The sequence below is a fragment of the Myodes glareolus genome, chromosome 1 (assembly GCF_982192425.1).
Source record: "Myodes glareolus chromosome 1, mMyoGla1.1, whole genome shotgun sequence".
Classification (NCBI taxonomy): Eukaryota; Metazoa; Chordata; class Mammalia; order Rodentia; family Cricetidae; genus Myodes; species Myodes glareolus.
This window is the reverse complement of record NC_142026.1, coordinates 59,073,327-59,200,335: the sequence shown is the minus strand read 5'-3', so window position 1 is coordinate 59,200,335 and position 127,009 is coordinate 59,073,327. Positions and strand designations below refer to the sequence as shown.

The 127,009-nt window shown below is 50.2% G+C and overlaps 9 protein-coding genes and 1 long non-coding RNA gene across 26 annotated transcripts; 5 read left to right on the top strand and 5 right to left on the bottom strand.

Annotated features, from left to right (window-relative positions):
- The first annotated feature begins 6,293 nt into the window (after positions 1 to 6,293).
- Positions 6,294 to 9,719, top strand: LOC125404613 (cytochrome P450 2F3-like). The gene is made up of 9 exons (XM_048440614.3): positions 6,294 to 6,488; positions 6,908 to 7,070; positions 7,373 to 7,522; positions 7,754 to 7,914; positions 8,293 to 8,469; positions 8,541 to 8,682; positions 8,773 to 8,960; positions 9,200 to 9,341; positions 9,433 to 9,719. Exons 1-9 carry the CDS (start codon positions 6,309 to 6,311, stop codon positions 9,612 to 9,614), a joined length of 1,485 nt encoding a protein of 494 aa, XP_048296571.2. The 5' UTR covers positions 6,294 to 6,308; the 3' UTR covers positions 9,615 to 9,719.
- Positions 9,709 to 18,075, bottom strand: Egln2 (egl-9 family hypoxia inducible factor 2). 7 transcript variants are annotated; one of them, XM_085693827.2, is made up of 6 exons: positions 17,983 to 18,075; positions 15,934 to 17,042; positions 11,359 to 11,478; positions 10,858 to 10,994; positions 10,589 to 10,656; positions 10,068 to 10,296 (listed from the first exon to the last, which is right to left on the bottom strand). In XM_085693827.2, the coding sequence occupies exons 2-6, from the start codon at positions 16,810 to 16,812 to the stop codon at positions 10,241 to 10,243; spliced, it is 1,260 nt and encodes a 419-aa protein (XP_085549953.2). In that variant the 5' UTR covers positions 16,813 to 17,042; positions 17,983 to 18,075; the 3' UTR covers positions 10,068 to 10,240. The 7 variants fall into 7 exon arrangements, with proteins under 7 accessions (XP_085549929.2, XP_085549933.2, XP_048296582.2 ...); XM_085693803.2 differs by lacking the exon at positions 10,589 to 10,656 and having other exon boundaries at positions 9,709 to 10,296; XM_085693807.2 differs by lacking the exon at positions 10,589 to 10,656 and having other exon boundaries at positions 9,709 to 10,296; positions 17,933 to 18,065.
- A 1,672-nt stretch (positions 18,076 to 19,747) lies between these two features.
- On the bottom strand, positions 19,748 to 29,670 carry Rab4b (RAB4B, member RAS oncogene family). The gene is made up of 8 exons (XM_048440591.3): positions 29,518 to 29,670; positions 27,826 to 27,906; positions 27,454 to 27,568; positions 25,301 to 25,363; positions 25,057 to 25,211; positions 24,041 to 24,136; positions 23,790 to 23,924; positions 19,748 to 20,141 (listed from the first exon to the last, which is right to left on the bottom strand). Exons 1-7 carry the CDS (start codon positions 29,531 to 29,533, stop codon positions 23,809 to 23,811), a joined length of 642 nt encoding a protein of 213 aa, XP_048296548.1. The 5' UTR covers positions 29,534 to 29,670; the 3' UTR covers positions 19,748 to 20,141; positions 23,790 to 23,808.
- Positions 29,671 to 29,706: 36 nt separating this feature from the next.
- LOC125404605 (uncharacterized) lies at positions 29,707 to 31,926 on the top strand. Its single transcript, XR_007233318.3, has 2 exons — positions 29,707 to 29,837; positions 30,917 to 31,926. It is a non-coding gene; the product is annotated as an uncharacterized LOC125404605 (long non-coding RNA).
- Mia (MIA SH3 domain containing) lies at positions 30,524 to 31,847 on the bottom strand. Of its 2 annotated transcripts, XM_085693869.2 has the most exons (5): positions 31,713 to 31,847; positions 31,494 to 31,627; positions 30,975 to 31,085; positions 30,771 to 30,841; positions 30,524 to 30,615 (listed from the first exon to the last, which is right to left on the bottom strand). In XM_085693869.2, exons 1-4 carry the CDS (start codon positions 31,834 to 31,836, stop codon positions 30,809 to 30,811), a joined length of 402 nt encoding a protein of 133 aa, XP_085549995.2. In that variant the 5' UTR covers positions 31,837 to 31,847; the 3' UTR covers positions 30,524 to 30,615; positions 30,771 to 30,808. The 2 variants fall into 2 exon arrangements, with proteins under 2 accessions (XP_085549995.2, XP_048296563.2); XM_048440606.3 differs by lacking the exon at positions 30,771 to 30,841.
- Positions 31,927 to 37,114: 5,188 nt separating the features above from the next.
- Positions 37,115 to 47,212, bottom strand: Snrpa (small nuclear ribonucleoprotein polypeptide A). 3 transcript variants are annotated; one of them, XM_048440557.3, is made up of 7 exons: positions 47,071 to 47,212; positions 46,499 to 46,589; positions 43,725 to 43,897; positions 42,068 to 42,244; positions 39,508 to 39,681; positions 38,980 to 39,068; positions 37,115 to 37,491 (listed from the first exon to the last, which is right to left on the bottom strand). In XM_048440557.3, exons 2-7 carry the CDS (start codon positions 46,569 to 46,571, stop codon positions 37,332 to 37,334), a joined length of 846 nt encoding a protein of 281 aa, XP_048296514.1. In that variant the 5' UTR covers positions 46,572 to 46,589; positions 47,071 to 47,212; the 3' UTR covers positions 37,115 to 37,331. The 3 variants fall into 3 exon arrangements, with proteins under 3 accessions (XP_048296514.1, XP_048296534.1, XP_087763650.1); XM_048440577.3 differs by lacking the exon at positions 47,071 to 47,212 and adding an exon at positions 46,853 to 46,993; XM_087907524.1 differs by lacking the exon at positions 47,071 to 47,212 and having other exon boundaries at positions 46,499 to 46,800.
- On the top strand, positions 47,050 to 55,856 carry Actmap (actin maturation protease). Of its 3 annotated transcripts, none has more exons than XM_048440536.3 (7): positions 47,050 to 47,189; positions 47,922 to 48,344; positions 51,459 to 51,527; positions 51,934 to 52,064; positions 52,799 to 52,928; positions 53,020 to 53,090; positions 54,085 to 55,856. In XM_048440536.3, exons 2-7 carry the CDS (start codon positions 48,040 to 48,042, stop codon positions 54,420 to 54,422), a joined length of 1,044 nt encoding a protein of 347 aa, XP_048296493.1. In that variant the 5' UTR covers positions 47,050 to 47,189; positions 47,922 to 48,039; the 3' UTR covers positions 54,423 to 55,856. The 3 variants fall into 3 exon arrangements, with proteins under 3 accessions (XP_048296493.1, XP_048296487.1, XP_048296502.1); XM_048440530.3 differs by lacking the exon at positions 47,050 to 47,189 and adding an exon at positions 47,372 to 47,646; XM_048440545.3 differs by lacking the exon at positions 47,050 to 47,189 and adding an exon at positions 47,372 to 47,757.
- Positions 55,857 to 57,492: 1,636 nt separating this feature from the next.
- Positions 57,493 to 78,490, bottom strand: Itpkc (inositol-trisphosphate 3-kinase C). Of its 2 annotated transcripts, XM_048441260.3 has the most exons (7): positions 77,224 to 78,484; positions 69,545 to 69,647; positions 67,881 to 68,094; positions 64,858 to 65,062; positions 63,420 to 63,521; positions 62,700 to 62,771; positions 57,493 to 58,745 (listed from the first exon to the last, which is right to left on the bottom strand). In XM_048441260.3, exons 1-7 carry the CDS (start codon positions 78,361 to 78,363, stop codon positions 58,542 to 58,544), a joined length of 2,040 nt encoding a protein of 679 aa, XP_048297217.3. In that variant the 5' UTR covers positions 78,364 to 78,484; the 3' UTR covers positions 57,493 to 58,541. The 2 variants fall into 2 exon arrangements, with proteins under 2 accessions (XP_048297217.3, XP_085549913.2); XM_085693787.2 differs by lacking the exon at positions 62,700 to 62,771 and having other exon boundaries at positions 77,224 to 78,490.
- Positions 78,491 to 80,834: 2,344 nt separating this feature from the next.
- On the top strand, positions 80,835 to 104,939 carry Coq8b (coenzyme Q8B). Of its 3 annotated transcripts, none has more exons than XM_048440516.3 (15): positions 80,835 to 80,949; positions 82,197 to 82,301; positions 82,416 to 82,535; positions 82,681 to 82,747; positions 85,112 to 85,189; positions 87,607 to 87,729; positions 87,869 to 87,954; positions 88,946 to 89,086; positions 89,169 to 89,250; positions 90,322 to 90,415; positions 96,299 to 96,440; positions 96,531 to 96,638; positions 98,110 to 98,175; positions 103,546 to 103,632; positions 104,183 to 104,939. In XM_048440516.3, the coding sequence occupies exons 2-15, from the start codon at positions 82,200 to 82,202 to the stop codon at positions 104,483 to 104,485; spliced, it is 1,599 nt and encodes a 532-aa protein (XP_048296473.1). In that variant the 5' UTR covers positions 80,835 to 80,949; positions 82,197 to 82,199; the 3' UTR covers positions 104,486 to 104,939. The 3 variants fall into 3 exon arrangements, with proteins under 3 accessions (XP_048296473.1, XP_048296455.1, XP_048296464.1); XM_048440498.3 differs by lacking the exon at positions 80,835 to 80,949 and adding an exon at positions 81,768 to 81,922; XM_048440507.3 differs by lacking the exon at positions 80,835 to 80,949 and adding an exon at positions 81,855 to 81,873.
- Positions 104,940 to 105,348: 409 nt separating this feature from the next.
- On the top strand, positions 105,349 to 126,302 carry Numbl (NUMB like endocytic adaptor protein). 3 transcript variants are annotated; one of them, XM_087907497.1, is made up of 10 exons: positions 105,349 to 105,483; positions 109,071 to 109,155; positions 111,503 to 111,642; positions 113,315 to 113,389; positions 113,481 to 113,555; positions 115,070 to 115,210; positions 119,571 to 119,760; positions 121,134 to 121,439; positions 123,787 to 123,909; positions 124,897 to 126,302. In XM_087907497.1, exons 3-10 carry the CDS (start codon positions 111,517 to 111,519, stop codon positions 125,550 to 125,552), a joined length of 1,692 nt encoding a protein of 563 aa, XP_087763623.1. In that variant the 5' UTR covers positions 105,349 to 105,483; positions 109,071 to 109,155; positions 111,503 to 111,516; the 3' UTR covers positions 125,553 to 126,302. The 3 variants fall into 3 exon arrangements, with proteins under 3 accessions (XP_087763623.1, XP_087763621.1, XP_087763618.1); XM_087907495.1 differs by lacking the exon at positions 105,349 to 105,483 and adding an exon at positions 105,667 to 105,935 and having other exon boundaries at positions 121,137 to 121,439; XM_087907492.1 differs by lacking the exon at positions 105,349 to 105,483 and adding an exon at positions 105,670 to 105,935.
- Positions 126,303 to 127,009: the final 707 nt, after the last annotated feature.

Genomic DNA, 127,009 nt, shown 5'->3' with positions numbered 1-127,009 from the left:
GTTTGGCCACGCATGGCAGTGCACACTTTTAACCCCAGCACCTGGGAGGCAGAGACAGGCAAATCTCTGCAAGTCCCAGGACAGCCAAAGATGGACCCTGTCCCAAAACAAAAAGGGGGTGTTGAACTTTTGGACAGTTTTGAATCTGTTAGGGTTACAGGGACCTGTCGTGCGGTGGTGGCACAGGCCTTTAATCCCACCACTCGGGAAGCAGAGGCAGGTGGATCTCTGAGTTTGAGGAGAGCCTGGTCTACAGAGTGAGTTCCAGGACAGCTAGGACTGTTACACAGAGAGACCCCGTCTCAAAAAACTGAAACAAAAAAAAAAGAAAAAGAAAAAAAGAAAGAAATAAAGGACTATAGGTGCTTTTGGAGATGAACTGCCCTTTACATTTTGAGGTGAACAGGCGATGTCAGGAACCAGATATAGAATGTTCTGACTTAAACATGTGTCTAGGGCTGGAGTTAAGAGTGCTTGCTACCCCTGCAGAGGTCTAAGTCCAGCTTCTAGCATCCACATCAGGTGGCTCACAACCTCTTGCATGCCAGCTCTAGGGGATGTGCACCAACACCCTTCTCTGACTTTCCTTCCTTAAGTTGCTTAGTGTTGGGTATTTGGTCACAGCAATAAAAAAATGAATGGAAATGTGAGGCACATGGCTCAATATCAGAAATGTTTGCCCAGAATCCACCAAGGAGAGCTTCAGGAGTAGTTTAGTGGTAGAGTGCTGGGCTAGAACCCACCTATGAGAGCACTATTTTAGGATGCAAAGGCACAGGCTGGAGAGGTGGTTTAAAGATTAAGAGCACTTGCTTCTTTTTCAGATCTCACCTGGTTTCCCAGCATCATGTTGGGTGGCACATAACCGCTTGTAACCCCAGCTCTAGCGGATCTGGTGCCCTCTTTGAACTCCATTGTCACTTGCACACATGTGCACATGCACACACATGAACACACACACATACACATAATTTAAAAATAATAAAAATACTTTTAAGATTTATTTTATATGTATGAGTGTTTTATTTGCATGTATTTATGTGTGCCATGTGTGTGTCGGGTGCCTGCAGACATGAGGCACCAAACATGCACACAGCAATATATGGCCAGAATAGGGTGTCAGATCCCCTGGAATGGAATTACAGGCGGTTGTGAGCCACCATGTGGATGCAGGGATCCAAACCTGAGTCCACTGCAAGAGCAGTAAGTGCTCTTAACCACAGATCCGTATCTCTAACCCCCATAAATCTGAGCGAGGATGGGGGAATGAAGCCCTAGACTCTATCCTTGGTATGGGAAGAAGGATTATTACAAAGGTTGATGAAGGGTACCAAAAGCTCTGGGTTTAGCACATCTAAAGACTTAAAGATTTAGCAGCTAACATCTTAAACATCCAGGTTGGACTCCCGTTCAGCCAAGAGATTAGTGAGGAGCAGCAACCTTGCAGGACTCTGCCAAAAAATACTCCCCAACACAGGTGCCCTGCTACACTGGGTGTGAACTGAAGAGAAAGGGCAGCCAGAGGACAAAGAGAGGCACCGAGGAAAGGGAGACAGGGACGCCCAGGGAGAAGGGAGACATAGACATTCTAAAACAGAAACCAAATTATGAGAAGGACCAGAATAAATGTGGTGGTTTGGATGAGATGTCCGCCATAGTCTCAGGTGTCTGAGTATTTGGTCCCCCACTGGTGGTGCTGAGGAGGTATGGGCCTTGCTGGAGTAAGCATGCCACTGGAGGTGGACTTTGAGAGTGCAAAGAGTGGCACCGGTCCCAGTGTGCTCTCTAATTCCTGCTTGCAAGTTAAGATGTGATGTTTTAGAACAGTATTTTAGAATGTGCCACATTGGCTTATGGCGTGGAATATTTGTTTAATGATGCAGAGATGTGTTGTATTCTTTTCTGTTGCACTTGTTTGACTCTATGAAGCTGTGTCTCTTTACCTGTCTAAAACACCTGATTGGTCTAATAAAGAGCTGAACGGCCAATGGCAAGGCAGCAGAAAGGATAGTGGGGCTGTTAGGCAGAGAGAATAAATAGAAGGAGAAAAAGAGAGATCAAGGGGCTAGAAAAGAAGGAGCCAACCACACAGCCACACAGCCAGACACAGAATAAGAAGGGGGAAAAGATACATAGAAATAGAAGAAGGTAAAAGACTAGAGGCAAAAGATAGATGGGATAAGTTAAGAAAAGCTGGCTAGAAACAAGCCAAGTTAAAGCGGGGCATTTATAAGAAAGAAAACACCTCTGTGTGATTTATTTGGGATCTGGGTAGTGGGCTCCCAAAGAGTAGAGGAAAAATCAAACAGCAACACGGTGAGCTTTCAGTTCCTGCTCCATGTCGGCCTCTTGCTGCCATGCTTCCCTGTCAAGGCCGGACTCTTATTCCCAAATAAACCCTTACAATTTTTTCAGTTGGTCGGGGGAGATCCCTGCTTTTGAAAGGGTTGGAGTTCACAAAGCCCTGCCCCTCCCTGAGGACCACAGCAGCAGAAAAGTAACTGATACAGATGGAGACTGGAGACTGGAGAGAAGACGGAAAGGGATACAGATGGTCTGAAGGGGAAAAATGGGTGGGACTTAAAAAATCACAGAACAAGAGACTTACTTTGCACCAAGACCTCCTTTAGACTTTCGAGGTACAGACACCAGCCTGGCACAGTGAACCATATTTGTGTTCTCAGCACTTGAAAGGCTAAGACAGAAGGATGGAGAATTCACAGCCAGGCTGCATTGCACAGCGAGAGTCCCACCTCAAAAATAAAATGTTTTTAAAAGTGGCTCAGACTTTAAGTCGGGCGGTAGTGGCACACACCCTTAATTCCACTCGGGAGGCAGAGGCAGGCGGATCTCTGAGTTCAAACTCAGCCTGGTCTGCAGAGTGAGTTCCAAGGACCGTCAGGGCTACACAGGAAAGCCTTGTCTTGAACTCCCTTCAAAAAAAAGTGATCAAGACTGAGCCTGAGGAGATGGATCAGTCAATACACTTGCTGTACAAGCATGAGGATGTGAATTCCATCCCTAGCAGCCATGTAAAAGCCAGGCACTGTGGTACATACCTACATTCCCAGTGCTGAGATGGCAGAGACAGGGGACCCCAGAGCCTGTTGCCCAACCAATCCAGCTGAGCCTGGGAGGTCCAATGAGAGACTATATCTCAGAAAATCAGGTGGGAAGCAGTTGAGGAAGACAGGCAACATCAGCCTCTGGCCTCTGGTGTCCACTCATACACACCCTCACACACAAGAACTCACATAAACACAATTTTTTGTTTGTCTTTTGTTTTTCGAGACAGTGTTTCTCTATGTAGCTCTGGCTGTCCTAGAATTTATACCATGGACCAGGCTGGGTTTGAACTCAGAGATCCGCCTGCCTCTAAATCCAGAGTGCTGGGAATAAGAGGCATGCGCCACCATACCTGCCCAATTTTTTTTTAATTGGTTGGGGGAGATCCCTGCTTTTGAAGGGGTTGGAGTTCACAAAGCCCTGCCCCTCCCTGAGGATCTACAGGCAATTAATGGTTGCTGGGAGGGTAAGAGACATGTCTTCGGTGGTGTAGCCACTGATAAATTCTTCATGCTCTTCTGTAATTGATCCTAATTAACCTCATTAGTTGGCAAAAAAACCCATAAAAATAGAAGAGCGAGCTAGGAAGAGGACGGGGACCAGTGGCGGTGGGGTCAGACAAGAGAGGGTGGAGGGGTGGGAGAACATAATCAAGATGCATATATATATATATATATATATATATATATATATATTATGAAAATGTCATAATTAAACCTGTTAATATGTACAATATATGCTAATAAAAGCTTGGTTAAAAAGAAAAAATAAAATTCTTTCAAGTAGAAAACAGGGCTTAAAAAAATCCTGGGCTTGAAAAGCTGACACTCCAGGGTGCAGCGCAACACAATGAAAAGAGAGACCAGGAGTTGGAGAGAAACCCAGACTCTAATATAAAGAACCCATCGTGTCAGGTGGTGGTGGTGCATGCCTTTAATCTCAGCACTAGGGAGGCAGAGGCAGGCAGATCTCTGTAAATTCGAGGCCATCCTGGTCTACAAGAGCTAGTTCCAGGACAAGCTCCAAACCTACAGAGAAACCCTGTCTCGAAAAACAAAAATCAATCAAACAATCAATCAAAAAAAAAAAAAAAACAAAAACAAAAACACAACAACATTCTGACCTGTGGGGGCAGGGCTGGGCAGGAAGAATATCTCATCCTCCAGTACAGTTAGTCCCGCCCCCTGAGTAAGGGTTCTGCCCCTCAAAAGGAGGATGTTGCAGAGGCAAAGACCTGATGGAGGATCCTGAGGTCGACAGGGGAGGGCTGGAAGGGATGGGGATGTAGCCTGGCTGATAGAATTCTTGTCCAGTATTCACAGACGCCTGGGCTCCATTACCCAGCACTGTATAAAATGCTGTGGTGACTCACGCCTATAAGACTGTTCAACATTCAGGAGGTGGAGGCAGAAGAATCAGGAGTTCAAAGTCATCCTTGACACACACACAGTTGCAGAGCAGCCTGGGATACCTGAGACGCTGTCTTAACAAGTGGGTGGGGACTGGAGCTGAGAGCACTTGTTTTTATAGAGGACCCAGGTTTGATTCCCAGCATTCACTGGCAGCCTACAGTTCTCTGGAACTACAGTTCCACAGGGTAGGATGCCGTCTTCTGACTCCCCAGGCACCAGACACACATGCAAGCAAAACACTCACACACGTAAAATAAATATCGGAAAGACAGAAAAGATAAAACTGGAGATATACAGAGAGGGAAAGAGACATGGTGGGCTAGGGGAATGAGGGAAGAGAGAGAGAAAAGGAAGACAGAGGCAGAGGCTCATAGAGAGAGAGAAGCCGGTATAGGGAGCAGAGCAGCGCGTAGATCAGAGGGAGACACTCCCAGAAACAAGTCAGCCCCAGCCTCTTCCAGGGCCCCCTACCTTACCCCCTAGGTCTGGGCTCCCTGCCAGGCAGGAAAACTGGATCCAAGAGGCAAGGGAGGGGCAGGAAGGTGGACCACATTCCCGAACAGTCTGTCCTCGAGAACTGACTGGCTCCACCCAGGGGCTGCTGCAGACCTGAGTGGGGCCCTCCAGCGTGTGCCCCTAGAGCAAGGGGGCTCATAAAGAGATATGCATCTGCTATCTTGGCCTAGTCTCAGACAGGGCTTCCTCCTGAGGGTTCTGGAAGGGCTGGAGGTTAGGTGGTATAGTAACAGACTTGGCACCTTGGAAAGAAAGCCAAAGCCTGGGGATGGAGGTAGCCCACGTTCTGGGGCAAGAAGTAAGCAGAATGAATGTGAAAGTCTCCCAAAAACTGCAAGGCTGGTGGCACCAGAGCCTAGGGAAGAGCAACAAGCATCAGTGGGAAAAGTACAGGAACCAACAGCATACAGGCTTCCAGGAACAATGGAAAAAGCCAGGAATAGAGGTGCACACCTTTAATGCCAGCACTTAAGAGGCTGAGACAGGAGGATCATGAATTTGAGACCAGTCTGGACTATATGATGAAATCCAATCTTTTAAAAGGGGAAGTTGAGGAGCAGAGTAGCAAGGAGGTTAAGACCATTTACTGCACTTCCAGAGGACCCACACCCAACCAACTGTGGGTGTTCAGTTCCCAACACCCACTTAGCAGCTCACAGTCCTGGAACTCCAGTTCCAGGGGATCTGATGCCCTCCTCTGGCCTCCCTGAGCACCAGGAATACATGGGGTGCAGAGACATATAGGCAGGCAAAACACCCATAAACATAAAATTAAATAAAAGTTATTTATAAAGAAGAAAGAAAAGCAACAGAATTGATAAAGTCCCAGGTATGAGTTTTTAGGAACCACAGGCCCAGGGCACAGGCATGCCAGGCCAGTGATATCGGTGGTGGCTATAGGAGTCGGGAATGTATTCAGGAAGCAAAAGATACACACACCTGTCTGTCATTTGGAGGTATGGTCCAGAAGAACACACAGGTCTACAGGTATTAGGGTCTTGAGAGGATGCATCACCAGAGCACCCGGCTGAGTTTGTACATGAAAATGGCAGACTGAAGGGCATACTCGTGTGTATACACACACACACACACACACACACACACACACACACACACACACACACACAGCACGACGCCTGGGGGAGAACACATGTGAGGAGAACTGGAAGAATTCCTGGGGGCAGGGTACAGGGATCAGAGCAACCCCAGACTCTCACCCCTCCCACACTGATCTCCGCCCTACTGCTCCCTCCTTAAAATTCCCTGCAAATTAAACCGTGCCAAGGACTCCAGGCATCAAGGATCTCAGGCACGATGGTCACCTGCGTGGCAGCGCTGCTGCTGCCGGTTCTGATGCTGATGCTTGCCTGGTGGGGTTGGCTGGTCCGCCGAGCTCAGCTGCAGAGAGGCTTACCCCCTGGGCCCAAGCCACTGCCTTTGCTGGGGAACTTGCTGCAGTTGCAGTCTGGACACTTGGACCGTCTGCTCATGGAGGTAGCTCCTGCTGTGGGCTGGGAGGGCAGAACTCTGGATTTGTGAAGATGCTATTGTGTTCAGAAGAGAGGGTAGAAATCCTGGTTTACTGAAAGGAGACAGCTGAGAGGATAGAGAGCCTGGACTCCTGTGTCTGGAGGGAGCAGAGTGGGCCCTGGACCCCTGTGTCTGAGGGAGGAGGCTGGGGCCTGGACCCTTGTGTCTGAGGGAGGAGGGCTGGGAGAGGAGGATTAGGGTCTAGACCGGTAGAGCTGGGCTAAACTCTTGGGTCTGAAAAGGGAGCAGGGATTTAGAACTCCTGGACCTGTGAAATGAGGGGCTGAGACGGAAACTTTTAGGGCTGAGAAAGACGAGGGCTCTGAGGTCTCTATGGAGATCACAAGCCTGGACTGAGTACTTCTGAGCACCACTCCCCATAGCTCTCCAGCCACTGGGGCCCAGTGTTCACCGTGTGGCTGGGACCGCGCCCTGCAGTGGTGCTGTGCGGCTACAAGGCACTGCGGGATGCATTAGTGCTGCAGGCGGATGCATTCTCCGGCCGTGGGGCCATGGCTGTCTTCGAACGCTTCACCCACGGAAACGGTGAGGCCTAGCGTGGGTGGAGCGAATACTAGACCAGCCGGACAAAATGGGCGGGGCCTAATAGAGTGCCTCTGATGAGGGCGAACCGTTAAGAATTGGGGTTCTATCGACATTCACAACGCAGCCAATAGGAGCCTAAGTACCTAAACTCTGGAGAGCAAGCGCTGGTCAGGAATCCGACCTGCAAATGCAGGATCAGGGCACGTGGGCTGGGGGAAAAAAAGCAAAGCAATTAAGAAGTCCCAAGAGTGGCAAGCAACTGGACCCTGCGTGGCCAACTCTACCTTTGGTTCCCACTGTAGGCATAGTGTTTTCTAATGGGCCGCGCTGGAAGACGCTGCGCAACTTTGCACTTGGGGTCCTGAGGGAGCTTGGCGTGGGAACGGGGACCATAGAAGATCGCATCCTAGAGGAGGCGGCATGCCTGTTGGACGAATTTCAAGCCACCATGGGTGCGGCCTGGCAGGGAAAGACGAAGTACCTGGTTGCGGGGGTGGGAGTGGGGGCGAAGGGGTGTGACTGACAGAGCGCCAAAATGCTTTGGTGCAAGGCAGATTCCAAGGAGCTAGGTGGAGGGACCAGGGCTTTTGTGTGAGGGTATCAAACCATCTTATTCAGAGTTTTGAGGGTAAGGGTCTCCTTACTAGCCACAGTTTTACTACCAAAGCTGTTCTCAACCCCAGGAGCTCCATTTGACCCCCGGCAGCTTTTGGATAACGCTGTGTCAAATGTCATTTGTTCTGTGGTCTTCGGAAAGCGCTATAACTATGGTGACCCGGAGTTCCTGAGGCTCCTGGACCTCTTCAGTGACAATTTCCGCATCATGAGTTCCCGATGGGGTGAGGTGAGAGGATGGGCTCCAATTCCTCCCTTTTAGGAACAAACAGCCTTATGCCAACCCCCAGGGGCATACATAGCCCTACCTACAGTGGCACATTAAGATGCAAGTGTCAAGACTGTAGACTGAATGACAGAGTTCTATAACCCACAAAATCCTCATTTAATCTCCCCATTGGGAAACCACAGCCTTCTCCAAGGCTGTATTAATTAAGACTGTTTCAGCAGGGGGTGGTGGCACGTGCCTTTGATCTCAGCACTGGGAAGGCAGTTAGGAAGATCTCTTTAAGTTTGAGACCATCCTGGTCTACAGATTGAGATCCAGGTTAGCTACACAGTGATACATCTCAAAAACAAACAAATAAATAGAACCCTGTCTCTCCAGACATACAATATGTTCCCATCCTTCATGGACTGGATCCCTGGTCCCCACCACCGAATCTTCAAAAATTTCCAAGAGCTCCGACTCTTCATCGCTGAGCAAATTCAGTGGCACCGGCAGTCACGACGGGCTGGGGAACCCCGTGACTTCATTGATCGTTTCCTCGACCAAATGGATAAGGTATACGTTCCTGCCGCAGTAACCTCTACCCTTCCCACCAAGCAGCTGCATTAGTCTCCCTCTGTCCACAGGAGCAGCAGGACCTGGGAAGCCATTTCCAGGATGAGACACTGGTGATGACCACTCACAATCTTTTCTTTGGTGGCACTGAGACCACAAGCACCACGCTGCGTTACGGGCTCCTCATTATGCTCAAGTACCCAGAGGTGGCAGGTTAGGGAACTGGGTCCTCCCCAGAGCCTGAAAGAGAGGGCAGCTGGGGCGGAACTTAGTAAAGCACAGCTCAGACTCTGATGACCCCAGCCAAGGTGCAAGAGGAGCTGGATGCCACTGTAGGTCGGACCCGCGCCCCCAGACTGGAGGACCGAACCCGCCTGCCCTACACCAACGCGGTGCTGCATGAGATCCAGCGCTTTATCAGCGTGCTGCCACTGGGGCTGCCTCGGGCTCTCACCCGAGATACACACCTCAGGAACCATTTCTTGCACAAGGTGCACAGGGAGTCTGAGAATTCTGCACTGGGAGAAGGGAGCATAAGTGTCTATTTAGAAATTAGGCTCAGTGAGGACTCCACTCCCAAGCTATTAATATCATCTCAGGGGCCGGGGGGGGGGGGTGGTGGTGGTGAGAACTTGCCCAACACCTGCAAGGCCCTGGGTTAGGTGCCAAGCTCAAAAATATAAAGGGTCTTTGTAAGGTGCTCATACTCAGTAACTGTGTGTACCCCCAGGGCACGTTTGTGATTCCCCTGCTTGTGTCTGCGCACCGGGATCCTACCCAATTCAAGGACCCTGATCATTTCAATCCCACCAATTTCTTGGATGACCAGGGCGAGTTCCAGAACAATGATGCTTTCATGCCTTTTGCCCCAGGTCTGGACCAGGAGGGAGGGGACCCGAGTGGCTAGCACTGGGGAACTGGCAGGTGCTCACTCATCCCATATCTGCATCCATGTATCCACAGGAAAGCGGATGTGTCTGGGAGCTGGGCTGGCCCGCTCTGAGATCTTCCTCTTCCTCACTGCCATCCTGCAGAAGTTCTCCTTGCTCCCCGTGGGAAGTCCTGCCGACATCAACCTTACTCCACAGTGCACTGGACTGGGCAATGTGCCACCAGTCTTCCAGCTCCGCCTGGTGGCCCGCTGAGTTGGGCTCCACTACTCTGACCTCAGTGGTCCTGAGGTCCTTAGTTGCCCTAACTGTACATGTAAATCTATTTACAAAGAGGAATACAAGCATGTGCAGCTCTGAGGTAAACTTTTATTACTTGGCTGGCAGGACTTCCATACCCATGCTCCTCATGGCACCTTAGTCTGCCCAAGCCATGGCATCCCAGTCCATAAAGTGCCATAGCCAATGGGGTTGGGGAGTCACTTCACATTCCAGGCTGGAGGAGTGGGGAGGGGGTATGAGTATGCCCCCCCCAACAGACCTTCGCCAGCAAGAGGCCATGACTCACCTCAACCCCAAATCCTGCCTCCTCTAAGCTCAACACGCAATGGACCAGACATGCCAGACATGGCAGGACATAGGCCACCAGCCTCACCGGCCACTGCCTAGGTCACAACCCAGCCCCAAACACAAGGCAGCAGAGGTCTCTCCTTGTTGGTCCTCAGTGATGCTTATGCCCGCCACACCACGCAGTACGGAGGAAGCCAGAAGCAGCAGCAGTGGCAGGTGGGGAGCGGGCACTGAGGCTAATGAGCTGCAGCTGGGCCCGGGGCTCCCCTGAAGGCAGGGAGCTGCTGATCCATGCAGCTCTGGACTGGCCATTAGGTGGGTGTAGTTGGCTGTGACACAGGAACCTGGACACCTTTTTGTCCCGATGCTGAGGAGGAGAGGAAGACAAGACACTGTGAATCACTAGGAAGGGACAGAGACACAAAAGAAACATGGGACAAAGGGGAGAACATTAAGAGAAAAGTGGGACTCAGGCTGGAGACAGCAGGAAAGCAGGCAAGAACCGGGGGTGAGGGACTTAATAAAAGGGCTGTGGGTGTGGGCTGGTGGTTGTACTAGCCTAGTGTGGCAAAGGCCCTGGGTACCACTCTCAGCACCAGAAAAAAAGGGTAAGGACTGTGACCTGGCAGCTATGAAGGGCAAAGGAGGAAAACAGGTACCTAGCTGATACTTGTCTCTGGCTGCTGCCCGCTCCTTGGCATCAAAATACCAGACAGTGATGGCGTACCTGGGAAATCAGGCAGTCAGATCAATTCTAGTTGCCACCTCTGGTGACACATCCACCCTTTTACATCACTTGATTCTGGGTCCCACTTAGGCCCTCTCAGCATCTCATCACTCTCCCCTGTCACTCTGAGGGTTGGGAGGATCTAAGAAATCTTTGGCACAGGGGAAACAGCTGAGCACATTCCTAAAGTACAGGTCATACCTGGTGGCATAGGCTGGTTTCACCTCATGTGGGTTCCGTCGGTCAGACCAGAAAATGAGCAACCGGTCAAAGAGTGGCTCGATGTTGGCTACCACTGGCCGACCCTCAGGGAAGATCTGCAGCAGGCCACCATGCACCTGGGGGCAGGCCAGATAAGGCTACTGGTGAAGCCTGTAGCCTCTGCCTTATATTGCACCCATGCGCCCACCAGGGGGCGCAGCGCTAGCACACATCACTCCCTCCTACCACTCAGGCACTTAAAATGAAATGACAGCCCAGACTCTACATTGCCATGGAGATGGGCAGGAAGCTACTAAGGACAGGAAGGGGGGGGTGCGCAACAAGTCTGGGTGGGGCTAAGCAGATGGCACCATTCCCGGAAAGGAGGCCACAGTCAGCTACAGAGACGCCCTCAGACCTTACTGCCCTGTGAGCTGAGAGAAGGGGAGGACAGAACCCCAGTTGGAATATTAGAATACCATCAAAACTCCCACACCCTACCTTAACATCCCAGTTCTGATTCAGGTAATAGATACAGGTGATGCAGCGCCCGTCGCCGTGGGGATTGTCAACATGCCTCACGTACCCGAGGCCATTGCCTGGGTAACACGCCACCATGGCCTGGAAGAAATGGAGGAAGGTAGTTTACTGAGACCAGAGGAAACCCTTGCCCCTGGTCTGTCCTGGATCACTTTAGGTTATGTGAGCTCCAGCCCACATTCCCTAATTCAGCCACACTCTATCCTCAAGTTCAACAATCCACTCTCCTACCTCTATACCCAGCCCCAAACCAGAGGGACTCAATGTGTAAATGATAGTGCTTTTTGAAAAGATCCTAACCCTAGTCAGGTGTAGAGGTGTATGGTGCACACCTGATCCTAGCACTTAGCAGGTGGAAGCAGGAGAGACACAGGTTCAAGGTCAGCTTGAACCACCCAGCAAGAGCAGAGCCTGAGTTCTGAGATATGAAGGCTTCAGCCTTCGCACATCAGAGGTTCTGTTAGGGCTCGAAGGAGATGCAGCCTGGATTTTTTTAAAGGTGCCCTCAGATAATCCTAATGTGAAGTCATGCTGAGAGCTGCTACTATTGACTACAGATTCCAAACACGTGCACATGACAGGAACCTAGAGTTCCAGCTCCAGGCATCCTGCACACTGCTGGCAGCCCCAGTGCCTGAGTAGTCCTCCTATCCCACTGTAAACCGGGGCTGATAAATCCCTTCCATCCATCTGCAGCATTGCCTCCTCGGAGACACGGTGTTTCCAACATCTCAGAGACAGGCCTCTGCTGGGCTTGGTTTCTGTGGGCATGGATCTGGCTAGAGTCCTACATTCCCCTGCCTCTCAACCAGGCAGCCAGGGCTCAAGTAAGACAAGGCCCAGACACCTCTGCAGACTCAAGCCACAAGGTCAAGTGTCTGTAGCTGAATGAGCTGTGGCACTGGGGAGGTAAATTAAGTTCCCCACTTCAGGTTGTTGTGAGAAGCGAGCTAGACTATGAACGTCTGCAAAGACACAGCACTGCAGCCGCAGGACAGAGAACTGGAGCACAAGCTGCAATGCTACTTAAAGGAAAGAATCCTTGCGCCACCCTCTACCCAACACCACTGGGAGTTCAGACGAAGCAAAATGGAGTAGTTAGCAAGAGAACCCTTTGGTTTTTGCCCAGTCAGCAGCCACCACTCTCGACCCTACCATCCAAGTACCACTCCGCAAGTTTGGGCTCCTTGACAATGCTCAGCTATACTTTTGGGTCCAGTTTAGCTCAGCAAGACAAGCAAAGAAAAACACTCAAAATCAGACACATCACCATCTGCCGCCAAGCCAAAAGGCTTACCCAGCACTCCATGAAGGTCAGCTGATTCAGCCTTATATCCTCCTCCCAAGGTTCTTCTCAACCCATTAATCCCAGGGCCCAACCCACTGTGGATGCCTAAGGCCTCTGCCTCCGATCTATACACCTGATCCACCACAGATCCTACCTTTGCAAAGAGACCAGGAAAGCCTGCCACCATCTAAGGTTACACGGCAGTAGAGGGCTTCAGCACCAGGGTAGAGTAACTGAGAAGGCCCCAGAGGGAAATCCAGGCCTCTAAGATCAGAACAACGAATCTTCTCTGCATTGCTCCTGCAGATGGGATGGCATGCTAAGCAACCACTCACTGGCAGGAAAGAATGTGGCTGTGGCCCTGGTGGCCTGGAATCATGAGTCACTGATTAGAGAGGAGCAAGGCCTCCTTAGCTGGGAGTCCAATCACAGCTCAAGCAGGTTCCGCACGTTGATGGGAGGGCAGGCAGTGCTGTACTGCCTTTAATCAATCACCACGCAGCACTACACACCCAGAAAAGTACACTTCCCACGATAGGCACCAAGACCACCACCCTGCAGGGCCTGACCCTCCCTCTGCTCTCAGCCTCAACAGACCTACCTCCTCCCCACCTTCAAGCCTATACTCCTGCCTATGCTGTGTAAGAGGTCCCCAGACCTTAGCACGACTGAGGCCATGTTGGAGATACCATTCTGGCCTTAAAATCCAGCACATAGGCCCCAATATCTGCCACAGTGGGAGCAAAGACTTGGCTCATAATTCTAGCAAAGTCCTTAACTGTGCTAACCTTGTTTTTTGGCTTCTGTAGTTCTGCTTCTTGCTAATTGTGACAATCAGTAAAATGCAACAACCAGGATGTGCTTTAAGGCTTAAAAGACAAAGCTATAAGGTTTAGGGCTGCATGATCTGGGCATGTTCCCCATGCAGCTACTGACTGGCAATAAAGTTTTTCTTTTTGGCTTTAAGAGTGTGTATGTGGTGGTCCCCGGCGGGCTTATCTCACAATACTACTGCTCAGGACTCAAGCATCTAGCTGACTGTCCAAGAAGTCAGAGTACCCAGTGCACTACCTGCTACGTCAAAGTGCTGCCCTGAAACCATGCCCTTGAGGAAAAGCTTCAACCATAAGGACTGCAGTAGAGTGGTAAAGGAACTTACTCTCCACCCTTTCCCCCTCAAAAGCAGGGAGAAGGGATCACTCAGGGATGCTGGAGCTCCTGCTACTAGTAATGTGCTAAGGACCCTACCACCACCACACACACATCAGAAGCCAGTGTCTCAGTCAGACAGTAGGCCCGGCCTCCAAGCTGCTCTTAAAGGAGCAAAGTAAATAAGATGGACCTTCACTGGGGTACCCTCTGCTCATCTTTGATACCAGAGAGTCAAGTCCTCCAGTTACAAGTCAACAGAGAAGAGAGGGCTAGAAGGAAGAAGTAATGTAACCCAGGGCTGACCTAGGTTACGCTGGTCAGGCCACACTGGTAGTCAGTGTCCTCACCGCCACTGCCATCACCTCAACACTCACTCTAGAGCACAAGAAGGGAAGTTGCACGTGGTCCTTACCCTTTGTAAGTGAGAGAGCATGGAGCTGCTGTGCAGAGTGATGGGACTGGCTCCCTCTTTCCACTAGCCTGACCTGTGCTTACCTCCCCATGAGGGCCACTGAGAGCTTACACTATGACTCTTCCACTTCCCAATCTTAGCTCAGGTCCTGTAACCAACCACATCCAGACGGGAGAGATACTGCAGGGGAGACAACCTATTCCTTCAACCCTTTCCCAAAGTGCTAGTAGCTAGGCACCTGAGCCAGCTTTCCCATCCTCTAAAGCTAAAGAGTTTATAGCCCACTTTCCCCTGGTCTCCCCACTGACGTCCCTCCTGTGAGGATTGTGGATACCAGTTGCCACTGCTGAGCCCGGGAAGCAAAACTGATCTTGCCTGCACAGGAGCCAAACCCAGGGAGGGGCCAGTTCTGGCTCTTCAGCTATCAAGTAACGGGAGGGAGAGGGAAGTAGGACAGGTTCCACTTGGGGTGGAGAGGAAACAGGCCTGGGCCCCAGGGAGAAGGGGGAAGGGTTGGGGGTGGCAAACCCTGATCCCCAAGCCAGTTTCAGCCTGGAAAGAAAGCTGTACTGAGGTAGAAACCAAGATAGAAGCTAAGCGACAAGGGAGGGGACCATCATGAGCACAGCCTCTCGCTCACAGGGCAGAACACAGCCTACAATATCACCAGTCAGGATCTGCTGTTGGCCAGCAGCAGGTACTCTCAACAGACTGCATCCATATGACACCAAGACTCAGGCTCACACTCTTCCATCAAGAGAACGGAAAGGCCATGGAGGTCACGGTCTAGTCAGGGCTCCTGACCCCTGGTTCTTGAATGGACAGCCTGACAACCACCAACAAATTCTAACCATATGTGCACCTTTCCTGAAAAGGTCTATGGCTTTGAGCAGATTATCTGAAAAGCCTTGGCTCCAAAAACATTAGGATCTACTGTTCTGCAACACGAAAAAGGAATAGAGAAAACTATAAACACAGAGGGTCAAAGAAAGAGACCGGAGACAAGCAGGCAGGAAGTGACAGACGGCCAGAGGATGAAGAAAGGGACTAGGGCAGGGAAGAGTGGGAAAGATGTGGACAAGTGTTCTACCTGGGCCGGCACTGTCACCCAGTGTCACCTCCAGGAAGCTGCTCTTGATGCAGATGCCAAGAGCAGGCTCAAAGGGCAGAGTGGAGCCCAGGTGCTCAATTAGACAGGCAGCACACCCCATCTTCAGTCTAGGCTACCCCAACACTGCCTCTTCCCTTCAGCCTTCTGGTGGAACAAGCTTCTGTCACCCTTAACTACCCTTGGTCTTCCAAGGGCAAGGACCTCTGCCATCCTAGGCTGAACAGGTACAAAAATCAAAGCCCAGCCAGGCAGTGGTGGTGCACGCCTTTAATTCCAGCACTCAGGAGGCAGAGGCAGGCAGATCACTGAATTCCAGGCCAGCTTGGTATACAGAGGGAGTTCCAGAACAGCCAGGACTGTTACATAGATAAACCCTATCTCAAGGTAAAACAAAACAAAAATAAATAATTTTTTTTAAAAAAAGTAAAAAGCCCAGTGAGAGGAAGAGACACAAGGCCCCGCAGGTAACTGTAGCCCTTCTGGTGGAGCTGCCTACGCTCTGCGATATAACCCCAGACTTATCTCCAAACCCACATGCCAAAGTACTAGGCACTCACCGAAAAAGTGCCTTACCTTGGTGCGGCCATTGATGACGTAGTTGCCCAGCCGCCCCGCACAGTGGCGGATTACAGTGTCCACATGAGCCATGAGGGCACCAATGCTCCTGCAGCTTGGCTCGTGGCCTTCTACCCAGGCAATCTGGTCCCCACGAATGCTGCGCGGTGGGATCGCCCGCTGGCTCACTAGTTGCCCATCACGCAGACGTCCGCCCCACTTCAGGGCTTCCACCTCCGCCAGCACACGGCCACCCAGTGTTGCCCCCAAGAAGTTGTCCTTGACGCAGATACCATAATACCGCATGCAAGGCACAATGTAGTCCAGGGCCAGGCGCTCAGGTGCAGAGGATTGCGTTTCCTCCCTCAGCCTAGCACTTGCCTCGCCACTGCTACTGGTAGTGTTGTTGTTGCTGCTGCTGCTGCCGCTGCCACCGCTGCCACAGCCCACACCACTTTCCCCCTTGGCTTCCTGGTTCTCTTGCCTGGCCCATGGTCGCTTGCTGGGTAAAGGGGCATCCCCACCATCCTTGGCCCACTTCCGTTTGGGGGCCTCAGGCCGGGCACCCTGGGCCGCCAGTCGCTGGCACTCCTTGGTGACCAGCGCAGCAGCGCCTTCACTCTGCAGTGGCCACAGCTCACCACCATCCTGCCCACCAAAGCCCTCCCGAAGGGGACTGGCAGTGGTAGTGGTAGCAGTGGCTGTGGTTCTGGGGGTCCCATTGCCAGCCGAGGCCTCACCAGATGATCCTGGACGGTGGTAGGAGGGTAGCAGGGGGCAGGGCAGGTAACTCTCCACCCCCATCCTGGCTCGGCTAGGCTCCAAGGACTCTGACACAGACCCTGGCAACTGAGGGAGAGTCTGATTCAGGGCCTGCGGCTGGCACGGGCTGTCCATGGCAGCAGTGTCTTCATCCCCCGGGCATGGAGGGTACGGCCCGGGCCCATGGTGCCACCCTCCTCCGCCTTCTCCTCCTCCACTTGATGCAGCCGGGGGCCGCTGGGCCTGGTGTGAGGCAGGGTGAGGCAGGGCAGGCAGCAGGGGTTCCTCTAGTGCCCCGGGGGTGCTCACTGGTCCCCAAGTCCACAGTTGTCCCTAGGAGCTTGAGAAGGGACTGGTGGGGGGGGCTGGAAAAGAGAAAAAGAAGAGGAGTTACAGACAAGCAGGTAGAAAGGGCTGGAAATGGTACCAGCAGTAAGTAGATGACAGACACATTCACAGTGAACACATACACACACTGAGGCAAGATGGGGCGCAGAACTTGGGAATTAGAGAGGGAAGGATTGGCAGAGGAATATAGGGAAAGAGTAGAAGAAAAAGGCTGCATGGGAGGCCCAATAAGAGGACGGCAATAAATGAATAATCTAAGAGATCTGAGGGAGAAAAACAACAGCGATAAGTGGGAAACGGGTACCTGCCTGAGGGGTCCATAGAGACTCGGAGAGTGACACAGAAAACGGGAGTGAGGAATCTAGGATAAAGTCGGGGTTGTGGGGAGCCGGCGGGCACTGCCACCGCGCAACATTTGCGGGAACCGGATCACCTAAGTGGAAGGCCACGAGCCAGGGCAGGCGGGGAAAACCGGGAGTCCAGGGACAAAGAGAACAGGGAGGAAAACAAGACTACAGGGGAGCGGGAGGGACGGTGGGGTCGACCTGTGCCCTACGGGAGGAAGCCTACTGGGGCCCGACACACACCCAGACGGAAGGGAGGTTCTGCCAGACAGACGGACTGACGGAAGGGAGGCCGGGAGGAGGGTCGGATCAGACGGCCTCCCTCCCAACCCCCTCCGCAGCGGCCCAGGGGACGCCGGACGCCGCGGGCGACTGAGGCGGGGCCGCACCGGCCCGGCCCCTCCCCTCGGTGGCGGCCGCGCGCTCCCGCTGCCCTCAATGGCCCGCCCCGCCGCGCCGGGCGCGCGCTTCCCTCCCCACCCCCACCCGCCCAGCGCGGGGTCGCCGCCGCCCGCGCCCCGCCTCCCGCTTCCCGCCCGGCCGCCCGCGCCCTGCCGCCCGACCTCTGGGATCCTTCTCCTCCCCGGGTCTTCCCTTCGCGCGACCTCCTCACCGAGCTTTTTCCTTCGGCCTCGGCGCCGCCGTTTGTGCCAGCCGCCCTGCGCCTCACAGCGCGCCATACCCCGCCCCCCACCGCCCGCGACGCCCCGCCCCCGCCTCGCCCGGTGGGCACGTGACCGCGGCCCGGCCGAGGAGGCTGCGCATGCGCGAGCAGGATGTTGCCGGGCGCCCTAGAACACCCTACGGGAGAAAAGTGAACTGGTCCCCAGGCGCAAGGCTCATTTGCATTGTGTGCCCCGCCCCTTCCACGCGAAAGTAGGAACGCAGATTCAGAAAAAGGCGTTCTGTGAGTTTTTAAGACGGTCCCGGGGAGGGGTGGGTGGTGCAAATGAGGCATTTCACATAGAAAAGTCCACCTCGAGGAGCAGAAAGTGCCAAGGAACGGCTAGTGGCTGGACTGTTGGTATTTGGTATTTGCATAGGCAGCTCCACCACACAATCCAAAAGGATATTGAGAAATGACTGCGCAGTTGGAAAGTGTATGTAAATTCCTACGTCAGTAATTTACATAAGCACTTAAAAAAAATAACGGTGAGTACGGGATGTCCCTAGAGAAGCCAAGTCAGGTAGAACAAATGAGCAAATATGTACTATTTGCATGACCCTCTCCACGCTGCTTCCTCGGGGCAACGTGGGAGCCAGATTAAAGCAACCTGGGACAGCCTCGTAGAGTAGACATTTGCAAAACAGGACTCCTCTGTAGTAGTCCAGGCAGATTTTTGTTGTTTATGCTGTACTGGGAACTGAATCCAGAGCTTCGCATATAAAATGCAACAGCTCCACTACTAAGCTACGCATAACATTGATGCCACCGTTCCTGGGAGGGCTATGTGGATAGGGTTACTTGAATGTCCCACCCCTTCCACAAATTCTTGGGCCTACCAGGCGAGCAATCAATGCCTTGCTGACATTTTGGGAGAGCAGCTGAAGCTGTCCTGAGGGGGCTGCACCTGTCTCCAAATGCCCGTATAAAGATTTCAGGGCACAAGGAGATACACATCAACACCAAGTATGGCCAGGAGTCCAGGTTGCTCGAAAAAAAAAATCACAGTGGCACACAGAGGTTTATGTTCTCTGTCTGTCTGTCTGTCTGTCTCTCTCTCTCTCTCACACACACACACACACACACACACGAAGAAACAGGTCTACGCTGGAGCACACACAAATCTTAGGAGCACATGTTCTCAGGAACAGAATGAGTCACTGTCCTAGCTTGCACACATGAGACATACAGGAGTTGAACCAGGCCCAGAATCGAGGTCCCCTTATAGTCCCCAATTCCTTGGTCTTGTTGCACACAATGAAGCCTCACAACACAATCACCAGGACAGTGACCACTCATGTATCACACATCCCTACTGACACTGCCCCATACATGAATCCTGGAAAGACTCACACACAGGGATGTCATTGCTGCACACACCAGCTTCAATCGATCATGTGCTGCCATGAAGTATATATACAAGCTAGGCATGGACACTTATAACCTCAGCACATGGGAGGTTAAGGCAGGGAGACTTCAAATTCTAGGGTAGTCAGGGCTATAACAAGGCCCTATGTCCAAAAAAAGGGGTGGGGGTTTATAGGAAAAACCAAAAAAGGACAGACATAACTCTGGCCTCAATGAGTGTGTACCCCAATACATTCACAAATCAAGTCCCACCAGAAACATGACTCTCTCAAACAGAGACCCACTCAGATTACTTCCATCAAGGACCTCTTCGGTCTCCTCATCTCAGAATGACAGAGGCCAAAACACAGGTGTAAACAATGCTTTATGGAGGGCTGGAACAGGATGGAGCAGGCCTCCAGGTAATAAATAACACAGACTTGCAACAGCAGAGCCAGGCAGGAAGGTGGGGCCGAATGGCCCTGGTCTCAAGCTCTGGGAGTTCTTCAGGATATGGTTAGGGGTTCAGGGGGAATAGAGTTAGCCAAGTCAGAGGAAACAGCAGCAGGTGTGGGTTCCCCCTTCCCCTGTGGCTCAATTTTGCCCCAAAGCCAGGCCCCACCAGGCCCGGGAAGGGGGGGGGAGGGGGAATGGAAGATAGGGTAGCTTTTCTGGGGCCAGGGCAGATTGGGGCCTATCCTCTTAGGGCCTGGTTTTGGGCCCCAGCCTTCGGGTAGGGCTGGTCCAGGAGAACAGGTGAGCTGAAAGAGAAGGGTTTTATGACCTGGAGGGGTCCTGAGTCTGTCTAGCTAGAATCGCTTGTCTCATTACTAGGTATCTTTGTGACCTGTGTCTGCCTGTACCCTTTTGTCTCTCAGTCTGTGCACTGACTTTGTGGCCTCTCTGCAGGATGTTGGGGTCTCATCCACCTCAGATGCTGTGTGCATCTGTAAAGGGGCATTTCAGTAACGACCTACCACCACCCTAGCCAGGTGGTGCTTCACACATATAATCCCGGTACTGAGAGGTACAGGCAGGAGGATGGTGAGTTTGAGGCCAACCTGAGCTACATCGTGAGATTCTGTCTCAAAAACACAAAACATGACGGGCAGTGGTGGTACATGCCTTCCAGCACTAGGGAGGCAGAGACAGGCAGATCTGTGAGTTCGAGGCTAGCCTGTCTACAGCATGAGTCCCATGACAGTAAGGGCTACCCAGAGAAATCCTGTCTCCAAAAAACAAACAAACAAAAACCAAAAAACAGAAACAAAAGAACAAAAATCCCCAACACAAATCATAAACTCAATATATGTCCCCACCTTTGTAAATGTCTATGTCCCTTTTTATCCCTAATGGTCCAGACTAAGCCTCATTCCAATGCTTTTCAAACTGGAGAGATAGGATAGATGAGTGGTCATGACTTTGACTGTTTACAGCATTACCTAAGATTCTCTAGAAATTATCTTATGTAAATTCCGGCATCAGGATGTTGTAAACCTTCCTGCCTTATTCTAATGTGCGCTATTTCCAGTTTGTCTAAATGAAGTAAAATCAGAGGGTGTGGTGGTTCACACCTATAATCCCAGCACCCAGAAAGTAAATTAGAGGCCTCAAGTTTTAAGTCTGTGCTATGAATTCTCAAAAGAAGGAGAAGGAGAAGGAAAGAAAGAAATTATAGCTCAGCTGGTATTGCTTGCCTAGCCTGCATGTGGCCCTGGGTTCTATCCTCAGCACCTCATAAATGCAATGGGATACTTTAATTCCAGCACTTGGGAGGTAAAAGTCAAAGGGTCTGAAGTTCGAGTTTACCCTTGACTACTACTACATAGCTACATAGTTAAGTCTAAGGCCAGCCTGGGCTATATGTCTGAGTTAAAAAAGAAAGGAAAAGAAAGAGGAAAGGGTATATGGAGATGATATATTTTTCTTATAACATTTTTAGAAAAAAGGAAATAGCAGGCCAGAGATGGCTGTACACTTTTGACCCCAGCACTTGGGAGGCAGGAGCGAGTGGAGTTCAAAGCCAGCCTGGTCTACAGAGTGGGTTCCAGGACAGCCAGGGCAATGTAGAGAGACCCTGCCTCAAAAATAATAAAAGATTTATTGGTAACCAGGCATGATGGTACAAACTTGGAATCTTAGCACTTAAAAGGCTAAGGCAACCAAAAACAAAAACAAAAAACAAGGTAGCCGAGCGGTGGTGGCACATGCCTTTGATCCCAGCATTTAAGAGATGCTGGGATCTCTTAAATGCTAAAGCAAGAGGACTGATATACGTTTGGAGCTATCCTAGGGTACATAGGAAGTTCCAGATTAGCGTGAGATACACAGCAAGACCCCTCCCCGCAAAAAAAAAAAAAAAAAAAAAAAAAAAAACACATCAAAGGGGGTCCGAAAAAGTACAAAAAAATTGAGTTTCTCTATAGATATGATTATGTTAGCTAAATATATGGCACACTGGTTACATGTGTGAGGGCAAGCTGGGAAAGACTTGGATAATTTCTGGGATACCTATCTATCTCCACACAGCTAGATGTTTCTTTTACTTTGTTCTGTGGTGCTGTGGACTACACCCAAGAAGGCCACCTACATGTGAGGTGAGCTCCCTACTACTGAGTTACACAGTCAGCACACATACCCTCCCAGAGCCTTTAAGATGGGTAAGAAAAAGATCAGTGAACAGCCTTGTGGATCAAGCTCTTAGCAAATGCTAGGCTCTACTCTCCTCCACACCCATGAGGGACTAGGACTGACTCCATTCTGCAGACTCAGGGTTAGGAGACAGGCTCAGACCAGCAGTGCAAAGACCGGGAAGGAAGAACTCTGTCCAAGGGGCTCACCCTGGTCTCTTTCAAATCCCACAGGCATTCCAGTAAAACCAAGCTGGTCTGGGCTGGAGAGGTGGCTCAACAGTTAAGAGCACTGGCTGCTCTTCCAGAAAACCCAGGTTCAATTCCCAGCACCCACAGGGCAGCTCAGAGCTGTCTGCAACTCAGTTCCAGGGGATCTGACACTCTCACACAGACATACGTGCAGGTAAAACACCAGTGCACATAAAAGAAAACCATGCTGGCTCTACCTGAGAAACAGATCCAAACCTAAGGATTTTTTTTTCCCCCAGAGCCATCCTACACTTGCCAGTGGCGGGGAGGAGAAGGAGCTGGGCTTTCTGAAGTACAGAGAGAGACTTAGTAAGGACACCCACAGTCACAGGTAAGGAAAGGTCCTGCAGGTGTATCAAGGAGTTTGGACCATGCATGGAAAAATGAACAAGGCTTCTGAGAGGAGGAGGTTACCAGGTCAAAGGAGAAGAAAACATAGCCTGGGAAAAAAGACCCAAAGAAACAAAGAACTTTTATGTGACTAGGACAGTCAAAGGAGCAGGGTAATGTGTAAGAACCTTTGGGGGCAGGGTGACAGGGCCTCCCAGAGTCCCGTGGACCTCAGGAACCATGGATGGTTCTCAAGAAGGGACATGTAATCCAGACTGGCCTCCAACTTACTCAACTGACTCCCATGATCACCACCAGCTAACACAGTGCTCAGTGTGGAAGCCGGTGCTTCCTGCATGCACACTAGGCAAGCACTATCACTTCAGCTCCGTCCCTGGTCCTCAGCCCAAGCAGCTCCTTCACTGGCATCCAGCTAGAGGGTTACTGTGAGACAGAGTCTGATCCTCTCCCTCTTCCGCCCAGTAGTCCCCTCTGGCAAGTGTAGCATCTAGGTACAGATGAGAGACCTTCCCAGAGCCTTAGATACTGACTAGCCAGTTCCCAACCCCATGCTGTACCCCTAGAACACACAGGTACTCCACTCCAGCCACAGTGGCCTCCTTGGCCACGCCACATATGATCCTATGTCTGGGCCTCTGCGTGCACTTTTTTCACCTGTCCTCTCTGACTCCCCTGCTCTGGGTTTTTGCTTAAATGTCACCTTTCTTGGGTGTCCTGTTTAAAAGGGAATTCTGCATCCTCCCCACCTTATCAGACTGTTTCTCTCCATGCTCTTTGCCCCCTAACTACTATATAATGTATGTAAATAGCTCATCTACGGTGTGTCTTCTCCCGAGGCAATGTAGGTACAATGCAAACATGAATTTCTGTTTGGTTGGTTATACCCACTGCTGTCTCCCCAGAGGCCTCACCAGGACTGAACACATAGCAGAGGCTCATTACACCAGTGAGAACCATGAAAAAGGGTCAAGTACAGGCTGAGGCGGGCAGAGGTCTGGGGTGCAGAGGGCCCATGGGTTCCCGGGGGCTGGGAAGGTGGCTCCTTTGGTTCATGGGCTTTTGTGTCTTTGTCACCGTTTTTTTCTTGTCACGTGTTCCAAGTCTTGATGGTTGTTCTGTGCCCCACCCCACCCAACACAGAAAGCCCTCTTGCCTCCTGAACCCCCAGCATCCCACCTGGCTGACTCTGCAGGTCTCAGCAGCCACAAGGCTGAGGAGCCACGGCCTGAGCGCTGCGAGGCTGCCGCAGCTGGCGAAGAGATACATCACCATACTGAATGCCTGAGCCCATCCTCTCGGGGTCTAGTTCACCTGTGGGAGCGGAGAAGCCGGAAGAGTTCCTCAGAGCCCATGGAGACTGCCTTTAACCAGCCCCCCACTCCCCACCCCCTACCCCCCATCTCTCACAGGGAACAGGTAGGCCTCACCTGAGTCGATCTTGTTGAGGATGGTGCGTGCGCACTTCAGGAACGCTTCTTCCACGTTCTCGCCCGTGAGAGCACTGGTCTCCAGGAACATCAGCTCTGGAGGGGCAGGGCCTCTATCAGTTCCCACCCTCCAACTCAAAAGCTCTGTCCATGCTTGCCCTTACCTCAGGCACTGTACACAAGTTCCCTTGGAGGGAATGCTGTCTCCCTACATACACGTGTACTCATCCACCTCTTCCTTCCCAACTCAGCCTCCGTGGCCCCCAGAAACCCCTCCTTGCTGACCCAGCCTAAATCAGGAGACCCCTCTGGACTCCCAAGAGCCTCCTGTCCTAGCAGTGACTTCTCTCTGATATAACTGTCAGCAAATGAGTCTGCCTCCCGCCTCTACCACGGCACTACGAGCTTCATGAGTTCTTCAGTGTCCCCAAACTAATTGAACACAGCCCCAAGTCCACCTCAGCTACCCAGAGGTCACATGACAGGGCCTCACACTGAAGTTATATGTAAGATTTATACCCACATCTGTCTGGCAGCAAAACCTCTTCTAAACCTGGGAGTCTGAAAACCAGGAGGCCATGTATTGGGCATGCTTGTATACCCTCCACAGTCCTAGTGGAGGCAGAGACAACACAGATGATCAGGAGTACAGGGTCAGCCTGGGCAACAGAGTCTGAAGCTAGCCTTTATTCACAAAGGTATCTATCTCAATGGCCACCTGAGTTTGCAGTAGCCACCATAAACTTGTGCTGCCTCCACATGGTACCAGCAACTGCTCTGTCCCAGGAGGTGCTAAGAGTGTGATAGTAGTTCCTATGGCCAGCATACTGCTCATCCTCTTTCTAGCTGAACCTGAAGACTATAGCAGTCACATGACTCCGTGCCTTAGTTAAAGCAAGCCTGCTGAAGCCTCCATACTGAAGGTACGACCATCCACCAAAAGCTAAGAGGCTCATGAGCCACAGTGCACGGGCCCATTCCTCCACCCATCACCTGGTCCACAGCACAGCCCTCACCGTTCTCCTGGGCAAAGCGGGAGGCCTCGAGGAAAGTAACCTCACGCTCAGGATCCAGATCCTTCTTGTTGCCACAGAGGATGACCACGATGTTGGGGCTGGCCAGTGTCCGGGCATCAGTCAGCCATGCAGCTAGTGAGTTGTATGTCTCTCGGCTGTGAAGAGCAGACAGAAGAGGGAGGCAGCACAGGAGTGGGGCCATCCATGCCCAGCCTCTCCCGTGCCACCCAGACCCTGCACCCACCTGGTGATGTCGTACACCAGCAGGGCTCCAGCTGCCCCTCGGTAATAACTTCGTGTCACCGACCTGTGGGGCCAGGGGGACCCAGTCAAGGCTGGGATCTGCCCCGGGATTGCCCCCCTCTGTGGAGAGAGGCTAGTGGTTTGAGCCCCCCCCCCTTTACTGTTGGCCCGTCCCCTAAAACCTGACCTTGGTCTTCCTGAGATACAGTCTATCTCCCTCATGGTCTATCTCAATTATTGTTATGATTTGGGTTTGTTTTTTTTGAAACAGTCTCATTCTCTAGTCCAAGCTGGCCTAAAACTGACTAAGCAGCCCACCTGGCTTCAATATTCAGACAACTCCCCTGCCTCAGCCACCACACCCAGTGGTGCTTGGGACAGGAGGTAAGGCCTGGGACATGGTCTACACAGAGCTACAGCTCAACCCTTTAGTTTAACTCAACATCATGCTACTTACCCAGGCTGACTCTGAATTCACCGAATCCTCAGGCAAGTCTGGAACTTTCTTAATTATTTCTTTTATGTGGGTGGGGGTGGGCTTACGTGTACCACAGTACAAGTGTGGGGGGCAGAGGACTCCTGTAGGAACTGGTTCTCCCCTGGGACAGCAAGCACTCTTATCCACTGAGCTATGTCATGAACTGCAATCCTCCTGTCTAAGCCTTTCAAGGAACTGAAATTACGGGCATCTACCACCACCTCCAGCATAATTTCCCATAATTTCCTCAATTTTCTTTCTTGTCTGTCAGTCTTTCTTACTCCATCTCTCCCATGCTCACTTTTGCCTTCCCTCATCCATTCCTTCAGTGAGTCAGTCAGCATTTTCTCAGTATCGCCCATCTGCCTGTCCTGCCCAGGTGCGATGCACCGTCTACGCTCCCCTCCCTGCTGGCTGACGCAGGCCCCCTTTCCTGTGTGCCCCACTCCCTTTGTCACCAGTTTGGATCCCTGTGGAATGCATGTGCTTACTGCAAACACAGGCTATGTCACATGTCTACCTCTTTCACCCTCTCTCTGCCTCTGGGTTCTACACTCCCTCCCTCTGCTCTTTCTGTTTTGCACTCTCAGGGTTTCTGTTTCTGCAGACCTACCAGGTGCCCCAGCCTTCCCATTTTCCACACTATGCAATACACTCACCTATCCTTCTCAACTACAGCTGTCCAACCCTTCCCGAATCTCTCTGCTTCTGACCTGTTCCTTCTGTGCCCATTCCTGCCTTGATATCTCCTTCATCTTCGACTCCCTGTCTATGTCTCTCTTTCTCTCCAAGGCTGTAGCTCCTTGAGGTCTCAGTGTCTGTCTTAAGCTCCCTCTTCAAACACCACTCTTTGGGGATGGAGAGATGGCTCAGCAGTTGGTTAATAGGGCTTATTGCTCTTGCAGAGGACATAGGTTCCATACGCAGCACCCAAAGGTAGTTTACAACTACCTATAATTCCAACCCTAGGGTATCTGATACACTCTTCTGACCTCTGTGGGCTCCTGCACGTGTATAGTATATATGCATATACACATAGACAATCAACTAATTAAAAAAAATAAAACTACTTCTTATTCACATCCTTAAGCCTTTTATTTATTTTTTCTTCTTTTTGCTCCTGGGGATGGCACCAAAGGTCTTGTACAAGCTAGGCAAGAACTCTGGAGAATTCTAGACAGGGGCTCCACCACTGAGCCACATCTCAGCCCCTCACTGGGGGATTCCAGGCATGGGCTCTACCACTGAGCCATACCTCAGTCCCTCACTGGGGGATTCCAGGCAGGGGGTCTAGGTCTGGTACTACCATAGGTCAAACTTCCCTTCTCTCTTTCCCTCTCTTCGGAAATGGTTATCAAACCCAGGGCCTTACACTGCTTGGTTAAGGGCTCTCCCTCTCAGCTACAATTCCAGCCCTTCTTTCATTGTCACATTAGCCCAGACTGGCCTCCAACTCACAGTCCTCCTGCTTCAGCCTCCTGTGTGTTTGCAATTGCAGACCTGAACCATCACATTTAGCCTTTTCCCTCCAGGACTTCTCTGCTCAGACATATGCCCCCGTCTCTCTCCGTCTGCCTGCCTACCCTCTCAGCACCTCCTTGTTCTTATTTTATCCCTGAGAGACACTTCACACCTTGCCCTTCCCTCCTCCCTCCTTGGGATCCCAGGCCACCTACCGAAAGCGCTCCTGGCCAGCAGTGTCCCAAATCTGGAGCTTCACAGTCTTCCCCCCAACGTTGACCACCCTGGATCCAAACTCCACGCCAATGGTGTGGTTGGAGTCCTGTTTGACTAGGAGTGGGAGGGAAAGAGGAGGCAGTGCAGGGGCTCCTGGAATGTCCCCATCCTGCAGGCCTCCTCCTCAGTTTCTGCAACCCAATTCTCACTGCTGGGTTGGCAGAGAACTTAGCAAAGATTGTCCACCTCGGCCAGAGGCAAAGCTACAGCACCAGCTTTACCCCAGTGGTTCCTGCTACCTACCCCGCTTACTGCCCACTGACCCACACCATGGCCACATCCACGCTTCCAGGGTCCTGCCAGAGACTCACACTTATTCTCAATGAACTGATGGAGGAGACATGATTTGCCAGTTCCAGCACTGCCAATCACCAGGAATTTGAAGAGGAAGTCTGAGCAGATGGTGCCAAGGATCAAGGATACCCACAGGGAGAGAAAGACACAGGGAATAAAAGGAAAAATAGAAAGTCAGGGGGAAGAAAAACATCAAAGCAGAAACAGCCATACATAAGGAACAGTAAAACATTACTTTTTTTTTTAAACATCTACAGTGCTGTAGATAGAACGCAGGGCATCCTGCATACTAGGCAAGTGTTTTTCCAAACTGACCTACAACCCAGCCCAAGATGACACTATTTACTCATTACTATTGTTGTTGTTATTATTACTGATTATTGAAACAAAGTTTCACTATGTATTCCAGACCGACCTAGCTGTCCTCAACTCCAAGCAATCCTCCTGCCTCAGCCTCTAAAGGAATGCTGGGATTACAAGTCTATGCTGCCATACCCTATATTTCTTTCCTTTACTTTCTAATGAGTCAGGGACTCATTGTGTGACACTATATGGCCTTGAATTCCAATCCGCCTTCCCCAGCCCCACTCCTGGGATTACAGAATGTGCCAGCACACTCTACTTTTCTTTCTTTTAGAGTATTACTCTGTAGTTCAGGCAGACCTCTAACTTGAAGATCCTCCTGCCTCAGTCTCCCAGATGTGAGGATTATAGCACACTAGATTATCCTTACATAGTGCTTACCATATGTGTGTGTATATATGTAGATATACATATCTATACATATGCACTCAATACAGTCCTAAAGATTATGTATGTTGACAGCTCATTTAATCCCAAATAGAAAACTAAAGAGGGAAGTATACTAAGGATCCCTACTTTTCAGACTAGGAGAATGAGGCCAGAAAGATTAACCAATTTGCCCAAGGCCACACAGCTAGATTCAAATCCAGACTAAAGGTCTCCACAATGCAAGACCTTAGCTGATGCATTTCAAAAACCATTTGAACAATGTTTAAATCTGGCCTCCCTTCCTCTTCACTTCACCTCCTACAACTCTCTCATTCACTGTCAAGGCCTCTGACATTTTGGCCTATTTCCTAAACTGATTAGCTCCTCAGGGTCTTCGCACTAAATTCTTTACTGCCCTCGGACCTCCCTCCACCTACATGATACTGTCCATCCATATTGATTTCCTAACCCTGAACCTCTTCTCATCCTGTGCCCAGAACAGTTGGCCATTATTCTTAAACTTAAGCCGCATCCGGTGACGTTAAATTTTAACTCTAACTCCAGGACACCACTCCAGACCTCTCAAACCAGATCAGCCCCACAGGGTGTGCAGGGTTCACAGCATTTGTACGAGGTTCTCTCTCTACGCCATAAAGCCCGACCCTTGCCATTCACCGTCAGCCCCGCCCTATCCACTCATGCCCCGCCCAGGAAGGCTTGCTTCCCTCCTTGGACCTAACCCCCTACCCTAAATTACCATCACTAGCTCCCTCAAATCCCGCCCTAAATCTTTTTAATTCATACAGCGGTCTCCCAAGCTCCACCCAAATCGATTAAGCTCAGCCCCAGACCCACTTAGCCCGGCCCTACATCGCAGCAGACCCCGCCCCCTGAACATAAAGCCCCGCCCCACTTCCACATCCGCATCCTCTACGGGCCCAGTCCCCCCTCCCCCCGCTTCGACCCACTAGCCTCACCGTAGGTCTCGGCCATGGCTCGGTGGCGACCGCTGAGGGCCGCAATATGGCGCCGCGGCCGCGCCTGCTTCTCGGCTGGCAGCCGCTCCACTCGGGCTGCAGCCTCAGCTCCTTTCCACTCCTGGACCCGGTGCCGCCACTTCCGCCTTCACCCCCCCCCCACTCCCGCGCGAACCTCCAGAGCCGCGGATACCAGGCCACGCTTGCCCAACGCCGGGATTGGCGGACTCGGAAGGCAGCGGGCGGGACGGATGGCGCAGATTGGTGTCATGAAAGGGGCCGAGTCGAAAGGGGCGTAACCCAGATGAGCGATTGGCGGAGTAAGTGGGAGGGGGAGGAGGCAGAGATGCTGCACCCGGCGGAGGAACGGATTTGGTCAGGAGTCTGGGTGCAGAAACGAGACTCCGGATTGGTTAGACGTGGGTCTAGGGGTGGGGACACGAATGCCAAGAAGTGGCAAGGGCAGGATGGACAGAGTTGGAAGAGGGAATCTCAAACCGCTGGGTGCTATTTCTAATCCCACAGGCAGGAAGGAGGAAAGCTGAGAGGGCACGCACACGTTGCTCCCCATCTGCAAGAAAACCTCTGCTGGTCGGGCATGGTGGCGCATGCCTTCAACCCCACCACTAGGGAGGCAGGGGCATGTGCATATCTATGAGTTCCAGGCCAGCCTGATCTACATGTGAGTTCCAGGCCAGGGTTACACAATGAGACCCTGACTCAAACAAACAAGTCTGTTGTGCGATCTATCCAACTGGCTCATTACCAATAGTTCAACTCCTTCCCAAGGGAGGAAAGCATACATATATTGTACTGTTTAGTTTATTCCTTTGCTCAGGGCCCCAGACCTTACCCAGCTTGGAGCGAAGGGCTTACAACAGTAAAACTCTGCCTAGCAACCACTGACGTAAACACATTCAGGGCATTAATTGGCTAGATCAGAAACCCAAGAAATATTTTCTTTGCACATGTCCACCCAACCTCAAAAACCAAAGAGACAAAACAGTTTGCAGTTGGTTGTTCTATTTGTATAAAGCTGGGAAGGTAAACCGCAGGGACAACAGTAGGCTGAGCTCACTGGCAGTAGAAATCCCATTTCTGAAAGAGAAAAGGGAAAAAAACAGTAGATAGAAAACCAGTGCAAGGACCAGGTTTGACCTCACAGAAATGAACAAATTATCTTCCAGCCCTGTAACCTCTGCATTTCCCAATTAGAAATCACTCGGCACTGAGCAGGGCCTAGTTGCACATGCCTGAAACGAAGCAGCCCTCTGGAGGCTGGAGCTGAAGGCTAGTAATTTTGAGGCCAGCCTGGGTACACACTCTGTCTCAAAACAGAAAAAAAATATATAAATGTATATTACTAACAACAACAAAAATAATTTCTTCTCATTTACAGGTGAGAAAATGAAGGAGCCCTCACCCTCCCACTCCCACCTCCACCACAAGATACTCACATCTGTCTTCATATCAATTTTGGCAGGTTTCAGAATCAGGTCCTCCCGAACAATGCTACTGGGGAAATAGCCCAGGCGGGCAGCCGCGTCTCCATAGTAATCTCCCTGAACCTGGAGAAGAACTTGTAAGTCCGTCTAGAAAAAAGGGCACTCGTGCCTGCTGAACTCCATTGCACAATCTTTCTTTCATCTGAACCTCAGCTTAATGTCATTTGCTCGCGGACAGAATGTAGCCGCCATGACTAATCCTCACAGTGGCATGTTTGCTGGCACTTTGGATGGCATACTGGTTGCCTGTCTCCACCCATTAGAAATGTAAAGGGTTGTTCACTGATATAGCTGAGATCTGGAAAAGAGCTAGGAACCAAGTTGCCCTGTAATTGCTAAAGTAAAAACGCAATGGGTGATAAAATATTCTTACCCCCCAAATCTGTGGTTCCCCCCTCACCAAAATTTTCCCTTCAAAAGGGAAAATAGGGTACTCCACACCCTTCCTTCCCTCTAACTCTGAAGACTCACACTGCCTCCCCAGAAGAGCCGTCCACGGCCCTTCAGCTTGGAGAAGACATACACCACTTGGCCCCTGTACACGTTCAAGAAGCGGCAATCAGGGGCCATGTAGTCCTGAAGGGCCACAGCCATGGAGATAGGATCTGGAGGAGACGGGAATGACAACAACATCAACACAGACCAACAGTCCAAGCCCTCAGCCCCTTGCCCTTCTTCCCTGACTCTTACGGCTGCATTCCTCATCCGCACACAGCTTCCACTCGGCCAGCTTGGGCATGTCACGATCAGCCCCACTGGGCCCTGGGAAAACAGACAAGAAGATGGCACCAAGGAGTACTGGGGACCACACCATCGTGGACTTGAGAATGACCAAGTGAGGAATGGGATCTCCAGTCTCCTGCCCTCCCTCAGTGCTGAGCCACAAGTAAAGCTGTGTTCTCAATCCTGTCTCCGCCCCAGACCAAATTACATCCCCCACTCACTCCCCCAAGGTTGTTATTCAGCCGGAACCATTTCAGAGACAGGGTAAGGGCTATGGGCCAAATAAAATGCCCCCTGGAGCCCAAAGCAACCCAGACCACTCCAAATAGCAGCTACCCCCTCAATAATCAGAGACCTGGATAGGTAGGCTGAACTAATCTGATTCCTTCTTCAAGTCATTTGAGGCACCCGGACCCTCCAGAGACCAAATTAGAGAGGCCAGCATAGAAAACCACCTTGGAATTTCCTGTGCTGAGAACAAGGCAGTTCTTTGATTAGCAGCCACAGCCACAGTTCCCAGGTACTGAGCAAACACTCAAATGTCCGGTCTCAGGATAGGACTTTCCCACCTGGCTTACTGTGCATCTTCACAGGCTTCTCCCTCCTTGGAAGGCCTGAGCTAAGCTATGTTAGCCTCGGAACCTCAACTCCCTCATCTGCAAAGACAGCAATGAAAGCAAAGGACATCTATCAAGTGTTATTTGTTTTGTTTTGGTGTGTGAATGTTTTGTTACATGTATGTCTGTGTTCTGCATGTGTGCTTGGTACCCTTGAAGGTTTTGGAACCGGAGCTACAGACAGTGACAGTTGTGAGCCCCACAATTAAACCTGAGTCTGGAAGAACAGCCAGTGCTCTGCTCTTAACTGCTGAGCCATCATTCCAGCCCCCCTCCCCATTTTTTAAATATTCATTGGTGTTTTGCCTGCATGTATGTCTCTGTGAGGCTGTCAGTTACAGTTGTTAGCTGCCATGTGGGTGCTGGGAATTGAACCCACGTCCTCTGGAAGAGCAGTCAGTACTATTAACTGCAGAGCCATTTCTCCAGCCCCCAGTCCACCCTTTTTTAGAAACAGGGTTCTACTACATAGTCTTGGCTGTCCTGGGACTATGTAGACCAGGTTGGCCTCAAAGTCACGAGAGATCCACCTGCCTCTGCCTTCCCAGTGATGGGTAAGGCATTAACCACCATGCAGGGTGAGAATCAAGTTCATGAAGTAATTGTTATAAAGTCAAGGAACATGTGTCCAAAGTAACTGAACCAGGAAAGGGGCCAAGATTTGTCTCAAGGTTTCCAAGTATCATTGTTATCTGGCCTAAGGAATAGCTCATCAACAGATAAGCAGGGAACAGAGGCCCAAAAACTGTTTAGGGACCTCATAAAGATGTTATATGGCTTAGTGGCTGTGGCAGTTTGAATGAGAACGGTGCCTACATGCTAATACAGTTGAGTGGTTCTCAGTTGTTGGAGGATGTCACTAGGGGTGGACTTTGAGGTTTCAAAAACCTAAGCAAGACCCAGATCTCTGCCTCCATCTGACAGATGAGATGTAAGCTTCAGCACCATGCTGGCCTATTGCCATGATAGCCACCATAATGGCCATGAACTAATCCTCCCAAACTGTAAACAATCCCCCAAGTAATGTTTTCTTTTTAAATTACTTTGGACCTGGTGTCTCTTACAATAGAATAGTAACTAAAATATGGTTGAATGTCTGCTAGTCTTGTGTTTAATCCTCAACACAAAAATAATGTATGCTAATTTACCATTTATACAAGGGGCCTGGGATGGAGCGTGCCAAGCCTTCACAAAGCCCCTGGGTTCAACGTTCAACAAAAAATACAACCGGTAAGATCAGTGTGAATTATGAGCTTAGGTTATGGAGATTTACTTAAAAGCTTTGGTCACAGCTGGTATAAGAAAAGCTGGTAGCAAAGAAACATGAGATAGCATGTTGTCTTCATGTTCGAATTTCTAATTTAAAACGTGAAAGTTTCTGTGTGCAGTAGCTATCTCAATGTAAACACTGCACTAGCTTCAAATCTTAGCACCATGAAGACTCATCAGGGAATGAAAAGCTGAAGGCCTCTGGGAGACAATTATCCAATAAAGAAATAGGAGGCTGCGGACGAGGCTTGGTTGGCAGGACTTGGCCTGGTACTGGGCCCTGAGGTCCACCCACAGATCCGAATAACCTGGGCAGTGAGGTAAGAGGACAGATCATCCTACTATATGGTGACTTCTAAGTCAACAAACTGCCTCAAAATTTCAGTGGTTAGGAGTGCTTACTGCCCTTGCAAAGGACCCAGATTCAGTTCCTAACACCACATGGTGGCTCACAACCATCCATAAGTCCTGTTCTACGTGATCTGACGCTCTCTTCTGACCTGTGAGCACCAAGCCTGTAGGTGCTGCCTATACATATATGAAGGCAAAACATTCATGCACATAAAAGAAAAATAAACCTAAAATTAAAAAAAAAATTCTGATATAGGATACTTTAGTCCCAGTACTCAGGAGGCAGATCTCTGTGAGTTTAGACCAGCCTGAACTTCAGAGCTAGTTTCAGGACAGCCACGGCTACACAGACCCTGCCTCAAAAAAAAAAAAATAGGTACAAAGGAAGTATATGTGTGTGTGTGTGTGTGTGTGTGTAGCATGTTTAATAAAAACTCAGAGACCGATATTGGGGTTTCAACCTGAAAATCAGAAAAGCAGAGCACTCAGCCACTGGCTCTAATCTCTACCTCAGTCCAAAAATGGTGACCCTGCCTCCAGGAAACCGCAGAAATGAGACTGAGTCTGAGAGCTGTCTCTTCCTGTCTTATAATCCTCTCGAGGGCTGGGATTAAAGACGTGCACCACCACCGCCCAGCTAGAAGTATTTTTTAAACTTTAAAATACAAGTTATTTTGAATACTGCAATGAAATCCCACCCAGTTCCATTTCAGCACGTCAAGGATGGGAATCAAATTTTTCCCCTCCTCCCCGGGAATCAAATTTTTGTCCAGTGTATGCACATTGTACATGTTATCATCATTCACGGAAGTAGACCACGGCTATGTTCAACTGCCTGTGACTAAGTCATCCTTACTGTACTTCATAGTGGACTCAAAGCCCAGAAGCAGAGATGTTGCCAAGTGTGCTGACACAGACCTATAATTCCAGCATTTGGGGGTCTGGGCAGGAGGATTGTGAATTTGAAATCGATCTGGAATGTACACAGCAAAAACAAGCAAACATTTTATTTTTAAACTTTTATTTATGTATATTGGGGGTGCGTGTGAGTGTAATTGCCTATGGAGACTGTAAGAGGGCATCAGATCCCCTGGGGCTGGAGTTACAGACAATTATGAACCAAAGAGGGTGTTGGGACCAAACCTGGGTCCCTGAAAGAGCAAATGATCTTCACTGCTGAGTCATCTCTCCACTACCACCCCAGGGGAAGGGGGACATTAGTCAAAAAGTTTCAGGCTTTCTGCAAGAGATGAGGTAAAAGGTTTCCATAAAAGAAGGCCAGGTAATGGTAGTGCATGCCTTTAATCCCAGACACAGGAGGCAGACATGTGGATCTCTGTGAGTTCAAGGCCAGCCAGGCCTGTTATACAGAGAAACCCTGTCTTGAAAAACCAAAACAATGTATGGAAATAACAGATTCTGTGAAATTGTGAAAAAAAAAGTTGCTAGTTTTACCATCACCCCTCACACTGCCAAAGTTACAGCTGTTACATGTGACCAATGCTTAGTTGACATGAAATAGAAGAGGCCAGTATGATGGGAGATGCTTATCAACACTGGGAAGGTGCAGGCAAAGGGGTCAGCTCAGGCTAGGTGGGTGGCCTGAGACCCCACTCCAGCCCCATCTTAAAAAATGAAAAGATGGGGCTGGAGAGATGGCTCAGAGGTTAAGAGCACTCACTGCACTTCCAGAGGTCCTAAGTTCAATTCCAAGTACCTACATGGTGGCTCACAACCATCTCTAATGGGATCTGATTCCCTCTTCCGATGGGCATGAAGACAGGTCACTCACATACATAAAGTAAGTAAATATAAAAAAAGTCAAGATGGAAAAAAGTACTGCAGCATTCTGAACCCAGGATTCAGTTAGACAGGGATTTTGTTTCTAAAGCAGGTCACCGGTTCAAAACCACAGGGGATTTAAAAAGCACAAACACCAGAGCCATGTTCAAGGACCCGGGCTAACCACACACAAAGTTCATATGGGACCCATGTGACCAAGGCAGCTTCTACTGCTCACCCTGACGGCTACTCCAGTGGCCGGGGCGCTTGGTCCAAGACCACCTTAGCTTCGGGCCGTACTGGCCACTCTACACTGCTGTGCTTTGACTTTCATTTTCTGCCTTGCAGAAGAGAAAACTGGCCCCCAAGTTCAGTCACTTGTCAAGATAACAGCAGTGACTCAGGGCACCCTGACCTCTGAGCCTGCCAGGCACCTCGTGGCAGGCAAAGAATGGGAGGTTATCACGGGGTGGAGAACGAAACACTTCTACAAACCCAGCACTAACAGCTCCACCCTAGGACACCTCCTCAAGGAACTTTTCCCTGACCAGCCTAACTGTTCCCAGCTCTACAGCCCCACCACAATAGCTCAGGCTGCCAGGGAACTCAGGGCAATTCCCCTGCCTCAGTCTTCTGGGTACTAGGACCACAGGCCTGCCTATCAGCTTTAATTTTCACTCCAAAGTTTTATTCAGCATCTACTAGTACTCAGCAAGTATATAAGGAATCTGCTGATTGCTGGCACGGTGCCTGGTGGTGTTCGTGGGAACAAACATGATCATCATTATGGCGGGAACAAGAGTTCTCACACAGGAAGAAAACCTCACAGTGGGGGACACTTAACTGCCCACTGAGTGACAGCTAGGGAGGCCCCAAACTACTACAAAGCAGATGGGCTAACCACAGAACTCACATGTCCCAGTCATTAGGCCAATGTGGAGAGAGATGTCTCCACTTGCCTGTCTGCAACAATATGGGAGTCCCTTAGTGATGCAAGCAGCAGCTCTGTCCTGCTCCTTCAAATGCCATGGGGAGAGTCTTCAGTGAGCCATTCCTCTGTAATAGCCAGAAGCCAGCTCGGAAGCAGGTCTCTGATGTGCCCTTCTGAAGCAGGAGTATCCTTGTGCAGCTCACAACCTGCCCAAATGTACATGGGTATCTTCTTTCCTGTCCTCAATAATTTGAGACAAAAAAAAAAAAAAAACCTGCCGAAGCTGTCAATGTAGCTTAAGTATGGTTAATATCATTATACTCCTGTGTGTTTTCCAAGACTGTGAACTCACAGAGGCCATGAGATCCAACCTCTCCATGTGGAGGGAACCAAGGAAGACAAAATAAAACAGACAATAGTGAAAAACCAACCCTCAAAAAAACACTTTAATCACAAGCTAACAGCGCCAGGTGCAATGTCTGGGGACAGACTCTGGGTACAATGCTGTGTGGCAACCACACACTCACACGCGGCTCTGAGAAGGCCCCCAAGGGGGACTTACCTTCAGGGACTGAGCCAAGGGGGGGAAAGGGGCAGTCCCAGAATGGAGACCTGGACGCCCCGTGGGGGAAGGCACTACTTCTTGGCAAAAGAGATCTTCATGGCATTGTTCTGCGTGATCTTAAAGCCTTGCAGGGCATCTCGTGCTGCCCCAGCCTGCACTTCATTGTCAAACTCCACAAAGGCAATGTCGTGCCGCCCGGGGACCAGACGCACCTCCTTGAAGCCAGGGAACCTAGGAGGAGGGAAGAGCAGACCTCAGAGACCCCCTTGGCATTCCCCTAATATTTGGCACCAACAAAATGACAGAATTCAGAGGTGCTAAGCTTCCCATAATGCACAGCACAGACCCCATACCAAAAGATTGCCTGGACACAAGACAGGCAAAACCCCTACTGTAAACACCATTGAATGAAAACCCTTAACAGCCAAACCACAACGCGGCTCAAACACTGGCACCTCTTCCGTCCCCTGCCCCAGAAACTGTCACCAACTGCGGCTCGTGCTTTCTTGTTTGATTGTTTTTCAGACAGGGTTTCTCTGTGTAGCCCTGGCTGTCCTGGAACGCACTGTAGACCAGGCTGGCCTCAAACTCAGAGACCCACCTGCTCTGCCTCCCAAGTGCTGGGATGAAGGTGCAGGCCACCACTGCCTGGCCACTACTCTCATTTTTATCTTGATTTTGCTTTGTTGAAACAGGTACAGGTCACACCTGGGAGATGGAGGCAGGATGGTCGGCCTGAGCTACATAAAGTGCTTATTTTTATCATAAAGAATCAGAGAGGAGGGGCTAGAGAGGACTCAGCAGTTAAGATCAAGAACATGCCTTTAATCCCAGCACTTGGGAAAGAGGCAGGCGGATCTCTGTGAGTTCAAGGCCAGCCTGGTCTACAAGAGCTAGTTCCAGGACAGGCACCAAAAGCTACAGAGAAACCCTTTCTCAAATAAACGAAACAAACAACAACAACAACAAAAAAAAAAGATCAAGAACTGATCTGGCAGAGAACACAAGTTCAGTTCCTAGCGCCAATGTCAAGCAGCTCACACTGCCTAAAACTCCAGCTCAGGGATACCCCACACTTCTAGCATATATACACAGACACATGTATAACTAAAAATAAAACTAAGAAAACCTTTAAAAAGAGAGAGGGTCTGAAACAAAACCATCCATGCTCCAGGGCTGACAAGCCTGACAGCATCTTTAGATGGGAACTCAGCACCACCCCCAGCATGGCTCTCACAGAGTCTAGGCTCCACAGGAGATAGAACAGGACCCCAACCTCAATCCTGCTTCAGTCTTCCAGGTCCCCAGACTCCAGGTGTTCACTGCCACCAATACCCAGGTTTGACAGACATTTCTGTAAGAAGTGTGCTCTGAGACACCACAACTAGGAAAGCTTCAGCCCTAGTCCACTCAGCAGTCCCTCGACTCAAGGTCTACAGGTTCCATCCTATTGCTAGTGTCCTTGGCGTCCCTGGCTATTTTTTGAACAGGCTAGCCCATGCCAGTCTAAACCGGCCCCACATTTTGCTCCTCTTTAACTTTCCCCTTGTTCTGCACCTCTCAGTATCACACACAAAAGGCAGCCCAGGACCCCAAATACATGGTGCCCACAGCACTGTGTGCCCCGTGGCCGTCTTCCTTTCCCCCTTACACGCCTTCAGCCACTACAGTGACCACCGAACACCGGAACCCACCAGCCCAGCCCGAAGCCCCACTTACTGGTTGAAAAGCATGGACAGCATGAGCTCGTTGGTCTCCTCAGGCAGGTTGGTGAGGAACAGGATGTGATTGGGTGGATTCTCGGAGAGCTGTTGGGAGAGATGGCTGCCAGTGAGCAGGGGTACCCCAAGAAGTATGCCTGGCACTGCACTCTGCTCACCACCCTGTTCAGAATCTTTCTCACATGTTCCCCATCGTCGTCCCTCTCCCCATAGCCAGTGCCCCAGAGACTGCAGGCCCAAGGCAGCAGAGACCTTCCAGTTACTGCCACTACTGTGTGTGGGGGCTGGGACAGCACATGGTGCCCTAGCATATGCATGACACCCGGATGCAGAGCAGACCTTGATTGACTTAGCCTCACCCTGCTCCCCCAAACCAACATACAAGTCAACCCCTCTGTCCCAGGATGGCTCACCCACACAAAGAGCACAGTGCCACCTCCCACCTGACCTAAGAGCCCCAATTAATTGTTCCACTTCTGCATGCAAATCATGCTTGTGAGACCTTACAGTGGGTAGGGTCACTTACAGGCTGGGCAGGCGGCATCTGTCCAGGCATGAGCTGCTGCGGGGGCATGGCCCCAGGGGGGATCTGGCCAGGAGCGAGGCCCGGTGGCGGGATCATGCCAGGTGGTGGCATGTAAGGAGGTTGGCCTGGCATGTGGTGCATGATGCGGGGAGCCTGAGTCATCGGCGGCATACCCTGTGCAGAAGAGGGTAGGACTGGTGGGCTACAGGTCAGGGGTAGCAAGGTCACAGCACCCGCAATGCAAAGACGCAGAGCTGTGAAGACCCACACCCGAAAAGACAAAAAACAACACCCAACAAACACCAAAGAGAGCAAAACTGAAGACTTGGACTCAAGGAGGAATGATAAACCAGAAAAAGGATTTTGAAGCAATTAAAAGTACAATTAGAGCACTGCCCAACTTTGTTCAGATATTTAAACTGAAACCAGAGGAGAGATGGCTCGGTGGTTAAGGGTGGGTACCACAACAGAACAGTTTGGTTCCCAGCACCGTCAGGCAGCTCACAATTTCTGAGATTCTAGCTCTAGAGGACCCAATGCCCTTTTCTGGCCTCCACAGACACTGTACTGAGGTGGCTCAGCAGTTAAGAGCATTGCCTGTTCTTCCAGAGGTATGTTAAATTCCCAGCATACATAGCAAATCACAAATAAAAACATTACACACACACACGCACACAAAACAATAGCAAATTTAGAAAGGAAAGAAACAAGAGCTATCAGGATGGCTCAGCAGGGAAAAGCACCTGCCTCCAAGCCTGACAACCTAAGTTTAACCTCCAGAACCTACCGGGTAGACTGACCTCCTCAATAAGTTGTCCTCTCTCTGACCTCTGCTCATGTCCCATGGCATGAACACTCATAAACACACACAATAAGCAAAATGTAACTTAAAATGAAATTGATAAGTTAAAGACACAGACACCACCACTAGCTACAACATGTGACCCAGCCTGAGCACGATGAGATGAAAGACTCAAAAGACAAAAGACAGAGAGGGAAGGAGGGACAAAATTCAGCCATCTTCTTTTATGCCCAGTTCTTCTGGTGTCCTGCACAGAATGAGATTCCACTTCTCATGCATTCACCAAGACTACAGAGACACTTTGAAGGTTTCTTTACTATCCTTATAGTCTGCTGTCACATTCAGCTCATGATTCAGCCTGAGTTAATTTTTCTCAAAATGAGTCCAAGCATGACCTCAAACTCCTAATTCCTGCCTCAACCTCCCCAGTACTATAATTACAGGCTACCACTGAGTCAAATGCCTAGACCTAGGCAGGGCTATGCTTTTCTCTTGTAGATCCAATCGCCCTGCATCAGAACTGCACAGATTCCTTAGAGCAAGTATCCAGCCTCTTTAGCTTATCTTTCTATCCATAGGCCTATGGCAGGCCATCTTGAAGGCTGGAACTCTAGAACCTTCATCAGTCCTGGATAATTCTCCAGACGGGTTCCCTCCTCCTACCATGGGACCCAAGGGCTGAACTCAGGTTGCCAGGCAAGTACTTTTATCAGAATGGTCAACACATCAGGGATCATGTTGGTTTGCCCTAGATCAGTGCGTAGTGTTGTGGAATATTAGTTGAAGGTGAACATTTGTTTAATGATGCAAATATGTGTTGCATTCTTTTATGTTGCATTTGTTTAACTCTGTGAAGCTGCGTTACTTTGCCTGCCTAAAACTGCTGATTGGTCTAATAAAGAATTGAACAGCCAATAGTTAGGCAGGAGAGGGACAGGCAGGGCTGGCAGGCAAGAGAATAAATAAAAAGAACAAGAAGGATGAGTGTGAAAAGGAGAGGGGGAGATGGGGAGTAGAGTCAGAGTCAAGAAAGGTATACAGAATAGAGAAAGGGGGGCTGGAAAGATGGCTCAGAGGTTAAGAGCACTGGCTGCTTTTCTGGAGGACCCGGGTTCAATTCCCAGCACCTACATGGCAAGTCACAACTATCTGTAACTCCAGTTGCAGGGGATACAACACCGTCATACATAGAGACAGACATGCTGGAAAAAACACTAATGTACACAAAATAAAAACAAATTATTAAAAAAAAAAGAGAGAAAGGTAAAAGCCCAGAGGGTAGGTAGACAGTGTGCCGTCTTTGCTTACCAACATAAACAGCGACTCTTCATCATTCTTCCTTCTGCTTGTAGTACTAGGGATTGAATGGAGGCCTCCCACAGGCTACGTTGATTGCTTTGATTTTTACTTTACAATCCACTAGTCCCTCTAAATTTGCCTATTATTTCCAACAGGAAGCTGATAACTTTTAACTTTCTATAAAGTCACGAACTTAGCATATGCACAGACACACACACAGTACTCAAGTAAAAATACACAGAACAAAACCAAAACCAAGGAAAGGGAACCAGGAGACAGATGTGCAAAAGACAGACCTTCAAAGACAATCAAGTGTACGCTGGGGAAGAAGCACCCAAGAGACCCCTCTACCACATGGCTCACCAACCCAATGGGACAAGTCCCCTCAGTTTACCCCCACCCCAAGCCACATGGCTGAAGGCCTGACAGAGAGGGACATAGTCCTGCACCCTGGCTTACCGGTACAGGCTGAACAGCGCCCACCACGGGGGCAGCTGCCCCACCCTGAACAGCCTTTTTGGCAGCTGGTGTCTCCTGACTTTTGGGCTTCCTCTTCTCTCGTTTGCGGTCCCTCTCCACAAAGGTGCCCTTCATCTTGGCAATGATGTCCGAGTCAGTCTTGGCATACTGAATACGCTACCAATCAGAGCAGAAAGGTCAAGGCCATGGAAATCAGGGGAAAACTGGCAGAGTTTAAAATGTGACCTCTTGAGGAGCTTGCTAAGAAAAGCTATAGAGACTGCTTGGCCACAACTTCCTCATCTGTAAAATGGGGGTATTTTCCACCTGGCAGGATTGTGGTAGGAACTTAATAGGTCTAAGCTTCTGGAAGCAGCAGCCCCTGTTGAGGACTGTAAGGTAGAGGAGGTGTTCACAAGCTCTCCTATGAAGAACCCAGATATGCTCAGACACAAAATTAAAATACTTGGCTGGGCGGTGGTGGTGCATGCTTTTAATCCCAGCACTTGGGAGGCAGAGGCAGGTGAGTTTGAGGCCAGACTGGTCTACAGAGGGAGTTCCAGGACAGTCAGGACTTTTACACAGAGAAACCCTGCCTCGAACTCGCCCCCTGCCCCAAGAAAAATTGAGACAGGGTCTCACTATGTAGCTTTGCCTGATCTGGAATTCCCTATGTAGAACAGGCTGGCCTAGAACTCAAGAGACCCATCTCCCTCTGTCTCCCTAAAATTAAAAGTATGCACTACCATGCCCAGCAATAAATGATCATTTTAAAGTTCATTTTAAAGTTCCACGTTCAGAAGCGGACCTAGAGTATTGCAAAGTGAACTTTTCCGATCCAGTGCTTAGGAAAGGATGAATAACAAAGAGATGGGAATCCCCATGGATACATGGGACAAGAGAACAGCCAGGAAGCTAAGGGATGAAAAAAGCTGGGCCGGGGACTCTAGCTGCTCAAGACACTGAGGCAGAGGGAGACTAAGCTCCACTTCTGCCTACACTGAAGAAGATTAGAGGGAGGGAAAAGGTAAGGTCAGAGGGGGACAGAAAGAAGGAAGAGGAAGAAGGAAGAAGGAAGAGGAAGAAGGAAAAAGAAAGAAGAAAAAGAAGGAAGAAAGGAAGAAAAGGAGGAAAAAGGAGGAGGAAAAATAAGAGGAAGAAGGAGGAGGAGGAAGAAAAGAAGAAGGAAGAAGAAGGAGGAAGGAGAAAGAAGGAGAAGGAGGAAGAAGAAGAAGAGGAAGGAGGAGGACAAGAAGGAAGAAGAGGAAGGAGGAGGAGGAAGAAGAGAAGGAGGAAGAAGTGGTTCCCAGTGGAGTCAGGTGATGAAGGCAGCAGTGAACAGGGCTTAGCGAATCTCTGTGCACTTTGGTTCAGGCCTACTTTTGCAAGGGTTTTAAGCAAGCTCCATTCTATACTCCAGGCTGGGTTAGAACTCTTGGCAATCCTCTTGCCTCGCTCCCCTACACGTAGACATGAACCATCATGCTCAGTTTCTTGATCATTTTGTGTCCCCACAGCCCCAGATAAGGAATACCAAATGGAAAGAACAGCAAGAAAAGTAGCAACCAAAAGAACATTACCGGCCACAGGGCCACCCCACCTTGGCTCCTACAGCACACATACACACACACACAACCTCCATATTCAAGATGCTCACCATGGGCTTGTCGTAAAAGGGGAACCCCTGCATGGAACGCAGGGCATTAGTGGCGCTGCTGACCTCCTTGAAGATGACAAAGGCCTGGCCCCTCATCTTCAGGCTCCGAGACACCAGAATATCCAGGATCTGGCCAAACTGGGAGAAGATGGCATACAGGGACTTCTTGAGCTCTGCATTCATGGAAGACAAGACACACTGTGACAAAAGGCCTGGCACTGTGTCCTGGGATTTGCACTATCCTTAGAGGATGGACAGCCCAAACAAGGGGCCACCTGCCACTGACAGAATACTCAGAATACCACAGCTCAAGAACCCACAACAGCCAGGTAGTGTGGTGGCACAGGCCTTTAAACCAGATAGAACCCTGTGAGTTCAAGGCCAGCCTGGTCTACAGAACAAATTCCAGGACTGTTAGAGCTACACAGAGAAACTCTGTCTTGAAAAAGCCAAAAAATAAGGTAAAAAAAAAAACCACCCCAACCAATCCACAATGGAAGCAGCCAAGGACCACTCAAGTGGAACTCATGTTTACATAACCTTACAAGACGTGGACAGCTCTGTTTTGCTACAGTATGAAACAGTTTGGTGAGGTTGGTGGTGCCGGCTTCAGATGGGAATTGAATTGTGGTCCTGGCTTGGCCAAGTCCTTCTCAGACTCCTCAGGATACCTGCTCTAGGCTAGGGGACATTTATTTATGTTGTGTGTGGTGAGGAGACAATGAGAGGATGACTCTGGGGAGCCAACTCTCCTCCCACCACTGAGTCCCCAGGAACTGAGTCTCCTGCCTCAGCCTTCAAACGCCCAGAACTCCTTTTCCGCAATGACTACCCCAACTTGGGTAACCTGAACTCAGACCCAGCAAGCTCACATGGCACACACATGGAAGTCAGAGGGCACTTGCCTCCTAGCGTGGGACCTAGAAACGTCAGGCTAAGCACCAAGCATGCTTACCAGCCGAACTATCTTTCAGAATACTATTTCCAAAAAATTATATGCAAAAGGGGGCCAGTGTAGTGGTGGTAGAGCCTCCGCTTCACAAGCCTCATGATCAAGTGTGACCCCACGAACCACAGAGATAAGAGAATAGCCTCCCTAGAGCTGTCCTGATCAAATACGTGTATCAACATTCATAAAGTTTGCCTGTGTGAGGGTGCTGCATCCCCTGGAAGAGGAGTTAGACAGATGTGAGCTGCCATGTGGTACCTTTTTAAAAACTTTATTTATTAAAATTTTTTATGTATATTAGTGTTTTGCCTGTATGTATGTCTGTGTGAGGGTGTCCTAACCCTTGGAACAGGAGTTAAGACAGTTATGAACTGCCATGTGGGTACTGGGAATTGAACCCAGGTCCTCTGGAAGAACAGCTAGTTCTTCTTAACCACTGAGCCATCCCTCCAGGACAAGTAGGTTTCTTAGCTGCTGAGGTTCAAACCCAGAGCCTTACTCATCCTTACTCATCCCAGGCAAGACCACCACTATTTGCATTCCTCAATCCTTTTGGAGACAAGGTTTTGTATGTATCCTAGGCAGGTCTGGAACTCAAGATCCTCCTACCTCAGTCTCCTGAGGACCGGGATTACCAGCCTGTACCATCACACCCAAAGAGACTGTCTTTGGTCTCTTTTTTTTTCCCACTTGTGCTGATCAGGTAGTTCAAACTGGCTTCACTTCTGCTCTCCCTGAGTAACTGAACTACAGCCTTCTGCCATCCAGTTCAGTCCAAGAACTCGCATAACCAGAGTCCAACACTTATATCACAACCATTTTCCTTGCTATTTGATCTCAGGCAAGTCATGCCACCCAAGCTCCAATTTCTTAATCCAAGAGGCTTGTGAGAATTAAATATATCCCAGAATATAGACTCCTGTACACAATCCCCATGTTACACAGGGTTACGTATGTATCTCATCACTTCTGAATGTTATTTGCATTATAGTCAAACACTAAGACCAATGTCCAGGAGGCCCATGGACAGAGACAGTCTCATGATGTAGGAGCCAGCCATGATAAGCGAAATATGAACAGATCACCCAAAGGAAGTTCTTTACTTCCAACCATTATCACCTGCCAGAGTAGAACTCAGCCCTCACAAGTTTAATGGAGTAGTCTCAGTAGTTTACCCTGAAGCAATACCTGGTTGCAGAAAGGACCATAAATTAAGATTACCTGAGCACCACCCAAGAATAGACCATCCAAAGGAAATGCCTAACGTTCCAACCGCTGTAGATAGGATCACCTGCCAGCACACACTCACCAGGACACCCCTAGACAAATGTCAGCCAAACAAGGGTCCTGAACCTCAGAAACCCCTCACCCCCACCTTTACTACTATAAAATCACAACTCTAACTGAGCTCGGGGCTCTCCGTTCATTCCAATACGTTGGACATGCGGAGAGACCGAGTTTGCAAGCTTGCTTTTACATACGGGACTCAGTCTCCTTGTGGGCTTTTGAGGGACTTCGCGGATTTGGGCATAACAATGATAGCAGACTGAGCTGGGCTTGATGAAGAGAAAAGTTCCAAAAGGCTTCACAAAAAGAAGGGGCTGGTGAGCTAAAACCTTGAGGATTATCAACAATGCGCACAGGTTAAAGAGCAGAATGCAAAATGATTAAGCGCGTGTTGAAAACCAAGGGCTCGGTATATACAAAGGCCAAAGTTAACTCTTAACAGACTGAATGAAGAAGGCTGATAAAAAGCGGGTGCTAGAGGTAGAAGGGGTCAGCTCATATGAGATCACCCAGAGTCCAGAATATCCCGAGAACTTACCATCCTTCTTGATCTTCTCATTGAGATTGTTGATATAAATAGTGTGGTTGAGACGGGTCTCAGGAACTGCCATGGTGTGAGATGCTCACGGCTTAAAGGGAGAAAAAGAGGCGACTTCAGCCCTACGTTTCCCAAAATTCTTGGTTCTAAATACCTGATGGGCTCTGATCAGAGTTCTGGGATCCTTCCAAGAGTAAACTGGGTAAGCTCGGAATGGGGGTGGGGGGAGAATAAGGGCACAGCTTGGCAAAAGCCAGCGTAGGAGTCCGCTTCTCCAGCCCGCGTGCTAGGGGGAATCTAGAAGGTAACTACGAATCCCAGAATACCCTACGAGTCCCGGCAGGCGGAGCGTACCAAGCGGCGATTCCAATTAGTCCACGCGTGCGAACGGCGCCCCGGGAGGAAAAAAGAACCCGGATGTCGGAGCCAGTTAAGAAAGTAGGGACCGATTTTAGACATCCTAGTCTCTCAAAGAGAGGACTCCCGAAATAACGCGGCTGTAGGCCCGACGCCAAGTGCTCCACCCGCCTCCCCAACGCCAAGCGGCGTCTGCACCAGCGAGAATTCGCCACCTGAGCCGCCGCGCCTGCCACGCTCCCCTGCTCAGGTACACGGCTTCCTGTCCTGGCTCCGGCTTCCCTCTCCGCGAGATACTCGCCACGCGCAAACTCGGTAGATTTTGACTGTTCGGGTAAGTCCCGGGCCTCAGCGCCTGCCAATGAAAGGAACACTTGGGTTCCCGCCTTAATGATAATCCCCGCCCCCTTCCCCGTAGTGACCAGACCAATCGAAGAAAGCTACGAGCTTTTGGCCAATCGGGACATTACTAGGAACGGCCTTTCGGAAGCCACACCTCTTCCCCTTCCGCCAGTGGCCTTGGACCACGTGATCAGCCGCGTGGGCTTAGAAAGGACGGTGTAGTCTGGCAGGGTCAACACTGTTTGCTCCCGGCGGGAAGCCAGTATAAGTTCCTAAGTTCCTTTCCGTAGTCGACCCTTTATCGCTGAGCCGCTGCTACTCTCTTACTTCCCGAGTGATTCCAGGACCCTGCCACCACTAGGCTGTTTTCTCAGCCACGTGATCTCTTGACCTCTAACTCCTACGGGCAACCTTAACGTTCCAAATTCGAGCCAGGGATGTGAGATGAGGCAAGTCACCCCAACCTCATCCCAGATCTGAGCATCCTTATTATGGAAGTGACCAAAACTAGCTAGCTCCAGTGGATGAGTTGACAGAGACATCTTAAATTCCCTCCTAATGTAAGTCCCATCCCCATAGCACAGACCACCCTTGTGGAGCCTTCATCTGACTTAGCCCAGTTTCTTTTTCCACCATTTCAAATACTAACTCAGGTTCTCCCAGACCGACTGAATTAGGCACCATATTCTGCAATTCAACTCTAATTTTTAATTTTTTAAAACAGATTTCTATGTGCGGACCTGAACGCCACATCCAGTTGCTCTAAAAACTGAAACTCCATCCTTGAGAAATTTGGGAGGAATCTTTCTCGTTCTCACATCGGCTCGTCCTGAAGACCCCACATGACTTCTCCATGCTCTTTCCCCCTAAAACCCACAATCCCCCCAGTAATCCAAGACCCCAATATTCCACCTCCTTTACCCCCAGATCCTCTGGACTTAGCTTTGCCATCCCCTCCCTGTAGTCCCCAGGCTTCAGTTCCACCCCCACCCCCACTGCCACCTCCACCCTCTACTGTGGAGGCTGTTCCCCCTCATGTCTACGGCCTGGAGAAGAGCCGGCTGCTGAAGGAGGCCTTGGAGAAGGCTGGCCCAGTCCCCAAAGGCAGAGAAGATGTGAAGAGGCTCCTGAAGCTGCACAAAGACCGGTAGGGTCTCCAAACCCCTAACACCACCCCCTCTCATCCAGCCCCGTCTCCAAATCACTTCAGCCACTCCTTCTCAGGGTTTCCCATTTTCTTGATCTCAAACAGCCCTATCCCTTAAGTCCCCTACCTAGCTCTTCAGTGATTGGCCTCCAGCATCAGAGAAAGCAACTCCTGCACATGCTTCTGTCCCTCCACATAGTGGCTCCCAGAGCAGCCAGGGTTGTAATAACTGGGTCCAAAGGAAGTGTGTAACTCAGTGGTGGCTTCTGAAAGACAGGCAGCTACAAATGCTAGTGAGCAAGTTATGGAGGCCTACCTATCCCGTGAGAGCAGACAGCATAGGCACAGGTCTGTAATAAAAACATGCGTGTTCTCAAAGAACAGAAGAGCTGGGCAAGTAGGCAAGCAGCAGTGTGGCCGGCTGGATGGGTCTTTGATGAGTCAGGAAAAGGCGTTGCTCAGAAAAGAACTACCGTTAAGAGGACTAGAGGTCATGAATTGAGTCCAAAGTCCCAGGAAGAAAGTGATGCATCCCAGGACACAGGCAGTAAGGGAAGAGGATAAAGAAGACACCACAGGCCCCTCTCCAAATTGATAAACTCCCCCAGTGCCTGACATAGGGGCACGTGCCTATAATCCCAGCGTTCAGGAAGCTGAGCAGGAGATGAGTTCCAGGACAGACTGAGCTACATAGTGAGACCTTGTGTTGGGAGGGAGGGAGGGGGGGAGGGGGGAGGGAGGGAGTGAAGAAAAGGGAATTCTTAAACTCCCAACCATACTTACAAGGCACACCAAGTGCCCAACCACCATTATGCAAATTGGATGCAGACAGTCTATCACATTATTAAGTATTTTCTTCTTAAGACGAACCTCTCCACCGATGCAAATAATCCCAATCAGACCAAATCAAACCAAATTAAGAGGTGCCCATGTTTAATGGAGTGCTCCCGGGTGGCCCTGGAAAACATGGAGAGGGGAAGAGAGAGAAGGGGGAGACCACTTGTTCGTTCTTTGGGGGGCAGTTTAAAGAGTCTTGACCTTCCTTGGGGAGGGAAAGCTTTGGCGGACTTTCTTGACCCTCCCTGGGGAGGGGCTTTCTCAGAGGTGGAGTTTGGACCAAGGCAACTCCCAGGAGAGGGAATTTATGCCAGGATCTGGAGTGAAGCCCCCAGCCAAACAATCCGAACTTTTTATATAAAGGAAGGGTGTTAGGGAATTGAGGTGATGATTTGACCAAACGCACATAGGTAATCAATGTCAGATTAAAAGGATTTCTTAAATTGGGCGGTGGTAATATATGCCTTTAATCCCAGCACTCAGGAGGCAGAGGCAGGTAGATCTCAGTGAGTTCAAGGCCAGCCTGGTCTACAAAGTGAGTTCATACAGCCAGAACTAAACAGTGAAACCCTATCTCAAAAACAAAACAAAAAGAAACAAAAACAACAACAAAGGATATCTTTACTTTGTTCATTGGGCTCTTACTAGTTGGGTTTGGGGGGTTTGTGTGTGTTTTAGATAGGGTCCCATGTAGCCCAGGCTGACCTCAAAGTCTATCTAGCTGAGAACACCTATTCCTTCTTCCTCCACTTCAAGAGATGACAGGTGTATATTACCTTCACCAGCTATTTGGTGCTGGTGGTGGTTTGAAACAAGATCTCTCTGTGTAACCTTGGCTGTCCTGGAACACAGTAAGTTGATTGGGCTGGCCTTGAACTCACAGAGATCCACCCGTCTTCCCCTCCAAAGCGTGATTAAAGATGTCTGCTATCTGCTACAGTACTGGTCTTTTGTGTTTGTTTGTTTGTTTGTTTTTGACCCAGTGTCACGCTGTAGCTCAAACTGACAGACGTCTGTGTTGTCCGCCTAGGCTGGCCTGAAACTCAATGGCAGTCCTGCCTCTGCTCTCAAAGGCTATTATTACATGGATCCCCATGGCTGCCTGAGTTCTTAAAGAACCTCATGAAATAGAAACTGTGTCTTTCCTGTTTTCTGGATGAGAAAGCCAAGACTCTCAATTGGCTGGAGAGATGACTCAGTGCTCTTGCAGAGGATCTCAGTTCCCAGCACCCACATGGTGTGACATAACCATAACTCTAGATCTAGAGGACCCAGCACCTCTCCTGGATCCCGTGGGTATCACACAAAGAAAATGTAAAATGAAAGAAACCTGAAGCTCTTAGGGGCAGTCACAGCCACAGAGCAAAGAAGGAGAGAGATCTCCATTTGATTTCAGTAGGGGACTTGGTGCCTCTAACCACCCTGCTGTGGTCAGGAGTTACCTCAAACTAAGAACCTGAAGCTTTGTGTATTTATCATGGGTGTGAGCATCCCCGTCACCACCCCTGGCTTTGCCCTCCTGCTGGCCCTGGGCCTCGAGGGACTGAGATCCCTGAAATCATGCAGCTGCCTCAGGACAGGGCTGGTCAGCCCTGCTCAGCTTCATCTGAGGTGCTCTCTTGGGCCTTAAGCATATTGTCACCTGGTTTTATGCAAGACTGAATTAATCTATTTGTTTGTTGTGTGGTATATGTGTGCTACATTGTTGGTGTGTATGAGGTCAGAAAACACTTCATGAGTCACTCTCCTTCTAACATGTGGGGCCTGGGACTTGAACTCAAGTTGTCAGGGTTAGCAGCAGGTGCCTTTATCTGCTGAGCCCTCACAACAGCCTCCCATCTGTCCCCTACACACACACCTCAGACCTGGTAGGGAGACTAATCAGACACTGGTTATAGTAGCACACCTTTAATCCCAGCATTGAGGAAACTAAGGCAGGAACATTGCCATTGGTTGGAGGCTAGCCTGGGATACATTTGAAGATAATGTCTACAAAAAAAGAAAAAAAAAATCTTAGCATTTGGGTACAAAACATACCACCTTCTAAAATTTTTCTCAGAGAAATCTTTGTGACTCATGGTTATATAGGTTCTGCATCTGCTCTTTGCCTTTCAAGCCCTATGAGAAGCAGCAGGGAAAAAGCAAAATTATGATTCCCAGATGAGAAAACTGAGGCTTTCGGAGTCTCACTGCCTCAGCAGGGGAGTAGCCCTGAGGCCTTAGTCCGTCTCCAGGGTATCTGAGAGCCTTTCTCTGTGACTTATTATTCTGCTTCAGGTTTCGAAATGACTTGCAATGGATCCTCTTTTGTGCCAACCTACCATCGCTCATCCAAGAAGGCCCTCAGTGAGTATCTATTGCTATGATGTGAAAGGTCCTGCCAGTTTTCTGAGGCTAGACTGACCCTGTGGGACGAGTACTCCGCCCCGGGCATCCTGGGGAGGAGGGAGAGAAAGCAGGGCCTTTTCCTCATCATGATCCTTGTGTGTGTGTGTGTCCCCGTCCGTCTGTCCGTGCACATGTGAGTGATACAGAAGGACCATCTAAATGAGTAGCTGAATGAACCCCAGTGAGTGCACAGATGAAGTGGCCCATCCCCTTAAACCCAAGTTTGTCCCCCACCTTCCAGCCTATTACCTCACCTGGCGTGGGAGGGGAGACAGGTCCCCTAGACAGCACACCCCTCCCTCCTCTGAGGTCAGGGGAGTTCAGTAAAGACACAGCATGTGCTAGAGTGGGCTGTCTCTCCCAGGTGTGGACTGGTGGCCTTGTGGATGGCAGGCACTCTTCTGTCAACCCCAGACACTGACAGTGTCTCTCTGGAAAGACTGGTGCAGGTAGCCATGGAGAGAGGCTACACAGCACAGGGAGAGATGTTCTCTGGTAAGTTGACTGGGAAATACCTCAAACCCTAAGTTCCACTGGCTCCTCTCTCTAGGCCAGCTGAGACACTGAAGGTGCATGAGGAGGTCTCATTCCCTTCTGGCCTACCCCTTGCAGTAGTAGGCCAAAGGTGGTACCAGAAGTCAAACTATTTTTATGGCAAAGTGGTTAAACAACTGACCCTTTGTGCCTCACTTGGTTTTTTGGTTTTGTTTTTTGTAGTACTGGGAATTGAACATAGGGATATAAGGCAGGTACTCTACCACTGACCCACGCCCCCAGCCCCTCACTGGAAGATTCTAGGTAGGGACTCTACCACTGAGCCACATCCCAGCCCCTCACTAGGGATTCTAGGCAGGGGCTCTACTACTGAGCCACATCCCAGCCCCTCACTGGGGGATTCTAGGCAGGGGCTCTACCACTGAGCTCTATTTCCAGCCATTTTTTTTTCTTTTGATACATAGGCTCACTAAATTGCTCAGCTTGGTCTTGAACTCACTGGGTAGCCCAGGCAGGGTTTGAACATCTGATCCTCCTAACTCAGCCTCTGAAATAGCTGGGATTATAGGTCCATGCCATCAGACCCAACTTGTGCCTCATTTTCTGAATTTACACAAATGATAAGCCCTTTTGAAATGATTCTCATTCATTCATTCATTTATTTAATCTACACTTTCTCCCGCTCTATTTCCCTCTCTCTCTCCCCCTCTGTTCCCCTCCCCCCTTTTCTGCAGTGGCTGATATGGCCAAACTGGCCCAGGAGACCTTGGACTGCCAGACTGAGCTCCTCTGTGGTGGCCTGGGTGGTCCCAACAGAGATCGGGTCCTGCAGCACCTCATTTCTGGACATCCCTTGCTCATCCCGCATCCTAGGACCTGGGAGGGAGCAGGGCAGGGGTGGTGAAGGGTAGGATCGAAGGCCACACCACAGTTTGGACCTTAACACCAGCTCCAGCTATGATGAGGATTTCAACCATGAGCCATGCCAAAAGAAAGGCCATAAAGCCCACTGGGCAGTGAGTGCAGGTGGGTCTTTGCCTGTGTATGCCGCTCCCTAGACCTCTTCACCTACTAGTAACCTCTGTTCATATTGTATCACCACTGAAGGTGCCTGCCATGCACTGCGGGTGTGAACAAGAGCTTGGCCACCCTCTTTCCCATGCAGTACTTAGCAAATAGCCCAGTAGGTATGAGGCCCCTCAAGTGTCTCCCAATTAGAGTTCACTTGAACAGGCCCAGAGCACAGACTAGGGGGTAAGGGGCTTGAAGTGCAGCCTAGGCTCTTTAGGCTCCGTGGTTCTGCCTAAGTTTCTTCACCTCTCCAGGGCTATTGCCCACCTGGAAATTGAGGGGGTTGGGGAGGAGCACTAGGTTTCCTCACAGAAGCACTTTAAGAGGTTTCTGTGGCTCATGGTTCAGGGGATGCTTCATGGAAAGAAGGCAGAGCTGATGGCTCTGCTGGTGATGGAGGGGCCAGGAACAAGTACAGCTTGTTCCTGCTTGACCAGGAAGCAGAGCTCCACCCAGAAATGGAAGTTGGACTATAACCCTGCACTTGCAATTCAGCCCCACCCCACTGACCCACTTCTTCCAGTAAGGTCCCACCTGCTGAAGGGTCCCCCAGCTCCCAAAATAACACCCTAAACGGGATGGTGCACATCCACCAGACAGCAATAGAGGCAGCACAGCCGCCCTCCTCTTCAGACTGTGCAGGCATGTGACTCCTAGAACACGGCTGACACCGCATGTCTGTCACCAGCACTACCCTTAGCATCCTGCCTGGCCTCTAGAAGTGTGTCTGGCTCTGTGTGGGGGTCTTTCTGGGGCAACTGGAAATGCTGGGGGTCTTTGTTTCAATGCTGTCCCCACCTTCAATGTGCTACAAGAGTCCCTGCTATGTACCCACAGTCCTAACCTTGTGGAAATAAGGCAGCACCTGGCCTGGAGGGTCACAGGGGATGCAGGAGCCCTGGCACCTAACTGTAACCCAGGCAACTCACATCCTCTTCTTGTCCCCCAGGGGTCCTGATAGGTGTGCAGAGTATACCGATACTTGGCTACATGGAAGACTCTGAGTTGCCAGGCCTCTTCCACCCAGTGCCTGGCATACCTCACCAATCACCATCCCTCCCAGATGAGAGCTCCCCTGGTGCCATCTTCCTTCTCTCCAAGCAGGGCAAGAGTTGGCATTACCAGCTGTGGGACTACAACCAAGTTCGGGATAGCAACCTGCAGCTGACAGACTTCTCCCCTGCCAGGGCCGCCGATGGACGGGTGTACGTGGTACCTGCTGGTGGGGTACAGGCTGGCCTCTGTGGCCAGGTCCTGCTGCTTAGACCACAGGAGTGGAGCCATTAGCTGGGGCTGGGGCATCTGCCTTAAAGTTCCCTCCATCACCATTAGAGTGCCTCAACTTCCAACCTGTATCTTGAGTCTTGAGGGTCTTCTGCTAGAAATCTCTCACACAGTCACCCCATCTATGGTGCCACAAGCTTGACCACTGTCCAAAGTCTGAATTCATCACTTGCAGGATTAGGTATGCCTTTGGTTAAGGGAGACTTTTTTTTTTTTTTCGAGAAAGGGTTTCTCTGTGTATCTCTAACTGTTAGGGAACTCTTTGAAGGCCAGAACTCACAGGTACCCACCTACCTCTGCCTCCCTGAGTGTTGGGATTGAAGGCATGTGCCACCACCGCCCAGCTTCTTTTTTTTTGTTTATTTTTTAAAGCATGATCTCTGCGTGGGGTGGTGGCACCTACTTCTAAACCCAGCACTCAGGAGGTAGAGGACTGGTTCTCAGCCTGTGGATCATGACCCCTTTGGGGATCAATACCCTTTCACAGGGTTGCCTAAGACCATTGGAAAACACAAGTATTTACATTATGATTCATGACAGTAGCAACAAAAATAATTTCATGGTTGGGGGTCACCGACCATGAGGAACTGTATTAAAGAATCACAACATTAGGAAAGTTGACAACCACTGAGGTAGGGACCATCCTGGTTTACATAGCAAACTCCAAGCAGCCAGAGCTACATAGTGAGACCCTGTCTCAGAAAGCAAAAACAACAAAAAGGTCTCACTATGTAGCCCTTGAAGACCTAGAACTTCCTATGTAGTAGACCAGGCTGGCCTGAACCTCAGAGATCTGCCTGGCTTTGCTTCCTGCATGCTGGGATTAAAGGCATGTTCCCCCATGCCTAGAGGAATAGTAACTAGGATATGCTTAGGATAGTAACTCAAATCCTAGCCGTGGTCCTCCCACTTGAATGGTCTCTCTCTGGGGACATCTTTTTTGTTTTTCAGAATGGTTTCACTGTGTAGCCCTGGCTATCCTGGAACTCACTATGTAGACCAGGCTGGCCTCAAACTAACAGAAATCCACTTGCCTCTGCCTCCTGAGTGCTGGGATAAAGGTATGCACCACCACCACCTGACCCTTTGAGGGCATCTTTTAAGACACTCAGTTCGAGCCTGGACCCTGTTAACCTGACCCCTATCTCCAGGTTTGCTCACAGAACAGAAATTAACCCAACCCCCTTCTCCTTGGCTTACTCAGACTATTGCTCACCTGCTTGACAGCCATGGTGGCCTTTTAGATACCAAAACTGTAGGCGCCAGCACCAGCCCTGAGCTGGTAAGATGGCTAATGGGCAAAGGTGCTTGCCAAGCCTGATGACCCAGGGACCCATGTAGTAGAAGGAGTGATTTCCACAGGTTGTTCCCTCACCTCCACTTGACTGCTGTGCACTCAACACAAATTCAAATAGAATAAAAGTTTTTAAAAGCTTACTTCCCCTAACTTTTCCTTCTTGGATCCAATATAATTTCCTCTTCAGAGTCCCCAGGACCCCTCTCCTTCCATGTGAGGATAAGAGAGAAATATGTGGATTTTTGTGTTTGTTAAAGATTTATTTATTATGGATAGTGTTATCCATAGTGTATTGTATTATTTATTTAGTTATTATGGATAGTGTTGTACATAGTGCCTGCGTGTATGTCTGCAGACCAGAAGAGGGCACCGGATCTCATTATAGATGGGTTTTGAGCCATGTGGTTGCTGGGAATTGAACTCGGGACCTCTGGAAGAGCAGCCAAGGCTCTTAATCTCTGAGCCATTTCTCTGGCCTGTTTGTTTTGAAAGACAGGTCTTATTATGTTATGCAGTCCAGGTTAGCCTTGCATATGCCACATCCTGCCGAAGGCTGGGATAGTGGTATAGGCCTATAATCCCAGCATTTGGAAGGTAGAGGCCAGAGAATCAATTCAGGCTCATCATTGCTACGTGACAAGTTCAGGGCTAGCTTGAACTGTAACTTTTAAATCACATAGAAAGCAGCTGTGTGTGCCTCCTACTTTATCTGTCCTAACGAACCAACTATAAAGAAAGTAATCGGCACCCGGTATGCCCACTCAGAAGGGGAGGAACAAGTCTGGGTTGCTGTGATGTTCCCAGCAAAATATCACACTTTAGGTGAGGCGTATGGTACAATATGTAGTCACCAGTGAGTGGGGTGTGCAGCAGTCTGAATCCTGACCCTGATATTTGGTTGGCACTGGGAGCCCTGTATCTAGCATAAAGCCAGGCCCAGGAGACTAGCAGTACAGGCTAGGCATGGTGGCACATACCATCTCAGTACTTGAGGCTGAGTTAGGCGGGTCAAGGTGAGTTTGAAGCAAGCCTGGGCTACATTGTGAGTACCAAACAGTTTTGGGCTACAGAGCAAGACCCTGTCTCAAAACAACAAAAAATAAAAGAAGCTGGGTGTGGAGGCCCATGCCTGTAATTCCAGCAGTCTGGGGGCCAAATGGGAGGACCTCACGTTCCAGACCAACCTGAGCTACAGTGAGACCCTGTCTCAAAATTAGGAGAAAGGGGCAGGAAAGATGGCTCAGCAATTAAGACTACTTGCTGCTCTCACAGAGGACCCAAGTTTGGATCCCAGAACCCACCTCAGACAGCTCCAAACCACCTGTAGCTCCAACTCCTGGGGGCAGGGGGTCCAGTGCCCTTTTCTGGCCTCCTTAGGCGCCTGAACACAAATAGTTAACATACACACACATACAAATACCAATATTTTTTTCCTTATTTGTGTGTGTGTTTTCAAGACAGGGTTTCTCTGTGTAGCCCTGGCTGTCCTGGAATTTACTCTGTAGACCAATGAGGCTGGCCTCGAACTCAGAGATCCACCTGTCTCTGCCTCCTGAATGCTGTGATGAATGTACACACTACCACTGCCCGGAGATAAATCCTTTTTAAAAAATCTAAACAAACAAAAAAGGCATTTTTGGGTCTTAAATGAATGAGGGACCTCCTCAGCCTTCCTCTCCCAAGGTGACCACTACCCCATTATCCCACCCCAGCATGAAGACCCAAGAGTATGAATTTGAGCCCACATACCCAGATGCCAAGAAAATATCCACAGTATTGACTTTGTCCTGTTTATTGAGGTGCCATTGTGGGCGGGAGGCCCAATAAAGTCATTTCGCCTGGATTCATTGACACCACCCCAGCTAACTATCTCGTTTATAAATATATATAAAGTCAGTCAGTAGAAAAGGAAGACATGTTGGCCCTGGAAGACGTTAGGGCTTAGGGAAGAGGTAGGTTCCTGTCCTCACCAAGCCCATCTGTGTGGGCCAGGAAGCCAAGGTTCTGGAGAGGTGCTGCAGCACAGAGACAGAGTGGATTCTGCCCCATTCCAGAGTTCTACAGTCTTTGGTTAGAACCAGGTAGCCCATGGTGAGGGCCAGAAGCCCCACTCACTTGTGCTTCTGGGCAACCTGGCAGTTCATTCTGTGTATGGGTAGGGACATTTACACAGTGAAGCTAGGCAGCTCTAGTTCCCAAGGAGAAACCTCCTCCCCTGCCTCACTGGAGAGCCCCGGGGTCTAGGGCAGAAGGAAGATGGTCACAGTGCTGGCACAGGTGGCTCTGCAGCAGCCTGAAGAGCCCACAGAGGAACAAGCACGGAGGAGGATAAGCTGTGTTCCCACACTGTAGCATCAGGCCTAGGGCAGCATCAGCAGGTGTCCCTCTTGTCACACCCTCCTCTCAGCACTTGAATGACCTCCAGATGAGGCTGTCACTGCCCTAGGTGGAAGTAGCTCCTGCAGGTCTTCACAAATATGCCCCATCCTCTGGGGAACAGACGCTAACTTGCTGAGGCTCTGTGCTCAGAAAGCCAGCTCAGGGTTCACGGTTCTAGCTGTGGCCCCTGGTACTCCCCTGGAAGCTTCCTAGCTTATCAGGATACCCCATTCATGTTCTGCTAACTCTATAACTCTACCTGTCTTGTTCCCCATTTGTAAGGGAGCCTAGTGTTTCCAGGTCCCCCAAAGCTCCTGAGACCACACTGATCTGGTGACACCTTGAAATACTTCATCTTCCATCAGCAGCCTCAGGCCCGACATCTTAGAGCTCCTCCAGCCAGACACATGCTATCTTGCAAGTGAGCCTAGCAGCAGCTGATGAGATCAGCTCTGGGCCAGCCCCTGAAGGAGGTGGATTAAATTGTCCAAACCCCAGAGGTAGCCATCCTCACGGTTGCCCTCGGCCCAGGGCAGCCTGTGACTGAGCGTTTGGTGGTCAGGCAGGGTCACTGTCTTGCCGAAGTCAATCATCCAGACCTTGGCCAGGCCGGTGTGGTCGTGCACAAAGAGAAGGGAGCTGCCCACCACCTGTAACAGTCAGTGAGAGAGAAGTAGTTAGAGGAGCAGGCACTACCAGTCTATTCCCCAATGAGCAGTAAAGCAGACACTCAGGAATCAGGTCGCCCACGTTCAAATCCTGACTTTGCTACTTCTAGGATGTGCAGCCTTAGGCAAGCATTTTACCCTCTTCTGGGGCTCTGCTTCCACAGATACAAACAGAGAATAACAGTATAATTTACATACACAAGGCATTTCAAATAGTTCCTAGAACACAACAAATACACAATAAATGTTACCAGTTATCGTGTGTGTGTGTGTTCTGGGATGGTCCAGAGCCTCTAACAAGCTAAGCAGGAGTTCACAGGCTAAGCTACATCCTTAGCCCATTGCCTCCGTTTTCTATCTCTCATTTCTTGTTTGTCTGATAGGGTCTTACATAGTCCCAGATGGCTTTCAACTATCTATACAGCCAAGAATACCCTTGAACTTCAGATCCTCCTGCCTCCACCTCCCCCATGCGCTGGCCTGAACTCCCAGCCCTACTGCTTCCTCTTCCCAGGTACTAGAACATTGTGAACCAGCATGCTGGGCTATTTGCTGTCATCATTTTTTAAGCCACAGCACAAACTCAAATGGTGTCAAGGTTGTGACTGGGTCAGAGAACTCAGGTCAGACAGAAGAGATGGAAAACTTTCTCCAGAATAGGGCAGTGGCTTCTTAGGGCCAGTGGGCTGTGGCTGATGACGTTAGGCAAGTGGCTTCCTTCCTTTGGCTTTGGTGTCCTGTCTGTAGAATGGGGAAGTTGGTAACACTACCTCCTGGGGTCACATAGCACCCTATAGCCCACAGGCTCATAAAGTGCCTCCCAGTGTCTGCCTCGAGATACACCTCAGTGGGGGCTGTGCACACTTTGGTGGGTGCTGTTAGTGGCGCTTCGATTTACTTGTTTTAGATACAGTCACTGCTGAGCAGGTGTGGTGACACATGTCCACAATCCAAGCATTTGTAAGGCAGATGTAGAAGGACAGCCGCAAATCTGAGGTCATCCTCGGCTAGGTAGTAAGCTCCAGGCCTGCCAAAGCTCCAGAGTAAAGTTGTCTCAAAAAAGACACCGAACCAGTCATGGTGACACAACACACACTTTTAATTCCAACACTCAGAAGGCAGAGACAGGCAAACAACTATGAGCTCAAGGCCAGCCTAGGATACAAAGTAGAACTCTATCTCAAAACCAAATAGGCTGGTGAGATGGCTCAAAATAAACCTGATGACCTAAGCTCAATTCCTGGGGCCCACATGGCAGAAGAGAGAAATGATTCCCACAGGGTGTCCTCTGCCCTCCACAAGAGTACCATGGCACATACACACCCCATCCAACATTCACATACTCTAAAGACAACAGGGTTTCTCTGTGTAGTGTTGATGCCTGTCCTGGAACTTGCTCTGTAGCCCAGGCTGGCCTTGAACTCACAGATGTCCACCTGCCTCTGTCCGCCTGCCTCTGCCTCCTGAGTACTGGGACTAAAGGCATGTGCCTAAAGTTACACTTTCTCATAAACAAACAAACAAACAAACAGCTGCTGCCTTTCCATCATCTAATGTAGGTTTTACAAGGCCCCTCCACCTCCATCTGTCTTACAGCAGGTTTCAACACCATCTTGCTCCCAGACCCCAATTCCTGGACAGGTGAACAGGAGCCTGTCTGGAGAGTCAGATGCTGCCAGGCCTCATGATTACAGGCCTTAGTCTTAGCTACTTGGGAAGCTGACGCAGGAGGACAGAAAATGTTCAAGGCCTAAAGACTCAGTTACAGAGTGAGCTCAAGGGTAACCTGGGCAACTTAAGAACTGTCTCAGGGGCTGGAGAGATGGCTCAGAGGTTAAGAGCACTGACTGCTTTTCCAGAGGTCCTGAGTTCAAATCCCAGCAACCACATGGTGGCTCATAACCATCTGTAATGAGCTCTGATGCCCTCTTCTGGTGTACAGGTAAACATGCTGCATATATAACAAATAAGTAAATATTTTTTAAAAAAGAACTGTCTCTTGGGCTGGAGAGATGGCTCAGCGGTTAAGAGCACTGCCTGTTCTTCCAAAGGTCCTGAGTTCAATTCCCAGCAACCACATGGTGGCTCACAACCATCTGTAATGAGATCTGGTGCCCTCTTCTGGCCTGCAGGCATACATGCAGACAGAATACTGCACACATAATAAATAAATTAATTTAAAAAAAAGAACTGTCTCAAAATAAGAACTTAAAGAGGCTAACCTAGTCTACATAATGAGTGTGGGGCTATATTTCAGTTGGCAGCATGTCTGCCCCTAAGCATGGTGACACACATCCATAATCCCACACTCAGGAGGTGGAGGCAGAAGGATCAAGAGTCCAGGGCATCCTCAGCTACACATCAAATTCCAGGTCAGCCAGGGCTATGTAAGCCCATCTCAATAAAATAGTGGAGGGTATGAGGCTGGAATGTAGCTCAGTGGTAGAGCACTTGCCTGGCAGACATGAGATCCTGGGTTCAAATCCCCAGCAACAAACAGAAAAGAGGCAGACACCATTCAGGCCTGGATACTGCTGCTATATGGCAAGCATCTAGGACTGCTATGTCTTAGGGAAACTAGAAATGCCAATTTCTATGTGAAATTTCATATTTCAGATGGAGGCAAGACACTGGGCCAGCAAAACCAAGCAGAAGGAGAGGAGAGGCCTCTACTTCCACATAAAGCCTGAAGATAGTAACAGAGACAATGGTGACATTTGATCAAAACCAACAGGATGATGACAGCTGGCACGCATGATGGTTTACAATGGGCTGGGCTCTAATCTATTAGCCTACTTAACCCTCCTCAGTGTCCGCATGACTGCTGCTGTCACTCATGCTCCAGGAGCCTCCCGGAGTGGCCGCTTGGGCTTAGGAGGCTAAGGAGAGGCAGAGCTGGGACTGAGACTTGTACAAACAAGACTTCCAGCTCAGGGCTTTCTAGAAAAGTCAGAGACATCACTGACAAGAGGGGAAAGAAGGAGGTGCCATCACTTCTCTGACTAGCAGACAGCCTCCGAGCATTCAAGCTGCCTAAGAGACACAGGGTGACAACAAGCACAGTGGCCTACAACTACAATCCTAGCACTTGTGAAGGCTGAGGCAACAGAATCAGGAGTTCTAGGCCAGCCTAGGCAACACAGCAAGTTTGAGGCCAACCTGGGTTATGTGAAACCCACAAAACAAAACAAAAACCCCTCTGGTCTGGCAAGATGGCACAGTGGGTAGGACACTTGCTGCCAAGTCTGGTGACCCGAGTTTGCTCTCCAGGACCCACATGTTAGAAGGAGAAAACAGACTCTATCACATATCCTCTGTCCTCCAAATGTGCACTAGCCCCACCCACAAATAAATAAAAACATGAAAGAGCAGTGCTAAGAGAGACAGGCTAGGAGCAGAAAGAAAAGGCAAGAACTACACATCAAGGGAGGCACTTAGAGACACACCATTAAAGTCACACACTGCTTCCACTTCTAAGAACCCGGAGTACAGAACGTGAATGCTGCTTCCCAGGGACTCGCAACCCTCAGCAGTCCTAGGAGTGGGTATCACCACCCCTGCCTGTGTCAACACATGAGACTGTCTGCAGGGAAGGCTGGGTGTGGTGTTCTTCCCTGTAATCCCTGTGGGAGGCTAGGACAGGAAGACTGTGACTAGGAGGCCACTCTGGGCTACACGAGACTGTGTCTCAAAAGATCACGCCACTCCCCCAAAGGAAAGAAAGCAAGGACAGGGGATGTGCTCAGCACAGTGATTGAGAAACCCTGGTTTTAACTCCCAGCCCTGGAAATAAAGAGACTGAGGAGAGCCCCAAGTTACACAGAAGAGTCAGCCTTATCCCCAGACCGCCTGGCTTGAATCCATGCTCCCACTCCCTCCCTGCATGAATCCCCTAAACTGGAGGCCACATACACCTATGGCACCCAGGGCTCGCACCTCGTGGGTCTTGAAGAAGGGAGAGTTCTCCAGAGCCTCGCGGAGGTCCTCCAGTCGCGCCACGTACTTTCTCTGAGTGTGAGAGGGAGTGTGGCTCATTAGCACAGAAATGCAGCCCTTGGTGAGACACCTTGAGATGAGACTTCACCCTTTCATCCTGGACAGTCAGTCAAGGTGGGATAAAGGGAACCAAGGAAGTGGCGGGAAGAGGGAGTACTGGCGTGAAGCCATTAAGGTAGTGCACACAAGAGTAAGACAGGTTAAATAAGTCCCACCAATCCCCATAGCTCCCCCATGAGGGGTGGAGTCAGTTTCCCCTTCCTCTGAGCTGGGCTTGGTCTCTCTTATGATAGGACCTGTTCTGCCCAACAGAATGTGGTCATGCTATCTATGCCTAGGCACCAGGGGGCCTCATACAAAACACCTACTATCTTAGCTTCCTGTTCCCATGGTGAGAAGAGCACAGGCTAGCCTGCTATATTGAATAGACAGACACCCAAGTCCCGAATAAGGCCATGAACCAAGGTAGACATAAAAGCCATGCTAGCTGGGAACAGCTAGTCTCAGCCAACCCACCAGCTGACGGCAGACTGTGAGCAAGACTGGCCAGGAGCAGGCCAGTCCAACCTAGCCCAGCCCAAAGCAAGGGAGCATGACTCAGAAGCAACAATAAATGGTGGCTGTCTTTAGTGGCTAGGTCAGGATAACGGTCCCACTTACCAGGAGTCCAAGGTCTCCATCTACAAAGTCTTCCAGCACCTTCGTCACCTGCTCCAGTGCTTGTGTCTTCTTGAAGTTGGTGTTACAGGTCCCATCAGCCTTCTGCAAAGCAAGAGGTGAAGTGCTGTCATGTGTGCTGCTTCACCCCAGCGCTGGGCAACCTCAGGTACTCCCTAGGGTACCCCACCAACTAAGATAACCCCTACTCAGGGCAAAGAGTCCACCTGCCTGGCCCAACTCGACCCAGTCCCCTGCCTCACTTTTATGTAGCCTGTCCTCCCACATCTAACAAAACAGTCACGGCTGAGCTCATCTTGCAAAACAGGCTGTTAGGGGACTGGGAGTTGGCTTCAGCCGCGATTCTGCTTCTCTCTAGCAGAGTAGCTAGAGCCAGTCCATCAACAGTCCTGTATATCTGAGGCTGACTGAAAAACTCCCAGCGGAGCTCAGGCTGGCCTTGAACTCCTGGTCCTCCTGCCTCCTTCTCCCAAGTGCACTACCTCACTCAGCTTAACAAGTCCTACTACACGCCTCAGCCTCAGAGACCTCATGTGTTGGTATCTAGTTCCTAGACTCTGGGTGTGTAGGACCTGGGGCCCACAAAATAAATGAGCAATAGTTCTTTGCGCTTCAAACTCCTGATCCCTGCTTCAACTTCCCAAGTGCTGGGGTTACAGACATGAGCCACCACACCTAGCCATTTTGGCTTACTGACTATGTGATTAATTATTCAAACAGATGAGGGGTGGAGATCTGAGTGGTGTCTCCTTCATACGTGCTAGGCAAGTGCTCTATTACTACGCTATAGCTCCAGTCTTTATTTAGTTGGTATTGTTTGTGTAGTGCAACTGAGAATTGAACCCAGGACCTCACATATGCTTAGTCTTCTAACACTGAGCCACACCCACCCCCTCAGGTCTCTTTTTTCTCTTTTAGCTTTTCATTTTTGAGACAATGTATCTCTAAGTTGCCCGGGCTAGTCCTAAACTTACTCTGGAACTCGGATTGAAGCTGCATGCCCTTCTGCCTTAACCTCTTCATGGGAATGAAAGGTATAAGCTATGATATCCAGCTTTCCAAGTATATTTAATATATGAAATAAAAACTTAAAAGACTCTTCCAGCCACTGCATTCCAGAATGGAGGGAAGAGGGTCAGGTCTGGGAGGTCAGGGAAGTCAGGGACACAGAAAAGTCTGGACTTGGGGAAAGAGAAGCTGGTATATGAAGATGTTCCAGTAGATAAAGAAACCTCACTCGCCTCTGCTACACACAGGGATGGGAAGTGGGGGCTTCCCCACACTGGGCTATCTGGACTCTGTAGACATGGGTCTGCCCCTTCTAGTGTCCCCTGCCACCCATGCTCCATAAGAAGCCAGTCCACTGCTCCAATCCCAGAACTTTGAGTGCCAAACAAACTGGCTCACTCCTGGCCCTCACCTTGATGCCTTCTATCCGAAAGCCGAGGGTGGAAGTTGAGCTCAGGGTCTCCCTCCACTGCATATATCGGGGCTTGGTGACTGCACCCTGAGCATGCTCCTCAGGAGTGGGGGCCCCAGGGTCCACTGCCACCATCTTCTCATACATATCTTTCCGGGGCCTGGGTCGCTCCCGTGCCTTCACCAGCTCATCTTCCAGGTAGGTCCTGAGCACACAGGATGTGACAGAGCAAACCATTAGGCACAAGCTGGAAGGCTTGCACTTCCTGACAGGGATGGCCTTTGAGCCCAGAACTTGGAGGCAGATGCTGGCCTGTGAGTTCAAGGCCAACCAGAGATGCATAGTGAGACTGTCTCAAAGCAACAGAACAAACAAAACCCAGTAAGCTGCACAAGTTAGAACAATAAAGCTCATGGGAGAAATGGAGAACGGTTTCATGCTATTTAGTAGACAAAGACTCTTTCCAAACACAAGGCCATTAACGACGGCAACACCAAAAACAATGCCTGGCATTCTGCTCACTGCTGCTTGGCTGGGCTGTCAGTTATCTAAAGTACCGGGGCCCAGGAGCTGGAGAGGTGGCTTAGCAGTTGAGAGCACTGTGCTCTTTCGGAGGACCTGAGTTCCAGTCCTAGCACCACAAAGTGGGTCACAAGTGTCTGCAGCTCCAGTCCCAAGGGATCTAACACCCTCTTCTGGCCTCCTTGGGTATAAGGCACACAAATATATGTGCAGGCACAACATCTGCACACATAATTAGTAAAAAATTCCCAGCACCCACATGGCAGTTTACAACTGTGTGACTCCAGGTCCGGAGGATCTGAAGCCCTCTTCTGGACTCCTTGGGCACAAGGTACAAACAATGGTACAGACATAAACCAGGCCTACACATAAAATTTAATAAATAAATAAAAGGAAAATTAAAATAAATAAAAGATACTTGAAACCAAAATTACTTCTGATTTTGAAGTTTTCAGATTTTCGAATTATTGTATAAAGTTTCCAATTTCACAGCAAATTTTTTAAATTTTAAAAATTTCATATTTTTAAAAACATGTATTTTTACTGCAGAGGGAACATGCTTATGTGGCTAAGGAGACAGTTCGCAGGAACTGGTTGTTTGTACACCACATGGGTGCTGGGGGTGGAACTCAGGCTGTCAGGCTGGGTGGCAGGAGTGGTTACCCAGTGAATTGTCTCATAAGCCTCACCAGAGTTTTCTTATTTCATTTAACTTTGAAACCGGGTTTCACTATGTAGCTTTCCTGGTCTGGAACTACTGTTTAGACCAGGCTAGCCTCAAATTCACAGAGATCCAACTACTTCTGCCTTCTGAGAGCTGGAATTTAAGACAAGACTTCTTATTTATTTGTTATCTATATGTGTGAATACGTGTGGATATATGGACATCATGTGCACGAAGGAGCCCTCGGAAGCCAGCAGCAGGCATTAGAGTCCCCTGGGGCTGGAGGTGCAAGCTGCTGTGAGCCACCACATGGGTGCTAGGAACCCAGCACAGGTTCTCTGGAAGAGCAGCAAGTGTCTGTAACCAGCCCGCTCCCAACTGGGAGAGGGTTCAAGGAAAGAATAAAGAATTGCAGATATTTTGTTATTAGAATTAATGGTATTAAGAGAGTGAAATGGCAAATGCAAGGCCATAGATTTGGTCCTCGGTTCCAGGGGGAAAAAAGAGAGACCGGGAAAGTTAGAAAATATACACATATCACTCTGTGTGTGTGTGCATTATATGTACGCAAAACAAAGGATTTAAATACAGAATATGAAATAAAAAAGAGAAAGAATGGGGCATGGTGGTTGTGGTTTGAAAACAATGGCCCCCAAAGGGAGTGGCCTTGTTGGAGGAAGTGAGTCACTGTGGAAGTGGGCTTTGAGTTCTCATATGCTCAAGCTGCTCACAGTGTCATAGTTGACTTCCTGTTGCCTTCTGATCAAGATGTAGCCAGCACCATGTCTGCCAGCATGCCACCATGCTTCTTGTCATGATAATGGACTGAACCTATGAAACCACAGCGAGCCACCCCAATTAAATGTTTTCTTTCATAAGAGTTGCGGTAGTCATTGTGTCTCTTCACAGTAACAGAAACCCTAAGACAGTGTTGTATATTTACAATGTTAACACTTAGGAGGCAGAGGCAGCAGGATTGCCATAAGTCTGAGACTAGCTGAATCTACATACTGAATTCCACACCAGCGATGGCTATACAACAGATCTGGTCTCAAAAACAAAAGTAAAAAACAAAACAAATAATCCCAGGGCTGTGGATGTAGTTCAGTGATGTAGCTAACAGGGCTTGCCCAGCATGCACAAAGCCCTACATTCAACTCCCAGCACCAACATAAAACAAAAGATAGTATTGACTGAGTAACAACTACAACTAAAGTGAGTCCTTAGCTCTAGGAACTAATAATCAAATAAGTAAAACTCTGACTTAGGGGTTGGGAATGTGGCTCAGTTGGCAGACTACTGGCCTAACATGCACAAAGCCCTCGGGGTCTCATTGTCAGCATAAACCTCACAGTGCCATATGTCTGCAATCATAGATAGCACTTAGGCAGTGAAGTCTGGAGGACCTGACACTCAAGGCTATCCTTGGCTACACAGCCAGGTTGAGTTGAGACCAGCCTGGGTTACAGGAAATACTCTCAAAAAGAAAAACAAAACAAAAAAAAAAAACCAGAAAAATACTCAAATACAATGTAATTCCATTATATATCCCATAGTTTAAGTTAATGAAACAAGTGATACCAAGATAGAACCAAGAATACTAAGAAGGAACAGCAGGCTGGCACATTTGGAACCCTCACACCTGGAGCCCTCACGGCAGGCCGGCACACCTGGAACCCTCACACCTGGAACCCTCAAGGCAGGCCGGCACACCTGGAACCTTCATGCACCACTGGTAGGAATGCACACTGATATAGGTACTTTGAATTGACTTGGCCCTATTTTCAAAATTATCCACCATTACCCTGACCTTGTGCCATGGCTGCCCCAATCCCACCTGCTGCCCATCTTGCAGTCCATGATAGAGGGGCCCTCAAAGTCTGCCAGGAGATCCTCCATCTGATTGAAGGCCTGCCCATCCCGATGCACCATGCCATAATAAGCAGGCACAAAAGGCCGCAGGGGGTCTCCCATCAGCTGTTCCAGGCTGCGCTGCTCACACTGACAGAAACGTTTCAGAATCCGACCATCCTCACCGGCCTGGAAGTTCCCTGTGTGAAGCAAGACCAAGAGGAGACTGTGTCAGACCGAGACCTGCCACCCCTATTACCCGGTATGTATCATACCAGCCATTGCCATCTTGTCGGACACCCCAGCAATGGTGTCTCTCCCTCCCTTTCTGTTGTGTTTGTTTGTTCTGAGACAGATGGCCTTAAACTCAAAGATCCCGCCTACCTCTGCCTGCCACCCAGTGCTGGGACTAAAGGCTCGCGTGCCCAGCTCACACCTGGCTTTCTTTAGATGGGTTTATTTCTACTCTTTGTTGTTTATATAGGGTCCTATTTACAGCATATACCATTATTTATTTTGTAATTTTAGAAAATATTTATTTTTACTTTTATATTAATGGATGTGTGAGAGTGTTCACAGAGGCCAGAAGGAAGCATCCGATCCCCCAAAGCTGGAGTTACAAGTGACTGCAAGCTGCCCAGCATGGATGTTGGAACCCAACACAGGCCTCTAAGAGCAATGCTTGCTCTTAACCACTGAGCCACCTCATCAGATCCAATTTTGTAATTTAAAAAATATTTTGTTATTATTCTGTGTGAACCTGTGCATGGTGCGATTAGGGGTGAGTCCGTGCCAAGACCATCTTGTGGAGGCGGTTCTCTCCTTCAACATCTACATGGCTTCCAGGGGTTCAACTCAGGTCATCAGGCTTGCACAGAAAATGCCTATATTCGATGAGCCATCTCACCAGCCCTGTTTTGTAATTTTAAATGAGTGATCTTGTCTTCTGAGGGAACTCTATGAGAGCTGAGTTGACAACATGGCTCTCCACAAAAGACCTGCATTTGATTCCCCAGGGACCGGCCACTGGGTAATTCATGCTAGACACCATAACTCGAACCTATGATTCCAGAAATTAGAAGGTTCAGGTGGGAGGACTGACGCAAGTTTGAGCCCAGTTCAGGATACACAGTGAATTCAAGGCAAGTGTCAACTTCACAACAGACTCTAGGGAAATAAATAAATTTCACAACACTGGAATTATCAGGAACACATACATGGCGAAGGTGGAATTCCAATTTTTTTTTTTTTTTTTGGACAAAAGGGACAGTTTTACTTTGCTTTGTTGACATAAGGTCTTGCTATATAGCCCAGGCTGGTCTTTATTTTTTCAATTCCCCACCTCAGCCTAAACAATAAACATGTGCCAAACCAGATGTGGTGGTGCAATCTTTTAATCCCAGCATTTGGGAGGCGGGGCAGGAGGACCTTTGAGTTCAAGGCCAATCTGGTCTAAGAAGTAAATTCTAGGCCAGCAAGGGCAAAACAAATAGATAAGATAAAATAATGACGAGGTCAACTGTTTCTCATAGGGTGGGGGCTGTCACCACAGTGATAGTAAAGGCACTGAATCTATACAGAACAGCACTTCCCCGAGCCCGCACACCCATGTCAGGCTCTGTCTGTCTGTCTAGATTCCCCCAGTCTCACCAGCATGTCCGGAAAGCTGGACCCAGGGATAGTAGTGCTTATGGAATGAGACCATGAAGGGCGAGTACTTCAGAACTGTCTTCAGCTTCTTCCAGGGCTTGCTCTGTAGGGAGGGCAAGCATGAGGTATGGGTTAAGGCCAGGGAAGTACTCTCTTGGGGGCTTCAAGAGACTATGGTTCCCAAGCTTATTGGGGTCATCAAACCCCACTTCATCCAGACACCATAAGACCAGCTGGAGGGGAAGAGTCTGCCTCTATTACTTTCTTTGTTCTGTCTCTGTGTCTTTGCCATATCAGGAAAGATAGGGTAGGCTAGGTCTGGTTACTGTAGCAATCACCAAAATTCAGTATACCTTAAAACTCACAGTCACCAAATGTGAAGTCAAGTCTCTAAATAAGGTCAGATCTGGAGCAAACCATAGAGGCAGGAGCGAAGGAATAAAGGCCAACCACAGAGAGGGACACATGACAGATGACAACGGCCGACAGAGGGCTGGTCACCAAGGGTTCTGCTTATCCCCCTTCTAACAGACACGTGTCCTTTTTAAAAAAAATTTATTTATTGTGTATATAGTGTCCTATCTGCATGTATTCCTGCATTCCAGAAGAAGGCATCAGATCTCATTACAGATGGTTGTGAGCCACCATGTGGTTGCTGGAAACTGAACTCAGGACCTCTGGAAGAGCAGTCAGTGCTCTTAACCACTGAGCCATCTCTCTAGCCACCCCCGCCTTTTAAAATTTATTTATTTTTATTTTATTGGTGTTCTGTCTGTGTGAGGGTGTTGGATCCTGGGGTTACAGACAGTTGTGGGCTACCACATGAATGCTGGTGTTGAATGTGGATCCTCCGGAAACCGCTAAGCCACCTCTCCAGCCCCCTCTCTGTCCTCTTGAACTGAGGTTATGAACTGGCTGTGCCAGCAAACTGTAACAGGAAGTGCTACTTCCAGGTGGAAGCTGTGAGCCAATCCAGATGCTCCATGTTCAACTCCATGCTGGAGGTGGGGAGCTGGGCAAGGGAACAGGTCTCGACCCCTAAAGGGGGACAACATAGAGCAGGACCCCCAGCCCACAAAAACAAAACAAAACAAAACAAAACAAACAAACAAACAAACAAACAAAACCCACAAAAAAAAACCCTTTTGCTGTTGTTCTAATTCATTCAGATTTGGGGGCAATTTGTTACCATAGCAGATCTTAAAAAAAAAAAATTCAATCTGATTTATAAAAGTTTTGCTTACATGCACATATGTGAATCATATGTATGCCTAGGGCCCATGGAGGTGAGAAAAAGGCACCGACTCCCCTCAAACTGTAGTTTATGGGAACTGAATCCAGGTCTTCTGTATGAGCAGGCGATCTGAACCCCAAGCCATCTCTCCAGCCCCACTATATAGATGGGCTAGAGAGGAGGGTCAGAGGTTGAGCATGTACTGTTCTTACAGATGACCCTAGTTACCCACACTGGATACCCCACGGGGCAGCTCACAACTGCCTGTAACTCCTGCTCCAGAGGACTCAACACCCTTTTCTGACCTCCATAGGCCTAAATTCATGTGCAACCTCCACCCCTACACAAATATAGACATAATTCCAAAAACAAAATCTCAGCAGGGCGTGGCACACACCATTAATCCCAGCATTTGGCAGTCAGATCTCTGTGAGTTCAAGGCCAGCTTGGTCTACACAGCTTCTAGACTGGCCAGAGTGACACAGGGAGACCGTGCCTCAAAAATAAATAAATAAAATATAAAATACTCGTTTATTACGCTTTGTTTTTGTTTTCTGAGACAGGGTTTCTCTGAGTAGTCCTGGCTGTCCTGGAACTCTCTAAGTAGACCAGGCTGGCCTTGAACCCTGGAGATTCACCCGCCTGCCTGAGTGCTGAGATCAGGAGCATGCACCACTACAACTGTTTCAGAATAACAAAAATTAGGGCCAGCTAGATGGCTGGAGGTAGGGGGTAGGGGTGAGGGTAAAAGCGCTTGCTGGCAAACTGAAGACTTTCAGTTCAGTCCCCAGAACCTACATAGTAGAAGGGGAGAACCAGAAGCTGCCATTGGACCGAAACACAGTGAATGTAATGAGAAAAAGAAAGACCACAGAAGAATAGTAGAGAGAAAAACAGAGAGGAAAGGAAAAGAAAAGAGTTTGGGGTGGAGGGAGAGGCCAGAAGAGGGATGCAACAGAAAACCAGAAAAGGGCTAGGGTGTAGCTCGGCAGAAGTGTGAAGACACAGCACAGGGCTCTGGACCTAATCCCATCACTGCTCAAAAGAAAACATACACAGCAGGACCCAATCAACTCTTTCATGCCGTTTCACATCTGATTCAGGCGCATGGCATGCATGCGTGCGTGCGTGCATGCGTGTAGGGGGAGCCCTTAGTGTGAACTGGGAAAGTCGGTAGCCTACAAGGAAGGAAGCTGTGTGCTCACCCTGTGTAGCCCCCAGGGTCAAGGACATGTTTTCTCCCAGCTCTCCACAGACAGCAAACTGGAGGGAGCCAGGTGCTAAGCAGGGAGTCAGGGTGTAGGACAGCATGGGATCCAGGAAGGGAGGAGATGATTAATCAAGGTTCCTGTTTACTAAGCACCTGGAACATTCCAGGCACCATGACAAAGACTCTGTGTGCCATACCCCCATTTAATCCTAAAAACAGCCCCAGGAAGACTGTTGTCTGTGTCAAAGGGGAGGAAACCAACTCAGGGGTGAAGCCACTGGCCTAACGTCACCAGGCACAGCACTGGGTTTCTGGTTCTACTCTCACCCCATTGCCCTGGGGCTTACCCACTGCATTTCAGCTGGATTGAAGTTTATGGGGAAGGAAGACTGCAGGGTTACAAGTGTGTCTCTAGCACCTGGGGTGACACAGCAGGTGTCCCGAAAAACACTGCTTGGAATAAAGGTTACTTGACACTGTCTTTTATTATCATAAGCATGTAGTATCCTGTTTCAGCCTCCCTCCCAGTTCACCAAAACTGGAGATGACACCCCAAACTCCTGCAAGCTCACCACAAGTGTTCTACCACTGAGCCACACCCCAACCCCTCACTGGGGGATTCTAGGCAGGGGCTCTACTACTGAGCTACACTCTGCAGGCCTTTCTCTTTTAAGTGTATCTTAATCAACAAACAGCTTGTCATGGTCTCAGCTCACATGTCCTCTCCTCCAGGAAGCCTTCTCTGATACCTTAAATCTGACCAACTGTATACCAGAGACTCCCACAATCCCCTAAACTGCTCTCATCCAGCCCTGGCCACTCAAGCTGCTAGTATCTCTGGAGAGCATCTGTGTTTTGAGGGAGGCAGTTCCCTGTGAGTTCCAGGTCAATCCAGTCTATATAGGAGTTCCAGGTCAGCCAGGACTACATGCTGAGACCCTGTCTTAACCCTGAGAGTCATGAGAATAATGTTTTGGTCTCATGTTTGTCTCTGAAGATTAAAGCGGGGGGTTGTCTTGATTACTAGTATCCCCAGCAGCACAGGACTTCAGAAACAATTATCTGTTTAGAACAGGATGGGGGAAAGGAAAGAAGGTCAGTTAGGATTAGGAGTTCAAGGCCAGCCTGAGCTATGGGACCTTGTTTTTAAAAACAAAAGTGGGGGGGGCACATAGCTGGGACACTAAGGTCAGATGTGATTTCAAAATTAAAGAGAAGGAAGCAGGGGACTGTCAGCAGCGGGAGGACACAAGCAGGCAGACAGCAGCGACGGGTGGGCGGGTGGATAGCGTGCCCTCCGGGTTAAGGGGGCGGGACAATTAGGACAGCAGAGGGTCCTAAGGGGGCGGGACAATTAGGACAGCAGTGGGACCCACCCAGCCTTTAGTTCTTGATGGCTTCAGGAATGCCGAGGAAGGATCCTGATGGAGTGAGGCTACTGAAGCAACTTCTGGAAAGATGAAGAATTCAAGACAAAGAAGCCTTAGGAAAAAGGCAAGATGGAGACAGATGCACAGGCCAAAAGGGCTAACATGAAAAGCTTGAAACTTGGCTAGAAATGAGTCCAAAATTGTGATTTTTGACTTAGCCAATACTAAGTATAAGATGCCTTTCTGGGTCTCAGTTTCCCCACCTATAAAACAAAAATGAGAAGAATGCTCATCTCATCTGGGACTCAAGAGCCACACACAGAGAGCTGCAGACTTTAAGTTCCTGGCCATCCTAGGCTACACAGTGAGACCCAATGTCAAAACAAATGGGAATAGAAAGAGATGGAAGGAGGGAGGGAGGGAGGGAGGGAGGATAGGCAAGGAAGCACTGTGTACAGGCTTGTAATCTCAGCTCCTTGAGAGGCTGACTGAGGTAACAGGATGGTAAGTTCAAGCCTGCCAGGAATACATACCAAGTTCAAGGCCTGGTAACACGGGAAAACCCTGCTCAAAGGAAACACTGAAAAAGAAGACTGAGAACATAGTATAGTGCCTGCCTAGCATGCACAAGGTCCTAGGTTCAGTAACACAGAGAGAGAGAGACAGAGAGACAGAGACAGAGAGGAAGAGGGAGAGAGAGAGGAAGAAAGACAGAGAGAGAGAGAGAGAGAGAGAGAGAGAGAGAGAGAGAGAGAGAACGGGCTAGTGAGATGGCTCAGCAGAAAAAATACGTGCTGCCAAACCAGACAGCCTGAGTTTGATCCCTGGATCCCACGCAGTAAAATGAGACAAATAACTTCCCCAAGTTGTCCTGTGACCCTCATGTGGATGCTGCAGCGCGTGCACATCCACACACTAAATAAACATAATACATAAATAAAAGAAACAAAACAGCAAAGTAAAGAAGCATAAAGTACTTTGAGCTGGGCATGGAGGAGCACAGTTGGAATCCAAGCGCTCAAGAGGCTGAGGCAAAAGTATCGCCTTAAACTAAAGGCCAGGCAGGGATATAGCTACAGTCAGGACAGGTCAGCCTGTACCACTTAACAAGACTACTTGATCTAGGCAGGCACTTACTGCTTCTAGTGTACGAGAAGGGCTAGAAATACACACACACACATGCACACACACGCACGCACGCACGCACATACATATACATTTCAGATTTTCGCTAATCTTATGATTCAGTCTCCCAAATGCTGGTGAGCCACAGCACCATGCCTAGGGGCTAAATCTTTGTTTATAGATAGGGTCTCATGATGTCATCACTCTGGCTGGCTTGGAATTCACTAATAGACCAGATCTACCTGCCTCTGCCTGTGGGATTAAAGGCGTGCACCACCACTTGGCTTCTAGGGGGTTAAATCTTAAGTGTGTGACCTCCTTTGGATGAGTGATTTCATCTCTTGTGCCTCAATGTCTTCATCTATTAAAAAAAAGGGGGGGGATAACAATAGCATATGTGTCACAGGGCCGCGCGAGGCGTAATAAACTAGCGGAGCATGCATGCGTGTGACAGTTGCAGCCATCGATGACGGTGCTGTTATGAGTCATCCAGTCCCAGTTCAGCTGTGCGGAGATGTCAGGGAGATGAGAGAGTGTAGACACAGGGAAGCGCCGTGGCAGAAAGCCCTGGAGGGCTGGCTCTTCTGTGTGGGCACTAGCGCGTCCAGGCAGGTCTGTTTCTCACAGCTGGGGCCACATGTGTGAACACGTCCCTGAGGGAGGTACACTAGCTGAAGGGGGATCAACGTAGACTCCAAGGGCCCAAGCCCAGTAGGAGGACTCCTCAGACAACCTGGCAAGCAGCCGGACTCTGAACCCCACCTGGAGCTCTATTCCACACCTGCGTCTGCTCTGCCTCTCCCTCCCTGAACCTGCCCTGCTTGCTCTTCTGATTCATCGGGAAAGAGCCGCACCCAAGCCAGGGATGAAGGTGGAAGATGTAAATAAGAGTCTGAGGGGGCCCCCTTGGGGAGCAGAGAACGATAGGGAGACTAGGTGGGTACCTGGGTAGGCTGAAGATCCTTGAGCATTTTGCCCTTTGAACAGCTAATGAAAAGCCAAGAATAGCCATCCTGTTGTTCACGCCTATAATTCCAGCACTGTGGAGGGTTGAGGTATCAGAGTTCAAGGCCAGCCTGGGTACAGGGTGGTACCTAGCTAGGCTGAGGATCCCTGAGCATTTTGCCCTTTGACCTTTTTTTTTCAAGATTGCATTTTTAATTATGTGTATGTGGGTGTGGACAGGTATATGTGACTGACTACAGGTACCCACAGAGGTCAGAGGCGTTGGATCTCCTAGAAATGAAGTTACAGACAGTTGGGAGCCACCCCACAGAGCTGAAAATCGATCTTGGAGTCTTCTGCAAGAGCACTATGTGCTCTTAACCACTGAGCCATCTCTGCAGTCCCCCTTTGAGTAGTTAGTGAAAGCTGGAGCAAACGGGGTCGTTGGCTCATACCTGTCATCCCAGCCTCTGGGAAGCTCAAGGTAGCAAAACTGTCATAAGTTCACGGCTAACCTAGATACATGTCGGACACCTGGATATTCCTGACTATATGGTTGGCCCTTTGAACATCTAGTGAAAGCTGGAGGCAGGAGGCAGTGTCAGCTCATACCTGAAAAGGCTTATTGGGGGGGCTGGAGAAATGGATCAAAATACTTGTGCTTTTGTGGAGGGCTGGGGTTCGATTCTCAGCACTGACACAGTGGCTCATAACCATCTGTAGCTCCAGTTCCAAGGGATCTAAACCCACTCTGCATGACCTTCCCAGGTAGCATATGCATGCACATAGTACACATACATACATGCAGGCAAAACAATCACACACATAAAGTAAGTAATTTAAACAAAAAGTAAAGAAAAGGACTAAGGCGTTAGAATGGCCACAAGTTCAAAGCCAGCCTTGCTTCACAGTGAATATAAACAAATTTGTATTGTTTGGAGCACACACCTGTCCATAATTCCTGAAAGGCAGAGGCAGGATGAGCGTAGCAAATTGGAGTCCAGTCTGTAGGCCAACCTGGTCTGCAGAACAAACTTTATCGAAATGGAGTGTGGGGCACAGCATTGTGGAACACGTCCATAATCCCAGCATTTAGGGCAGCAGACTGGATCATCAAGAGTTCAAGGTCAGACTCACAGGTAGGAAGTTTGAGGTCAGATTGAGCTACAGGAGAATGTCTAAAGAAGAGGAAAAAGTATCTGGGCGGTGGTGGTGCACGCCTTTAATCCCAGCACTTGGGAGACAGAGGCAGGCGGGTCTCTGTTGAGTACAAGGACAGCCAGGGCTACACAGAGGAAGAAACCCTGTTTGGGGGAGGCGGGGAGGACAGAGGCCAAGGGTTCAATTAAGCCATGTGAGTGAGGATGAGTGTGCATTCCTTCTACCTTATTGGTGTTCTTCAGAGCTGAGTGTGTGACCCCCTCCAGAGGACAACAGAAGTCATAGACCTTTCATGTAAAACTGTGTATCCACATAGACACAATGGTACAATGTCAGAGGTTCCTAGGCAAGGCAGAGGCGGCCAGTAATCTCCACTGCAGACCGCTCCCAAGAACAAGTAACCAAGGGGGAAAGAGAAAGACAGACAGGAAAGGGGAAAGAGCAGGGGGTTCATAAAATGGTTAGCAACTTGGTTGTCAGGAGGCGGTCAATACATGGAAGAGATAGCTAGAGATGTAATTGTTGGCAGCTAAGAGTAACCTGGAAGAACACTTTCTAAGCCAAGGCAGAAAGGATGGGAGGATAAGAGCTTTGGGGTGGAGCGCAAGTTCTGGGATGAATGGGTCCTACTCACTCCAGATCTGTCCTCCGGATCGCTGGTACCTCCGCCTCCAGCCACCAAGTCATCCTCAGATTCATCAAAAGAGGAGGCAGAGGAGAAGCCGCCAGTGCCCCCCTCAATCCGGGATGGGGGTCCCACCGGTTGCGCCTCAGGCTCAGGAGTCTCAGGGGTGATGATAAGGCGGGGCACAGGACACAGGGAGCTGCATTCCAGGTGGGAGCACAAGTTAGCCACCAACTCCCCCGGCTCTGGTTCCTCTAATGGATCACTTCCATTGGACTCCCCCAAAACGCTGTCAGCCCAGGGACCATCAATGCCAGATTGAATCCAGGCACCATCAGTTTCTTGTGTTGAAAAATCATCCCTTCCAGGTTGTTTCCAGGCTGTCTGAGTACTCTGTCGTATAAGGGAGTCATGAGTTTGGGACTCTGTCCAGGAGCCGTCGGGGTCATGTGGTGTACTGGAACCATCCGAGGATGGTTCTTTGCAGTGGCCATCAGACCTTGGTTCAGGTGAGGGGCAGACTCCGTCTGGGTGAGTTTGGAGTTTGGACGTGCTATGATGGGTCCGGAGGTGATCAACCCAGGGCTTGTCCCTCTCTGGCAGAGTCTGCCACCGCTCGAGTCTTTCCAGTCCGGTCCAGGACTCATCAAACCCTGGTTGGGTACAGAGGCTGCCTCTCTTTGGTTGAGACTGGAGATCGGATCTATGAGGATCAGTTCGAAAGCCATCTGTCCGGGAACCGGCCATCTCCATCTCCGCCCAAGGGCTGTTCCTTTCTGGATGCGTCTGGAGGCTGGACCCGTCTAGCTCCTTATGTTGGATGGGCTTCTCCGACTCTGCTCCTAGGCCAGCTGCTTCGCACACCGCGTGTCCGTCTTCACAGCATTCTGCCTGCGGACTGTCCGGACACCGCACAGGCTTGAAGTCGGTCCTCTCCGCCTCAGAGTGCAGGCTGGACCCCTCAGTCCAGGCCTGAGGCCCGCCCCCCACTGGCCGTCCCGTCGGGCCACCCGCTCCGGGCCCAGGTCGCTGCAGTCCCGGCTGCCGCCGCCGCCCGCCTCGCAGCGCCTCCAGCCCCATGCGGGCCCCGGCGGGCAATGCGCCGGCCTCCGCCTCGCTCAGGCTCCCCCGGCACGGGCAGCGCCTCATGCCCGCTCCCTCGGCTCGGGCTTCGGCCCGTCCGGCCACACCTTCCCCTTTAAATCCTACGAGGGGTGTGGCTGGGGAGCCCCAACTCGTGGGTTCCGGGCCCGCAAAGGCTCCAGGCCGCCCGGACACCAAGGGGTTAACCGATACTCCACCTCCCAGGGAAAGCCCAAAACAACGCCTTCACCGGATGTGACGAACGTGGGGCGGAACCTCGACTGCCACCGCGGGTCTCACTGGGAAAGAACTGTCGTCTGCTACTGATGCTGGTCGGGGTCTAGATCGCTCACCGGTGGACCCTTTTCCCTGCATCACATCAGCCTTACTCCAACCCAGTGACAAGTTCAGCCACTCACTCTCACTCATTCAACATTCAGGGACAAGGTGGAGTTTTCAAAGACTTAAGAGATCCCACAGGCGTAAGTTTGAATGTCTCCGCAGTCAGTTCACAGCCGTCACATTGAGAGAGTAAGGAGCCTGATGTCTATCTAGGTGGGCACGGTGGTACAAGCCTGTAATCCCAGTCCTTAGGAGGTAGACGTAGGAGGTTCAGGAGTTGAAGGTCATCTTTAGCTACCTAAAGACCTGTCTCAGAATACACACACGCACACCAGGACTAGGTAGACCCTATCAACACACACACACACACACACACACACACAATAGGGGAATGAGGTAACACAGCAGGTCCATCAAGCCTGATGACCAGGTTTGAGTCCAGAACCACATGGCAGAAAGAGATCTGTGCTTCCACCACACAGCATAAATAAGTGTTCATTCGTGGTTTAAAGAGTTCCAGGGCTGGAGAGGTGGCTTAACAGTTAAGAGCACTATTTGCTCCTGTAGAGGATTGGAGTTTGTTTTCCAGCACCTGATATGGGAACTCTCAATTTTCTGTAACTACAGTGTCAGAGGATTGGATACCCTCTTCTGGCTGCCTCAGATCATGCACAAGGTGCACAGACATACGTGTAGGCAAAAACACCCATACACATAAAATAAAAAACCAGGGGGTGGTGGTGCACATGTTTGTTTCCAGCACTCAAGATGCAGAGGCTGGTTCATCTATGAGTTCAAGGCCAGCCTGGTCTACAGATTGAGTTCCAGGATAGCAGGACTACATAGAGAAACCCTTTCCCAAAACCAACAAACAAATAAAATAAAAATAAATCTTATTAAACCTGACATGTTAACCCTTCAATCCCTGTACTTGGGAGGCAGAGGCAGACAGATCTCTTGAGTTTGTGCCAGTTCTCCAAGGCAGCCAGAGCTACATATAGAAACCTTCGTCAAAGGATGATAAATAGTTAAATCTTTTTTTAAAGGAATTTTGGGGACTGGAGAGATGGCTCAGAGTTTAAGAGCACTGTCTGCTCTTCCAGAGAATCCTAGTTCAATTCCCAGCACCCCATGGCAGCTCACAGCTGTCTGTAACTCCAGCTCCGGAGGATCTGAAACACATAGATATATATACATGCATACTTTAAAATAAACCCCGAGAAAAAAAGGAATTCCGGTGTTTAAAACTGTAACAAAGAACTCTCATGTCTAAACCATGAGTGAGGGCACACTCCTATAATCACAGCACTCTGGAGGCAAACAAGACATTCACCAGCTCAACAACATCCTGGCCCACATAGAGCCTATCTCAAAAAAGTGGAGGCTGGGGATTTACCTCTGTGGCAGAGCACGTGTACAGGGGCCTTGGATTTTTAAATAAATAAATAAAGGTCTCGTGTCTAGAGGATTTGTGTGCCACTGGATCCTTCCTTTGTCAATCACTTTGCAGTAAGGGACGCCTCGCTACAAGGTTGGTTTGTTTTTTAGTTTTCCTTATGTGTATGTGTGTGTTTGTGCAGGTGCATTCAGGTGCCTTTAGAGGCCAAAGGGGGGTGTTGGATCTAGAGTTGGGGTTACAGGTGGTTGTAAGCTCTTAACAGCTGAGCCATCTCCTCAGCCGGCCTTCTTTTAATGCTGGTGATCACACTTGCTCCATCCCTGGCGTATACCTCCAGCACCATTTTTTTTTTCTTTTCCCAGTTTACCAGGGAGGACTTTGAGATTTCTGCCATTCCCTAGCCTTTTTCTGTAATCTGCGCCATGAACTCAGGTGTATGAATATGTGATGCAGGGCCACGGTGAGCCATACCCTGTAGGATTATTGTCTGAGGTGATTTCTCAGTCTCTCCCTTGCAGTGACATGGCTTGCACCGCCCGAGTCAGACCCTCGTCTTTGGAGGAGAGCAGGAGGTACTTTCGGCCTTGAAATTGAGTCATCCATAGGAAGGACAATGCGTCCAGGCCCAAGGCTCCAGGATGAGTCATCTCATCCCAGGCTGAGAAGTCAGAGATGGGAACCCACCTCATACATCCTACACATTTGAGAACATGACGTCGGAGGTGGAGGAGGGCTCTTCTGAGGTCACACAGCAAAGGGACAGGCACAGGGAGCTCTAGTTCCCGACAAAGAGGGTGAGGCTAGACAGAGCACCCGCGTAGGGTGCTGTGAGGCACACATCTGCAGTTCTTCCTCTGGTCGGTGGTGGGAAAGATGTCCCAACCAGCAGCTGTTTCTATTCAACGAGAAGAGTGAGTCAATTTTCTTCAATGCCAAGGCTCCTGACTCAGCACTGGGAATCTTGACTGTGTTCTGGGAAATGTCTGGCCTTCAGAGGGCTCCCTCCCACTGGCGGCCATCTCTTGAGTGGGCGGGGAGCAGAGAGTAGGGTGCAGGAGGGAACACAGACGCAGTATGCAGCCAAGGGGAGTCATGTTGCAGGCCTGAGCGGGGGAAACAGTTTTCCTATGCCAGACAGTGGATTTAGATGTGCAAGGATGGAGGCTGGATGCCAGGATGTGGGTGTTGGTGCAAACTGGAGAGTCTCCATGTGCAAGGAAAATGTTTGCTTGGACAAACGTGTGCTTATATTGCAGGGGTGTGGCTCAGTGTTGGAGAAGCTTGCTTGGCAGTCACATGCAGCAGGCCCTGCGTTTGTGTATCCACTGGGGGAAAAAATCCAAACACATACGATAGCTTTTGAGCTTACCAGGAGGAAATGTAGCTGGATGTTGATGGCACAGACCTGCAGTTTCAGCAGATGGGAAGTGAAAGGCAAGATCAGGATTCAAGGGCCTGCATCTTTGGCTACAAGAGAGAGGGAGGTATTGGGGAGAAAAAATATTTGGGAGCGGAGGAGGGATGTTTTCTCAAAGGCATCTCCCTCGACGCTTTCAAGAAATATCGTAGGTATATCGGGGGCTCACGTGCCTCACGGCTGACCCAGAAGGCACACCAGCGCCAATGCTTTGGTCCCACCCCTTGCCACGCCTCCTCGCTCAGCGGGGTGCACTTTGTGCACGTCAACGAGCCGCTACGCTACCATTGGCTAACTGGTCGGAGGGGGCGGGCATGCAGATGTTCCCGGAAACTCAAGAGGCTCGGCGTGTGCTAGACCGGGAGCCTGAGCCTGGTGGACCGGGTGCTTAGCAACGGGGGAGGTGCCCCGTAACGGGGTATTTGGGGGGAAACAGGAGGGGAATTGTGGATACTTAGCAGCCCAGGGTAAGGTGCTGCCTAGCAACAAGAGGGGCTCTGAGAAGTAGAGAGTAGTCATGGAGGATCTGTAGGTGTCTAGCAACGGGGAAAAACCCTAGCAACGGCGAGGCGTATAGTGGGGGGAGGCTGGGGGGCGCTTAGGGAAAACCTGAGTTCTTAGCAACGTGGTGGGGGGTAACTAGGAGAAACTTGGAATTCAATTAACAATGGGCGGGGGGGGGGGGCTCAAAGAAGAGACGAAACAAGGAGGCCCAGTCCTGTAATCCTTATTATCCCTTAGGCAATGTGGTTGGAGCTAGGGGCCGCGCTGCGCGGGACCCGTGGACCGCTGGGCAGGACTGCTCATCTGCCCTGTGGGGCCCTGGGGCCTAGGCCCCACTGGTGGGTAAGAGGCTGGGGAAGGGGGTCCCCAAGGAAAAGAGGCTGAGAGTAAAATGATAAAGAGGCATCCGAAAAGGAGGGCTAGCTCTCTACTTCACTAAAATCCACTTCTCTGCAGGGGCTATGTAGGGGTTGTCGGGCCCAAAGTGTTCATCAAGACCAGCCTGGAAGAGGCCTAAGTGAGGAGGACATTCGCAGGGCACGAGAAGCCCGGCTCAGGAAGGCACCCCGGCCCCAGGTATCATTGCTTCCACCCCACCCCACCCCCGTGATCCTCTGGAAGACCACTGGATCCCGATGTTGAGGAAGGTGGCAGCAGGCTGGCAGGGCTCATCTGCCGCTCTGCCCACTTTCCCTACCTCACACCTTCTCCCCTTTCTCAGCTTAGTGATCGCTCGCGTGAACGCAAGGTACCTGCCTCCCGCATCAGCCGCCTAGCCAGCTTTGGGGGTAGGTGAGCTTGGGGGATCTTCTTGTGACCTAGATCAGAGGCAGCATTTGTAGGGTGAAGCAAGGGAAAAGATGAATCAGAGACAGGGTGAGGGGGAAGAGGCGAGGAAAGAGTGGTGGAGTCGGCAAAGACCTGCAGACCCCAGAAAAACAGCAATGTGAACGTTTATTGAGAACCTGCCCTGAGCAAGATCTTGTACTGTGTGTACTTATTCTTCTATTTATGGAAGAGTTTGGGGGTGGGGGCGGTGTGGCTTGACTTTAGGTCCTTTAGCGGGATTGTTCAAACCTATATAAAATAAAGGATGTATTGCAGCCGCTGTTAAAGAAAGGAGAGGAGCCGGGCAGCCATTGGGAGGGATATGGGTAGGAACAGGGCGATCAAAGGCTCAAGGTCATCACTGGTTACACAGTGAGTACGAGGCCAGCCTGGGCTATGTGAGGCCCTGTCTAGAGGCAAGAAAGGGAGCGAGAAAGAGGGAAAGGAGGGACTGGGCATGGTAACACAAGCTTTTGTAATTTCTGCTCTTCAGAGGTTGAGGATGGAGGATTGGAAAGCCAGGCCTGGTGGTGCATGCCTAGAAATCTAGCTGCCTGATAGGTTAATGTAGGACTACTTGAACCCACAAATTAAGACCAACCTGGGCATCATGGACCTTGTCTCAAAAAAGAAAGGAAGAGAGAGAGAATAGCATAGAAAAAAACACACACACACACACATGAATATCGAATATGGATATATATTATGACATATGATCTTGTTCGTTTTTGAGTCAGGTTTTCAGGCCTAGCTGGCCTGAAAGCAGGCTGGCCTCGAGCTCAAGGATCAGCCTGCCTCTGCCTGCCGAGTGCTGGGGTTAAAGGTGTGCACCAGATGTTAAAGATGGGCTCAGTTGAGTGTTATGGGTAGAACCTGGGCAACAGTACGCCCAGGGTTTCGATATTACAATTGGACAATTTACTTCACTTCTCTAAGCCTCAGTTTCCCTTTCTGCAAAATGTGAGTTTTTTTGTCAAATGCGTTTCACGGTGGTATGAGAACAAAACTAGTTAATGCAGGGGACACAGCTGGCATCAGTACGCAGCATGGAGACGCAGAAGGAGTGTGCAGCAGCTTACTTGGCAAATGCCAGCTGCAAGCTAGAGATGGTGGCAGTGAAAGAGACATGGGGCCTAACATTCTTTAAGAACAAGAGTCAAGGGCTGGAGAGATGGCTCACTGGTTAAGAGCCCTGGCTGTTTCCAGAGGTTCTGAGTTCAATTCCCAGCAATCACATGGTAGCTAACAACCATCTATAGTGGTATCTGATGCCCTCTTCTGGCATAAAGTCAGACATGCAGATAGAGCATTCATACAGAAAATAAAGAAATCTAGAAAGAATGAAAAAGAACAAGGGTCAAAGTTTGGAGTGGTAGTACACACCTTTAATCCTACCACTTGGGCAGAGGCAGGCAGATCTCTGTAAGTTAGGCCAACTTGGTCTGTAAAGCCAGTTCCAGGTCAGCTAGGGGCTACTCACTGGGACCTTGTCTCCAAACAATGTGCAAGAGGAGAATGGAAGCAGGAGGAGGAAATGAAGAGGAAACCTGGAGGTTCCACCACATTGCAGGGAGAGGAAGACATGGGAAATAAGTGATGGGCATAAAGAGAAAGGCTGAGAAGCAACGCCAAGACAGCTTGGAGTTGACATCCATGAGTCTCTGGGTTCTGTCTGCACAACTGCAAGTAAAATAAATATATATAAATGAATAAAAATAAGGCCAAGTACGGTGCATATTCCTAAAATCTTAGCACTGAGAGGTGACATAATGAGTTTAAGGCTAGCCTGGGCTACATAAGCGTGTCAGACGAAAGGCTAAGCGTCTGTCGTTTCTGATGGTAGCTCCCGCTATTAAGGAGACTTCCTCATGATTTCCAGTTCAAGGCCAGCCTAGACCACAGAGCCAGGCCAGACTGGCCAACTTAGTAAAACCCTCTCTGAATTGTTTGTTTGTTTTGTTCTTGGAGACAGGGAGCCTGTCCTGGAACTACCTCATGTAGACCAGACTGGCCTCGAACTCACAGAAATCCACCTGCCTCTGTCTCCCGAGTGCTGGGATTAAAGGCGTGCACCACCACCGCCCGGCTGAATTTTTTTTTTTTTAATATGCTAGGGATGTACAGTTTTAGTAACATCTATGAGACCCTGTGTTCAGTCAAAAGTGACAGAAGAAAAGAAAAGCTGGGGATACAGCTCAGCTAGGAGGGTGCTTGCCTATTAACTGAGTGACAAAGGCCTCTAGACACCTTCCAAGAGGCAGGGGTGAGGGTCTGAGAAAGGAGCCCAGGCAAGCAAGCACAGAACTTCCTTTCTTGTTCGTCAGGGCTGGCGGTGGGCTTGGGCCTGGGAGCACTGGCCGAGGTGACCAAGAAGTCGCTGCCAGGAGGAAGTCCGCAGCACGGTGAGTAAAGCAGCATCGCTTGGGGCCTCCAGCTACGGTGATGGACTGGGCGTGGGCACTGTGTGGCTCCGTAGTAAATTGTTTATCTAGCACACAGAGGTCAAACACACTGACTGGCTCCCAGGACTCACACTAGGTGGATCACAACTGCCTGTAACTCCAGCTCCACGGAATCCAGTGCCCTCTTCTGGCTGCTTCAGATTTCAGCACACGCACGCGCACACACACACACACACACACACACACACAAATAAAAATAAAAAATCTTTTTTTCGGGGGGGGGGAGAAATGACAGGATTTCTCTATAGCCCTGGCTGCCCTGAAACTCTCTCTCTCTCTCTCTCTCTCTTTTTTAAGATTTATTTATTTATTATGTATACAACATTCCTTCCATGCATGCCAGAAGAGGGCATCAGATCTCATCATAGATGGCTGTGAGCCACCATGTGGTTGCTGAGAATTGAACTCAGGACCTCTGGAAGAACAGTCAGTGCTCTTAACCTCTGAGCCACCTCTCCAGCCCCTGAAACTCTCTTTGTAGACCATGCTAGCCTTGAACTCACAGAGATTCACCTGCCTCTGCCTCTCAAGTGTTGGGTTTAAAGGTGTGCACTACCACACCTAGCTAAAAAAAAAAAAAAGTTAAAATCAAGATATTTTAGACTAAAGTGAAATCAAGACTGGGCTGGATACAAAGCAAGTTTAAAGGAATCCTACATGACTTATTTATTTGTTTGTTTATTTATTTATTTATTTTGAGACAAGGTTTCTCTGTGTAGCCCTGGCTGTCCTGGAACTCACTCTGTAGACCAGGCTGGCCTGAAACTTATGGAGATCTTCCTGCTTCTCCCTCCTGGGTGCTGGGATTAAAGGCATGCACCACTGTGAAGAAGTTTTTGAAGACTCAACAAGTCTGGGCCTATAGCTCAGTGGTAAAGTTCTTGCCTAGCATGTTTGAGTTTCTAGGTTCCAGCTCCAGTATCACAAATACAATGATCACTCTAAAGATAGTGTTTATGTGGCTTTTATTTATTGTTATGTTATTGGGAAGATTAAAACTTTGAACTTAACTTTTTAAATTTATATTATTTATTGAGACAGGCTCTCTCTATGTAGCCCTGACTGTCCTGGAACTCACTATGTAGACCAGGCTGGTCTCAAACTCACAAAGATCCACCTGCCTCTGCCTCCAGACTTCAAAGATTAAAGGTGTGGTTTTGAACTTCTGATTCTTTTGCCTAGGCTGCTTGGGTGCTGTAGTTGGAGGCATCGGCTACCACCACTGTGGCTTATCTGCCTTCTGTGGTTGACTTTATGCCAGGGGATGGTGGCTTATCTGCCTTCTGTGGTTGACTTTATGCCAGGGGATGCACCCATGTGGCAAGGTGAAGTAGCTGTATTCAGAACTGTGTGGTCACTCTGTCTCTGTCTCTTGAGTTTACACTTGGAGAAGGAACTGCACTGCCTTAGGACAGCTTCTTGTAGAAGCTACCTGTTGTCAGAGGCTGCACTAGCATTCTCTCACTGGGCGTGTCTGTTACCGGAGACAGCTTGTTCATTTCCTGGCCACCTAGACCTGAATAATCACACAGAAACTAGATTAATTACAACATTGTTTGGCCAATGACTCAGGTGTATTTCTAGCTAGCTCTTATATCTTGAATTAACCCATTTCTATTAATCTGTGTATCATCACGAGGCTATGACCTACCAGTAAGGTTCCAGCATCTGTCTCCTTCAGCAGCTACATGGTGTCTCCCTGACTTCGCCTACTCTCTCTCTATATCTTTGTTTTTTCCCGCCTAGTTCTGTTCTGCCCTGCCATAGGCCGAGGCAGCTTTTATATTAAGCAATGGTAATAAACATATCTGCAGCATGCAGAGGGAATCCCACATCACATGCCTGAGTTCAAGCTGCTGCCCATCTTTCCAGCACTGGATATTAGCGGTGGATTAGTAATTGATAGATTCCGGGTCATTGTTTCTTTTCCCTCGAGACAGGGTCTCCTGTAGCCCAGGCCTTGAATTTACTTGGATCCTTTCCTGCCTCTGGCCTCCTGACTACTGGGATTACATGAAGAATCCCTGTGCCTAGCTCTTTTTTTTTTTTTTTTTTTTTTGGTTATTATTTCTTACCTGTAATATCAGCACTCAGGAAGCAGAGGCAGGATTTTATGAGTTTGAGGCTATCTATCCTGGGCTACATTGTAAATTAAAAAAAAAAAAAACAGTTAAGCTGGAAATGACCTTTAATCCCAGCACTCAGGAGGTAAAGACAAAAAGATCTCGGTGAGTTCGAGGCCAGCCTGGGCTGTTACACAGAGAAACTCTGTCTTGAAAAGCGAAAAACCAACCAGACAGCAGCAGGAAAGGAAGGTTCTTCCTGTGCCCCTGTTACTGACGCTTACCTCTCAACAGACGGCGGCTCTGGACTGGGCTCCAGCCCATTCCTTTCCGAGGCCAATGCTGAGAGGATCGTGCAAACCTTATGTACAGTCCGGGGGGCTGCCCTCAAGATCGGCCAGATGTTCAGCATCCAGGGTACAGCCTGACCCTCAACCCCTGACCATTGACCTCATTCCCACCCCACCCCACCCAACAGCAAGGCCTGATTTCAGGAGTTCACATGGAACCCCTCTTCGTCTCCCCCACTATTCCCCTCATCCCACTGTCTCCCAAGACAACAGCTTCATCAGCCCCCAGCTGCAGCAGATCTTTGAGAGAGTCCGCCAGAGCGCTGACTTCATGCCCCGCTGGCAGATGCTGGTGAGTGTCCAGTTTGGGGCAATGGTGACTTGGCAGCCCTTATCAGTGGACTGCATAGATTGACATATAATCTATAAAGCACTTAGTCTATATTGCATACAACTCCTAAGCCTGCCCCTGTGCCTCCATGAGTGACATGCAAGTTTGAGCTGTGATTAACTAAAGGAGCTCATGCTAGGACATGGTGGCACACACTATCCTAGCACTTAGAGATAGGTGCAGTAGGATCAGGAGTTCAAGGTCATCCTTAGACCTCGCCTCTCACAAACGAGCAAATTCGAAGGAGACTTTGTAGGATAGCTGTAAATAGGATAGCGTAATATCTGGCACTGAGCTGTTCTGTAACTGTATGGGGACATAGGCGTCGGCCACCTAGTTGCCTGCTCTCTGTTCTGCTGCTTACCACGTGACCCAGGTAGTCGCTGTGGCTCTGTGAGCCACTCTAACCATGCCAGGACCAAAGGAAACCTGTCTTCATCCTGTCACTTTATGACTTGATAATGTGGAAATCCAATAAGGAATGCTATTAGTCTTCATTAGCAATCCCCCTGGGTGGTGGTGGTGGTGCCTGCCCTTAATCCCAGCACTCAGGAAGCAGAGTGCAGGCGGCTCTCTGAGTTCAAGGCCAGCCTGGTCTGGTAGAGTTGCAGGCCAGTCAGGACTTCACAGTGAGACCCTGCCTGAGTAAAACAGGAACAGCAATGTCGCTGTTCCTCCCGTGGAACTCCTCTGAGTTTTAGGAGTTCCTTCTCTCATCCCTTAGTAAATCTACATTTGCTTCCTCCACTCAAACACAGACTAAATAATTGCATCTGGCTGGTCCTTCACCTGGGCAAGAGGCTTCCCCTGAGCCTTGGGTTTCTCATCTGTAAGATGATGTATCAGCAGAGGGTGAACCCCAGGCTCGCTAACACAAGTGCTCGGTACAGGGAATGAACTCTGCTGACTGGAACCATGATGGTAACTTAACTGTCGTGTTCACTCCCTTCAGAGAGTTCTAGAAGAGGAGCTGGGCAAGGACTGGCAGGACAAGGTGGCCTCCCTCGAGGAAGTGCCCTTTGCTGCTGCCTCCATTGGGCAGGTACACCAAGGTGTACTAAAGGACGGGACTGAGGTGGCTGTGAAGATCCAGGTGAGTGGGGAGGCTGGGCAGGATGGGCGCGGTGCTGTCCCGGAGACATGCGTGACTCCCCACCCCTCCTTCCTCCCGACAGTACCCAGGTGTTGCCCAGAGCATCCAGAGTGATGTGCAGAACCTGCTGGCCCTGCTCAAGATGAGTGTGGGCCTACCAGAGGGTGAGGTGCCCGTCTGTCCCCACCAAGGGAGAGGAAGTGGGGCCAGCGTGGGACAGCATTGTGGGTGTACATACATCCATGGGTGACAGGAGGACACCAAGCAGGGGAAACTCAGTGAGGATGAGTGAATGTGACATAGCTACAAAGAGACAAGTCCAGACAAACGCACAGACAGACAGACAGACCGGTGTGCAGTGTGCAGGGCGCCACAGAAGCAGAAGAGAGGAGCTGGTGGGCAGCCCTGTTTGTGTTGTGTCACGTGAGGGATTACCTGTAGAAGACAGAGCAAGGTGTGTTCATGGGGAAGAAAGGCAGTAGAGAGATGTAGACAGGTCTAGAAGTGAGATGAGAGGCAGAGGGCAATGAGAGGTTTATATAAACAGAAGACAGAGAAGATGGCTGGAGATGTAGCTCAGTACAGTGTTTTATCCGGCATGTACAATTCCGAGGGCTGAGCTCTGATACCCAATAGGGTGTGGTAGGGCGTATAGCACCCCCACACTCGGGGGTGGGGGAGGTGGGAAGAACATATGTTCAAGGTCATCCTTAGCTAACCTCAAGTGAAAAGAAGTGCTTGAGGGCTGTGGCAGCTCTCACCAGAGTCAAGCCCAGGCCTCAGACTTTTCATAGAGACCACAGCTGGGGGAAAGACAGAGGGTAGGTGGCTCCGAGATGAGGTGGGTAACCTGGGTCTGGTGGCTCACACGGAATCTGACGCAGGAGGATTGCTGAAAGTTGGGGTCAGGCTAGGACTTTATAGAGAGACCCTGTCACAGAGTCACAGGCAAGCAGAGAAGCATGTCTGTAATCCCAGGAGTTGGGAGCTGGAAACAGGAGGATCAGGGGTCCAGGACCAACCTTGGCTACACATTGAGTTGGAGGCTAGCCTGAGCTAGCCTGAGGGATGAAAAGGGGGGGTGTTAAAGTCTAGAACAGAAGTGCATGGGACAGTGAGAGCCGTAGAAAGAGAAATGCACCAGGACCAGAGAAGACAGAAGCGCATAGGAGCCTGAGCATTCTGGCAGGGAACGGGCAACCATCCTCAACTGCCGTCCCTCCACACAACCCCAGGGCTGTTTGCTGAGCAGAGCCTGCAGACCTTGCAGCAAGAGCTGGCTTGGGAGTGTGACTACCGAAGAGAGGCTGCTTGTGCCCAGACATTCAGGTAAGCTGACATCCCCTGTAGGCTCCCAGGGGACCAAGCTGGGCTGGATGTGATACTCTAGTCTGGCAGTTCACATCCTTGTACGGCACTGCAGACTCTTCTTCCTTCGGTTCTTTTAGCTCTCCATCCATTTCTTGCTATTGCATGTCTTCTGGGGCCCTGTGCAGGTCACTTCTCTCGGTGTCTCATCTGCTGTGGTCTCTCCATGAGACCACATGCTGTTGGGCCTGCAGCATCAGGACTGGAGGACATGAGCTTTAGACTGCTCCTTCTCCACAATAGGCAGGAAAAAAACAGTGTTAACATCTGGGAAGGAGCTGGAGAGATGGCTCAGAGGTTAAGAGCACTGGCTGCTCTTCCAGAGGACCTGAGTTCAACTCCCAGAAACCACATGGTGGCTCACAGCCATCTGTAATGAGTATAACGAGATCTGCTGCCTTCTTCTGGTGCAAGCATTCATGCAGGCAGAGCACTCTAGACATACTAAATAAATTAACCTTTAAAAACAATAGCATCTGGGAAGCCAGGGTCTCACTGTGCCATTCCTGCTGGCCTGGACCTTGAACTTACAGAATACAGCTCAGCCTTTGTCTCCCAAGTACTGAATTTAAGGGATGTGCCACCAGGCCAACTCAACTTTCATTAATTTTAAATTTCATTTTAAATTTAAAAGCGTGGTGATGTTTACCTTTAATGCTACCACTTGCCAGTCAGAGGCAGGTGGATCTCTGTAAGTTCAAGGCTAGCCTCATCTACATAGGGAGTTCCAGGCTAGCCAGGGCTACATAATGAGACCTTGTTTCAAAACAAAAACTCCAAAAATTTTTTAGTTTGTTTTGTGTATGAATTTTTTTTTTTTGCCTGCACTATGTCTCTGCACCACATGCATGCAGTGCCCAGAGAGACCAGAAGAGGGCGTTGAATCCCCTGGAACAGGATTATAGCCGGCTGTGAGCCAGCAGGAGGATGCTGGGAACCAAGTCTGGGTCTTCTGGAAGAGCAGCCAGTGCTTCTAACTGGAAGCATCTCTCCAGCATCTCTTGCTGAACCTAGAACTCCCTGATTTGACTAGACTGACTGGCTGCAGACCCCAGGGGTCCTCCTGTATCTGTCTCCTTGGTGCTGGGATGACAGGCACAGACACCATTTATTGCTATTTACATGGTCCTCATGCTGTGTGGCAGGCAGTTTACCCACTGAGCAGTGTCCTCAGCTCCTTAAGGAGCCCTATGTTCACACACCAACAACCCTATCATTGGTCTCCTTGATTAATTCTGTGTGGATGTTTATATTGTATACCATCAGAATTTTGTTCCAGAATGCTCGGAGCACCAATGTGTACAAGCCTTTACCTAGAAATGTAAATCTATCAAATCTGTTCAGCAAGGTGGATAAATAAGTTATGGCATTTTGGTTTTGTTTTTGAGATAGGGTCTTACTATGTATCGCTTGCTGGTCTCAAACTTGCTCCAGTCATTCCAACTCTGCCTCCCAAGTACTGGGATTACAGGTGTGCCCCATACCTGGCTTTTCAATATTACTGGTTGAATCATTTAATTATTTTGAGTATATGTGAGACTTTGGATTCTGCTGAAGCTGGAATTACAGGCAGTTGTGACCCTTCTAATGTGAGTACTGGGGACAGAACTCGAGTCCTGGAAGAACAGCAAACATGCTCCCAACTGCCAAGCCATCTCTCTAGCCAGCCCCGCCCCCTTAGTTTTTGAGACAGGATCTCAAGGTGTAGCCTGAGCTGGTCTCAGACTCAGTATGTGGCTGTACTGGCTTTGTACTCCTGATCCTGTGGCCAGCTCCCACTGGATGCATATGCCACCACACCCGGGTCTCATCGGCAGACTGTCTTGTGACAGGAAAATGAAGGGACTAGGCTACAGATCAGTGTGCTTCTGTCTTGGATCAAGGACAACTCTAGTCGGAGGGTGTGACTCAGTTGGTGTTTGTGCACATCATGCTCTGGTTTTGACCCCAATACCACACACACCAGGTGTGGTGTCTAATGCTGACAATCCTAGCGCTCAGGAGGTGGAGACTGGAAGGTTAGAAAGGTCATCCTCTGCAACACAGCTAAGTGTGAGGCAGCAAAAAGCAAGAGACACCTTGAGAGAAAACTCTACAGTATGGCTTACAAGTCTGCTGTGACTCCCAACGTGCCAAGCTCAGGGGACAGGGGGAGGAGACAGTCCAGACAGACAACAGTCATCCAAAACATGTCCTGGACCCTGATGACTATGGGATTCAGTCTCAGGTCAACCCTCACCAGGCTGTGTGGCCTGATTCTGTACAGCAGCCTCGGGAGAGCATTCCCATAGGGGAGGTGTGCTGATTAAATGCCTGGCTCTTGAGAAGTTGAGCCAGTATCAGAGACCACACAAGCTAGGACTAAATTCCAGCCCAAAGCAGGACCCTGTGGAGCAGAGTAACACTGGATGACAGGTCAGAGCAACCCCATCTAGGATCTGGGGACATTTTCCCAAGATCTCCCAAAGCCTGCCTGTGGTGCCTGCTCATTTGCCTGTCCCCAGCGTCCCCACGAGTCCTCATTCATCCTCTTTGCCGCCTGGTCTACCTGGACACTTGTGCTTCAGTTTGTCACTGTTGGCCTGGGCTGGCGCTGTCACCTCCCTTCCACCCGGCCAGCACTGTCCAGTATCAAAACATGCAGAGAAGAACTTTGTCGTTATTGGGGAAGGGATATGTGTACATGTGTGTTTGTGTATGTGCGAGGCATGTAGAGGCCAGAGAACAACCCTAGTTAGGTTCCACCTGGTTTTTGAGACAGAACCTTTCTCTGGTCCAGTACTGGGTGGCCATTGCACCCCAGGGGACCACAGGTTGCTTCCCCATGTCTGGGATTACAGTTGTGTGAACCACACCCAGCTGTATCCCCATGGATTCTGGGGATAAAACTTGGGTTTTCATGCTTGTGTGGTAAGCATTTTATTCATGGAGGTAACTCCTTGGCCTTTTGTTGTTTGTCTGGGGGCTAGAGTGCCATGTAGCCCAGACTAGCCTCAAACTCCCTATATAGCTGAGGATGCCCTTGAACTCCACCTCACCATGCTGGGATTACAAGCACATACATCACACCCAGATCTCAGTGGCAGACTATGACATGGAGCATTACCACTGTAACATTGCAACTGCCAACCTGCTGAAATCGCTAGGCACTCTTGGAGGGAAGTGTATGTGTACCACGCTAGGCTTGGGAGGGAAGTGTATGTGTACCACGCTAGGCACTCTTGGAGGGAAGTGTATGTGTACCACGCTAGGCTTGGGAGGGAAGTGTATGTGTACCACGCTAGGCTTGGGAGGGAAGTGTATGTGTACCACGCTAGGCACTCTTGGAGGGAAGTGAATGTGTACCACGCTAGGCACTCTTGGAGGGAAGTGTATGTGTACCACGCTAGGCACTCTTGGAGGGAAGTGAATGTGTACCACGCTAGGCACTCTTGGAGGGACATGTATGTGTAACACGCATACACTTCTTGCCTCTGGCTCCCAGTTGCTGAGATGACAGGCGTACACCACACATCTCGGTCAGAAAAGGATTCTTCAATTTAGTTACCACTGTTGAGAGCACAGGGCCCTCCTGCATCTATAGAGGACACATTCCTAGACACCCATAGTGGATGCCTGAAACCCAGTTAGTTCCAAACCCTGCATAGACTGTTTTTTTTTTCCTGTGCATAGGTATGGAGAAGTCAGACTTACAAATTAGGGACAGTGTTTTCTGCTGCAACACACTGATGTCACTAGGGAGATCTCTATTCCAGGCTTTTGTTCGGACTGTCATCTTCCTGCCTCAGCCTTCTGAAGGCTGGGCTTAGAGGCCTGGCTCACCTGAAGCAGCATTTGTCACGCACCATGAGTATAGCTTTGTGACCTGTGGTAAAATCAGCACGGATCTCTCTCTCCTTCGCCACAGCTTCACAGATGGATTTGTGCCCACTGAGAGTCTTAATGGACTATGACTTTTTTTCCCCATTGAACCTGAGCATTTTACCTTTTCACTTAAAGAAAGCACTCTGTGGGCTGGTGAGGTGGCTCCTCGGGTTAAAGAACTTGCCACCAAGCCTGGTAACCTGAACTTGATCCCTGGGACTCACATAGTGGAAGGAGAGAACTGTTACCCACAAAGCTGTCCCCTATCATTCACACAGGCTCCATAGCATTTGCGTGTCAGACAGACAGACAGATACACATACACACACACACACACACACACACACACACACACAAACGTGCACTAAATAAATATAAAAAAACAAGAAAAAAATTAACCCATCGTCACCCTTCTGTAAGCAGCCCTAATGAAGCTCATTTGAAAAAAACCATGGAGGGGACTGGAGTGATGACTCAGCGGATAAGAGCACTGACTGCTCTTCAGAGGACCGGGTTCAATTCCCAGCACCCACACAACAGCTCACAGCTGTCTGTAACTCCAAGATCTTACATCCTCACACAGACATGCAAGTGGGCAAAGCAACAATGCACATAAAAATAAATAAATTCAAAGAAAAGGAGATGTGTGTGCTACCACACCCAGCAATGTTCTTTTTTTAAAAAAAGCCATGGAATTGTGAAGGGGGACCAGTCTAGGTGGGACGGACAAGGGGGGGGTGACAGTGAGGTGACTGAAATGCGTCATTTGTGTGCTTATGAAATCGCATAGTGAAACCCACTGTGTGCGACTAATGTATACTAGTTGAAAAAGACAAAAAATCATGGAGCTCACTGTAGACCAGGCTAGCCTTGAACCCACAGAGATCTGCCTGCCTCTGCCTCCCAGGTGTTAGGATTGAAGGTGTGTACCACTACCCAGCAGGAATTTACTTTTTTTAATTTATATTTTTACTTTATGGGTATAGGTGTTTTGCTTGTGTGCACCAAGTACATGCAGTGCCCTCAGAGGCCAGAAGAGGGCGTCATATTTTCATAGTCTCTGAAACTGGCTTTATAGACAGTTGTGAGCCACCATGTAGGTGCTAGGAGTTGAACTCAGGATCTCTGGAAGTATAGCCAGTGCTCTTAACTGTTGAGTCATCTCTCCAGCCCTCTTTTCTTTCTTTCTCGCTTGCTTACCTGCTTTTTGAAACAGTACCTCATCATGCACCCTGGATAATCTGGAACGAGCTGTCACAGAGGCTGACCTCCTGCCTCCACTCCCCAGTGCTAGGTTTACAGGCATGCACTACCACATGCAGCTTAGACCCAGGTTTACCACAAGTCACTGGAATTCTCTGGTGTTGACTATCACTGTAGAGCCATAGACTTAAAAAAATTTTTGTTTGTTTGTTTTTGGTTTTTTTAGACAGAGTTTCTCTGTGTAACAACCCTAGCTGTCCTGAAACTAACTCTATAGACCAGGTTGACCTCAAATGACTCAAAAACTTTTTAAAAATAATTTTTAATATTTATCATTTAATGTTGTGTGTGCATGTGCATACACATCTGTGTATGCATGCTACAGCATACATGTAGGGCTCGGAGGCCAACTTTAGGAATATGCGGGCCCTGGGGTCAAACTCAGGTCATAGGCTATGGGTCAAGTGCCTTTGTCCTCTACGCCATCACAACCATAAATTCTTTCCAAGTGACGCATGAACCAGATATTCTGAGCTCATTGTCAAGTCACCAGAAGGGCTGATGGGAGGGAAGTGGTAACTGGGTCTCCAGCCACACACAGTTAAAAGACCAGTCTGGCCAGGTAGTGGCTGTCACCCAAGGCGGCCTTGCCAGAGAAGTGAGGAGGAAATGAAAGCCTAGAGCAGTGTGGCCTGAAGGGCCTCTCAGTAAAACAGCCAGTTCAAGCCGCGCCTCCGCCTGACGTCTCTCTCATCCCTCGCCTTCTTCCTACTCCAGGAAGCTCTTGGCCGACGACCCCTTCTTCCGGGTGCCAGCTGTGGTACAGGAACTGTGCACTAAACGTGTGCTGGGCATGGAGCTGGCTGGGGGCATTCCTCTAGACCAGTGCCAGGGCCTGAGTCAGGACGTCCGGAATCAGGTACGCCTCCTTGTGGGACAGGAAGGGGAAGGGCCAAGAATGCACTTTCTCTCCTGGATGCCCCACTGAGAGGTCTCCTTCCTCCTTCAGATTTGCTTTCAGCTCCTGAGGCTGTGTCTGCGGGAGCTGTTTGAGTTCAGATTCATGCAGACAGATCCCAACTGGGCCAACTTCCTGTATGACACCTCCAGCCACCAGGTTGGTTCCTGAGGATATGAATCAGGGTACCTCAGCCAGCTGCTCTAAAGACCATTTCCCCAAGGGCAAGAGAGGTGACTCAGTGGGGAAAGATGCTTGCTCCCAAGCCTGCCAGCCCATAAGTCAGTCCTCGGGATCCATGTGGTGGAAGCAGAGGACTGAGCTAGCAAGTTGTCCTCCACCTCCACACATGCACCATACATAATACATAATAAATAAAAAAAGGGGGGGCTGGAGGGGTGGCTCAGTGGTTAGAGCACTGGCTGCTCTTCCAGAAGGACCTAAGTTGATCCCCTGTACCCACACAGTGGTGTACAACCATCTGTAACTCCAGTTCCAGGAGACACAGTGCCCTCCTCTACCTCTGTGACACCAGACACCCAAATGGTGAACAGAAATACATGCAGGCACAGCACCCATACACATACAATAAATTTTTTAAAACTATAAAAAAAAAAAAAAAAAACGAATGAACCAGAGCTAACACCATGATGGGGAAAACTACAAGCCATCTAGGCCCAAAGTACAGATTACAGGACAACTGGTGAGAGTTTTCTGGGACTCACTGTGCAGCCCAGGTCAGCGCTGAACTCCTGACCCTTGTGCTTCACCTGGAATCACTGACACGTGTCTCTGGGGCTGGCTTCTCCGTAAACACAAAGCTTTAAACTATGGAGCTATTATATTAGATATGGTATGCGCCTACATACGAATGTAGAAGGTGTGCGTGGGCATCTCGGGGAAAATTTACCTTTTAAAATTATTATTTTAGAATTTCTGTGTACAGGTGTCTAGCCTGCATCTATACTGTGCACCGTGTGTATGCAGTGTCTGAAGAGGCCAGAAGAGGGCATCAGATCCCCTGGAACTGGAGTTACAAGAGGTTATGAGCCACTATGTGGATGCTGGGAATCGAACCCAAGTCCTCTAAAAGACTTGCTGAAGTGTTCTCAGCCACAGAGCCTTCTCTCCAGTCCCCAGAAAATTATTTAATGGTATTAGTTTCAGGAGAGTGATGACCCTGGAGAAGGTCCTGGGAGTATACAAGCAAGGGAGGAATAAACCTGTGATGGTGGTATTGATATTTTAAGCTGAGTAGTAGGACTTGTGGGTATTCACTTATTTTTCAGATGTTTTAATTCTTCGTTACTTTATGGGCCCAAGATTTGTATTTGAGCCAAATATGCCAGGTGTGATGGTGTACACCTTTAATCCATCACTAAAGCTCAGTCTTAGGGCACCTTCCTAGAATGTACCAGCTGGGGGCAAGGGGTGTTCGATCACAGAGGCCTGGCCTCATATCCACAAACAAGAGGCCGAGTGTGTGACGCACCCAGGGATATGGTGTTTGCCTGTAATCGCCAGTGAGGGTCCAGAGTGGGGCTGTAGGGGCAAGGGAGCTGTTCTGGTGACTTCAGTTGAAGTGGGGATGTCAGCCTCACCCTACATTCCTGTCACCCCTTGTTCCCAGGTGACTCTACTGGACTTTGGTGCAAGCCGGGCATTTGGAACAGAGTTCACAGACCATTACATTGAGGTGAGTACCCCCAACCCTGAGGCTTCTGAAGGGTCAAGGCTCAAGCTGGATAGTAAGTAAGAACAGGGTAAGAAGGAAAAGCGAACTGGATCTAAGAAATATGGGCCTTCACCGGGCAATGGTGATGCCACTTTTAATCCCAGCACCTGGGAGGCAGAGTCAAGCAGATATCTGTGAGTTCAAGGCCAGCCTGGTCTACAAGAGCCAGTTCCAGGACAGGCTTCAAAACTACAGAGAACCCTGTCTCGAAAAACCAAAAAAAGAAAAAAGAAAAAAAAAAAAGAAATAGAAAGAAATATGGGCCTTCACTAAAGCACCTGCTGCCATGCCTGGCTCTGACTATGATTCCTGGAACCTACGTGGTGGAAGGAGGGAACTGACTTCTTCAGATCCTCTCACCTCCACCTGTGTGTGGTACAGCCCCCTCAACACACACTTTTACACACACTCACACACAAATACACAACCATACACTTTAAAAGAAATAATAAATAAGCCAGGCTTGGTGGTTACTGAGGAAGCCAAGGAGAGATTATTGATTGCAAGTTCAGGGCCTGCCTATGCTACAGCATAAGTTCAAGGTCAGCCTGAGCAACTCAGTGAGGCCCAGTCTTAAAAGTAAAAAGGGGACAGGACTGTAGCTTAATGGTAGAGCCCTTACCTGGGATCCACCAGTGAGGGGCCTGGCTCAGGGGTAGAACACCCGCCTGGACTCTCCAGGCCCTGGGTGCTCTCCAGTGCTAGGGTGCTTGCTTGCTCAGTATTCACAGTTTCCTAGATTCAACCCCCAGTACCTCAAAAGGAAAACAAAAAGAAGAAATAATAGAGCCAGATATGGTGCACATCTTTAATGCAGCACTTGGGAGGCAGAGGCAGGCAGATCTCTATGAGTTCCAGGCCAGCCTGGTCTACAGAGTGACACTCTATAATAGTAATATTAATGATAGCTAATAACGATCAACCACTTAATATTATTACAAGTAGCGTCTGACTGAAAGTGACCAGGGCCACTCAGAGCTCCATTTTACAGGTGATGTAACAGAAGCTTAGAGAGCAATTGCCCAAAATCCCAACAGGCCTGTGGGTCACGGGTAGTCTGGGTTCAGAGCCCATGTCCCAGACCTTGCTAAGAGAAGGGCCAGAGATGACCACCATGCCCAGCGTCTTGACGTCCAGCCTACACCTCACAGGAAACTGTAGCTCAAGGAATGCTTTCTCACCTACTTGGCTCTTCCATTTCGTCCGAGTCGGTCAGTCTCAGAGGCTGCAGGGACCAGCTCACTGTGTCTACATGCAGCTTAGGTTTTCCGTTCATCTAGCTGTCACTCACACATTCTCTGACATCTCCTTGGTGCCCAGCCCTGCTCCTCCACCCCCATTCCCCATCACAGAGTTCACCATCTCTGTTCCACAGTCAGGGACACAGAAGGGTCAGGGCTAGGCTGAGGAAATGGCGGCTGTTGTGAGCATCTAGAGGAGCCTGTCCCAGATTGAGGAAGAGGAGCTTTTGAACTGAGAGCTGAGGGATGTAAGATCAGGAAGAAGCCAGAAGGATACCCAGATACATGTGCAAAGGTCAAGAGTTGTCCCAGTCACTGCTCTAGTGCAGTGAAGATACCATGACCAAGGCAACTCTTTCTTTTTAAAGATTTATTTATTATGTATACAATGTTCCTCCTGCATGTACACCTCTATGCCAGAAGAGGGCACCAGACCTCATCACAGATGGTTATGAGCCATCATGTGGTTGCTGGGAATTGAACTCAGGACCTCTGGAAGAACAGCCAGTGTTCTCAACCTCTGAGCTATCTCTCCAGTCCCAAGGCAACTCTTATAAATGAAAACATTTAATTGGGGGTTTTCCTACAGTTCAGGGCTCGGTCTGCTGTGATCATAGCAGGGGGCAGGGTGGAGGGCAGGTGTGATGCTGGAGCAGTAGCTAAGAGCTACATCCTGATCCACAGGCAGAGAAGGGGGAGACAGAGGGAGACTGGGCCTGGCACGAACTTTTTACACCTCAAAGTCCACCCTCCCACCTACTCCATCCACCCCTGTGACATACTTCCTCCAAATGGGTCATACCTCTTTTTTTGCGGGGAGGGGGTGTTCAAGACAGGGACTCTGTTGTAAATAGGAGCGTCAAGCCACTTCCCACCGCCCGGCTCCCGGCTAGTTTACACCCGAAATACAGAGATCTGTATTAATTAAATTGCTGCCTGGCCCATTATCTCCAGCCTCTTATTGGCTAATTCTCACATCTTGATTAACCCATCTCCATTAATGTGTATTGCCACTTGACTATGGCTTACCAGCATGAGTCTAACCAGCATCCGTCTCGGAGAGGAGAGCCATGGCGTCTGCCTGTTTCTGCTTTCTTTCTCCCAACATTCTATTCTGTCTACTCCGCCTATCTAAGCTGCTGTCCTATCAAAAGGCCAAGGCAGTTTCTTTATTTGACCAATGAAAGTAACATATAGACAGAAGGCCCTGCTACACCTGGTCTCTTTGTATAGCCTTGTCTGTCCTGGAACTCTCTATGTAGACCAGGCTGGCCTCTAACTCGGAGATCCACCTGCCTCTGTTTCCTGAGTGCTGGGACTAAAGGTGTGCACCACCACCTGGTGAAGGCCATACACTTTAATCTTTCTAATTCTTTCAGAGAGTTCCACTCCCTGGTTACAAATATATGAGCCTGTGGGGCCATTCTTATTCAAATGACTAAAAGAGGGAATTTAGGAACATTTTTTCTGCATGGTGGTGCTTCTGAACAGAAATGGTCATTTCTGGGATGAAGAGATGGCTCAGCAGTTAAGATATTTGCTGTTCTTACAGAGGACCTGAGTCTTAGTCACTTTTGTATGGCTGTGAAGAGACACCATGACCAAGGCAAACTTACAAAAGAAAGCATTTATTTGGGGGCTGGCTTGCAGTTTCAGAGGGTGAGTTCATGACTCTCAAGCCATGAGCATGGTAGCAGGCAGGCATGGTGGTGCTGTAACAGCAGCCAAGAGCTTACATTTGGTCTGCAAACAGGAGGGGAGAGGTAACTGTGCCAGGTGTGGACTTTTGAAACCTGAAAGTCAACCTACACTTCCTGCAACAAATCTACCTCCTAGACTTTCCCAAATAGCTCCACCAGCTGGGGACCAAGTATTCAGTATTTAAACATATGAGCCTATAGGGGCCATTCAAACCACTACACCCCAGCTCAGCACCCAGCACCCATAAGGGCTCATAACTATCTGCAAGCAGGGGATTCAAAGCCCCTTTCTGTTCTTCATACATGGATCAAAGGGAAACCCTTGTTCTGATTGGTCAGGCAGGTGTTGGGTGGAGCCCAGACATGCTGGATCCTAGGCCCCTCTGCAGTAGGCACTCTTATCTCCTAAGGTGCTTCAGAAAGGACTTGGAGAGGGGAGGAGCAATAGAGTTGAAGACCCCCCCACACACACACATACAGCAAGTAACCTCCAAGACTGGGGACTGAGCCCATGGGGGCTGTGAGAAGTTATGGAGGTGCTGGCTGGGAGGGAACCTAGTGGACAAAGGGCCATGGGCACTAACAGTCTTGAAGACAGAGGAGAAAGGTGGCTGAGACTTGGCCAAAGACTCTGGACCAAGAACTTTTCAGGCCACCTCTAACTGCTGACAAGAACTGGTGACACACACTACCCCACACAGGCCATTTGAGACATAAAGCCAAGACCTTCGTGAGTACTCAAACCACCCATTTTTCCTGAGTGCTCCCTTCCAAAATCCTTAACCTTAAGGTAATCCACCTTAACCTTTAAACAAGTACCCCTAGACTATTGTTTGGATGTGGTGGTCAATAATCAGAGTACTTGGTACAGGACAGGACAGGAGAATCATGAGTTCAAGGCCAACCTGGGTTTCCCAAGAGCCTGTTTATTTTTAGGTGCATTGTGTGTATCTACATATATGAATGTGTGTGTGTGTATATATTCATACACATGCACGCCCGCATGCACCATAGGACACACAAGGATAGGGGAAAATCTGCTGAATCAGGTTCTCTTTCTACCATGTGGGACCTGTGGGGCCTGAGAATCAAATTCAGGTCATCAGGCTTATCAGTGCCTTTAGTGACTGAGCTACCTTTTAAAAAAAAAGGGGGAAATCAGCCTGTTTATATGGAACCCCAGCAGAAGGCCAGCCAGCCAGAGTAGGGGGGTGACAACAGAATTACTAGATTTGTCCCCTCTCCCTCCCAAAGAAAAGGGGCCGGACTGGCTCCTTCCTCTGCTCTGAGCTCGCTTCTTCTGCACAGGGGCCCAGGGACAGCCAGCAACAACCAGTGACATCAAGCTCTCCCCTGCAGACACAGTGCTGAGTCCCACACAGTGATCCCAGGAGGAACCTCCAGGTTCCTCCTATTTAACGGATGAGAAAGCAGAAGCCCAGCTATGGTTTGCTCTGAGCCCCAGGAATTGGGGCAGATGCTTTGGGGTCTCCCTCTATAGGACTGGACAGGAATTTAGCTCCACAGCTAGGGGCATCCTGAGTGCTATGTCTCATGACCAGTGCAACTGGACCCATCTGGAACCCTTACACCCAAGGAGTTCAAAATCCAGTGGGGGAGATGGCCCCCTGGCAGTCTCCAGCACCACCCCATTCTTATCTGGTGTGTGGGCCCTCGTGGTGGTGGCTTCCAGACAGTTCTGCATTCTCAGTGTGGCAGAGTCCCTGACCATTTCCACCGCAGACTCTCCCAAGGGAGATATAGCAGGGACAGAGTAGGGAGGGGAGGCTTCTAGGAGAAAGAGTGTACTCAGGACAGTTTAAATGGAGGTGGATCCAGAAGGGGCAAGATATCCCCTCCCCACTCTCTCCCTCCCTTCCTCCCTTCCTTTTTTTAAAGATTTATTTATTATTATGTATACAATGTTCTGTCTGCATGTGTCCCTGCAGACAGAAGTTGGCACGAGATCTTATAACAAGTGGTTGTGAGCAACCATATGGTTGCTGGGAATTGAACTCAGGACCTCTGGAAGAGCAGTCAATGCTCTTAACCACTGAGGCATCTCTCCAGCCCCATCTCTTCCTTTTTAACAGTGTTACCAGATAGTCCAGGCTGGCTTTGAACTCATAATCTTGACCTGCCTCCTGAGGGATTGTAGGTATGCACTACTATACCCCTCTGGCTGGCATTTCCTATGATCTAGAACATGTCTTGTAGCCTGGTGTGATGGTGCAGACCCACAACAGGCAGAGGCAGGAAGATCAGGAGTTCACAGTTATTCTCAGCTGCATAGTGAGTTGAAGATAGTGTAGGCTACGTCAGACTGCCTCAAAGCAGAAACAAAACCCCAAAGCCTCCCTTCCACACGAGTCTATCCTCTGACATTCCAGGTGGTGAAGGCTGCTGCTGATGGAGACAAAGATCGAGTCCTGAAGAAATCTCAGGATCTCAAATTCCTCACAGGCTTTGAAACCAAGGTTGGTGGCCACTGGGCAGAAGGGCTGGTGTGTTTGTTGCTGTGTTTTCTTTAGGGGGCTAGTGTCTTTGGGGAGTGGAGGACATAGGAGCTGCCGCGCTCTGCTGAGCAACTGGAGAAGGATGGGAGGAGTGGAGATTGCATTTCTATCCCAGGGGAGTAGGATAACTGGATGAACTAGTCTATACTGAGGAGCTCTGGGGTGGCCTGGAGGGTATGGCTACTAAGGTGTGGGGGGGGCACCACTATTTATCTATTCTGGGGATCCTGGGTTTGAGGAGTAGAGAGGCTGCTAGTCTGTCCCAAGCCAGGGCTTTTTCAGAGTAACTGGGGGGTTGTGGATAGTTGGTGACTACTTACTACTTTTCTGGCCTCTTGGGCTAACAATGCAAGTCTTCCACCACGGAGCCCCGCCCCGTCCCCAGCCCCTCACTGGTGGATTCTAGGCAAGTTCTACCAGTGAGTCACGCCCCAACCCTTGCAGTTTGCCTCTTCTGAAGTAGTCAGAGGACATTATGTCCGTCTGGATGCATCTGCCATCCCCACCCTAGGCATTCTCCGACGCCCACGTGGAGGCAGTGATGATTCTGGGGGAGCCCTTTGCTGCCTCGGGTCCCTACGACTTCGGGGCTGGAGAGACAGCTCACCGAATACAAGGCCTCATCCCGGTGTTGCTTCGGCATCGGCTGCGCCCACCACCTGAGGAGACCTACGCCCTGCACCGCAAGCTAGCTGGGGCTTTCTTAGCCTGTGCTCGCCTCCACGCCCACATCGCCTGCCGGGACCTCTTCCAAGACACCTACCACCGTTACTGGGCCAGTCGCCAAGCATTGCCACTGCCAGCATCCTCCTGACTAGAAGGACCTCCCTGCCGACCCCACCATGACAGATTCCATCCGGGGATACCAGTTCCACAGCAGGGTTCTCTGCTACGGCTCTTCTTACCCCCTGAGGCTCTATCCTGGTCCCAGAGACTAGTTTCTTGTCTTGGATCTTCAGGCTCCTGAAGTTAGTTCCCTAATCCAAAGTGGCCATCCTGGAATTCTAAACCTGGGAGTCAGCAAATTACTGCCATCTAAGTGAACCCTTGGCCCCTTCAGGGGGTCCACTTTTCTCTGGAGGGGGCGCCCCTCAGCCCTAGGTCTTCCAGGATCCTCGGGAGTAAGAGGAGATGGTGGCTGTTGGAGGCGGTCCTCACCTTTGCCTCCCTCGCTTTACCAGCTGCCTTCTTCCGGGGTTCCAGCCTGTGTATTGGTGGATGGGGGTGGGTGCCGATCCTCTCTTAGAATAAAGGCACCCTTTCCCTTCCCCCCAGCTCTTTTCTCTCTGCGCTAAGAGGGGGAGGAGCTCACAGGCGGCTCCAGGTGCAGATGGCCAGACCCTCCCCCCTTGTCTAGGGCCATCTGTTGCGGGGAACCTCCTCCACCCCCCCCCCCCACGTGCTGACCACCTGCTCCGAGGGCTGTGGCAGCTGAAAAGTACCCTCCTATCACACATTCTCGCCCCTCACCCCCGGCTTCAGGCTCCCACATGGCAACCTCGCCTTTACTAATGGGCCCTAATGCCCCTACCAGCTGCTTTTCCAAACCCACAGGACCGGAGTGGGGGTGCAGCAGCGTCCAGAACTAGGACCTGGTCCTATCCCAATGCCTTCTCTCCGCAAGCCAGAGTGATCTCCCTCCAGGATGTCGGGGTCTGTTCCTTTCCCCTCCCCTTGCTTGCAAAAAGTGCCTCGTCACCGCTTCTGCCCGCCCCCGCCAGGCTGGGAGAACCGTGGGGTTAAGCAAGATCTGAGGACGTCAAGGCGCCTCCCAAGGCAATTCTTCAGAAGCAGAACCATAGGGGATCTGAGGTCAGGGGTAACAGAAGGAAACAGAACCTGCGCCTGAACCTGGGAGGCAGTCCACCAGGGCTGCGTGCAGGTTCCCGCAAGGCCAGGCCAAGGGGCGGGGCGGGGCGGGGCGGCTTCTGCATGGGAGGAGACCGGGTAGTATTTGTATGGGGGAGTGGTCTGTGGGGGAGGCGGAGTTCTTTTGCATATACAGCAGGCGGTGGGCCAATGGGCGGGGCCGGGGCGGGGCGCCGAGGGAGAGATGCTCCCCCGCCCCCGGAACGGAATCCTCCGGGGAGCCGAGCTGGCTCGCGCGCTTGCATCCCGCACCAGCCGCCGGCCCTGGGCCCGGCCCGCGTCAGACCGAGCCGCCGCCGCCACAGCAGCAGCAGCACTCGGGAAGCCGGGCCCAACCGGGGCCGCGGGAGGCGGGGGCGCCCGGGCCCTGGATGTCCCGCAGCGCGGCGGCCAGCGTGAGAAGGGCGGGCTCGGGGGGCTCGGGCCGGGGGCGGCGCCGCTGCTGATGTGGCGGAGGGTGGGAGGCGGCAGCAGCGCCCGGATGGAGAGAAGATGCCAAGACTGGAGAGGGTGGTCCTGGGTGGGGGTCCGGGAACAGGCCCCCGGCAATCCTAAACCTGCCAGACTGGGGTCTCCAGGACAGGCCATCTCTGCGAAGGCCCTGGAAATAGGGATTCTGGGATACAAATTCCCCCCAAATCAAGGACAGGGCTGCATTAATTCTAGGTACAGCTCCCTGGGCAAGGTTTGGTGTTCAAGGTCCGGGACACAGTTCCCTTTATCAAGCTAAGGCCTTAACTGAGCCTGTTCCAGACAAAATCCGCACTCCTCCTGCCAGAGGGGTTCTTCGAGCACAACAGCCCCCTGATTGAGATCTTGAAGATTAGGTCCCTGGATAGAACTGCCAAGACTGGGGTGTGGGGGTTCATCCAAGTACTGTCTACTCCCAGGGGTCCTGGATCCAGTCTGCCCCCCCCCCCAGCCCTTGGGCGGTGTCCCAGGCAAATCCCCTTCTCAAAACAAGGTCTCTGTGTCTGGAACTCCACCCCAGTATGAATAAAATAAGGAGAATTTCAGGCATTCCCCTACCCCACCTCCACCCCGTGCTTAGTCAGGGGTCTCAAGACATTGGTCTCCTAGGCCACCCCCTTTGTCCCTTGGGCTGCTCAGCTGTCTAAGAGAGGCCCCACCCGGAGACAATGCTCAGCTTTCCTAGCCAGACGTATACACCCCCCCCCAGACTCCAGGATTCAGCTTGGGCTGGGGGCGGGTCCCCAGAGACCTGGTGGAAACCTGTCTGCAGCCTCTGTGGTGACCAGCGGCTTTGTGTGTGGTATGGGGTGGGGGGTGGGGGTGCAGGGGTTGGGGAGGTGGCTAGAAGTGTGACCTGGTGTTTGTGTGACTGTGTCCGTGTGACTGTGTCCATGTGTGTGCTTGCGTTGCAGCTGGCAAGGATAAGGAATCCTACGTTGTCTTATCTGCATGCTTGTGGTTGGATGTGGTGGTGTACGTGGTGTGTGTGTGTGACCCCAGTGTTTGTGTGACTGGATGTGAATGGCAGCTGCTCACTGTACAAGCTCCTCTACTTTTTGCATCATGTTTAGATGGGTGCGTGGTTGTGGTTAGGAGGTTGTGTTTGTGGTTATGTCTTTTGTGACCCTGTGTGTGTGTACCTTGGTGTATGTCAACATCTGTGTTGGGTTCGGATTTGTGTGTGGCTGACTGAAGATGTGGGTGGAGTTGTGACAGTGTGTTAGTAGGATTGTGACTGTGACTGTGATGATGGCCATATGTGGCATGATGTTGTGCTTATGTCTGACTGATCTTGTCTCCATGAGTGTCACCGCACTGCTGTTGTGTTTGAAGTAATATTGTGCCTGGGTTTGTGGGATGGCAGTGCGTATGACAGAGGTTGTGTGTCCCTAGCCATGTCTGTGTATGTGACTGAGGTTGTACAAATGGCTCTCCACCTAGCTGTGTGATCCTGAGGACGAACCACAGCCACCTATGTGTGATTTGAGTTGTGAATATCTGAAACTCTTATCTATTACGAAAGGGTATTTGTGTGGGACTCAAACTACACGGGGGGTACATAGGTGACCAGCTTCTATTCCTGTGTGTGTATGACCCAGTTGTCTGTGACCCTGGGGGACTCTGTGCTGGTGTCCTAGACTGGGAGAGTGTGTGTGATTTGGTGGTGAAGTGACTGTGTTTTCCAAGTGAAGCCAGCTGTAAATGCTGACTGGGTCACGCCGGCTGTGTGTACACCCAACTGTATATTTGTGGTGTGGAGAACTGAACTGTGTGTTTTAAGTTCCTGTGTGAGATTTTGAGTATTAGTGGGGCTGTGACTTTGTGTATCTGTCCACGTGGGGTAGTGATTGATTATATGCGGCCACATTCTTGTCTACGTGACTTGAATCCTCGTGGAGACTGTTTATCTGTCATAGGGTAACATGGTACTGCTGTGGATGGGACACCAGCATGACAGATGGCTGGGCACCATCGGCACTGATGCAGAGTGACTCCATACACAACTGATTCTGGAATGTATGTGACTGTCTGAGGCCGGCCATCCTTGGGTCCCTCGGCCTCTGGCTGATGATGCGCTATGTCTGTAATGCCAGGGCTGTGGCCATCAGTATCTACAGCGTGTGGCCGTCCGTAAAGAGTGGTTTATACATAGTGCTTGTCTCAGAGGAACATGTAGTGCGTGTGACGACCCAATGTGGGCATGCCCCTGGTGGTCTGTGACTCTGTCAAAGTGTGTTGTTGTAGTTGGTGCTGCTTGAGGGTGAATGACCTTGTGCATCTACAGCTGTGTGTTACTGGGGTGTGGAGGGGGTGCGGGGCTTGGTAAGACCAGTGTGCCTCAGTCCATGTAGGTGTGGGAGTGTATTTGGATGTGATAGTGCTCCTGTGTGACCAAGTGCTTATGGTGACGAGAGAGGTTTTCGATCTGTATGTGTTTCCGCCTAGGGTGTGTGCCTTAGGAGACACAACTGTCATGAGGTGTAGTTGGACACGTATCACCCGTATGCATGTGCCTGCCCCATCTCATTGTACATAGCCAAGAAAATGAGTGGATGTTATCAGTTGTTGGATTGAGTAAGTGCCTGTGGCTGGCTGAGACACATACATGCCTGTGGACACGTGTGTGCCGGTGAATACTAACATGTAGCCAGATGTTAGTTGACACTTGTGTTTTATGACCTGAGGTACATAGCTGTTGTGATGACTGTGTCATAAAGTGTGCTAAGATGTGACCAAACTGCCAAGACAACTGTTGGCTGCTCAGGTGTGTGTGGCTGTGTGTTTGTGTTTAACCGTGAACCTGACAGTAGAGGTCAAAGCCACTCACTTCCCATCATCTCCTTGGGTATTGAGGGACCCATCAGTGTCCCCCAACACACCTACTCCTTCCTGGGCCCATAGAACCAGGTGGCTGGTCTCCCTAGTAACAGTTGCTATGACTACCAGGGTTCTTACTAGGGAGCCTGAGATGGAGGGGTTGGCTAAGGTCCAAGGTGGGGGAGTAGGGGACCGAATTCCCCTCCACAAACTTCTCATCTTCTCACTCCCTTGAGCAGGGTGGACCCAGGAGACCTGGTCAGCATTTGTCCCCAGCCCCCTGTGGGGCCTCGGGGCCCCCTGAAACCTTCAGGACGGAGTCAGGTGAGTGGTTTGTATCATCTGTGGGTCATGGTTATGGCTAGTGTGATCAGAGGAACTGCCAACCACTGTCACACAGGCTTCGTTGAATACTTTGTTGTACACAGTGACCATCAAAGCCCCCACGGTCACAGACACACATCCTAAACCCCCACCTACAGACACCAACAACCTCCTGCGTACAGTGATTATGTACAGATCAAACTCTTGCAGGTACATACACTCAGACCTTCACACATCCAGAGATTTACAGTTCAACCTGCACACGTATGATTTCCACATGCTTGTCAAATGCAGCAGCAAGCACACTTACAGATTTGCTGAGTGGCTATTTATTCACACTAATACAGAGACACGTGTAGACACATATCTACAGACCCTCCCAGATAGCACACAGGCAACCCCCGGCACTTGCTGTACACCCATTCTTAGACATATACTCAAGAGATATATATGGCCAGATAAGATGGTGAGGGTCTATAATCCCAGCTCCTGGGAGGCTGAGGCATGAGGATCAGGAGTTCAAGTCCAGCTTCAGCTACACAGCAAGCTTGAGCTCAACATGGGCTACTTGGGACCCATCTCTAAAGCAGTAAGATGCCGGTGCTTGATTATACCCCGAACACCCAGGAGAACTCTCTGAGTTTATTGTCAGCCTGCTCTACATGGCGACTTCTAGGCCTGTCAAGGGATGCATAGTAAGTTGATGCTGAAGAGAAGGAGGAAGAAGAGGAGGAGGAGAAGAAAAAAGATACATTGACAGTCTCCACCCAGTATGCACAGGCCCATAGGTCCAGACATCAGTGTCTCCTTTATCTCAGGCTGGCTTTGAACTCACAATATTACCAAGTATGTCCTTGAACTGATACTCCTGCCTTTTTCTCTCAAATGCTAGAACTGAAGGCATGTGCCACCATGACCCATTTATGCAAGCTGGAGATGGAACACAGGGCTTCCTCATGTTAGGCAAACACCATGAGCTATGCTATGACTACAGCTCTGACGGCTACACTTCCGTAGACCAACAGCCTCACAAGCGGCACCTGTAAACCCTCACACTCTCAGACAACAGCCACTCAGTCAGCAGTCACACCGATGGCCATGGTCACAGTCCAGCTATGCACCTTCAGGGACACATCATTGCCTTACAGACACACTGTCAGCCAGGAGAGTGACCTGGGATAGCCCTGCTTTGGGTTCTGAATGAATGAGTTTATTAAGTATAAAGCAAGCAAAAGTAAAACAATAAATATTGAGTAGCAGATAGAAGAGGTGGACAGCAGAACATCAAATGGACTCTCACCATCCAGCAGACACAGCTGGAGTGGCCAGATTGAGAAAGCAAACAAATAGCATCAACCCTCACCGAAGCCACCTACATACAGTCTCATTAGCAGCTGCCCTCTTGGACATAGGCACCATCTTATGGATAATGGTCATAGACTCCCACTCTCAGGGGCAACAGCTCCAAAGGACAATAGTTGCACCCTCTCACAGAAGCACTGCCCTATGGAAAACAGTCATGGAAACACCCTTCAGGACCAACAATCCATCCAAGGCAGCATGCACAAACCACAAGCTCTCGTAGACAGGAACTATACAGAGACATCGCATGCTCCGGTGCACATGTATGGCCACTCAGACATGAGTGCCCTGCAGAAACCTCCAGAGATGCATACTCACAGATAACAACCCCTCTTGGGGATCAGGCTCCCTCACAGCCAACACCCAAAGTCTCACGAACAGTTATTCACGTAAGGAGTCTTTTACAGCCTGCCTCCTGGACACACTACCTCTGACTGTTGCAAGCACGCACTACCCGAGGCCTTGCTTCATCTGCACTCAGCTGTCAGAGAGCTGTACATATGTTACATTCTCTCTCTTGCTCTCCCCCTCCCTCTCCTGTCTCTCTCCTGTTTTCCTTGAACTTGGAGTTGACACTCTAGCCTTGCAGGCTAGGCCAAGCTAGCTACCTGGCTACATATTCTTATCCCTGATCACCTTCTTCACTGACCCTCATGTCTCAACCCCCCCCAGACTTTGTGACCCTTGACCCCTAATCCTCAAGCTCCAGTGCCCTGACCTCTGATTCTTTGGATCTCTGTGGCTCTTTCCATCATATCCCAAAAGCCCATGACATGCGATTCCCACCCACCCAGACCTCCATGTCCCTTGCCGCGCACCCCTGAAACCCTAGATGCACAATTCTGGAACCCTCTACATAACCAGTATCCACCGGGTGGAGCCACTCCACCCACACCTGCTCCTCTAGCAAGCCCTTGGCCCTGTAACCTCATCTCCACACCGCTGGCCTCCATCTTTGACCCATATCCCTGTCCTGTGCCACCAGACGGGGCGGGCACCATGAACAAGTTACGGCAGAGTCTGCGGCGGAGGAAGCCAGCCTATGTGCCCGAGGCATCGCGCCCACACCAGTGGCAGGCAGACGAGGATGCAGTGCGCAAGGGCACATGCAGCTTCCCTGTCAGGGTGAGTGCATGGCATGGATCGCCTGTTTTGTGCCTATGGTGTGCCTGCTGATCCTGGGGCCCTGGGCAAATTGTCAAAGGCCATTGCTGTGAGACCTGTACTGTGGGGCTCTGTGTTAGGAGCTGCGTGAACGGCGACTTCCAAATGCCCTGGCATGATGGCACTTGCCTGTAGTCCTAGAACACACCCCATCACCTTTGTAGAATTGGACCTTGAGGCCTTGCGTGTAAGCATACACACACACACACACACGCATGCATGCACATACACACACGTGTGTGCATGCATACACACAAAACAGCTTCCTCTTTTATTTTCAGGTACTGTTTCATTAAGCTGATCAAGCTGGCCTTGAACTTACTCTGTACCCCAAGCTGGCTTGAACTCAAGATCCTCCCATTTCCCCCCACTGGCCATATGCCTAACACATTCTGTCTTATACCAGACATCTCTTGGGGGATAATTCTGAGGGGTAGGGACTTGTCACCTAATCCTTCAGGGGCTCACAGATAACGTGCACTGAAAGGTTACAGAAAGGTAACCTTGCATTGGCAAGGCTCTTTTCCTGTTCTGGACATTCTGGTTTACAACATAGTCCACTCTCCCAAGGAGGCCTGAGCTGTGGGAGTCAGCCTTTCTCCGGTCTCATCTGAGAGACTATGGCTAGGTCCTCAGTCTGCTTTTCTCTTCCCTAGAAATGGACCCAAATGTGAGGGGTTCATGTGGCAGGCACAGGAAGTGCCGGTGAAAGTGGGGAAAGAATGTCGGCTAATAAGGGGGCATCTGTTAAATGAAAACAGTCTTTGTACAGCAGGGTGCCTGTGGCCTAGCAGGAGATACTTGCCTAGAATCCCCAGTGAGGGGCTGGGGGCGTGGCTCAGTGGCAGACCACTTTTCTAGCGTTGTGGAAGGCCCTGGATTCCATCTCCAGCATGAGGAAGGGAGGTTATCAGGACTTAAAACTGCAACTCTGGGTAATGGAACTTAGTCTCACTGGAGATACCAGGGACAGTCATTGCATCTGCAGGAAGCCCCAGTTTCCACTTGCCATCGTAGGAGGGAAGGTGGGCACGATCTGTGCTCTGTGTGTGTGTGTGTGTGTGTGTGTGTGTTCCTGTGCACATATTAGGGATTAAACCAATGGCCTTATGGTTTATTAAACCTGGCATGGTGGCATATGCCTTTTTTTTAAAAAAAAAGCATGAGACGTGCTTTCTCTGTGTAGTTCCTATGACTTGACTAGCGCTTGCTCTATAGACCAGGCTGGCCTTAAATTCGGAGATCTACCTGTGGCGCACGCCTTTAATCCTAGCATTCGGGAGGCAGAGGCAGTCAGATGTCTCAGGCCAGCCTGGTCTACGGAGTTAGTAGAGTGAGTTACAGCACAGCCAGGGCTACTCAGAGGGAAGGAAAAAAAAAAGCCAGCAAGCCTTGTGCGTGTTAGGCAAGCAGCCCACCACTGAGCAGGGGCAGAGACGGGACCCAAATCTCTGTATGGTTTTCTCAGCTGTGTGTCTGGGCTAGAAATGTGGTTCCCACCCCATGGATTTGGAAATGCAGAGTGAATGACTGCACCTGATGGGCTGAGAACTGTGGCCCTGAGTGCGGAGATGCTCGTCATGCTGAGAATGATTGATTACTGTGTTTATTTCATTTCCTCCCTCCCCCCAAGTACCTGGGTCACGTGGAGGTAGAGGAGTCCCGGGGGATGCATGTTTGCGAAGATGCTGTGAAGAAGCTGAAGGCGGTGAGTGAGGGGCTGGATGCAGGGAGGGGGCAAGAGCAGACTGGAAGAGGTGATCCTGACCAGGCCGCTCTGTTCCCTGCACTCACCCCAGATGGGCCGGAAGTCTGTGAAGTCTGTCCTGTGGGTGTCAGCCGATGGACTCCGAGTGGTGGACGACAAAACCAAGGTAGGAGGGCTGTCTTCGGGGTGGAGGGAGATTTACCCGTCCACCATGGGATGTTCCTCCCAAGGGGGCCTTCTAGACTCGGCCATGTGTTCCTGCATCAGCTTGGCTGACTGCATAGTCCTAATTCAGGACCGAGGGCTGCGGTTATTTGAGAACTGGTATGGGGAATATCTGTACCTGTGTGCACGAACTGAAGCAGCCACCCTGTCATCAACTGAGAAACCCTGGGCACGAGATTTAACCCCTCTGGGCTCCCATTGCCTCATCTGTAAAATGAAAAAACCGGGTTGTAATAGACCCTGCCATCAAATCAGAAAGCCTGATTTGTACGCGCTGTGTAAAATCAGGCTGGCGGCATTTGCCATGGAGACAGGAGGACATGAGGTCAGATTCCCAGAAGCCCACACGACTGCTAGTGTCCAGAAAATCTCTAGAGTGAGCAGGCTAGCAAGACTAGCCGTATCAGTGAGCTCTGGGTTTGATTAAGAGACCCTGTCTCAATGATTAAGATGGAAGAATGACTGAAGATGATTACCAAGCTCGGCCCTGGCCCTTGATATGCATGTGTACACACGTGCGCCCACACACACAACTGAAAAGGGGGAGGCGGGCCACGGACCAAAAACACTAATGCCAACAGCCGGGATGTGGTGGAAGAGGTGTGTGATTCTAGCCGTAGGGAAGTTGAGACAGGAGGATTACAAATCCAAGGCTATCATGGGCTTCATGCTGGAAGAAAAAAAAAATTAAAAGCTCAGTGTATCAACAAATGTGGGTTGTTACATGTTTTGGGTTTTTTGCTTAATTTAGCATAATCCTGGCTGGCCTCAAACTCACTGTTTTGCCAAAGATGGTCTTGAACTTCTGGCCCTCCTGCCTGTACCTCCCTGGTTCCGGCCTTGCTGGGAATGCGGCCTAGGGTTTTCTATGTACCTAGGCCAGTACTCCGCCACCTGAGCACATCCCAGCCCTATTTTGTGTTTAGACGAGATCCCCAGGATCCAGGATCTGGGACTTTTTCTGAGACAGGGGAGTGAGGACTCTTGAACTAGGTCCTTGTTCATGGAGGCAAATAGCTCTGTCACTGGGCTGTTACCTGAGCCCCAGGCTCTGGGCATCTGTTTGTTCCTCTTTGGCTCCCCTGACTCCAGCCTGGAGACCCCCCGCCAGGAGGTGCCCAGGGCATGCTGGGAGTTGTCACCTTTGCACAGGCTGTTCCTTTGCCTGAATGCTCTTCCCTGCCTTCCTGTCCAATTAATTCTTCCTGGGAGAAGAATTAATGGCACTTTCTGGCTCCTTCAGGCCCTGGAGTCCAGTCTTTCTCCTAAGTCTGTGCTTCTGGGCTGTCTCCTCCATCTCAGATGGATCTGACAGACCAAATCATGATCCTGGGGCAGGCTAGCCCACGGCTATTTCCATGACAGCTGGGTCCGCATTTGATTCAGGATGAGATCATGTGATGTGTTCAAGCAACAGAAAAGGTTTACACAGCCTGTCTCCTCAACCCTTCCTAGGACCTTCTTGTAGACCAGACCATCGAGAAGGTCTCCTTCTGCGCTCCTGACCGCAACCTGGACAAGGCTTTCTCCTACATATGCCGCGATGGCACCACGCGCCGCTGGATCTGCCATTGCTTTCTGGCTCTCAAGGACTCCGTGAGTAGTGCAAGCCACTGGGGTTCTCTCCCTCACTCTGCATGCCCTGGGGACAAGTCCTGGGCCCTCTGGACCAGGACCTCTCATCTCAAGAAGGAAGCGTGTGCAAGTTATGGTGGTGCCTTTAATCCCAGCGCTCTGGAGGCTGAGGCAGGCGGTTCTCTGTGAGTTCGAGGCCAGCCTGGTCTACAGAGCAAGTTCTGGGATAGCCAGGGCTACACAGAGAAACCCTGTCTTGAAAAACAAAACAAACAAACAAATAAAACCCCAAAAAACAAAACAAAACAACAACAACAAAGAAGAAGAAGGAAGTATGCATAGTCTCTAATGTGGAGGAGTCTGGGATGGGAGTGGGTTAGTTTATGTATACCAAGCATCAAGGAAAGCATTGGTTATCATTACCCTCTTATCAGTCTTAGTATTAGTGTGTGTGTGCACTACTGATTGTAGTATGTGCATCAGGTTCCTGGAACTGGAGTCACAGACAGTTGTGAGCTGCCCAATATGGGTACTGGGAACTGAACCCAGGTCCTCAGCAAGAGCAGCAAGTGCTCTTAACTGCTGAGCCATCTCTCTAGGCCCTGGCCTCAAACTTTTGATCTTCCTGTCTCTGTCTCCTAAATGTTAGGATTGCAGAAGGCATTCACCCTCAAGCCCAGTAGCTTTACAAGTTTTTGCTTCTGCATCAGGCACGCTGTGGTCAATGTAGTTCTCTGCCCCAGGAGACTCCCTTGGGGCCTTCTCAATGTCTTAATTGTTTCCAGGATTCCTTCAGCCTTGGTATATTTTGTTTGTGGTTCTTTTCTTTTTTTGGAATTATTTATTTATTTTTAAAGATATTTTGGGGGTCTGGAGAGATGGCTCAGCAATTAAGAACACTTGTTGCTCTTGTAGAGTGCCAGATTTCATTCCTGTAACCCACACAGCGGCTTATACCCATCTACAACTCCAGTTCCAGGACATCTGGTACCCATGTCTAGCCTCTGTGGACACCAGGCATGCGCACAATGCACTCATATAGATGCAAACAAAACTCTCATACCCATGAAAGTAAAAAAATCTTTTTTTTTTTTTAAAGTAGGCTGTGTGTGATAGTGCATACCTTTAATCCCTACATTTGCAGGGCAGAGGCACTGGATCTCTGTGAGTTCAAGGCCAGCCTAGTCTACAGAGTGAATTCCATGCCATCCAAAGCTATATAGAGAGACCATGTATCAAAAATAAAAGAAAACAAACAAACAAACAAACCACCAAAAAAGAAAAATACATAAAGATTTATTTGGGACCTGAAAGATGGAGGGTAAAGGCACTTGCCGCTAAGCCCTAACTCCCTGAGTTCAATCCCCAGGATCCACATGGTGCCCACTCATACACACACACACACACACACACACACACACACAGTAAATGTTTTATTTCTGTGTGTTGTGGGAGGAGAGTGTAATGGTTTCGTCAGTTATTTCCTTGCTGTGGAACAAATTGCTCTGAAATCCTGTGGCTTATAATTACACCTATTTCTCTTTTAAAGTTAAATTTGCTTACATCGTGGTGGGTGTGCGTGTGCATGTGTCTATGAGTTTGAGCATGACATGACATGCACATGTGAACCACTGTGCATGTGACCATCAGAAGACAACTTCCAGAAGTTGGTTCTTGCCAGGCGGTGATGGCGTACGCCTTTAATCCCAGCACTTGGGAGGCAGAAGCAGGCGGATCTCTGAGTTCGAGACCCACCCGGTCTACAAGAGAAGTAGGTTCTCTCTTCCTACCTTGTGGGTCCTAGGGATTGAACTCAGGGCATTAGCCTTTGTGCCAAGTGCTTTTATCCACTGAGCCATCTTGCTGACCCTCTCTCTAGAGTTTTAAGAATCTGAGGGAGACGTAGCTGGGGCATCCCGGCTCTAGGGTCCCTCATTTTATCTTGACTCCTAGGTAGTACCTGGGGCTGTTACATTACCAGACTGGCTAGTTCAACCCCACCCCCAGCTGTCAGAGAGCCGCTCCCTAAATCCTCCCAGCATGAATGCCACAGGAAGACCGAAGGCTCTACAGTGAAAGAGTCTCGAGAGAACGAGAGCAGGGGTAGGGACTCCACATAAGTGTGCTGGTAGGGAGCTGTGTGGCCCTTTTGGACATGGCCTTGACATCACCTCGTCTGGCACCGAGGGACTGTGTTCAGTGAGCCACAGAGGTCTTTCCAGGTTCGGGGGGTGGGGTGGGCAGCGTGGACGTAGCCTCCACTTCTGATGAGGGACTGAGAAGTTTTGGAAGAGCACGTGGGGGGAGAAATTATCCGTGGCTATTTTTGGAAACCGTGCTTGCCCATGGTTGGTGGTGTGGATTCAGTGTCCAGCCACCTGGCTGTGTGTGGGACGCTGGGCACAGTGACATCGCCACTCTGGGGATGGCCGCGGTGGCTTCTACAAGCGGCGTCGTGATCATATACCACCAGGTTTTCCACATGGTCCCACAGTCCCTTCCTCCTGATGTGGCCATATGGGTACATTTTTTTTCTGCTTGTCACTTAATGTGTCTCCTTTAGTTGGCAGCAGACTCTTGGGCACAGGTTGTGACCTTCAAGTTTGATAGCATCCCTCTGTTCTCTTCCTCATTGCCTTGAAACAGAGTCTCTCGGAGAACAGGAAGCTCCTGACTCAGCTGGTCTGGAAGTTCTCAGGACCCAGCAGTCTCCACCCTTCAGTGTTGGTTATAGATTTCCTGGCTTTTTTTACGTGGGTACTGAGGATTTGAACTGAGGTCCTCAGTGTCTGTAGAGCACGCACCAAGACCGACTGAGCCGTCTTCCTCAGACTTGTGTTGACTTTTTAAGAGAGTCTAGCGTAGCCCAGGCTGGCCTCAAACTTCCTATGTAGCCCAAGATAACCTTGAACAAGTGTTGGGATTTCAGCTTTAGAGCACCGAGTCTAGCAGATTTTAGATAGAGATCATGGAATGCTTAGTACTTCTTCAGTTTGACTTTTAAAAAGTTCTTAAGTGAAACATGTGAATTGGTCATTTTGAATTGTGCAGTGAATCTGGGCTTGGTTTGAGGCAGGAGACTTGGGAATATAAGACTCCCCCCCTCCCCCAGCTATATAGTGACCTCTAAGTCTGGCCTACCTAGTCTCTCTCTCTCTCTCTCTCTCTCTCTCTCTCTCTCTCTCTCTCATTAGATTAGTTTGTTTGTTTGGGGGGGGGGTTGCTTGTTTGGTTACTTAGTTGATTTTGTTTGTTTAAACAGGGTCTTATTATGATAGACCAGGCTCACAGAGATCCACCTTCCTCTACCTCCTGAGTGCTGGGATTAAAGGCGTGCACCACTCCTGACAGTTTGATTGATTTTCAAGATTGGCTTGGCTATTGTGGATCCCTCAGAATTCCATTTGAATTTCAGAATCAGCTTTTCCATTTCTGCAAAGACACCATTGGGTTTTCAACAGAGATTTCATTAGCTGCAGCTCCCTCTGGGGAACAATGCTGTCTTGCCCATGTTGTCTTCCAGGCTTTTGCTTCTTTTTTGAAGCGTTCTGTATTTCCAGCATGAGTACCTTGTGCCTCCGTGGTTATATTTCTTTGTGTGTGTGGACATGGATGTGTGGGCATGCTTGTAGAGGTCAGAGGTCAGCTCAGGAGACCTTTTCTCATGCTTCCTACCTGCTTTTTATTTTCTTCCTTTTCATTTGTTTCTTTTTCGAGACAGTTTCTCCATGTAGCCATGGCTGTTCTGGAACTCACTCTGTAGATCAGGCTGGCCCCAAACTCACAGCGATTGTCAGACTTGACAGGAAACATCTCAGCCTGCTGAGCCATCTCACCTCCAACAGTTGACCTCCCCTCCTTGAGACAGGGCTTCACTATGTAGCCCAGGCTATCCTGGAACTCACAATGTAGATCAGGCTGACTTTGAACTCACAGAGACCCACCAGTCTCTGCTTCCTACGTGCTGGGATTATATGACTGTGCCACCATGCCCAGCTTGTCTTGATTTTTTGAGCATGACTCTAGGCTGCCCAGGCTGGTCAGGATTTTCCTGGCTCAAGTGATTGTCCTGTCTCAGCCTCCCGAGTAACCAGGATTACTTCACCTAACTTCTTGTTTAGGGAGTGAGGATGTAGGATCTCACTGTCGTCCAAACTGGCTTCCAGCCCTAGATCCTCCTGCCTCCGCTTTTGAAGTTCTGGCATTAGTACAGTGATGGCCTATAACCCAGCTGCATCCCAGCTCAGGGCTCTACGCTTTGCTCACCTGGTTGGCAGATAAACACTCAAGTCCGGAGAGGCGAAGGGATTGGGCTGGGATCCCCTGGCCGCAGACATCCTGACCTGGTGTGACCTTTCTAACCGGGCCACCTCTCCTGCAGGGCGAGAGGCTGAGCCACGCTGTGGGCTGTGCATTTGCTGCCTGCCTGGAAAGGAAGCAGCGGCGGGAGAAAGAGTGTGGGGTGACGGCTGCCTTCGACGCCAGCCGCACCAGCTTTGCCCGAGAGGGTTCCTTCCGCCTGTCAGGGGGCGGCAGGCCTACAGAGCGAGAGGCCGGGGACAAGAAGAAAGGTGGGTGCTGCACACATTGGGGCAAGGGTACAGGTGCGGTGGGTGCATCTAGGGATCGCTGCAGAGGAGCTGTAGTTTTCAGCGCAGGGCACCGGCAACAAAGGCTGACGGGTTTGCAGGGAACAACTCAATTTTAAGAATTCATGGGACAGCATCCTACAGGTACCCACCTGAGCAGAGTTCATCACAGCACATTAAGTCACCTGAGTCAGGGCTTCCATAAAGCAGTTGGAATGAAAAATAGGGTCTTATTGTATCCTCCATCTCTAGGACCCAGGTTTGATTTACAGGGCACTGCATACATATGTGGGGGAGATGTGGGGGAGAGGTGGTTTCTGGTGTCCAGCCTGGCCTGGGAAGATGGGAGAAGAAACTCTGCGCTCCCCGGAGTAACTGGGGAACTCAGGCTGTACCTGTGGTGAGGCTCTGGTTTGAAGGCAGGCAGATGTGTGGGGAGGAAAGGTACCCTTCTGCATTTTGAAGTGTGGAGTCCAATCTACTCAGAGACAGGGGGACTCCCAGGGTGGAAGGAACCCAGGCTGAAGGGTTAGAACAAATTTGAAAGGTTCTGAAAGGATAATGTGAGCCAAATCAAGTCTAGAATCACCGGTCACAGTTTGAAAAAGAACCATGGAGGAGAGAGGGGAGCAGAACAGTAGGAGACAGGGAAACACGGTGCGGGGGGTGTGCAGAGAAAGACACAGACCACAGGAGATTACAGGGGATCTCCAGAGTCATCCCACTCCTTTGGAGCCCTATGCCTTTACTAATCACCTCAGTTTTCATATCTGTAAAATGGCGATAGCCCTGACCATGCGGGTGGTTGTGTGAATTGGATGAGTTAACATTTGCAAGGCTCCTGGGGCAGTGTCTCACAGTTATTTGTGTACCAAGTAAACGTAAATGATCGGGAAAAGAGAGAGGGCCCAAGCGGGAATGAGAGCAGCTGAGAGCAGGAAGCTAGAGAGATGGAGGGTCAGGCTAGAGGACAGTTTCCCAGTGGCCTCCTGAGGAAGTGATCTTGGCTTGGGTGGGCATCATTTTCAGAACTTTTCAGAGTCTGGGGGATGGGATGTGTGGGGTGACAAGGTAGCTCTAGGGAGTGACCAAGAAGACCAGGAGGGGCTAGATTATAGCTCAGTGGTAGGGGACTTCCTTAGAATCCCCCAGTGACAGACCGGGTATGTGGCTCAGTGGTAGAGCCCCTGCCTAGGATCCCCCAGTGAGGGGATGGAGTGTAGCTTAGCAGAGACTGCTGGCTACTACACACAGTACCCAGGGTTCCTTCCCCAGCACTATAAACACAGGCCTGTTGAGCCTGGTTTCCACTGCCTTAAGAGAGGTAACTAACAAACTGTCTGTTGTATCTTTAGCAGAGGCAGCAGCCGCTCCCGCTGTGGCTCCTGGCCCTGCCCAGCCTGGGCATGTGTCCCCAACACCAGCTACCACATCCCCTGGTGAGAAGGGGGAGGCAGGCACCCCAGTGGCCGCAGGCACCACTGCTGCTGCCATTCCCCGGCGCCACGCACCCCTGGAGCAGCTGGTTCGCCAGGGCTCCTTTCGTGGGTTCCCAGCGCTCAGCCAGAAGAACTCACCTTTCAAACGTCAGCTGAGCCTGCGGTTGAATGAGCTGCCATCCACCCTGCAGCGCCGTACCGACTTCCAGGTGAAGGGCACAGGTGAGCCCTGGATCAGGAGGAAGGAACATCAGAATCCACCAGCACTGTCTGATGGGGACAAGGGGTAGAGGAGAGATGGTCTAAATTGTGATTGATTAGCACTGTCTGCCAGGGGCCGAGGTTAAGTGTGTGGAACATATGGTCGTTGACAGTGTCTGCCGTGGGCAAGGACTAGAAGAGAGCTAGCACAACCATGATGGATAAGTCATGCCTGCTGCAGGTAAAGCATGTCCGCTGAGTCAGCCATAGACGTGCAGTCATGGTCAGTTAACAGTGCCTGCGGTTACTCAGGGAACAGACAAGGTGGCACACACTTTGTCTCCTTCAGGCAGGTAAGTCTAGCATGGTTAAGGGAAAGACATCACAACATGGATGTCCTTTATGTTCGGGATAAAAGCACCATAGTTTAATGCTCTTTCCAAACATTTGGTGGATAGATCTATGACCTGTATTAAGTGATTGATGAAAGGATCTCTCTGGCTGAGGAGAGGACCACAGTAGATTTACAATGTCTGCCTTGGTCGGGAGAATAGAGGGGTAGCATACACCATGATATCCTGATCTCTGCTCTGAGCAGAGATCCTTTGGGAGCACCACAGTAGTCTACACAGTTAATTCAGCTAAACTTCCCCTGAACCAGGCAGAAACACCAGCAGTATATCCTGTGTTTGCCTAAAGGAGACTTTCAGGGTTTGGGTGACAGAATTGTAAAATCTGTCCAAGTAGTGGGGTGGGTGAGCAAAGAGCACAGTGGAGGTGGGGTGCCGGGGAAGCATTGTGTTTGATTATTGATGTCTGTCCTGGGCTGGGAAAGGGAAAGAGGTGCTGTTTGTTGTGACCTAAGACACCAGTCACCCAGTGCTCCAGAAGCAGAAGGATTGGGATTTCAAGGCCAGCCTGGGCTACCCAGCAAGATCCTGTCTGTGAAAACCATGTCTGCTCTGGGCTGGGAGGTGAAAGACTTGGCACAGTGCCATGCTGTTGCCATAGGATACAGGCAAGGAGCTATGAGAGGTCCTGAGGCTGTGACTCTCACTGCTGCCTCCACATGCTATGCATGGGACTCCTGGCTCCCAGGGCTGCGGAGATGGATATGGAGGGCATTGATTCGTTTCCACTGGGTGAAGGGCAGGTGACTGCATATTGAGAATGATGCGTCCTCCATGTCCTGCAAAACTCCTTGGCTTGTCACATACCCTTACATTTGCTGTCCTCATGCACCATGACATCAGACACACGCGGAGTTTGTCATCCGTGTGCTTGAGATGGCAGGCTTCCCAAGCCTCACACTCCTGGGGCCAGTTGCACACTCACCTGAGAGTGAGTGTCCATGCAGTGTCCATTCTGACGTACATGCCACAGAAACTGGAAGTCACAAACTCAGAGTTACATATGTGCAGAAATCACGTGCACACTGAAGTTGCACATACACCAGAAGGGAGCACTCAGAAGTCATGTGTCTGTATTTACACATTTAAAATATCACACACTTAGCTTCACACAAACTCAGAAATCCCCTGCATCTCTCTCTCTCTCTCTCTCTCTCTCTCTCTCTCTCTCTCTCTCTCTCTCACACACACACACACACACACACGTCTAGTGCACAGGTAGATTCTCAAGGGACACCGCACACCTCAACCTCCATCACTCTTGGAAGCCACACCCTCAGACCCTGCATTGCCTTGTTGGATGAACACATGCAGTTATTAAGGAAATTGATGTAGAAACTACATCACATTCGCCTTGTGCCCTTGAAGACAGCATAGAGATCTGCTGCTCTCCACACGTGCCAGGCTGTGGCTTCTCTAAACCATGCCTTTGTTTGTTCCAGGCTCTTATGAGACCCCCATGCCTGTTCTATGTCTCCTGTATTGCTGGCATAGTTTCATTTCTACCATGATGATGTATGTGTCGAGTGAGGCCAGGAGGGGTGACCAGGGACCCACTTCTCTACCCCCAAAGTAGAACATATGATCCCCAGCCAGCAAGCATCCACGTGGCCAGCGTCCATGCCTTCAGATTGGATGCAGATCCTCCATGCATTTGCTGTACATCTGGCAGAGTGCACTATTTAGTTAATGCACATGGATAGTTTTCAGCATCTCTCCCGGGTGTTGTCACTTAGATCTTGAGATCCTGGCTTGGGGCCACTGTGACTGTCAGTTACCTGATGCCACATACTGGCTCTTGTTGTTGCTCCACTCTCTTGTCACACACATCCATGTACGCAGTTATTTTAGTGGCCACGGTCACCTAGTGACCTGGAAACAAAGACTAGGTCGTGTAAAGGCAGCTTGCGGCAGGCCAGAGCCTCTTTGCTCATCTCCGCCGTTCTGTAACCTCACAGTGCCTGAGATGGAGCCTCCTGGTGTCAGTGACAGTGATGGCATCAATGCCCTGTGCACACAGATCAGTTCGTCCTTTGCCAGTGCTGGAGTACCAGCGTCAGGGCCACCATCTGCCACAACAGGTAGGAGCAGCCCTCTCCCTGGGCCGCCACTCTCCAGTGGCTCTCTTGCGTTCCTTTGCACCTGAAGGGCCATCTTGGGAATCCTAGGGTTGGATGGTTCAGAGCGAGAATCTTAGAACTGTGTATTGTCTCAGAGCCGCAGGATTACTTTAGAGCCAATATATCACCTTGGGACTGTGGGATGAGCTTAGACTTAGAGGCATGGGATTGCCAGAACCCTGTATTGGCTTTGTGCCGTTGGATCATTTGAGAACCATGGGATTGCCTCAGAGCCACGCAATCATTTGAGAACAACAGATCACCTGAGAACCAGGGGCTTCTCCGACCTCTGAAGTTTCTCCGAATCTCAAACGTTAAAAACGTGCCCCCACAACCTTAGCAAGATACAAACTCAAGGCAGTGAGATCTTCCTGTATTGGGTAGTCTGAGAAAGACATGTGCATCGTAGAATCTTAACCTCTGAAAACAGTGCTAGACAAGCTAGAATGAAGTCAAATCTTTAAAAAAAAAAAAAGATTTATGTATTATGTATACAGTGTTCTGCCTGCATGTATGACGGCAGGCCAGAAGAGGGTGCCAAATCTCATTACAGATGGTTGTGGGCCACCATGTGGTTGCTGGGAATTGAACTCAGGACCTCTGGAAGAACAGCCAGTGCTCTTAACTTCTGAGGCATCTCTCCAGTCCCCCCCCCCCCATGGTTATCATTAACAGAAGACTCAGGGCTGGCAGGGGAAGGACGGTGGGCTGTGGGTGTAGTGTGTTGATCTGTTTAGATGTTTCCATCAAGGACTGTAGAGTCTCCAAGCTGTCCTTTCTCCCCTCTGCAAACCTGCTGAGTTAAGGTGAAGTCGTCTGGACAGTGGGGAAGAGCTGAGCTGGGTTTCACAGATTGTCTTGCTGTAGAACCCAGGCTTTGATCCCCAAGCCACCCTGACTCCTGGGTTTCTTCGTGGCAACCTATACCTTTCACTTGCCTCTCTCCAGGAACTTCTGCCTGGGGCGAGCCCTCCGTACCCCCTGCAGCTGCCTTCCAGCCCGGGCACAAGCGGACACCTTCAGAGGCTGAACGATGGTTGGAGGAAGTGTCCCAAGTGGCTAGAGCGCAACAGCAGCAGCAGCAGCAGCAACAGCAGCAGCAGCAGCAGCAAGCAGCCTCCGTGCCACCAATGCCCACCATGGCCCCCACCCTTCCACCCTTTTCTGCCCCCGTGGGGCCCTTTGACACTACAGCTGCCCAGGTGGCTGTGTTCTTGCCACCCACACACATGCAGCCTCCGTTCGTGCCCGCCTACACAGGCCTGGGTTATCCACCCGTGCCCCGGGTGCCAGTGGTGGGCATCACACCTTCACAGATGGTGGCCAATGCCTTCTGCTCAGCTGCCCAGCTTCAGCCCCAACCTGCCACACTGCTTGGAAAAGCCGGGGCCTTTCCCCCACCTGCTGCACCCAGTGCCCCTGGTGGCCAGGCCCGTCCACGCCCCAATGGGGCGCCTTGGCCTCCAGAGCCAGCGCCTGCCCCAGCCCCTGAGTTGGACCCCTTTGAGGCCCAGTGGGCAGCATTAGAAGGCAAACCCGCTGTGGAGAAGCCCTCTAACCCCTTCTCTGGTGACTTGCAGAAGACCTTCGAGATTGAACTGTAGCCCACGTTACCCTGCGCCCACTTCATCAGCCCCAGGTGCACCACACTCAGGAGGGGAGGCCCAGCCTCTCCCCTATTGCTGCTCCCCGGGCTGCGCCCCTCACCACACCCTCTAAGCCCTTCTCTCCGCCACCCCTCACAAACCACTACAGAACCAATATTGTGATGCCTAGGTTGCGCCAAGATGGAATTCAGGGATGGACCCAGCCTGGCTAAGGGAACCATTTCACTGCCGGACTTAGGCTGGCGATGCCCCTTCCCCAGCCCCAGATACGGAATGCCCTCGGTTCAGCTACTTTCCCCAGTTTCTGTTGCCCTTCCACCTTTCAGTGTTGGGCAGGATGGAGGAGGGATGTCCACTTAAGGGCACTCCTGGGCCCACCTCAAGCCTGGTCATCCCCTCCCCACCCCGTACACACAGCACAAGCCAAGGGCTTCCCCTCTGCCCACGCTGCGTTCACTGCCAATGCTGTGCTTGCCCAGTCCCCCTCCCCCATTCGGGGACCATGTCTTCCGTAGGACCGAGGTCTCACGGGGTGGGGCCCGACTGGGGACCCAGGAGAGGGGGAGGGGGGAGGAACAAAGACGCTCAGTTACCTCATGTCGGTGCCCGCTGGGGAGGGGTCCCAGAAGAGGAGGAAGGGGTGCCTAGCGGGTACTTTTCTATCTTTTATTTCCAGATTTTTTTTGTATCTAAACTTGCAGATTTGTATTATACAAGGACAGCCAATAAAGGAAGAATATAATGGTGGCCGTTGGGAAAGTGAGGTGTCTGTAGGCAAGTTTGCAGTTGTGGGGCCTTTCCACTTGCCAGGCATGGCCATCCCTGTTTGTGATACCAGTATTAGGGACCTGGAAGCAGGGGGATCCCGAGTTCAAAGTCGATCTCAGCTACCGTTATCTGAGGCTATCTTGGACTACAAAGAAAACCTTTCCCCTTTTACCAATTTAAAGATCTCCCTGGGCGGTGTCCCACAGACCTAGCATGTGGCTACTAGAGGGAGCCCAGAATTAATCACCCCTTAATTGTTAACAGACTTTGAGATGAGGAATCAGAAAGACACATTGTGAGTTACTGCTGATGGGTTGGATATCAACATTCCAAGGCTCATCAGTGTGTATCTTGGACCACACTGGGAAATGACTGTCAGCTGCACTTTCCGGAACTAGAGCCAAAGTTTCCCTGGCAGTTTCTGTGTGTTTTGTTTTTCATTTGTTTGTTTTGGCAGACAGGGTCTCACTATGTATCTCTGGCTGGCCTAGAACTCAGATCCGCCTGCCTCTGCCTTCCCGATGCTGGCATTCGGGTGTGGGATTGTCACTAGACTGATTTTGGCAAGCCTTTCTTTCCTGCAACCAGCACAAACTTTCCCAGAACCGCCCCTCAGCAGCCCTGTGTATGCAAGCAAGTGGAGGGCACCGGGGGTGGCTTCACAGATGGGCGTCTGTCTTGGGTAG

Coding starts and splice junctions, on each gene's coding strand:
- Coq8b (XM_048440516.3), top strand. CDS start 82,200: ATGTGGTTGGAGCTAGGGGCCGCGCTGCGCGGGACCCGTGGACCGCTG. Junction 87,955..88,945: donor TGCCCCGCTGGCAGATGCTG/GTGAGTGTCCAG, acceptor CACTCCCTTCAG/AGAGTTCTAGAAGAGGAGCT. Junction 89,087..89,168: donor AGGTGGCTGTGAAGATCCAG/GTGAGTGGGGAG, acceptor TCCTCCCGACAG/TACCCAGGTGTTGCCCAGAG.
- Egln2 (XM_085693803.2), bottom strand. CDS start 16,812: ATGGACAGCCCGTGCCAGCCGCAGGCCCTGAATCAGACTCTCCCTCAG. Junction 10,995..11,358: donor ATCAGAACTGGGATGTTAAG/GTAGGGTGTGGG, acceptor GCCTGCCCCCAG/GTGCATGGTGGCCTGCTGCA. Junction 10,297..10,857: donor AAACCAGCCTATGCCACCAG/GTATGACCTGTA, acceptor TCTCCTCCTCAG/CATCGGGACAAAAAGGTGTC.
- Mia (XM_085693869.2), bottom strand. CDS start 31,836: ATGGTGTGGTCCCCAGTACTCCTTGGTGCCATCTTCTTGTCTGTTTTC. Junction 31,086..31,493: donor GGCTCTTCTGGGGAGGCAGT/GTGAGTCTTCAG, acceptor GTTCTTCTCCAG/GTTCAGGGAGATTACTATGG. Junction 30,842..30,974: donor AAATTGATATGAAGACAGAT/GTGAGTATCTTG, acceptor GTTTTGAGACAG/AGTGTGTACCCAGGCTGGCC.
- Itpkc (XM_048441260.3), bottom strand. CDS start 78,363: ATGAGGCGCTGCCCGTGCCGGGGGAGCCTGAGCGAGGCGGAGGCCGGC. Junction 65,063..67,880: donor GACTGCAAGATGGGCAGCAG/GTGGGATTGGGG, acceptor CTGTGTGCTCAG/GACCTACCTGGAAGATGAGC. Junction 62,772..63,419: donor ATGGAGACCTTGGACTCCTG/GTAAGTGGGACC, acceptor TCTCACACTCAG/AGAAAGTACGTGGCGCGACT.
- Actmap (XM_048440536.3), top strand. CDS start 48,040: ATGACTTCTCCATGCTCTTTCCCCCTAAAACCCACAATCCCCCCAGTA. Junction 52,929..53,019: donor GGACATCCCTTGCTCATCCC/GCATCCTAGGAC, acceptor CACCAGCTCCAG/CTATGATGAGGATTTCAACC. Junction 53,091..54,084: donor CCACTGGGCAGTGAGTGCAG/GTGGGTCTTTGC, acceptor CTTGTCCCCCAG/GGGTCCTGATAGGTGTGCAG.
- Rab4b (XM_048440591.3), bottom strand. Junction 25,212..25,300: donor CTGGTGTACGACATCACCAG/GTGGGTGCAGGG, acceptor TGCTCTTCACAG/CCGAGAGACATACAACTCAC. Junction 24,137..25,056: donor CCGCTTTGCCCAGGAGAACG/GTGAGGGCTGTG, acceptor CTGCCCCTCCAG/AGCTGATGTTCCTGGAGACC.
- Numbl (XM_087907492.1), top strand. CDS start 105,912: ATGTCCCGCAGCGCGGCGGCCAGC. Junction 113,556..115,069: donor TGGTGGACGACAAAACCAAG/GTAGGAGGGCTG, acceptor AACCCTTCCTAG/GACCTTCTTGTAGACCAGAC. Junction 119,761..121,133: donor GGCCGGGGACAAGAAGAAAG/GTGGGTGCTGCA, acceptor TTGTATCTTTAG/CAGAGGCAGCAGCCGCTCCC.
- Snrpa (XM_048440557.3), bottom strand. CDS start 46,571: ATGGCAGTTCCTGAGACCCGTCTCAACCACACTATTTATATCAACAAT. Junction 42,245..43,724: donor CCTTTTACGACAAGCCCATG/GTGAGCATCTTG, acceptor TCTGATTGGTAG/CGTATTCAGTATGCCAAGAC. Junction 39,069..39,507: donor AGATGCCGCCTGCCCAGCCT/GTAAGTGACCCT, acceptor CTCTCCCAACAG/CTCTCCGAGAATCCACCCAA.
- LOC125404613 (XM_048440614.3), top strand. CDS start 6,309: ATGGTCACCTGCGTGGCAGCGCTGCTGCTGCCGGTTCTGATGCTGATG. Junction 8,470..8,540: donor TCCTCGACCAAATGGATAAG/GTATACGTTCCT, acceptor CTCTGTCCACAG/GAGCAGCAGGACCTGGGAAG. Junction 9,342..9,432: donor TTTCATGCCTTTTGCCCCAG/GTCTGGACCAGG, acceptor ATGTATCCACAG/GAAAGCGGATGTGTCTGGGA.